Consider the following 121896-nt stretch of genomic DNA (forward strand, 5'->3'; position numbering starts at 1 on the left):
GCAGGAAGGTAAACGGTGTTTCCATGCGCTGCTCTGGTTTCGCCAGAAGCGGCTTAGTCATGCTGGCCACATGATCCGGAAATAGTGTCTGCCAACAAACGCCGGCTCCCTCGGCCTGTAAAGTGAGATGAGCGCCACAACCCCAGAGTCGTCTGCGACTGGACTTAACTGTCAGGGGTCCTTCACCTTCACCTTTACCTTTACATTATGCATGGACTGGTTGCATGGCAACATGTGCAAATAGCTTTAGATACCTATTAGGTCCATAAATTACCATATAGCATATATTCAACACAAAAAAGTGACAATTTGTTGTTGACAAAGGACAGCTGGACATATAAAGGGCCCCATTACCTTCAGTAGCTTAGGACCTCATCAAACCTAAATCCGGCCCTGATGATAATGTAGTAGTCAGCTGGATCAGACCAATGGCCCATCTAGTTCAGCATTCTGTTCTCACAGTGGCCAACCAGAGGCCTGTGGGAAACCAGCAAGCAGGATTTGAGCACTAGAGCACTTTCCCCCTTCTGCAGTTTCTGTCAACTACTTAGTCAGAAGCATTGCTGCCTCTGACTGCAGAGGTAGAGCATAGCTATCAGGCTAGTAGGCATTGACAAACCTAGACAGCATCTTAAAAAGCAGAGACATTACCTTGCCAACAAAGGCCCGTATAGTTCAAGCTATGGTTTTCCCAGTAGTGATGTATGGAAGTGAGAGCTGGACCATAAAGAAGGCTGGTCGCCGAAGAATTGATGCTTTTGAATGATGGTGCTGGAGAAGACTCTTGAGAGTCCCATGGACTGCAAGAAGATCAAATGTATCCATTCTTCAGGAAATCAGCCCTGAGTGCTCACTGGAAGGACAGATCCTGAAGCTGAGGCTCCAATACTTTGGCCACCTCATGAGAAGAGAAGACTCCCTGGAAAAGACCCTGATGTTGGGAAAGATGGAGGGCAAAAGGAGAAGGGAACTACAGAGGACGAGATAGTGGGACAGTGTTCTCGAAGCTACAAACATGAGTCTGACCAAACTGCAGGAGGCAGTGGAAGATAGGAGTGCCTGGCATGCTCTGGCCCATGGGGTCACAAAGAGTCGGACATGACTGAACGACTAAACAACAACAATTTTTTTAAGCCATCCAAGTTGGTGACCAATCCTGGGGGAATGAGTTTCATAATTTGACTATGTACTGCATGAAGATTTAGTTTCTTTTATCTGTCCTAAATCTTCCAATATTCAGCTTCATTGGATGTCCATGAATTCTAGCGTTATGAGAAAGGGAGAAAAACTTTTCACTATCCACTTTCTCCAACTTCTTGTGGCAACTATACTACTCCACAGATGTTTCTAGGATGGATACCATCACGCATCTGGTACTTCATTGCCTTCCACTCAGACACATGCTAAATAAAGACAGACCATTCATTGAACTGCAGGGCAGTCACGATGTTAAAAAACCTCATTTATAATGGTTCATCAGCAACTGTGTTTTGATTAAAGGGTTGCCACATTGGTCCAGAGACAATATGGCATTATGTTCAGTCATTGTGTTCTAGCTCTAGCCAGGGGAGAATCATAGCAGCTATCAAAATCTAAAAATACAAGATGCTACAATCCACAACTTTTTTACAGGATTAGTAGAGTGCCCCTTACGTCATATGAATTATGAGCCTTTATAAACTACATTTCCTAACATTCCTTGGGACCAGCTATGCAAACTTAAGCATCAATATAAGTATATGATATAATTACATGTTCAAGTCTCTGTTATCTCAGACTCACCAATACCAATTTGTTCATTGCCAGTTATAATGCAATAGTAATGTGCATTCGCCATTTTGTTAAGAGAGTAAAAACAGGAGGGAGAAGAATACAAGAACCAAAGCTTGTTTCTTGGGTACGTGTGTTATATTTGGTAGCGTGTGACAATTCAAATTTAGGCTGCAATCCTAAACACATTTACTTGGGAGCAAGGCCCATTAAAACAGTGGGAGTTACTTCTAAGTAAACATGAACAGGATTCGGCTGCAAGTAACAATTCCTAACCAAAGTAGCTTTCCTGGGCCTGTTCACATAAAGGGCCTGGTGCCAAGACACTAAATTTGCCAGTTCAGCCCAATTCTGCCCATACACGATTCAAGGAAATTTAACTCCTAGTATAGGTGTCAGCATCCTAGAATAGCTGTGTGTGTGTCTTACATTACTCTACATTGTTGACATAGGATTATAGGTGCTCCTATAGTTAAGGTAAGTTGAAAAAACTGGCAGCTTCTTATGTTCCCACACCCTATATTACATTTTCCAGAATTTTTATATACCGTAAGTTGAATTTGAGTTGTGGAACCATAACTGGGAATGAGAAAAAAAAAATTAAGAGGTGATAAATCTGACTTTCTCCAAGCAAATTTGAGTTGGAATGATTGTCTTTAATTTCTCCTAATTTGTTTCAACTTCATTTTGCAGTAAATTGGGATTCTTTCTGAGTTTTATAAATCTAGCATGCCACCATCTGGCCATTGCTGTAGTTACACTTCTTGTCTTAGCACTCTGCTGAACAGGCTATTGTGTAATTCCATCTTTTTAATGCAATAGAAACTATTTGTCAGACATAAATTGCATTCTAGTTCCCTCTGGTAATATAATGAAGCAAGAAGGGGTATGGGGGGGGGCGGCAGCAAGGGAGCAGAGTTCTGGGCCTTGATCTGGTAAGTGACTGGAGGTGATAATGGGACTTTCGGGTTTTATTATTCTTTGTGACAGATTCACAGAGGAAATCAGAGTTTGGGGAAAATAAAGTTCTGGAAAGATATTTCTTTCCTTTGACGGCATTCTTATTTTATGCTAGTAGCTTAAATGGTAACCTTTATTTGCAAGGCTGTTTGCATTTCGAATTGAAAGCTTCAGGTTGAGCTTCAGCCTGCATCTGGAGATGTTTTGATAAAGTGTGTTTTACATGTTGAAAATATGCAGCTAGAAGTAAGCACCTCTCAATTCACCTGAGCCTACTCCCAGGTAACCATGAACAGGATCGCAGCCATGCCACATGACTGATCAGGATTGTGAACCCAGCTCTTCCCAGCCAAATTCCAGGCTCTAACTGCTATACCAGAGGTGAGGAACCTCTGGCCAATGTGCCAAAGGAGACCTGACAGGCCTTGGAGTTGGTTGGCCACATGTGCTTCTGGGATTCTCTTTTCTTGCTTATGAGTTCACAGCTTTAACTCAAGCCAGGCTGCAAAGGAAAAATCTTCCTTTGCAAATGTGGCTCATATTCAAGCAGGAGATGCAGGTAAAGCTTGAATTCAAGCTGGGCTGAAAAGGGAATAAAAGAATTCAGAACACCCTTACAGTTTTTCATTCTATAATTCTTATTAACTGTTGTTATTTCTTAATTTTAAATTGTTGTAACCTACATTGGGAACTGCTAATGAAGGGCAGGTAAAATAATAATAATAATAATAATAATAATAATAATAATAATAATAATAATATCCACAGCAGTAATTAGAGGAGAAATGACCACTGGGAGGAGCGCAGAGAGAGTTTTCTAGCACAAAACTTTGGCATGGAACCAGAATTGGGGGTTTGTAGTCAAAAGAGCTTCAGACTACAATTGGCTGCATGGCATGTCTCTTCAGACATTTTTTTTTAATGTATAAGTAGCCCTTCTTTCAATCAGTTTGGAAGTTCTGTGGGAAAGACATGGGTTTGTTCAGTATCCAACAGAACACAGAACTTTTACATATTCCTATGAAACACTATTACTGCACATTCTCGTCTCGATACAGCAGTCCATAATACTGTGCTCCAGGAGGTATACTGGGTCTCCTCCTTCTTTCCCCATGAATCCATTCTCAATCCTCTCTTATTTGGGGCAACATCACAAAGAAGCACCAGCTATGATGAGCTCATAGCTTCAGCTGGGATTTGCTCCTCCTAAGCTTTTGATGCCCACCTCCCAGTTTCCGAAATTAGCCTGATGAGAAATCGGATCAAGTCAATCCAATCTTAACTAGGCTATAGGTCTGGAAAATGGATTACAGAATGTTTCTGACATCGTAAGTAGCACAGGGGTTAAATCAAACTGGAGGGAGGGGGTCAGTTTTCTTCTTAGAGAACTAGTGGCAAGATTCAATAAGAAGAAAACATATCTAAAAAGTGCACCCATAGATTCTTTTTTGCATAATCCCTGTTTCATAAATGACTTTAAAAAGCTTTCAGCTGAGGCCCTTTATTCTCTATTTTTAAATTTTATTTAAATTTTTAAATTTTATTTTATTTAAATTTTTAAATTTTATTTTATCCCACTTTCTTATGCCCCAATTCTGAGTGTCTCAAAAATAAACTTTTTTTTAAAGGTGTTACTGTGTATATATGTTTGATGTCCAAAATGAATTAAAACAATTGTTTCAGTTCCACCCTACGGAGAAGCATTATTTTACAGTACTTGTTTCACTCCCAACAAATCACCATCTGTAGGCAAGGTTTGTTCTTCCTTTACTCACAGTAGTTTTTGGATCAAATCAAGCTATGATCGCTGGTTTGGATGTAACACAGAGGCAGGGATCATAGGCTGCTTCCTTTGCATGGGAGCTATGTAGCATGGAGAGGAGCAAAGTAGGCACAGTTTCACTGGTGCATGGGGTACCTCAGGGCCGGGAGCCAAATGTGGCCCTCCAAATCCCTCTGTCTGGCCCTCGGGACTCTCCTCAGGCCACACCTCTATCTCTCTAGGCCACACCCCTGACTGCCCAGTTCTGCGTCTTCCTTGTGTGGTGTAGTGGTTAAGAGCGGTGGACTTGTAATCTGGTGAACTGGGTTCGCTTCCCCGCTCCTCCACATGCAGCTGCTGGGTGACCTTGGGCCAGTCAAACTTCTCTGAAGTCTCTCAGCCTCACCTCACAGAGTGTTTGTTGTGGGGGAGGAAGGGAAAGGAGAATGTTAGCCGCTTTGAGACTCCTTCGGGTAGTGATAAAGCGGGATATCAAATCCAAACTCTTCTTCTTCTTGTTGAGTGATTTTCCTTGGCTGGAAAGTTTCCATGAACTACGATGGTGTCTTTTACTTGTTTGGATGGAGGATGACGAAAGAGGTGTATAGAAACTGACTTTTGTGTTGCCTCCTTCACAGAGTGAAGAGCCACATCCACTGCTCTGACCACTTTTGCCTCTGGCCTCACCTGACACTTGAACGCGGCCCCTGGAAGGTTGTCCATGAGGGAATGTAGCCCTCAGACGGCAAAGCCAAGTTTATGGTTTACCATGAAGTGTAGACATGGCCTTAGTGTCCTTCAAGAATATCCAGCTTCTTTTGTGCTATTGCCAGGCACAGAAGAAAGAGGTCCTTTTATCCCATATGTGCCCACTCAGCCACTTTGATCAGAGGAACTGGCACTTTTATAGGTGACACATAATACCTTTACCTTATCTGTAAGAACTCAGTTGTCTAGGACAGTGACACCAACACTTTGGAACTCCCTGCCTATTGATATCAGGCAGACATCTTCATTGTGCAATCGTACCTTGGAAGTCGAACGGAATCCGTTCTGGAAGTCCATTCGACTTCCAAAACGTTTGGAAACCAAAGCGTGGCTTCTGATTGGCTGAAGGAAGCTGCGCCGGACATTTGGCTTCTGAAAATCATTCAAAAACCAGAACACTCACTTTCAAGTTTTGATCATTCGGGAGCCGATCTGTTCGGAAGCCAAGGCGTTGGGGATCCAAGGTACGACGGTATTCTTTTTGGTGCCTGCTGAAGACATTCTTATTTAACCAAACCTACTCAGTTGTTCAGAGTTTGCATGTGTTTTATTTTAGTCTGCTCTATTGTGGTTTTAACTTTATGTTTTAATTAATGGTCGTAAATATTTGGTGATAGTTATATTGTTTTATCATTTGTATAAATCACTTAGAGGCTTTTCCCCCTACACTGAAGCAGTACAGTGGTACCTCGGGTTACATACGCTTCAGGTTACAGACTCTGCTAACCCAGAAATAGTGCTTCAGGTTAAGAACTTTGCTTCAGGATAAGAACAGAAATTGTGCTCCGGCGGCGCGGCGGCGCAGCAGCAGCAGGAAGCCCCATTAGCTAAAGTGGTGCTTCAGGTTAAGAACAGTTTCAGGTTCAGTACAGATCTCCAGAATGAATTAAGTACTTAACCCGAGGCACCACTGTACAGAAGTTGTATCTAACAACAAACAAACAAACAAACAAACAAACAAACAAACAAATACAATGCCATTGGAAAAATCCTATATTGTAAAAATTTGTTTGGTTGCAAGTGAATGAAGATGAAGAAAGTTAACATACATAATAACACTTTTAGTGACACTTTCCATAAAAGATATATTTTCTTTGATAGTAGAGGCAAGCATATTAGAATGTAGAGATATGTCAATCACACTTGTACTGCATTGATGAAAACAATGATTTTATTTTACCCACCCATGTACCAACCCCAATGCCCCTAAATGTAAGAAAGCAAACAAAGTATGTAAAACTCAGACACTAAAGAGAAGCAAAGGGTTTATAACAAAAGGCCACAGAAATATATATACATATTATTCCAACCTTGTACAGAGCGGATTTTGTCTTATGAGTCTGAAGAATAAGAAAATGGCAAATAAAATACATTCAAGGTAAGGTGAGAAAATTATTATTCAGCTGGTTTAGTTTAGCATTTGGGTCGTCTTATTGTATTACACAATTCTACCAGAATATGATATCTCTGATAGATGTAACAGATCCCCCCCATAATTACATATCTATGAATATTCAAAAATATTGCCTATTTGACTTTATTTCTGGTGCTTCCACATGCTTTACAAATTGAATGTGCAGCCAAAGAGTTATGTGAAAATAAATATATTGAGTGATCACGAGAATGATTGGTCTGTTGTGTGCTTTGGGCCAGACCATTCCATGCTATTGCTATACCGTCCAGTGACTGGGGTCAACACCACCAGGCCATTGCTAAGGGCCTGAGCCCTTACTAAGGAAGCACCACCAAATTCAGATTTGGCCCCTGAGGCCTGGTGGTCCTCTCAGCACTGGCTCCCGCATGGCTGTGGGTGGCTCCTGTCATTTTAACCCCCTCCCCCAGTGTCTCTGGGGCTCCAATATAGCATTGCTTGCTGGCTGGACCAGCTTTTTCTGTTGCTGGGCCTGCAGGTTATCAAGGCAAGAGGGGCACCTGTGCAGTGCCAAGTGCCCCACTAAACCTGGCACTGATCCTGGCTTGTAGTCTCTGGAAAGCTTGAATGTAATGCAGGCCACTCAAACAAATGAGTTCTTCTGTATTTGAAGGGTTTTAATAAATATAATACAATGTCACCTATTTGCTAATGAGCACTTATACCTAGTATTCACAATGTGCAATGGGCTCAGCAAATGGAGCCTCACCTTATTTATTCACTAATTCATCTGCAAACTTTTAGTGCAAATGTGACAAATCTGCACTGCTTATTTCACAATTAGCATCATTTCTCACCAGAACATGCTGCCCTGTCACCATCCTCATATTCAGGCCTGGGCAGACATCATGATCCAGTACTCCAAACCATGGTTTGGAAGTTTGGGAAGGTACCAAGTGTTCTCGCACTTTCTCTTCCCCCTCTCACCTCCATTGATGCACACTGAGCCACTCCATTATCAGGTTTCCACTAACCATAGTTTGTTGTGATGTCCAAAGATGGCAAACTAAGGGTAATACTTGCCTGCAAACTATGCCTTGAGACCATAGGCTTGCAAATCATTGTTTGGAGTTAGTCCTGGTTATTGCTAATCACAGTTTGCCCAAGTCAATAATTATGGCAAACCATGGTTAGAAGAAATAAGGAAAGGGAGTGGGAACTGCCACAAGAAAATGCAAGAGAGAGACAGCTACTGCAAGCGCATGATGTTATGTCACCTTTCTGATTTTTCAAACTGTAGTCTGGAGGATCATCTTAACCAGACCAAAGTTTCCTCAATGACACTAAAATTCCTAGAAAAGGGTTCCGAAGAAAGATCTACCATGTAGAGGAATCTGCCCTAAGACAATCAGTGAGTTGACAGAGGGAAATAGACTCAGAACACAATAGGTGTATGATGCTACAAGTCCAGTATTCATAATATTCTGCACTTGGTCTAGTAAAAGCCTGTACTCCCTGCAGTCTCATTGCATATAGTAAATAGGTTCTTTTCCTGTTTCCAATTCCATATATGCTTGGCTGTGCATTTGCAATGTTACAAAAAGTTGGAACATCTCACTTGCGATGAAACAGTCTCCAAATGGTTTAGGTTAGCAGCAGAATATTAACATCAAGTAAAACCCTTGGAACACACAAACTCAGAATCAGAACAAACCAGCCATATTCTCAAACTCTGTTACCAAAGAACTTCCTCTCTTCCAGCAAGTTCGTCTCTTTCTCCTCAGACATAAAATAGCAGACATACACCTACAAAGAAAGCATTGTGACTTACTAATCAGATCATGTGCATCTGAGCATCCAATGACACTCAGTGTTCACTTTTGAGACTCTTCTAAGTCAGTCCCTTTTGATACCTGGACCAGCAAACAGGACAATATTTATGCATATGGTTATTTCCTAGCATGACTGGCCAGCCAAGGCTCACATAGGTTAGTACCCGTGGTACTTTCAATACGCGTGCTTCACAGAGTTGCTGGAGAATGCTTTCGGTTAAGCAAATGATTCTAGAATGAAAGGAAGCACTCTCCATTTGGTTACAACTGGAAATGCAACACACTGAACCACCCGCTGCCCCACACCACATCCTTCCGGTCACGAAGTTTTCCTCCTCTGCTCAACAATCCATCCTCCTGGGTTCACATCCATTTGTAGCATCTTCATCACCCACTTGTCTTTTCGGGCCCCGTCAATGAATTCATCCAGAGAAAGCTGCCCTAAAGAATCAAAGCAAGGGAGACGTTTATCAAAGATGGAAGGGAACAAAGGAAGCATGCCCTCAAAGCTCTACCTATTCTGTACATCTGCATGCCAGCACTTGGGTCACTGCACCTCTTTGCCACCATGTGCTATCAGAGACTCTCCTGCCACCTACAACCTGCCATTTTCATTGTGGAGAGAGAAGGGAATGGGTATCCCCATGCTAGTGGGTCCCAAATGGTGCTTCTGCACATATTCATTGTAGGAAAACAAGTTATCAGAATGTTCCAATGTAGTTGCTTCAGATTCTTAACGACCAGGACCTATGAGTGTTGAGAGCATTTAAATCAGCCAGTTTTCACTTTCAGACACATTATTTGCTGAGTTCCCCCACCCCACCCTGCGTGCTCTTCAAACATTTTCAAGGGAGTCGTGAAGTGCCTGAGCAAGTCTAAAAGGGGAAAGCCAAGAGTAGGTGCTCAGGTGCAAATCAAACATTCAGATTTGGCTCAGCACCAGCAATGATTGGATATGACGGTCCACAGAAAATCTGAGTAAAGGTTCAAAAATGTAGAAGCTTTTATGTAGACCAAGGGTGGTGGGACCTGTGGCACTTTGGATATTGTTGGACTCCCAGCTCCAACAATCAAAAGAAGAGCAGTCTCAGCCAGCAGGGTCAAGGGGCAGAGGTGATAGGAGCTGTAGTCAAGCAATGTCTGGAGGGCCACAGGATCCCCAACCCTGCTCTAGGAAATCATAAAATCATAGAACTGTAGAGTTGGAAGGAACCATGAGGGTCTTCTAGTCCAGCCCCTGGAATGTAGGAATATTTTGCCCAACATGAGACTTGAACACACAACCCTGAGATTAAAAGCCTCATGCTCAACCAAATGAGCCACCCAGTGCCCCTACATTTTAGATGAGTTGACTCGGGCTGTACTAAAATGCATACAATGCTCCTTCCCATGAGTTTTGGTGTAACCATTAATCATTGGAATGGCATAAGTATTACAGATCCAGACACAAATATCACCCAAGGTGTAAATTTCTTACCATCTCCATTCTCATCCACTAACTGAAATATCCTGTCCACAACTTCTTCTGGAGTGAGACGAGGTGTCCCTTGCTCTTCATCAGGCTGGCATACTTGCTTAAGCCTGTAAATAGACTGGAAGACAGAAAAACAACCATGTTTTTTTTTTTTTTTAAAAAAAAACAAACACTTGCTGGTAAGAGAAGACCAGAAAAGAAAGCAACTTAAGTTTCCGAGACAGATGCAGAAAAATCTAATGAATATTTTGCTCACATTTGTAATCTGGGGAAATAATCTGTGCATGTCAGGATCTGAGACATCAGAAAATGGCACAGCAAGAGACAGCATGTCAGATGGGGTAGACATACACCTCCACCTCCTCAATTTCCTTTAGGTAAGTTTTGTTCATGGTCACTGAGTCAGAACCATCTTGAGGATTCGTATGTAAAGTCTCCCTGTCTGCTTTGCTGGGACTTCAGTGCAGTGTACCTTGCTTTCTCCTGTTGGTTGCACAAGGAAACATGCACCTGGGATGCTCTGAACAGAAAAACAGCTAGGAGGTGTTATTTGTAGCAGGAAAGGAGTGGGCAGCGAGAGATGTTAACGATTTTCCCCTTCTCTATCCATAGTTGCCCTTCCCAAAATGACTTTTCCAGATTGTGTTTTGGTTTTTTTAACAAGACCACTAGGCTATTATGAGACGCAATCACATGTAATGTATACCATTTGACCCATGCTGGTCTAAATTATGATCTAAACAAAATGCATTGCAATGCTGTTCCTGAGCTCCTTTATTCAGTGCACTGGGGAGGAAACAAACCAAAGGCTTGCTTGCCATTATGTGCAAACCAATGCTCATGATTTGTTTTTTTCCCAAACAGCTACTTTGGAAAGCTATGGTTTGTTTTAGGCTTACCATCATTGTTTGTTAAGAGAGAAATGAACTATGAGTGCTGGTTCACACACAACAGCAAGCCAGCCTCTGTTTTTCTTCTTTCCCAGATGCAAAAGAACGGAGCAGAGAGGAGAAGCAGGCTGCTCATTCACATTAAACCACAACTTAATTTAAACAGTACAGTACTTTAATGTGGTGTGCAGATTGGTCTTTGAAAACATGACAAGTTGATGGAGCTGTTGTGTGATTAAGGACTAAGCTCAGTGGCCTTTGATCACTTCCAACTCTGTAATCACCCATCCTCCTCTAAACCGCATATTCTGTTTTCTTAGTCCTGTGCTTAGGATAGCAGTTCCATTCAAATGTAAGTGAAAATATAACTTCTGTATAAAATAGAAATCGAATGTGTCATATGACAAAGAGGTTGATAAAGATAGTGAGGAGCTTGGGGAACAAGACCTAAGAGGAAAGGTTGAAGGGGTTAGGTATGTTTAGCCCATGAAAGAGATGATTAAGAGGCTTTATTTATGATGATCGTCATCAAATATTTGAAGGGCTATTGCATAGATGATAGAGCAAATTTGTACTCTCTTGTTCCAGAGAGTACAAGTAGGTTCAAATTTAAATAAGGTATTTAGACTAAACATCATATGTTGTTCAAAAGTGGGACAAACTGCCTTAGAAAGTGCTGGGCTCTTCTTTGTTAGTGGTTTTTAAAGCCAAGGTTGGGTGGCCACTTATCAGGGGAGCTGGAGTAGTGGTTTTCCTGCCTTGGCAGGTGTTGGGAATACATTTGAAGTTCCTTCAAACTTCATGATTCTACATTCTGGTGGATTTGTGTGTGTGCTTTTGCAGTTTTGGGGATTCTGAGTCATGGCCTCTCTTTCCCCTTCAGGCTTAAGATTAGAATTCTCTTCTCCCCTCCTTGATTTTCTTTACATCTTTCAACAAGGGCCAGGCATCTCACCAGACTGTGGATTAGCCAGGGCATGACCCAGCTATGGCCAATTCTCTGCCGACTTTAAAACTGGGGCTGTGAATCTGCCTAAAGCAGACCTCTTTGTTGGCACAGGTCATTGGCTGCTTATCTTCCTGATGCTTATGACTCACCAAAGGAATTATGGCTTTGTTTTACTTGAAGCAGTTAACTACTGGATGCAGTTGGTCTTGGATACAGGAAAGAAAGAATGGCTAGTGTGATAAGTGCAATGGCTTAGTCCTGATTTCTCTCTCTATAATCCTTATTCTTACGTAATGCTAGCTGAAGCAAGAAATTTTTCCAATAAATTTCCAGTCACTCCTTTACACTGTTTGCTCTTTGTTATGTACAGCATGCCGTGTGTGTAAAAAGAGCTCCTCAGATCACATAGCATTGTTTTTCTTTTCTGGTATATATTACCCAAAAAACAAAAAACAACCTAGCTGCATTTTCTCCATTTGGATTGACACTGTTCTAATCTCCAGGGATCTTTACTTGTCCATTGTGAACATGAGAGTGCTGGATCACTTAAATGTACAAATTACTATTGGAATGGCATCTAAAAGATGAAGAAGTCAAATCAGTAATGATACATTGGGCTAAAGATATAGGACATAATATACCAATAGATGATTGGGGGAGGTTATGGAGAGAGGGGATAAATTTTACTGCCTGCAGTGCATTAAAAGAAAATATAATGAAAATGATGTATAGGTGGTACGTAACACCAGTGAAACTAGCTAAAATGTATAAAAGAAAAAATTAATGTTGGAAATGTAAAGAAAAAAAGGGCACATTTTACCACATGTGGTGGGAATGCAAAAAAGAGAAAGACTTCTGGGAAATGATCTATAATGAAAGCAAAAAAATGCTGAAATATACATTTCCCAAAAAAACAGAAGCTCTTTTACTGGGTATGGTAGGTACAGAAATTCATAAAAATGATTTTTAAAAACTGTTTTTATATGTGACCACTGCAGCAAGAATACTATTAGCCCAAAGATGGAAGCAAGAAGAAATGTCAACAAAAGAAGAGTGGCAAATAAAATTGATGGACAATGTCGAGTGGCAAGACTTACAGGGAAAATTTGAAACCAGCGGGACCAGACTTTCCTAAAGGACTGGAAGAAATTTATATTGTATTTGAATTGTAGGATTGCAAGAAGTTTTGTAAGGAGAGCTATTCAAATTATTGTGAGAAGTATTAAGATTAGTTGACATACCGTCGATTCCGGCATATAAGATGACTTTTTAACCCCGGAAAAGAGGTTAAAAATTCCGGGGGTTGTCTTATACGCTGGGTATGGGTGGCGGGTGGCGGGCTCCGCACCGGGAGAAAGACTGGGCTTATAAGACAAACCCCCAAATTGCAGCTGACGATTTTGGGGGGTCGTCTAATATGCCCAGTCGCCTAATACACCGGAATCTACGGTATGATTGGATTTAAAACAATAAGCATAGTAATAAAATGCACAATTAGAAAGAAAACCATCAGAAGGGGTTGATGGAAACCCTAGGCTATGATAGCCAAGGATTTGTTATGTAGTGTTGGAGATGTTGTGTCGAAAAATTGTGTGAAACTTAATAAAAATTGTATTTAAAAAAAAGAGAGAGAAAGTGCTGGATCAGGCCAATGGCCCATCTAGTCCAGCATCCTGTTCTCACCATGGTCAACCAGAGGCCTATGGGAAGCCCACAAGCCGGATCTGAGCACAACAGCACTCTTCCCACTTGTGAATAGAAACCCATTACCATCTCCTGTACTCTGTTCCTTCAGACTGTCTGGAATCCACTGCTATCTCTCAAGATTGTGTTGTCACCTTGTTTGAATACAGTGGTACCTTGGTTTGCAACCGCTTTGGATTACAACCATTTTGGATTACAACTGTCAGAGCTGCCTCAGGTCCCAGCTCACAAAGGACCAACGCCGGTTGCTCTTTATATACAGAAATGTTTATTGAAGTTCATTATCCGTTTCACAGCCGCGGCGCGCAGCTCTACGTCTGTAACACTAGACCATTGAAGTCCCCTCTGAGTCAGACCCTCCCCTGCACCAGTTTAAGAGCCTCGCTCTGCTCCACCTCCTTCTCTCCTCCCTCTTCCGCAGGGTCTTCCTGCCCGCTGGGGTTTCGCTCCTCCTGGATTCCTCTGACGCCGAATCCCCGGATTGCTCCCCCTCCCTCCTGCGGGCTTTAGGACCTGGCTCCCCATCCGGGCTCCCTGTTTTCCCGCGCGCCTGTACATTTGAACTTGGCGCGCGCACCCAACTCCCAACCTTCCTTCTGATAGTTACATTACTCCCTTCACTGCTCCCCTCCCCTTCCGGGAGGATGCCCTGTTCTGACCTTCCCTCCACTCCTGCTGACGGAGCTGCTTCCCCTGACACACTGGAACTCCCCCCCCCCTTCGCCACGCTCTGGTGGGGAAGCTGGTCCTGATTTCCAGCTGCCGCTTTGGGATTCCCTGCTGGCCCCGTGTCCCTGATGCGTCCCCCCTGGGACCCCCCTTGTCCTGACCACAGGCGCCCCCTCCTGGGAATCCTCTGATTCGCTGGAGAGGCTCATGGAATCCCTCGGGCCACTGCCATCCTCCTCCTCGCTGTCCTGGGATTCTTCCCAATCGCTCTCCATCTCCTGCCTCCCCTGTGCCTCTGTCCCTGAACCCCTGACATCAACCCATTTTTTTTTTATTACAACCAATTGGGGGGGGGAGGCCCCATTGGCGAAAGCGCGCTTTGGGTTACAACCTGTTTTGGTTTACAATTGGACCTCCAGAACGGATTATGGTTGTAAACCAAGGTACCACTGTACTTTCATCATGATCAGAAGCATTACAGGAAAGCCACTGCATCACACCCAACTTGTCAGTCTTTGATAATTTAGAAGAAGCTGGATCCTTTCCTTGATACTGAAGCCCATTCCTTGTCACTACTCTTTCTGACCATGCACATAAAGTTTAGAAAGCATGACGTGTGCATATTAACATGACAGGCAAAAAAGTTAAGATTTTTACTTTTTACTGTCAATAACATCATTTGGGAAACCTCAGTGAAAGTGAACAGAGCAGAGCAAAGGCACCATTTTAAAAAAATCAGATTTCAAAATCCCAGTCCATTTCCAGGTCCAGGTCCAGTTAAAGTGCCAGTTTTAACCTTAAAGCCCTAGATGGGGTTGTCCAAAAGACCACATTCTCCCATGTGCGTCTTCCGAAAAGCTTAACATTTTCATTGGAGGCTTTGCTCTTCCAGTGAGGGCCTTTTCAGTTGTGGCACCCTAGCTCTATAGTCTTTCCAGGGAGCCTTTCTGGCACCATCTTTGTGGCGTTTGGGGCACAAGAGGAAGATCGTTCTGTTCACCCAGGTATTTAAAATAATCTTTGTAGCCTGGATCAGGCTGAAATTCATACCCTGGGTGCTCATACTGCAGCTTAATGGTGTGAGGGGGTCATTGCGGCATCTGCAGCCCTGATGCTCCCATGATGGGAGGAAGCAGACAAATTGTTTTGGATGATTGTATGATGGCTCTCTTTGGGAGTCCTCTGGGCAGCTGCTGCTGTCGCCCCGATCTCTAAGCTTCCCTCCACCTCTGCTCCAAAGAGAGGCCTGTGAAGAGGATACCCCCAGCCTTAGTGGTCCAATGGAGAATAGCCAAAAGTGACCATGAGGCCAGCAGCTTACCTTGGGAGGCAGCAGTGGGCACTCAGTTCCCAGGCAGGCCTTGCACACAGCAAGCACAAGAAAGGCCAAAGCAGCACTTATCTGCCCAGCCTCCCAACAGCAAGGGCTGGTGGACTGGCTGGCTGGGCTCCCTTGCCTGCTTGCTTGTTTACTCCGAGGCTGCCTCAGCTTCTGGTAACCAGCACCCCCTGGTCAGCCCAAGAGGCACCATTCGCTTGCAGAGCTTGTAGCCAGGGCTGCTGCAACAAACAGCTGTGCAAGCCTTTGGGAGGCAGAGACATGAGAGGGGATCAAAGGAGGGAGGGAAAGAAAGAGGGGCAGAGGCCAGTGTTGCCCGCGACACCACTGACCATCCTTCAAGGCACCCCAGGGTGCCACGGCACACTAGTTGAAAACCACTGCTGTAGGCAAAGACTGGCAGAATCAGGATACCCCCCCCCCCTCCCAGCTAAATGGGCTTTGGATTATGTTGCCCATTTTTCAATCTGTGTTTTAACTTTGAGAGTATTTCTTTATATGTACCTTTTGTTTTTATAATTTCATGTCCTAGGTTGCATTTAAATTATTTTGTTTTATGTATTGTTAAAAAAAAAAAGTTATACAAATGCTACAAATAAATGAAACAATTCAAGAGGGAAGGTGAGCGATCAACATCATAGGTCTCGCACTCACAGCAGCAGATCTAGTGTCATGACAGTGCCGGACACTAGGTTTCACATATCTCTATGGATGGCTGAAATGTCCCATTTTTGAGAAACCCTGCAGCAGTTCTTCAAGCAGGACTGGGTTTATAGAAGCCTCCAAACTCAAGTTATGAAATCAGACAGAGTGTCTGGCAGCGAATACTAAATTCCTACTCACCTCAACTATTTCTAAGAGCTCAGGTTTGTCTATGCAGCCGTTGCCATCCTTATCATATATTTTGAACGTCCACCTCAGTTTGTGTTCCAACTTCCCTCGTAAAACAAGATTCAGAGCAGCCACATATTCTAGGAAATCAATGGTGTTGTCCTGTGGATTAAAAAACATGGAGGGGTTAATTTGGAAGGAGTGAAGCAAAATGTAGAGCGAACTTGTCAAAAAGATCTTAAACTAATGGAAATGGAGTTAGAATGATGGCTGCATGCCATAATTTCAATTCCCTGATGAAATCTAAACCTAGTCATTATTATATTTACTCATGTGCTATCTACTTTTGTTTTCTCCTATAACCTTTAGCTGACGTAATTACTCAATGTAATCTTAAAATCTCTTAGATTATCATTACCAACCAGTTGTTCCTTACGTCAGGTTTCTATATTTCCAAAAGGAATCCATTCATCACTTAGTGCTTTGTCCCAGGAAGCATTTGTGCACCTTGAATCCTAATCGCAAGAAGTCTTTGTGGCAAAGTCCTTCCTGAGGCCAGATCCCATCTCCATTTCTGGAAGCAGCAGCTGCCCAACATTTTGTAGCAAAAATACAGTTTATGTTATCAAGCACACTACCTTGTGCAGATTCCTGTTATCAAATGAAGTTATCAAGTACAGTTCTTCATGCTTGGCACCATGTGTCTGCATGCACACACGTTTATCCACACACCAGGTCTTATTATTGTGTCTAGCATATGTTATCTTCTGACTTGTTTTCAGTCTTAGGATAGAGGGAGAAAGCTGGAACCCTTCACTATATTAAATGTAGCAGTAGGCCTTATTTGGATGATTTGTAAAGGTCTCCGAGAGAGAGCTTATGTGGTCACCACCCCTGGTGTAACGTAAAAGATCATTCACATTTGAATCAGGGTGTCTTCTCACTTTTTGTGTGTGTGTTCTATATTCCAAATGATCAGCATGGCTACAAATACTTTGTCAGCTATTTAATGGCTGACAGAAGGCAATATTTATTGCCTTCCTACTGTGTTTCCTACTGAGAAGAGAAGACTCCCTGGAAAAGACCCTGGTGTTGGGAAAGATGGAAGGCACAAGGAGAAGGGGACAACAGAGGACGAGATGGTTGGACAGTGTTCTCGAAGCTACTAACATGAGTTTGACCAAACTGCGGGAGGCAGTGGAAGACAGGAGTGCCTGGCATGCTCTGGTCCATGGGGTCATGAAGAGTTGGACACAACTAAACAACTAAACAACAACACTGTGTTTCACTCTCACAAGCTTCATTCTTGCCTAATGGTTTTATTGTTTTTTGTTAAAGACTATATATTGTTTGTAAACTTACTTTAAAAGTTGGGGGAAGCTTTGGAATTGAAAGAGTAGTTTCTACTCTTCCCAGTGATCCTGTGATACAACCTATTTCAGGATAATCTAGTCCAAAGAGTTCCTTGGGTGTGGCAGTAACCCTGCAATGGGTGATCCAGTGTCTAAGTATTTAAGTTTTAGATTCTAACAAGGATAATTTGAAGATCTTTTAAATTTGATTCTTATCACAAAACTCAGCTAATAAAAAGTGACTTTAATAACATTTGAATTTTGAAAATAGTTGCGGATTAGACCTTTAATCTCAGAACACAGCAGACACTAGTGGTTTCTGTGGAAGTGTGCAACGATTCCAAATGGTGCAATCGTCTTTTGTATATTTGAAACAACAGATGTGGACTTGGGCTATGTGCAAACTATACCTTAAAAGCACATTTGAGCACATTCTTTCCATTTAAAGAATTCTGGGCACTACAGTTTTCTCTCTCAGAGTGAAAATTCCTACCAACCCTTAACAAATTGTGATGCTCAGATTTCTTTGAGCGAGGGTGCTTTAGATGTGCTTTGGCTGTGCTTTAAAAGTATAGTGTGTGGTACACAACCTTAGCATTTCTATACCATATTGTCACTGGCATTCTGTCCTTGCTCCTGTGTGGCCATGCTGAGGTCATGTTTCCATTGTTTATCTAATCCTATATGAAGCGTATAATCCCTGCTTACTCTTTTGACTTTCTTTTCCTTACTTGGCATATCTTCTTGACTTTTGACCCTGCACTATTGACACCTAGTTTCCTTGATCTATATAAACCTGATTTGACTTCACTATCTTGATTCTCTTCTGGTGCTGATACACAACTTTGCTTCCCATGTCTGACTTTCTGGCTCCTATTTTGATGTCAGTTTCCACATCCCTCTCCCTACGCAGAGTACCAAACACCTGACACCATATTCTATATTGACAAGTACATGAGCTGCCTGCATGGATTAATTGACCTGAATGGCTACATGAATGGAGAGTTATTCTCAAGAGTCTTCTCCACCAAAGGTTCCATTCAGACAGAAACTGAATCGTTCATTCAGATGGCAACTGTGTCATACATGCTGAGTGTCCCAGAAAAAAGGGGCAAGACTGTGGTAGCCATTTTGAGTGCTGCTCTCTCTTGCACTCTCGCCCTGAAAAAGCACTTTTTTTCAGGGCAAGATTGCAGTGCAGGTCATGTGACTCACCTGGGAGCATGTCGCAGAAGACGCGTGTCCTGGTTTTTGAAATGAAAAAGTTGGATGGCGTGCTGTGTTTTAGAAACACTTCGTACAATTTTTTTTGTATTAACATGTTAGATAGAAATCACAGATTGCATATGCTATATTAAAAATTGCAGGTTCTGCCATTGGAGCACACTATGTAAATACAGTGGTACCTCTGGTTACAAATTTAATTCGTTCTGGAAGTCCGTTCTTAAGCTGAAATCGTTCTTATCCTGAGGTACCACTTTAGCTAATGGGCACTCCTCCTGCGCACGTGCCTCCTGGGGCAAAGTTCACAACCAGAAGCAGCTACATCCGGGTTAGTGGAGCTCATAACCTGAAACGTTCGTAACCAGAAGTGTTCGTAACCAGAGGTACCACTGTACAGAATATAGTGTATTTTTCTTTGGTTTTAAAGAAGCACTGGAAGTTTGAAAACAAATGTATTTTTGCTTATTCTAAATCTTAATTGGCCCTCTGCTTGTAGGCTTCAAATGTAGCCTCCATTTTTGTTTGTCTTAATCTGGCCCCAAGCATTGGGAAAATATTGTAGAACTAATGATAAATCAAAATGAATCCATCAGCAATGCACTATTATTTTGTCAAGGATATGTTGCAGAATACACCTGTAATAAAACTCCTAAAGATAGGAGGTGCCTACAATCTCTATGTCTGGCTTTCCTGTTCTTGTCCTGCATACCATTTAACTATACTGAACAGGAACAATGGACAGTATCCTTCTTCTCAAAGCCAGTCTTTGGCATCCTGACTGAAGAAGAGAGCAGGAATCATTATTGTCAGAATCAGGCTTTGTGAGATAAGGATTAGAATAAGTAGGGTAGGCAGTGTAGCTGCTGTAGCACCCTCCATAACTAGTCGTCAGACTGTTTTTGGTTTTAGTTTTTCATTACATCCACGCAGCTCTCTGTATAGCACAATCTTTATTTAAATTTGTATATGGCCAAATCTGATTGAAGCCAACTTCCCTCAAGAAGAAAAGTTATAGAAGCTTGCTTTTCCAGTTCTTAAGCGCTGTAGGAGCTTGCTCTTCCAGTTTCTTAATTGTAAGCCATGCAGCGATAGGTCTGCTATAGCTTCAATTAGCTGGGCTTGATCTTCCTGCCATTAAGATGTATGTGAACTGACCTCAGGGCTGAACATATACTTATGCTAGGTAGACCATGATGTCCTGTCAATCATACAATGTTCTCAAAATTGGAGCATACACCTAAGACAGTTGGGATTTTGCCAACCCTCGGAGCTTTCATTTACTGTACTATGAGAAATAGCAGAAATCGGCCACTAACACCCTTAAGTGTCTTTACAAAGCTTAAAGTGATTGCCAGCCCAGTCTAATGGGTAAGGCTTAAGCTAGAGGGGTGCGAGCAATAAATTCCTCTGCAGTCCCCAAAGTGCATTTCATCATATTTCTTCAGATATAATACACTACTTTCATTGCTGTCAGCTTTGAGCAGTGCACCTCTGTGCTCTCCTTGATTCCTATGGGAAATTTTCTGCCTCTATTCCCCAAGCCAATGTCTCACGGCTGGCCCAGAGGCACTTAATACAGAACTGTATGGAAATTCTTGCACGGCAAGCCAGTTCGAGCTGATACCAACACTGAAACAATCCGATCAAATTCTACTACTCTTAAGAGTGGAGCACTTTTTTATAAGATCAGGCCATGCAGAAGCCTATACTCCCATTCATCTCTCTCTTGAGGTCTGTTCACTTTTTATATTTCAGGCACAAACCCCCAAGAGGGCCTTCTCGGTAGTGGCACCTGCCCTGTGGAATGCCCTCCCAGCAGATGTCAAGGCAATAAACAACTATTTTACTTTTAAAAGAAAACTGAAGGCAGCCCTTTTTAGGGAAGTTTTTAATGTCTAATGCTGTATTGTTTTTAATATTCAGTTGGAAGCCGCCCAGAGTGGCTGGAAACCCAGCCAGATGGGCGGGATATAAATAATAAATTATTATTATTATTATTATTATTATTATTAAGCTGGTATGAAGGATGGCATCCAACAATGCAGCTCTGCTGGCACAACAGATTTCTATGAGCACACAGATCTTGTGCTCAGGTGTCACTTGAGAATCTGTTTGACTACTGTGAGGACAGGATTCTGGACTAGATGGGCCATTGGCCTGGTCCAGCAAGCTCTTCTTATTCTCTTAACGTCTTCTTCCTCTCCTCCAGCCTTTGTGCAGCCTCGAAATCAGCTCTGGAGATCTGGGGGCAACTAAGAAGCAACTCCTGCAGCCAAGCTGGTGCCAAACGTATTGCTCTGCTTTCCTTTGAAGCACATCAGCAAGGCCAAGAGGTGGGAGTCTTGTTGTCTGGACAGCTCAGGACCTCCACACACACTGCCCAGGCTTGCGCCTCAAGGAGGTCACTTCAGTGCTGCTAATATAGCAAAAACAACGCAGGAGGCAGCAGTTACGAGTTACCAGTCTCTGCAGCCACAGCAGGTGCTGTGAATCTCCAGTTGCTTGACTTCACCTTGGAGGCACACTCCATTGTTTCCTGAGAGGGGCAGCATAGCTGTCAACTTTTCCCTTTTCTTGCCAGGAATCCTATTCGGAATAAGGGAATTTCCCTTTAAAAAAGGGAAAAGTTGACAGCTATGACGGTCAGATGCCAACAAAAACAATCTATGGTATCCAATTGCATATGCATATTTCTTTCCCCTCTGCTCTTACCCTTGCTGTGAATTAGTTAAAGCTTGCATTCAGTATATGCAGTTGTACAATGTCAAACTAAAAAACACCCAACATACAAAATGCAAATCCTAGAATATTCTTCCTAAGGACATTTACCTCTCTACTGTGTTATCCATTTGAAACCTGTTGCCCTGAATTGGTGCTTTCCTGCTGGAAATTTCCCTTGCCATCAAAGCACGTGATAATTATGTGTTGGGAGTAGCAGGAGTTGGGCGTGGTCTCCCACTAAGCTTTACTCAGCGAGTAGACCCATTTAAATTAATGAACATGGCTGAGTTAGACCTATTAATTTCAGCAAGTCTACCCAGAGTAGAATTTAGTTGATGACTACACCTCATTTTTAATTAATTGAGCCGGTTTTGTGATTAGTTTAATTCACTCCCACACTGCAACTTAGCCCATCTAAGTTGAAACTTCTCAGAACGTGTTGAGTCACAACTTGGATACAAGCTGCATCTTTCATATGTCCAGTTCAACACAATGCACTCCTTCTATGTCTATATAGTGGTACCTTGGTTTAAGAACAGCTTAGTTTACGAACAACTTGGATTAAGAACGCTGCAAACCCGGAAGTAGGTGTTTTGGTTTGTGAACTTTGCCTTGGAAGCAGAACATGTTGAGTGTGTTCCATTTGTAAATTGAGTTCCCCGCTGCAATGGGGAAGCACGTCTTGGTTTAAGAATGCTTTGGTTTTAAGAACGGATTTCCAGAACAGATTAAGTTTGTAAACCAAGGTACCACTGTATAGTGCTTCTCTTCCTGGAACAAGGAAAATGAAGTTAAACTGATATGAATTACCATGACATTTACAAGAAGTGTGTAAGATAGGTATGGAGGGTAGCTAAAAAATATCTTCAATATTTGATCTGTACTTGAACAATAATAAAAATGTTTACAGGAATTTCAACAACAAAATAATGTTCTGGCTACCGATTCTTTGTTAGTTACAAAACGACTTGTCCTAGTGGTGCAGCAATAAAACCATTAGCAGATCTGCAAAGCTAAGCAGGGTCCAGTATGATTTCAAATTGGATTGGGGGGGGGGCTGCGTGTTGATATTCCTGCATTGCAGGGGGTTGGACTAGATGACCCATGGGGTCCCTTCCAACTCTACAATTCTATGATTTTATGATCTAAGGCCACAAAGTCAGCAGAGTTCCTTCCTCTCGCTGATGTTTAGAACATAGTCAAGTGACATCTTATGTAACAATAGTCAGTGTGACCTTGCAGTGACTGCTATAAATCAGTGCACCAAAACCACTCTCCTTCCATTGTGCAGTGACAACAGGCTGTTTCATCAGAAAATCATTTCACTACCCAGATAAATGATTATCATAAAAATATTAAAGTTATATTAACGGCTACAATTGAGAGAACCCCTTTAAATGTGTCCAGCTTTGTTTTCCTGAAGGTTGTTCACTGTGTATCGTCTTGAATCTGATGTACATTTCACAAGTCTTTAGACAAGAGTGTAAAATGTAGGTTCCTAGAATCTGACAGATAAATCTAAGGTTCAAAGAACCAAATTTTGGGGTGGGGTTGGGCTGGAGGGAATACTGAACAAAATTAAATTTTATTGGTTAACTCTCTGTCAAGTTCTGGAAATTATTACCCACCTTCTGCAAGTTTGGCGCATCAGTAACTCCTCTGAACAAATAACACTTAACAAATAAGGTCCTAGTCCAAAGGAAAAATCCACATTTAAGGTGCAATTTTGGGGTGGGATGCAATCACATACCAGAAAATTCAGGTTGTGCAATTAAAGTTGATTTGGAGGTCTTGCGCAACATATCCACTTCCTAAAAAGATCTGGAAAGTGACAGGCAAATAAAATGGGGAGTGTGGAGTAACCCATGTGTGGTGCAATGAATGCTCAGTAAATATCCAACATTGTTTACCCTCCCTGAAAAGAAATCCAGAAGTTGGTTCAATAAGCAAGTTGTCTGGAAGCTGCCTCAGAAAAGAATGGAAAGTGACTTTTCTTCTTTCAATATAAATCTAAATTAAATTAAATCAAAAGCTTTTTAAAACAGCAAATGCTGGAATAATGCTTACCCCATTCTTATCGAAAGCTCTGAACATGTTCTCCACATATTCCGCTGCCTCCTGATTATCCTGTACTCCGAAGAATCGCTTGAATTCATGCATGAAAAGAGTCCCGCTTGGACATTCCACCACAAACTTCTTATACCATTCCTGCAGTTCAGCCACATCAATCTCAACTTGTTCCCCCTCCTCATTTGTTAAGCGTTGTCCCATGTTGTTTCACGAAATGGAAGTGGTGGGATTTCCCCCCTTCTCCTCTTTCAGCTTGGTATTTTCTTTCTTGAATAACTTTTTTAAAAACTTACAATGTGAGTTTTCTTTTTCTTGCTTTGGTGAATATTGCACGATTATGCTGGGCTGCTTCTCCTTAGCATTTTTCCTCTTCTTTTTACCCGTCTTCCATGCAGCGGCTACTCAGCCTTCCAGTGTCATTCTCATACAAGCGCAACTGGGAGTGGATCCCCTGAGTTAATCCAGCACAAGATAAGAAAGTATAAGAACATTAGGAGATTCCCCCATACACGTCACAGAGACCTTCAGAGGTCTCAGGTCAATGTCTCATTTAGAAGTGTTTCCCAAGTAAGGTCACTGGGGTCTCTGATGCCAGTCTAGAGACCTGAAAGCTCCCCGTTAAGACTATTTATAACACTTTTCTGCAGGTGTTCTCAGTTGTCGTCACAAATACAGGTGAATGGGGTTGCTTCTCTTAAATCATATTAAACAACAACAAAGAAAGATTAAATGTAAAACACCATTATCTATACGCGGACCCAACATTGCTGTGGATGCAAATTTATAGTGTATCTCCTACTGTCTCTGTTCTATGAATCACGATGTAACTATGTACTTCTGAAAATCAATTGTCATTTTCAAATGTATGCAAATCCCTTTTTGAGTGTATGTAAGTAAACTAAATAAAAAAACCAGAAACATTTTGCATTCTTCTTACAAATGAGCATTTTGCTTTGAGCTCCTTAGTAGAACTTCAGGGCTAAAAGTATTATCATACCTGACAGCTCTATGGATACAGAAATGACTCCCCTTCCCATAAAATCACCTATATGCCTGAGTGAAACAAATCCTCGTCAAAGTAAAATCTGAATGGGTATATTTTATAGCAAACAAAAATCAAACTTTTATAGGGAAATATTACAAGTACACATTTACTGTTTTATTTATTCAGTATTTTTCATGTCATCCTTTCTCCAAGGAGTACAGCCTCCATGGCCCTCCTAATTTATTCTGATAACAACCCTGTGAGGGAGGTCAGGCTGAATTGTAATAGCTTGGCTGGCACGGTTTGCTTAGTGGCTGAACAAGGATTCAAACTCAGGTCTCTGCAGTCCATGCCCAACACATTTTCCAATACACCATAGTGGCTCTAACAGTTGCTGTAAGGCCTTATCCACACGTATCTTTCCTCCACTCTTTCCAGACATGGCCCACAACTTAAAGCTCTGTGTCTCCATTTTGAGGAGCTTTCCCCACAAAAACCTGCTCTTAAAAGCTCACATGGAGCAAACGACAATCGAAGGAAACCTCGAATTGGTGTTTGCTTTGATTCAGCTTTAAAGAGCGGGTTTTCGCAGGGAAAGCTTGGGGCAAAAAGAAAAGCACTTGGGCACAGAGCGTTAAAGCCCGGACCTGTGTCTGGAAAGAGCAGGGCAAAAGATAAGTGTGGATAAGCCACAAGCCTGTGCAACTCTCTGACAACCTTATGCGGCATTTTGGATCTGTTGGTTTGTGTGAAATACTTCTGCGCAGCTTCTGCTCAGTTGTGTCTGCTCTGCTCCCAAATTCCTGAGGGTTTTGTCAAAAAGTTGGGGGCTGCAGGAAGCCACATCATAAAGACAATGATGACCAGGAACATGATTATTATTACTGTTATGAGTTTGTGGGTGGAGTAGGTTGAGATCCTTCTAACCCCTGGATCCAGCAAGCATTAAAATAAATGAGATTCACATATAAAATTGTAGATTTATCAAACACACCTTTTTATCATTAAGTTCATTATTACTGTTACAAAGTGCTTAAAGTGGTCAAGTGCTGTACAGATATTAAAAGAATCCTAATAATATGAACCTTAATACAGAGAAATTTCAGAAATGAAAACAAAAAATGTGCAGTAGAGTATTAGTTCAAAGGAAAGGACCCCTGTTTCTATAAATGACCCTTTAAAAAAACAGCCATTGTTACTTTGGGTTATCCAAGACCAAATCTATGTTGTTATGTTATCTGGAAACAAATGACCTGTGGCTATAAATGTACTTGATCTCTCCTGATAAGCAGGCAGGATTCCATTCTAAGAGGATTGGTACAGTGTTAATAGGAAACAATAGTCTCTGCTGTAATAATAGTAAGGCACTGATGATTAAAAGGGGTCATCTACAGAGCAGGTCATTTTACATAAAAACAAGCTAATAAAAAACACCCTCTACAATCAATCAATCAATCAATCAATCAATCAATCATATCTACACAAATAGATATGATTACATGAGTGTTGGTCTGATGCAGTCAAACTAAGTTTCTTCTTGGTATAAGCTTTTGTGTGCATGTAAGTGGGTATCTTTGTAAATGGGTATCTGAAGAAGTATGCAGACACACGAAAGCTTATACCAAGAGCAAACTTAGTTGGTCTCAAAGGTGCTACTGGACAATTTTATTTATTTATTGTATATATTTCATCAGTATCAGGCATTTGCCTTTATAAATCATGTTAAACACAAACTGGGAAGGTGGGTGGTACAGATACTTTAAAATAAATAAATGCTTAAACCAATTCTGCTCCTCCTGTTTTGTTCAGTTCTTTCTCCCTTCTCTCCTCCTTCCTCCTTTGGGAGGAAAAGTGGGATAGAAATGTAAGAAGAAATAAATAAAAACCCAGCATATAAAGCTTGCTTGCTCGCTCGAGAATGTCCCTGGTGCTATCAGTGGAGAGCCTTCCTGTTCCCCAGTGCTGTGCTTCCTTCTCCCTTTTAAAGCTCTGATTCACTTCATAGAGCCAACTCTGCTTTTTAAAGATCTGTGTCTGTTCAAATAATCCAAATGAGATGGGTCACACTCATGCCTTCATGACCCGCTCTCATGCAGATATGACCACAACATTAATACACTAATGTAGTAATATTTGAATCCTCTCCACAGTTTTACTAGTAGTATAGCATTTGTTTAGTATTTTTATTATCTTTACAAAACAGTGCACTGTAATTATATCAAGACTTTAAAAGTGGATGGGATCAAAAATAGGGAGAGAGCGTACTGAGACCTGTTACTTTCTGCTGTTCTGTTGTCTGTGAAACTGCTGTGTTTTGAAATTTAGCTACTAAGAATGTGCAACAGGATTCCACATGCCCAGATTCTTATCGCATCACTTTGTTTTGCACCTCTCGGATTCTACTTATTTCTTCCCAGGTAGGCAGAAGAGTGCTGCTGCATTCACTTTGAAAAATATATCAGAAGGAATGAACTGGGTTTCCTGAATCGGGCAGCTGGTCTTTTTAAATACTTGTGTAGGCATTAGATTGAAGATTCTTGCAGTTACTAGTCAGGATCCTTTATCCTGTGAACGGTTTTTTCCTCCCTACAGCTTTGTAGAACAGTTTTGGATTATGATAATCCACTGGATTTGTTCGACTGTCATTTCAGCGCAGGAACTAGATGTAAAAAGAAGTCACCATCAGGACAGATAGATGCACATATAACAAAACAAAAATGGGGGACAGGAATGTAAAATGTTTATCATTTCCTTGTAGTGGAGATTCTCCAATCCCGTGATTCAAGTAGCAGGAGTAATAGGAGCTGCAGAAGGAGAAGCTGTAGTAAAGGGAAGATTAGCTACAGGGAGTAGTGAGCCTTGTTCTTTAGCTTGCTTACCTGTTTGTGGCAGCCCTACAGAAGATGTTTTTGCTCAGAAAGCTCCTGCTGAGAGGCCTGTCACTGACCTGACTCCAACAGCCCTGTTTCACTGGACCTTTGTTCATTGGTTGCTGCTAGCAGGTTCTTTTGAGAAGCTTAGAAGCTGAGGACACCCCACTCAAGTCATAACTATTTCAGATATCTGAGGAACTATGTGGGAAGCAGCGAGAACATCACGGGGTGCATGTGGTGCACTGTGCAGAGAGTGGTCTATGAAGCCATGCCCCCCTACAGTGCAGTTCTTCATATGTTTACTCAGAAGTAAATCATATTATTTGCCTTTATTCCCAAAAGAACATATGCCAAGCACCACTGGATCAGACCAGAGGCCCATCTAGCCCAGCTGTCTGCTCTTACAGCAGCCAACCAGATGCCCAGGGGAAACCTGCAAGCAGGACCTGAGGGCAACAGCACTCCCCCATTGGTGGTTTCCAGCACCTGGTATTCAGAGGCACTGCCTCCAAAACTGGAGGTAGTAGATAGCCATCATGGCTGATAGCTATTGATAACCTAATCCTTCCTGAAGGTGTTCTTAAGATTGCAACCTACAGGGCAATTCAACATGTTTAATGAAAAGCAAGCTTCATTGAGTTCAGTGGGGTTTAGGTTGCTTCCGGATGACCTGTTTATTAAGCAGTCATTCTGATTTGTTTGCAGGGAGATTAGATGACATCATGTCAAGTAAGTTACAGATAGGTAGCCGTGTTGGTCTGCCATAGTCAAAATAAAAAAATTCCTTCCAGTAGCACCTTAAAGACCAACTAAGTTGCCTTTTCCTGTAAGACCTATTGCAGTCGTTAAGAGTCGTCAACAGGCTCATCTCAGCTATCTGCCAATCACCCATTCCCACCACCCCTCTGAGTAATACCCCTCCCCACCTTCTCACTATATAGAAGGATCTGGCAACTTCTGTTTCAGTGTATCTGAAGAAGTGTGCATGCACACGAAAGCTCATACCAAGAACTAACTTAGTTGGTCTTTAAGGTGCTACTGGAAGGAATTTTTTTATTATGTCAAGTAAGTGTTATTCCACACTTTCAAGCGCATTTCTCGATCACTTTCCTTATTGCAAAAAGCACAATTACCGTATTTTAGGGATGTGTGCTTGCTATGCAAAAGCTTTAATTGCTCAATCTGAATTTGCCAGTGTGTGACTGAAACTCACTCCAAAATAGCAATGGTCTGAAAGTACCCTTACTCCTATATAAAGATTGCCTCCAGAGTTGCTGTGGAAAGAGTTACAGCCTTGGATTCACTTTCTTCTGTACACCAGACTTCATGTGTCACCTGATGCCATATGTGCTTCTTTTAGTTTCTTTGAAATAGTGCTGTAATTTCCCGATAGAACACTGTTTTATGAAGCCAAGTAAATGAATTAATCTGTGTGAGAGCCTGATGTTAGTCAATCAAGTAAGGAAGCATGTTAGACAGATGCCACAGGGAGAACTACTTGGGTAACCAAGGTACAAAGGAACAGATTACATTCAATAATATGCTCTGCTAGGTGAGTCATATTATTAACAGTGATGAGAGCAAAGATATTTCCAAGCTGACAGCCTGGGAGGATTCAGCAATACAGATTACTCATTTTCCTTCAGACTGCTTATGGAGCATGTTCCCACATGCCAGCTATATTGAAGCCTGAAGGAAATTCAGAAAGTAGCTGCAGCAAGGTCAGAATCATCTGCTTGGGATCTGCACTAACTGGTAGGTTTGCCTTTGCTGGGCATCAAAACAGGCAAGCCAAGAGGATTCCACTCCAGATTCCATGTCTGTGGCCTGACAGCATCTAGCAAAGGTTAAGGATGAAATGTTTAACAGTGTCAAAAACGTAAGACCATGTGCCACATATGCTACTTAAACTAGCTGTTTTATTTAGGAATGTCCTACAGCTGAGAAGCATCGTTACCCAGGCTGCCCCTGAAGAAGAAAATTCTATTTCTGAGATGCATTAGAATTCAATAAATGTTGGCTCCTTTGAAAAGCTGTTTCTCCTTTGCCTTCCTACACAGTGCCTTCCTTCCCTCTCTTTTCTCCCCTGTACATTATTGTAACAGGAAAAGAAGGGCATGTTCCTTTCTCAAGTGTGCTTTGGTCAATACTGTACCCACCCATTTTGTATACCTTTTTTCTTTTCCAAATTTTAATCTGAAAAGGAGTTCTTTGAAGGCAGTGGCTGCTATTCAAAATGGAGTTAGGGAGGTTTAATCCCATTGAAATCAAGTATGCCTAGTGTGTTTGTGTGTGTGTGTGTGTGTGTGTGTGTGTGTGTGTGTGTTTCTCTAACATCAGAATACAATCTTACTTTAAAAACAAACAAGAGTGAAAGCACGGCTACATCTATAACATTGTATGGCTACAAGCTATAACATGTAGCTTCCTGCAGGAGCAACATACACAATAATGTTATGGTGATGGGCTATATTGTGAACTGCCCTGAGATCTTTTGATGAAGGCTAGTATATTACACACACACACACACACACACACACACACACACACACACGAGTCTAATGATATTGATTCAAGGCTAGCAGAAAATAGCAATAAGGGCGGGGGCGGGGGGGACATCTAGACTTTAAAATCTTCCAGAAATGCCTCATAACTAATTTTGAGTTTGTGGTTTTGAACCTTGCACAAGCCCGTCTTTCCAAAATTAGCAACACCTTGGAAGCAGACTACTGTCTGTGTGGGTAGAAGCCAAAAAGGAAAATGCTTTCCTTTTTCCTGATTCATTTCCATAGAATTACAGTGTGTTACTTGCTCTCTCGAAACCAAGATTTGTTGAGTCATAGATCCCCACCTTAGTTTAAGGTAATGTGAGTGAAGGATCATATCAAGAACATACTGGAGAAGACTTTGTTGGGGAGAAGAATATGCTGTCCAGATATTACAAGCAAAGGTAAGCTGCTTCGTACGAGGGGAAGTGAGAGTAGATGGAGCATTTTGATCCTCTTAATCTTTCAATTGTTCTCTATAAAGGTTCCAGAGGATGGCACTAAGGAATATTGGCATACTGTTTCATTCTGAAATAAGGAACTTAAGTGTCGTAGGTTTGCAATGTCCAAGTTTTGTTTTGGTTTTGTAAAGAACTACTAAAAAGATAATACCATTCATTAACTATATTTGAACTGGAATATTTCACTGTAAGGTGCTTCCAAAGCATTTTGTGGGTAGGGAAAATAAAAATAAAATGCAGGGCCAAATTAGGAAGAGAATTAAAGGACAAGAGGAGACCCAAACATTTTGTCCAGTCATATGTGTGCCTGCCTGGACTTTGAGATCTTCTGTGGAGGCCACTAAGTGGTTGTTGTGGCAGGGTCTCCTGAGGGTGGGAGTTGTACTTTTTTCTTTCTTCATTATCGTGCTTTTTAATGGTTTTAAGTGTTCAAATTCAGTGGTGTTTTAATATGGCAACTTATTTGTTCTTTAAAAAATATTTACAGTGGTACCTTGGGTTACAGCCGCTTCAGGTTACATACGCTTCAGGTTATAGACTCTGCTAACCCAGAAATAGTGCTTCAGGTTAAGAACTTTGCTTCAGGATGAGAACACAAATCGTGTAGCGGTGGCACAGCGGCAGCGGGAGGCCCCATTAGCTAAAGTGGTGCTTCAGGTTAAGTACAGTTTCAGGTTAAGAATAGACCTCCAGATGAATTAAGTACGTAACCAGAGGTACCACTGTATATTGATTGGTATGTTTCCAGTTGTATCCGTTCCAGTTCAAGTTTTGAGCCTCCTTGAGTCCTCTACTGGGAGAAAGGCAGGATCTAAATAAAATAAGGATAAATAAGAACATAAGAAGAGCCTGCTGGGTCTGGCCAGTGCCTCATCTAGTCCAGCATCCTGTTCTCACAGTGACCAACCATATTCCTGTGGGAAACACTCAAACAGGACCCAAGCATAAGAGCACTCTCCCCTCCTGTGATTTCCAGCAATTGGTATTCAGAAGCATACTGCATTCGACTATGGAGGCAGAGCATGGCCATTAAGCCCAGAACCTTGTATTTAAACACATCTGTAAGACTCTTCTGTGACATTTTCAGATTATAGCATGCTGCATTCAAAGAGTAAAAATGAACAAAACGTTTCTCCAAAAAGGTGACAGTAAAAACAGCAGAAATGAAAAGGTTGCTGCTTGAAAAAGTAATGTGAGAAGGTGTATAGTAGAAATATAAAGCAAGTATTTAATTTATTACAAACTCTTCTTACCATATTCTTCAGTCTGAACACCTTCAAAATGGCTTGCGTCAATTTAAAACAGCGAGAGATAGCCAACCAAGCCATAGTCATAGCCCACCCACTGAAATCAATTGAGTCAAGTTACGCAACTCCACTGATTACAGTGAGTCTGCTCTGCGAATGACTAACATTGGGTATCATGCAGTAACAATAAACCATGTAGTGTATCATGTGGCTCTCTGATCTACTGATGGTGCTGAAACCAAAAGAAATAATTTAGTTTACTGCTTTGTGGATCAAGGCTATCTGGCATTCGCCCAACTAAAATGGATGGTGTTTAAAGGAGGCTAAAAGTTAGCCGCTAACATATCACAACTGTGAGTGTGAACACTTCCTCCCTCTCTTTTTTCATATTGCCTGCCATTGACACTTATAGGCTGTGTAAACAGACACAGCCTCCAGTACGTCCCCCACTGCTGGTCTGGGAAGCAAGTTTACCCACAATCCTATCTATCCTGTCATTTCTTATGAAATACTGCATTTTGATGTATTTCTTTCCAAAGCAGCTTCAAGCCAAATTGAGAAAAAGAATGATATTGAAGTTGGTAATGTGTATACAGCAATGTATCCTCAGAGAGAATTTTATTTGTTTTTTTAAGATTTGTTTGTCTCTTTATCTTGCCCAAGGAAACCCAAAGCAACTTTGGTATTTTGTTGTATTCGGTTGACTTCATAGTCACAAACAAAGGCTTTAGGGGCACCACAAACATTAACCCATTTACAGCACATTCTTATGCATGACCCCCAAAACGAAGTCACACTATATTCCAGGAGACTTATGTTCAGGCAAGCACGCATTGCATTGCAATCACATTGTTGTGGGAGCTATTGCAGGCAAGGGACTACTTCATCAGTTGTATGGAGCGGAGAGAAAATATGTGCACACATATATGTAGGCGCTCAAGTCTTGTGCAGGGAAAAACTAATATATTCTTATTATCCTCCTTGTATGTGTGTGTGTGTGGGGGAAGCTATTTATTATTTTAAAAATTATAGTCTGCTGTTCATCGCGTACTGATACCAGGGTGGAGTACAACATAAAACTAAGGACACAACACACACACACACACACCCTCCCCAGGTACATCTTCACTTGTTATTGAAATGATAACAGGATCAGCACCTGACATACCAGTCCGGAAACGGAACTCCACAAAGGATGCCCTACTCCACACCAGCACCTCAATGAGTCTCCCTGAAAGAGAACTAGGAGATGGTGGCAGTTTTGTGTGGGGAAGTGACTAAAGGGAGGGCAAGGGTTCAGCTGTGGTCCAGCTCCGAGGGCCTTCTGGCAGTTCCCTCACTGTGAGAAGTGAGGTTACAGGGAACCAGGCAGAGGGCCTTCTTGGTAGTGGCGCCCATCCTGTGGAACGCCCTGCCATCAGATGTCAAGGAAATAAACAATTATCTGACTTTTAGAAGACATCTGAAGGCAGCCCTGCTTAGAGAAGTTTTTAATGTTTGATGTTTTATCGTATTTTTAATATTCTGCTGTGAGCTGCCGAGAGTGGCTGGGGTATAAATAATAAATATTATTATTATTATTATTATTATTATTATTATTATTATTATTATTATTATTCAGCAACAGCTCCTCTCTCCAAGCTTGGTGCTTCTCACAGTTGCTTTTCCTTCAAGAACAGGACAAAACCCAACAGCATTGGGAGACAGTTACACATATCTACTGCATGACATCTATTTTGACCCTCACAATTTCAGCAGCAGAATTCCCCTCCAGCGTGGCTGATGGGTGTGTTTCATCGGAGAATTGCTCATCAGCAATTTTATAGGAACCGCTCTTATGCTGCCGCGCTTAACTTTCAAGGAAACTGAGAAGTTTTGAGTAATTTAAGTACGAGTAGCAGCGGCAGCCAGAGTTCTGCAACTCAAATCAAGTTTTAAACCCGCAAGGCAGAGAAGCAAAAGAGCCACCTGATATTGGAGAAGGGGAGTGGGGGCGTACTGGTTAAACCAGTTGCACCGACACCAACACTTTCCCATGAAAACGAGAGGATTTTTTTTAAAAGCTTCAAATACACTACATCCTTTTACCTCTGTTGTGGGAGAGGGGAGAGAGAATGAAGAGGGTCAGCTTGTGCTTATGCCGCGGCCGCGGAGAAGAGCACTTTGTGCATGCGCAAGGACCACTTGTTTTACAGTCCTAGGCTAGCTCAACCACGACGTGCCTCTCCGCAAAGCGGCCCGTTTCTTTGTCCCTCCTCTCCTCGCCCCTTTCGCCTCCTACTCCCTTGCTCCTCGCCCGCGCCCCTTTCGCGCCCTCCTCCTCCTCCTTCCTGCAGGGGCGGAGCCGGCAGCGCCTGCGCCCGGCAGCACCTGGCTCAGGTGAACGCGCCGCCGAGCAGAGCCGCAGCCCAGGTGAGGAGCGCCCGAGCGGTGAGTGTCGCGGGAGGGGGGCGAAAACGCCGAGAAGGAAGCTTCCCCCTCCCGACCCGTCTCTTGCAGGTAGGCTCCGTCCCCTCCTGGGCTACGGTCGACGGTCATTCCCGCTCCAGAAACCTGCCCGGGCCTTTGGCGGCTCCAGCTTCCCACCCTCGTGCGCTTTGCTTATCCCCCTGCTCTCCGCGCTCCCTTCTCGCCCATGTGTTTCCTCCTTGCCTGGCCCTCTGTGAACTATTATTACCTCTTGCCCTTTCCCCCCTTCACTCTTCCAAAGCATTTTTTAAAAAGGCTGGTGTTTGTTTTGTTCACAGTTTCTGTTTCCCAGAGTCCTCATTTCCCTCCAAACTTCGCCCTCGTTGCTCTGCGCTCGAATCTAATGGAGGCTTCCTTGCAAATAATGGCTTGGTAGTAAGAGGACACTGCGAAAGCCTGAGGGAAAGAAGGGCTCCTTTGACTATAGCCTTGGGTTGGAAGAAAAGTTCCTGCTCTGGGGCCGTCCACACAAGCAGGAGTTGCTTTACTTGGGGCAAGTAAATAACCTCATGGGATTTAAATCAGTGGACGATCTACAGGACTGGCGTGTTTACTGTGAAGTAGATGGGGAAGGCCAGGGCGCTGCACTAGATAATATTGAACTTGGTAGGAGCTGCTCTTTAGTGCATGTAGCTCCTGCTGCTGTAATGTGCCTGAGCCTAAAGTTTCCAGGTGATTTGGGGAACATTGGAAGTTGCCCTGTGCCCAATATTGTCTACAGAGCCCCCCTCCTCTGGCCTGGATTTCAGTCAGGAAACTTTCCCAGCCCTACCTGGAGCTGCCAGGGCTTCGAATGGGGACCTCTGTATGCAAAGCATGGGTTTTGCTATGGAGCTACTGTTCTTGTAGATCCCCTGTATGCTGTGGCACACAGCTGGAGCAGAGTTGGCTGGGAACTGAACTTCCTGCCTGCTCCTGAGAACAAAGTAACTGGGTCCAGTTAAATGGATCCAGCAAGGATCTGCCATGCTTACAACTAAGTCTGAGGATAATAGGCTATCCTGAGTCCATTTTTCTTGTGGGATATTTGAGTTAAGACAGACCTTTTGTCATGGTAACTGAAGTGTTTGATGCGGGTTGATTAACTTATTCTGGCATTGTTATGCAGATTGTCCTCAAGTTTCAGATCTGAGATTAAAGTCTTCATTTATAGCAGGCCTTGTGCAGCTGCACCAGAGAGGAGTTGTAAACACTTAATGTTACCTCATCATGTGCATTTCTAGAATGACCACTTTTCTTGTGCCTCATCAAAGGACAGGGTTTACTAATATTTAATATAAGGGCTTAACTTTGTGGTATTTGGTCTAAAAAGCCGGATAGCCTAGTTACAATAAAGCGGGGAGCTTTATCTCTGTGGATGACACTTGGTGATATTCAGTGTGGAATAATAAAACTGAAAGCAGAGCTTTAAAGTTTGATAGTTTATTATGTTAAAAATTAGTAATGGAGGTACGGCCATGCAAAGTAAGGGGTGAGGAGCCTCAGGCCCAGGGTCCTCCAGGCCTCTCTGTCTGGCATGTGGTCCTCTCCCCAGATTGTACATCCTTCTCAGCCACACTCCCTTCCCTAGCCTTTCTTCATACCCTGCCCCCCTTGAGTGATTTTGCCCCTCTGAAGTGTTTCCTTGAACTCTGAGTGCCTCTTAATTGGTTGGGGGGGGGGGAGTACAGCTTAAAGATAAAATTTGCATTTGTTTCTTCATTTTTGCTTTTGGCTCTGCCCATCACTATCTTGTGGCCTAGAAATGTAGCCCTCATTCTGAAAAACTTTCCCCACTCTGGATATTTAGAGAAGCATTTATTTATTAACTTCTATCCCATCCTTCCTCCCAAATGAGCTGGGTAAGGAGCTGGACATCAAAGTGGTAAGACGTTCTTATTTAAACAAACCTACCCAGTTGTACCCAATCAGAAGGTCGGCAGTTTGAATCCCCGCGACGGGGTGAGCTCCCGTTGCTCGGTCCCTGCTCCTGCCAACCTAGCAGTTCGAAAGCACGTCAAAGTGCAAGTAGATAAATAGGTACCGCTCCAGCGGGAAGGTAAACGGCATTTCTGTGCGCTGTTCTGGTTTTGCCAGAAACAGCTTAGTCATGCTGGTCACATGCCCCAGACGCTGTCTGCGGACAAACGCCAGCTTCCACGGCCAGTAAAGCGAGATGAGCGCTGCAACCCCAGAGTCGTTCGCAACTGGACTTAACTATCAGGGATTCTTTACCTTTTTATGTCTTTCAGCTATCAAATATATATGTGAAATAAAATGTTCTTAAGTTGCTTCTAAAACTTAATAATGATAATTTAATAACAATAAGTCTGCCACTTCTTTCCAACCTTGTTCATGGGCATAAATATGCTGCAGATAAGGGCTAATGGGTAGGATGTTGGTCCCTGTGAATAATTTTGAGGATAGGGTTGTGATCTTCTTATGTGATGTCTCCATATGGTGACATATCTCTAACATTGCATCTTAGTGCTGGGAAATTATGCACCTAATGAATTTCTGCCTGCTTGCTAAAGGCACTGTATCTCAGTTGGGAGTGGGGAGGAGGGAAATGAAGCAGTCCTATTTGGATATTTGCCGGTCCTGACAAAATTGTTACCCTTTGAGGATGGAACACTGAAATAGTGTTGGTCTGTTTTCCAGCAGTCGTTCTTTGAAGTTTAGCTCCCAAGGAGACAAATATGACTGGGGGACGCATCTTGCTTCTAGTGCACATGCATATAAGTATGTGCATGTGAATGCAAATGTGTTTATGTGCTGCACAGGCTGCTATTTGACACACCGTAGGCGAGACCAAGAATATTGGAAGCATGTCTGTATTTTTCTTTGTGGAATGTTTGAGGGGGTGTACTTGAGACAACTTAAGGAAAACAAAACTGCATTTGAGATTGGTGAAGTCATTGGTGCAGCAATGACTTCACAGGGTCAGAAAAGTGTTGGGAAGGTTTATTCAACTCATTTAGGAGCTTAATGATAAGAATTGCATAAAAGAATTTTGAGCAGCATGCCTTCAAGCTACCAGCATGGGGCATACAAATAGCCTGCAGTAGTATCTGAAGAGCATTCTTAGATAACTGTCTGCCTAGTTTGCCAACATACAAGTCTGTGAAGCAAGAGGTGGGATTTGTACTTTTGGTTTCCCTAATTTGGTTGTGCCAGAGCCCTGCCTAATGTTAAGTGACTGCAGTACTTTGGATACTGCTCTACAGTACAGTGGTACCTCGGGTTAAGAACTTAATTTGTTCTGGAGGTCCGTTCCTAACCTGAAACTGTTCTTAACCTGAAGCACCACTTTAGCTAATGAGGCCTCCTGCTGCCACCATGCTGCTGCCACACGGTTTCTGTTCTCATTCTGAAGCAAAGTTCTTAACCGGAGGAACAATTTCTGGGTTAGCGGAGTCTGTAACCTGAAGCGTCTGTAACCTGAGGTACCACTGTACTTTGGATACTGCTCTACAGTACTTCCTTAGCTCTCATGAGGAAGTTTTCTTTTCTTTTTTATGATAGGGCTTGTGATCAGTTGCCGTTGTCAGAGAAATATGCTTCAGGATATATTTGGTTTCACTGTAACAATGGAAATCACCTTTTTAAAAAGGCTGGGACAAATTTGCATATGATCAAATTTTGTCTGGGCTAAAATAACCAATAACTGACTATTACAGAAATACCTTTTTTCCTTAAAAAATGGTATTTGAGCAGGAGGGAAGCTGCATTTCAGCAGGAGGGACAGAGGATGCCTTTTATCTTCAGGCACAATTATGCATATACATTATGTCTATTATGTCTTCGTCATTGTGCCACACTAGCAAAAACCTTTAAAAGGAGATTCCAGCACACAGCTGTAGGAATTCATTTACAAAACTGAAACTATCAGACTTGGGTTCGCATAAGAGACTGGGACTGGCTAGCTCCCTACAGAAAATTGTTGTCCCTCTTTGGGTGCTTATACATGTGACTAATCTCCCTTTGCCAATTCATCACCGGTTGAGAGTAAGTCACGCCTACTATGATTTCATCTCTTAGTCTGGCCGGATCACCTTTTCATTTGTGCTCTGCATGGTAATCTTTTACATTGTTTGGCTTCACATTCCTTCCTGCCCTCGTTTTTTCCCCCTTCTCTCATGGTATAACTGATGCTGACATTAACACATGCTTCTGATGAAGTGTCTCACGAAAGCAATGTATCTGTTAGCCTGTTGCAGGAAAAATGAGGAGTTGTGTGGCAACCGCTCTGGCTGGCTTCTTGCAAGGTGTTTGGCAAGCACTGCCTACAAATAAAGTGTTTTGTGTCTTGATCTGTAGTTAACTTATGCACTCCATTTCACTTATACTGCATGTAGCTGGAGAAACTGTGTTTGCTGCCACACATGCCTGCTGTAAAGGTTTGCAGTCAGTTTCTTGAATGCCTCCGTTTGTTTTTTTGTATTGATTGTCATTTTCTGTGCTACTGTGGCTAACAGAATAACAATAGCAATCTGCTTATTTAAATTTATACACATCCCATCTTTTTGCAGAAAGCAGGTCTCCAAAGCATCTGACAATAAGTGAAAAATAATAAACAATAAACACAAGGTTCTTTTTTAAAATAGTGGTGGGGAGAGTAATTGAAAATATCTGCTCCCCATGTCTTATGGCTTCAAAGAACCATAGAATTGTAGAGTTGGAAGGGATCCCAAAGGTCATCTAGCCCAACCCCCCTGCAAAGTAGGAATCTCAACCAAAGCATCCATGATAGATGGCCATGCAACCTCCTTAGAAACCTTCCGAGGGAGTCCATTCCATTGTTAAACAGCTCTTACCATCAGAAAGTTCTTCCTGATGTTTAGTCAGAATACTTTCTTGTAACTTGAAGCCATTGGTTCAGTACCTACCCTACAAAGCCGGAGAAAGGAAGCTTGCTCCATCTTCCGTGTGACTGCCCTTTAGATATTTGAAGATGGCTGTTGTATCTTCTCTCAGTCTCCTCTTATCGAGGCTAAACATACCCAACTCCCTCAACCATTCTTCACAAGGCTTGGTTTCCAGACTGTTTATCATCTTGGTCACCCTCCTCTGCATACGTTCCAGCTTGTCAATATCCTTCTTAAATTGTGGTGCCCAGAATTGGACACAGTATTCCAGGTGGGGGTCTGACTGAGGCAGAGTACAATGGGACTATTACTTCCATTGATCTGGACACCATACTTCTGTTGATGCAGCCTAGAGGAGCATTAGCTTTTTTTGCTGCTCAATCGCACTGTTGACTCATGTTAAGCTTGTGGTTTACTAAGACTCCTAGATCATTTTCACATGTAGTGCTAGTAAGTCAGATGTCCGCCACCTTATTTTCATGCAGCTGGTTCTTCCAGTCTAAGTGTAGAACCTTATATACCGGTATGCCTCTATTGAAATTCATTCTGTTAGTTTTGGTCCAGCTCTGCAATCCATTAAGGTCATCTTGAATCCTGATTCTGTCTTCTGCGTCGTTAGCTACACCTCCCAATTTGGTGTCATCTGCAGATTTGATGGGCATCCCATCAATTCCTTCATCCAGTTATGATGAAAAGACCACCTGTGCCCCTAGTCCCTTCAGGAACCAGGAACACCATTCACATCAATTCAGTGTCATGTCCTCAAGGCATTAAATGGGATTTGTAAACACTCGTGTTGCCCCCTTCACCCCCCCTTTCTGGCCTCTGCATGGCTCAGCCTTTCTTCCCTTCCCCAGGTTCCTCTTATCCTTCTGCTTTCCCTGGGGAAAACCACTCTTTAGTGGTCAGTTGGAGCAAACAGCAATTGGGTTTTCTGTGGATTGCAGTTTGTTCTGGCTTAAAGCTAGAGAGTGGGAAAGGAGCAGGGCAAGGGGAAAACTGTTTGGACCCGTTCTTTCTAGACACTGGACGAGCAGAAGTGGGGGCAAGGCCTTAGATATTTCTGCTGCTGATTTGACTTTCCCAGCTGCTGCTGTTCAAAGATTCTCTAGTGATCATAGTCACAAATAATGACTATGCTGTAATGGTGGTACTATTTATCATGTGTTGGATGCTTTGTCTTTACACTATGGCCAACAGCCTAATGTGGAAGCTGACCTTCTTTCTCTTCTGTCTTTTGTCCTTTTTAACCATCCCTCTTCACCACTGATCCCTTTATTTTTCCTCTTGTCTGTCATATTTGCTGTTGTGTTAGTTTTCTGTTCTTATAGGGTTGATTTTTAGTGGGGAATGAGCTTTGTTCTGTGTGTGTGTTGTCTGTGTGTGTTGTCTGTTTCCTTATTGCTTTTATGTATGTTTGGGCTATGATGTCACCTGTTGATGTACCACTGCAGCTCTGGCACTACACCTGAGCAGTTGCAGGGATTCATTACTGGGTGACTGGGTGTCTGTCCACTGATTCCTTAAGATTTTGCAGTGGTGGATGGTGTCTTTGCATTGGAACTTCAGTCTTCTGCATTGGCACATGAAGTCTAAAAGCCCAATCATACTTTGAGTGTAAGGCCCTACTTTTGCACTTGACTATAAGGCATTGCTGGGGACGCTGGTGGTGCTGTGGTCTAAACCACTGAGCCTAGGAAGGTCGGTGGTTCGAATCCCTGCGATGGGGTGAGCTCTCATTGCTTGGTCCCAGCTCCTGCCAACCCAGCAGTTCGAAAGCACATCAAAGTGCAAGTAGATAAATAGGTACCACTCCGGTGGGAAGGTAAATGGCATTTCTGTGTGCTGCTCTGGTTTCGCCAGAAGCAGCTTAGTCATGCTGGCCACATAACCCGGAAAAACTGTCTGCAGACAAACGTTGGCTTCCTCAGCCAGTAAAGTGAGATGAGTGCCGTGACCTCAGAGTCGTTCCTGACTGGACTTAACTGTCAGGGGTCCTTTACCTTTACCTTTTTATAAGGCATTGCTGCTTGGTAGTTCTGTTTCTTTAATGATGGAGCTGTTGACTTGCTGTGGATCATATGTTCCTCCCCTGCTGTGTAGCATCATGCTCTGGTAATGGATGCTTTAGTTGACTGCATTGATGAGTATTTAATATTATGATGACTAATTCTGAAGAAAAAGGATGCTGTAAGAACAATCAGAAAAAAGTGTGTTGGTTCAGAGCTTAAAAATGTGTTTTATCTATGAGGAGCACTTCCAGAAGTATAATATTTAATGAAAATGTTTCAACCATGTGCTCCAAAAAAATTAAGTATTTTAATGCATGAGGAGATGTGGTGGTGGTGTGATGATTTTCTGGGTATGGGAGGAGCAGAAAAAGCAAGAGGGCCAGAGGGCGTCTTAGAAAACGAAGGTTGAAACAGGGGGTGCTGCAGAAGAGAAGAGATTAGACCCAGGGAAATGAAGGAAACTGAAAAGAGTGAGGAAGTTTGCAGCAACTTGAAATAATCGGCTGTATCCATTGGTGCAGATCTCTTAACATTATTGTGACATCACTCTGGTTATATTTATGTTGATTTTTTATTTCATAGCTGAAAGCTAACCCAGGGCAAGTAAACATGTTATTGCAGCTGCCTGTGCTGCGGTGCCCTTTCTGGCTAATTCGTTTTATTTAAAAGCATTTCTAAACCACTTAATATTTAAAAATCTCTATAAACAGTGTACGAAAATAAAACATTAAAACAGGAACATAAAAACAGAGACACAATCTATGGCATATTTCTAGGGAGTGTACACATTTATTAGGCCAGGGATGGGGAGGCAGTGTTCCTCCATATGTTGTTGAACTTCAATTCCCATCAGTCCTTGGTTGCAGATGATGGAAATTATATAGTCCAGCAACATCTGGAGGACCTCAGGTTCCTCATCCCTGTATTAGACCTATTATTATTATTATTCAGATTTCTTCTTGGAGCAGAATAAGGCTGGGATTACATGTGTCCTAGATAGAAGGGCTCAGTGGTAGGCCACATACTTCACATGCAGAAGATCCCAATTTGAACCCCACAGCATCCCTAGGTAGGTCTAGTAAAGGCTCCTCTATCTAGAACCCTAGAGAACTCCAGCATTGACAAGATAGACCAATGTTCTTACTGATTAGCCTGGTTTACAAGCCACAGTAAGCAAAACAAAGACTTACTGGGATTGCACAAATGTGCCGGCTTCTGGAAGAAGCTTGCGGCTGCTTTGTTCCTTCCTGGTCTTTCCACCCCCTAAACATAGCCAAGGTTTGGCTGACTGTGCTGTCTGAACCTGGGCTCTCTTCTAGCTAGCCATATGACCTGTACCTTGTTTGGATGAGCCTGGTTTGGATGAAACACTTCGCCAAATCTTTACTTAGCTCAGTGCGGTGCAAGAGTAAAAAAGACCACAAAGGAACAAGGTGAGTTTAAGCTACTCGCTGGTAAACCATAGTTATTGTGTTGTGTGAACCAAGCCCCACATGTAATGTAAAGAGGAACTGCCATTTCAAAGCAAGTCAACTTCAGACCATGACCTATGAAGCTGATGGGTTTAACCAGAGTTTGTTTTAAGCCAGGATTCCTGATTCATACTATTTAACAAGCTGGGGGAGCCCGGCGTATTGTTCTACCATGGCTTAGCATTAATTTATCAGCATGGGTAGTATAAACCATTTTCCTGTGTTCCTTTGTGTGGCTGCTGCTTTCAAATGGTCTGTTTCAGAGACATGCCCCACAGTGTGATGCAGTGACAAAAGTAAAGTGTCCTAGATGTTACTGGTAGGAAGAAAGAAGCAGACACAATTTTGGAGGGGCTAGAGGCCACAGATATGTTGCAGTGTCTAGTTGTGGTCTTGTTAGTTAAAAACTAAAACTATACCATATAACTTAGTCCCATTTGTTCAGCTGTTCTATCCCATCTTAGAATTGTTGTCCTCAGTGTATTAAAAATGGATAAAGGCTGAGATTTTAAATTGGAATTCTTATTTATATTTGGGGGGGGGGCTATGCTCACCTGAGTTCAGCTAGTATTTCCAAGCTTATCTTGATAAGTTTAAGTTGACTGGATTCTCCCCTCCTACACCTTCAACAAAACTCAGGGAGTTGGCATGGTGTTTAAAGCAGCCACAATTGGTTTCTATTGCTTTGTTATCTAGAAAATGAAATGCTATTTGCATTTGCTCTCCCCCCCCCCACTCCAGATAATGGCGTTACATCCACGGAGAGTTCGATTGAAACCCTGGCTGGTAGCTCAGGTAGACAGTGGTATGTATCCTGGTCTCATATGGCTTAACAGGGTTGCAAAGCGATTTCAGATCCCTTGGAAGCATGCAACTCGGCACAGCCCTCAACATGAAGAGGAGAACACAATTTTTAAGGTAATGAAATAATTCCATTCCACTTTGGAGAGCCAGTGTAGATGAACTGGTAGTCATGGACTAGTGAAATCCAGATTCATGTTCAGCCATGCACTAACCTTGGTCAATCATTATACTGTCTCACAGAGTTATTACAGGGATAACATAGGGAAAAACCCCACCCTTATTTGCCATCCTGAGCTCCTTAGAGGAAGGGTGGGATGCAAATGTAATAAAAAGTATTACAGGTGACTTGCAGCAGCTAAGACCATTGTTTGCCAGCACCTTCTGCTTCATAGTCCAGGAGGATCACTGCTCCAAATGAATATGCATTTGCCTCCACTTCTTCCGTTTAGAAGGCTAATGCATTTCCTAGTGTTCATTTGTTTTGTTCATGTGATAGCAATTGCTTTAAACTTGGACATCATGGCATGCCACCGTATTCTGTTATTGAATGGTGTTTTAGTTACCATGGGATCAAATTGGTCAGCTGTGCTTTTAAAGCAAATATGATCCTGTGAATCTGTGAAGAGGAGATATGCAGCACCATGAATGTGTGCTCAGATCATAATACGACTTGTACTGGGAAATACTGTGGCAAAGCAATGTGAAAGGGGCTGTTCTATTTAAATCATTCATCTTTCAAGTACTGGTGGGATAGAGAGATGCCTCGATAGTTTCCGCAATCAGTTCTGTCACTTTTTTTTGAGAGATTGATAGTTTTGGCATAATGATGATGGTCAACCAAAAAGGGTTTAAAGACTGTCTCAAGGCAAATCTTAAAAAAATGTAGTATAAACACCGACAACTGGGAAACACTGGCCTGCGAGTGCTCCAATTGGAGAACAGCCTTTACCAAAGGTGTAATGGACTTTGAAGACACTCGAACTCAGGACGCAAGGGAGAAACGTGCTAAGAGGAAGGCATGCTTGGCAAATCCACACCGTGATCAACTCCTGCCCCCACTGTGGAAGGACGTGTGGGTCCAGAATTGGCCTCCACAGTCACTTACGGACTCATTGCTAAAACTGTGTTTCTGGAAGACAATCTTACTTGGCTACGACTGATCGCCAAAGAAGAAGAAGATGACTTGTGGGATACAGCTTCCTCCCTCCCAATCAGATGCTTTTTGCCTTATCATCACTCTGTGTACTCTGTGCTCCTGCAGAGTTGATTTTCCTGTCCTTTATCTGGTTGTTGACTGTTTCTCTTTGAAGGTAGCTCTTTAGTGGCTTCCCTTCTGAGAATCAAGGTTCTAGTTATCTACTTCTTAAGTCTTCCTCTCTTCTCAAGTTAAGAGTCCTGCAGCATGCCAGCTGAGTCCCGTAAACCTGCATAGACTTGCACTGCACAAGGCTCTTCTAGTTTATTGCTGCTGCTTTTTGACCTTGTTCTGATGAACTGTTTATATGTTGGTTCTCAGACTGAACTGAATTTGATGCAGAAATTATTTTAGATCATTTTATACGTTCTGGTAGCAAACTCCTAGGCATTTTTCCAATGGCTACTATTTTAAGGAGAATTTTACAAGCTTTCTGTGTTAAGAGATTTTGTTGGAAGATTCTTGAGCAAAGCCATGCTTTTGTGGTGGCGCCCTACCTGTGAAATGCTCTTCCTGTGGAGGCTTGCCTGGCACCTTCCTTACATATTTTTAGGCACCAGACAAAAGCATTCCTCTTCTCTCAGGCTAAGTAAACAATCTATGGCCTTCTATATGAGAGGGTCGTTTGTTACTCTGTTATGTATTTATTTTATTTTTTTAGATTTTTTTTAGATTGTAAACCGCCCTGTGATCCTCAGATGAAGGGTGGTATAGAAAATCTGGGACCTTAATCCCATATACAAACAAACAAACAAACAAACAAATAAATGAGAGCCTGGTTTGCCATTGGATTGGGTTCCTTTAGACACAATTGGGTGGCCTCTATTGGAATGGTCTGTCATACCAATCATAAAAATTGGTTTGGATAATCCTAAAATGATTTGTGCTGCTTTTGTCTGTTTGTGTTGGGGAAGGGAAAAACAGTGCCAGTCATGTCTGGCTGACTAGCTGCTGCACTAAGTATTTACTGCCTAGACTTATGTGATAAATGCAAGTTTGTTTGGTAGCATGATTCAACATTAGCTGGCATGATGACAGTACTTAACTGAGCATGATGTACTTTGCTCCCAGGCCTGGGCTGTGGAAACAGGAAAGTATCAGGAAGGAGTTGATGATCCTGACCCTGCGAAATGGAAAGCCCAGCTCCGGTGTGCTCTCAATAAAAGCCGGGAATTCAACCTGATGTACGATGGCACCAAAGAGGTGCCAATGAATCCTATTAAAATTTATGAAGTGTGTGACATTCCACAATCCCAGGGAGCAATAATTAATCCAGGTGAGATGCACAGTGACTCTGTTGGTTTTTAAGGAAGTCTGGTAACAGGAAGTCTTCTATATGCCATGATGTTATGTTGTTCGTGACTCCTGCTGGGTAACTCGTTTTTAATTGAGTAAGCATTTCACCTTCTCATTTGTGCAACGTAACTAACACAAAGTGAACTGTAGGTGACAGTTCTGCCTAGTCAAGGTTGCTTTCTGCTCACCCACAAATTCAACACATGGATGTTATTAATTGTTCAGCTTTCTGTTTTGCTTTTAATCAAGTCTAAAAGAGAAAAGATTTCAGGGGAAAGCTTTGAAGATCAGGTGCATGCTACTAAAAGCCAGAAGCAAGAGGGGAAAAGGCATGGTGTCTGGGCATAAGGGCTTTCAGTTCTTCGTGGTCTTCCTTTCCCTTGTTCCCTCTTTTGCACATTGTCCCTAAGCAGGCATTCTAATAAGATGGCAGTCTTTAAAATTCAATTCTTCCAGAAATGAGTGTTTCATTAAATGAAATTCACTGGGAATTTCTCCTGCATGTTTACCATTGAAAGAAATGGACCTCACTGGGCACATGTATGTGTACCTGGTAGAAACATTTTTTGGACTTAGCTGTTGGATGCAGAAGGCTAGCAGGTTCTGGGATCAGGTAAATGTTCTTCTGGCCCTCTGTGCACCTTTGTTCAAACCAGCTGAGAGGTTGGATGAGGCCGGTTGTGGGATTCTGGTTGGATAGTACAAGGGCTGGGAGAGAGTTGCTTCGTGCTATATGTCTTCCATGCATAAACTGAGAAGCATGAAAAGACTATTGGCTCTGGTGCTGTTTCTGGAGCTATGAAGCAAACCAAACAGTACTTTGAATAAAAAGCCACAGGAAAGAGATGTTTGTACACAGTGCTACTAGTAGAATTTTTCTGTGTAACTTCTGTGGGTCACACAAATGTCCATTCCACTTCTTTATTCTCTTCATTTGATAAAATTCCATATTACTAGCTAATTCTCCAACTGCACTTTTCCTACAGGTTCTACTGGTTCCGCTCCATGGGATGAGAAGGATAATGAGCTTGATGATGAAGATGAGGATGAATTAAACCAGCCTCAATCTCATGTAGCTATTCAGGATACCTTTCCATTTCTTAATATCAATGGTTAGTAGATAGACCCTGGCACAGAGTGCACATCAAACCCTATCGTTTAAATGGCATTTTCCTCTTCATTATTACAATATGAAGCAACCATGCTTTCAGAAAACAGTCTTTTAAAAATCTCTGGATTGCAGCTCGGCTAGCAGTTGCTTGGCCAGTACGCTGCAGAAAATGGCAAAAGAAGAAAGGCAAAGTCTGTACTATATGAGAAGTACAAGATTAGTCTGAACTGAAATATTCCTATTGTTCTGTATTGATATGTTCATACACATGTTTAGTGTGGTCTAGCTGTCCAAAAGCTAGCTAGGTGTGAAGGAAAAGGCCATTCCCTTGAAATCTGTTCTGCTGTCATGGGTTGAACTGGGCCCTTGAGAGTTGTGAGGGCGACTGGGGCAGGGTGTGGAGAGATATTTGTGCCTTCCCCTTTGGTTGCAATTTAGCTGTTCCAAGTGGGGCAACAGGCTGTTGCAGCAGCTCCCAACAGAATATAAAAAATAGAATCAAACATTAAAAATTTCCCTAAACAGGGCTGCCTTCAGATGTCTTCTAAAAGTCAGATAGTGTTGTTTATTTCCTTGACATCTGATGAGAGGGCATTCCACAGGGCGGGTGCCACTACCGAGAAGGCCCTCTGCCTGGTCCCCTGCAACCTAACTTCTTGCAGGGAGGGAACCGCCAGAAGGCCCTCGGCACTGGACCTCAGTGTCCGTCCGGGCTGAACGATGGGGGTGGAGTTGCTCCTTCAGGTATACTGGGCCGAGGCCATTTAGGGCTTTAAAGGTCAACACCAAGACTTTGAATTGTGCTCGGAAACGTACTGGGGGCCAATATAGGTCTTTCAGGATCGGTGTTGTATGGTCTCGTCAGCCACGCGCAGTCACCAGTCTGGCTGCCGCGTTCTGGATTAGTTGTAGTTTCCAGGTCACCTTCAAAGCTTAGCCCCACATAGAGCTCATTGCAGTAGTCCAAGCGGGAGATAACTAGAGCATGCACCACTCTGGCGAGACAGTCCGCGGGAAGGTAGGGTCTCAGCCTGCATACCAGATGGAGCTGGTAGACAGCTGCTCTGGACACAGAACTGACCTGCACCTCCATGGACAGCTGTGAGTCCAAAATGACTCCCAGGCTGCGCACCTGGTCCTTCAGGGGCACAGTTACCCCATTCAGGACCAGGGAGTCCTCCACACCAGCCTACCCCCTGTGCCCAAAAAACAGTACTTCTGTCTTGTCAGGATTCAACCTTGGCACTATGCCAAGACCTCACAAGTCACTGTGACAGTCACTTAGCTAGCATTCTAATAAGAGGGTTAATTCCCACAGTGTAGCAAGAGCAGACACACCTTTTTGCCCAGTGTGTAGCCTATAATGATGATGCAGCTTTGTAAGTCTGTTCCTTGGAGTGTGGTTCTGGTTTAACAGGTTTTAACAGTAATATTGTCTCAGTAGACACATTTGCATAAATTTCCCATGAACCAGACCTTGTTTAAAGTTATATTTTGATGGTGATGTGTTTTGAAATAATATTACTAATCCACAAATGGTGTTTATTATGGTGCCTTTTATAGTATACACTTTTCATTCAATGAACCTTTTTAAAATGTTTATTTACTCTTGCAATCTAATTGTCTGTCTGGTGCATCTCTACCAATATTAATTCTTTGATCTCATAATGGGGTACATATTTTACTATCTAGTAAACTGTTCAGTTATAAGTCATAGGCGAGTTCACTTATTGCATAGGGGGGAGTTTTCCTTCAGTAAGTTTGCAAAGGGCCTAGAGACTGATCTTTCTTTTTCTGTGTACTCTTTGAAAGACATTTTAGGTCAAGTTGGGACATGTTGGCTGTGATGTTAGAATTACACTGGAGAAATCTGAGGGCATTGACCATTGTGTTCAGTAAAGGCAGTTGCTTCTGATTAACCTTGCCAATTATTTCCAAGATACTATACTTTTTACAGCAGGAATGCCAGGCATAAGTTGTTGAGTATATTTTGTACAGAAAGATGGGGTAAATTATTAAGTGAGATAACTCCTGTGGCCATATCAGGACTTTAGGGGGTCCCAATGTGTCTTCTAGCAGTTCTTCCATGCTCCATACATTATTAAATTAACTTCAGAACTGGGAAGTTGATGTCTTTCCCAGGCAAAGCACTAACCACTCAGAGCTGCTGTTGGATTCCACAGCAGTGGGTAGAATCCAACATTGTGCAAATGGCTTTCTGCTTGCATGGGGGCTTTTTTAATTTCCCCAGTGCTAATGTCTAATTGAGGCAAATTGATAGTTCAATGTTAAGGTCAGTTGGAATTGGCAGTTTTAGTGAACAGTTATAACCTGGCCCTAGGGCATCTACTGGATAGGGGATGTTGTTTTCCAGTCCTTTTGACTGTGACACGCTTGCTTTATAAATGCAACTTTATAAACCAAGTTCCTAGGTATCCTCACTACAATTTACAGAAGTATGAGCCATGGATCCCCACCCACCCTTTCTTGGCATAGCAGTTGCACCATCTTGATCACCAGTGCTTTTCAAGTCATTTGTTAAAAACCTGGGAAATGAACTGTCTAGAGTGGTCTTCAACTCATGGGCTGGGACCCATTGCTGGGTCACAGTTTGACCTGGCGTGCAGCAGCACAACCACCATTCAAATGTATGGCAAAAAAATTAAGTGGATCCCCAATTGCATGTGTGGGCTAAAGGTGAAGCCTTGGTTGGAAAAGATTGAAGTCTATTGATCGAGAGCGTGCAATTAGTGCTGACATCACGTCATTACTGTGCTTGGAGCTAGATAATGCAAGCTGCATTCTTGCTTCTTACCAATATATTACTTACTGGGGGGGGGGGGAGTTGTAACCACTGGGGTTCCTTTGCTGATTGAAGGCCCTTTGATCCAGTGGAGGCTTCCGGCAGCAGAACAAAGAACACTATTTCTGTTGATTCTTCCCTTCTCCTGCAACTCCTTTGACCACCAGCTCCAAACTGCTTCAGAGGGTTGTGGGCCCTTTTAGAGCAGTGTGGGAGGTGCTGCAGAGGGAGTCGGAATGAACAAAGGTTGCCTCCCTTTCCATTCAGCTGATGGAAACCTCTGGACACAAGCCAGAGTATCCAAGCTTTCAAGTTCTATTTTGTCAGACTGAATAAAAAGGAAGATAAATTACCATTGGTAGAAGGTTGAATTCTTAGCCACATAAAGTAGTTGAGCTAAGCTTGCCATTCCAGTATGAGAAGTGTCCGAGTGACATCTTGAACTGTAATTTTAAAAATGTCAGCAGTCCCTCAGGAAATAATAATAATAATAATAATAATAATAATAATAATAATAATAATAATAATAATAATAATAATAATAATAATAATAATAATAATTAATAATTTATTTATACCCCACCCATCTGGCTAAGTTTCCCCAGCCACTCTGGGCAGCTCCCAATCGAGTGTTAAAAACAATACAGCATTAAATATTTAAAACTTCCCTAAATAGGGCTGCCTTCAGGTGTCTTTTAAAGATAAGATAGCTGCTTATTTTCTTCACATCTGATGGGAGTGTGTTCCACAGGGCGGGTGCCGCTACCAAGAAGGCCCTCTGCCTGGTTCCCGGTAACCTCACTTCTCGCAATGAGGGAACCGCCAGAAGGCCCTCGGCGCTGGATCTCAGTGTCTGGGCTGAATGATGGGGGTGGAGACACTCCTTCAGGTATACAGGACCGAGGCCATTTAGGGCTTTAAAGGTCAGCACCAATATTTTGAATTGTGCTCGGAAACGTACTGGGAGCCAATGCAGATCTCTCAGGACCGGTGTTGTGTGGTCCCGGCGGCCACCCCCAGTCACCAGTCTAGCTTACATAAAATGTACTACTTATGCTTAGATTCCCCAATGGCACCCACCAGTGTGGAGACCTGCAGCCCTGAAGCTGCGTGGCCAAAGAATGAACCTGAAGACATTGAGATGCCTATGCCTCCTCCGGTTATGCCCCATGATATGTTCAGCTCTCCTGAAGTCTGGATTAATTCTCTTCCAAGTAAGTCTTTTTGTTGACTATGTCGCTAGATACATCTAGATTGTTGTGTGCATGTAAAGTCCACATAGGGAGTATACTACATATTGCAAAAACATGCTGAACGTGTACTGTTTCCCCCCTGCAGTTATTTCTGTTTAGATTGGTGTAGCCCAGAGAGCCTTCTGTGTCTGAAAATGTAATGTACTCATTGACATCAGCAGATGAACAAAAGAAAACCAGCTGGAACCTGCTGTTGAATTTGGAATAGTGTGTGTCAGAAGTAACTTCTTACACTAGAAGCTTGTGTAAGAAGAAGCTTGAGGTGGTAGTGATCAGCCATACCAACTGATAAGTTTGTGTCTACTGATCAGTGCTGCATTCGTGTGAAGAGCAAGCCTCTCTGCGATAGATGAAGTACTGCTGCTGTTATTTGGTGTTATCTTGTGATCACCCTGACTTTGGGAGTTGGCTCTTGGTTTCCTTGGCACTTGTAAGGAAGACTAATAATTCTGCCCCTATTCTGTGCAAATTTCATTCAGCCCTAAAAAAGAGCCATGATAACTGGTAGAATAAGAAATCAAGATAACAAACTTTTTATAAAAGAATGGAAATGGTTTATTGAATATTTACAGATAAATTGCAAACAGATAAAAACACTGGCAGGATTATTGTAATAACCTGCAGTTTCAAAAGAGTTTATATTTAAAGTAGATAATTATATGAGCAAATTAAATGAATTTGGATATGCAGACGATATTAAAAAATAAATTTAAGGAACCTCAGAAAGAGGAGGAAGGAAGTCAAACTTTGAAATGTTAAAATGATTGTAAAATTAATGAAATGTATACATTTGAAAAGTATAAATAAAAACTTTTTTTTTAAGTGCTATGATAGACAATGCAGGTTGTTGGGATTATGGATCCTGTTGCAGTGTCTGATATTCTAACAATATATCCTTCTAATCAAGTGACAGACCTTGAAATCAAGTTTGAGTATCGAGGCAAAGAGTTTGGGCCAACAATGACTGTGAGCAATCCCCAGGGCTGCCGACTTTTCTATGGAGAACTGGGTCCAATGCCAGATCAAGAAGAACTCTTTGGTCCTATCAATTTGGAGCAAGTAAAGTTTCCAGGACCGGAGCAGATCACCAATGAAAAGCAAAAGCTCTTCACAAGCCGTCTGCTTGATGTCATGGACAGGGGGCTGATCCTGGAAGTCAGTGGCCATGCTATTTATGCTATCAGGCTTTGCCAGTGCAAAGTGTATTGGTCTGGACCGTGCGCACCTTCTGGCACCACACCAAACTTGATTGAAAGACAAAAAAAAGTCAAGGTGTTCTGCTTGGAAACATTCTTGAGTGGTGAGTAATTATAATGCTCTTGGTTCACCATCACAGAGTAGCCAATATGTTCTTTTTAATCCCTGAAACATTTTGTATACCCGATTATGGTACTGCAGCCCATTGGGATTGGGTCCCAACCAGTTAAGTCACCTGGGGCTGTGTCTGGTGTTACTGGTATGGTGCAGATAGCAATTTGTGCAGAACTTGCTGGGCTCACAATGTGCACCATATAGTGTTTGCATGCAGGCATTAGTGAATGGGCATTGGTTCGATGTTTGTTGTGCTCTAACGTAGCTGGTTGAAGAGAAGCAATTCTCCCTTCTTCCTTTATTTTTTGCCCCAAATCAATCACCAGAAGGCATAGGTGTGGTTGAAGTTCTCGCCTATGGTCAGTGAAGTGGAATCCCTTATATTTGTTATAGTATACAGGGTCAAAGGGAAAACAGCATTGATAGCTAATATCATTATGGCATCTCTAGACAAAAAGATTATGGGAGAGAAGATAGAAAAGAGAGTAGGAGAATCGGGTTTTGAACTAGAAGAGGCAATATGTGGGAAATAGTGTTTCATCCAATATGTGGGAAATAGTGTTGTACATCACAAGCTTTGCTTTCCCTCCCGCTTAGAACTGATTGCTCATCAGAAAGGACAGATTGCTAAACAACCCCCATTTGAGATCTACTTTTGTTTTGGAGAAGAATGGCCAGATGGAAAATCCAAAGACAGGAAACTGATTGTTGTTCAGGTAAGAGAACAATGAATTGCTAAGCAGCGTTAATTGTCAGAACTTACTGTGAGAACATTTAGTTGACTCCTAGTTTTCACAATATATAACTATGTGCCATTTTATAACCCAGAAACTTTAATTCAGCAGCCTATGCAAATGTACACATTAGCATGCATTCTGCTTCTATCAGGCATGGACAATGCAAAGAACAATGTGTGACGCTAGAGCCCTGGCCACTGGAAGTCCATTGTCTACAAACATTTAAGACTTGGGGCAGCCTTGATATTTGAAAGCTGGGGTTCTTAGTGTTGAACCACTGTACTGATACCAGTTTCAGCACTTGTGCATTCATCCACAACACAGACACGCTTATTTGCAATATTTATAGACCACCTTTCCAATGAAAAGGTTTTACAGCACTTTAAAATACAAATAAAAACCATTCATACGAAACAGGGGGAAATATAACTTTCCAGCATAGTCTTTCCACTAATGCCTGAACACCCAAGAGAATAAAAAAATATCAGGGAAGAGAATGTGGATGTCCTCTGGGAGAGCCACATGGCAACTTGGAACATCTGTGTAAATAGTTTCGGTCTGATAGATAACAACTTTGCCTTCCTCAAAGAAAGATCTTGAGGTCGGAACTCATGAGTATGGCCCTGTGGGGTGTGTATCTGTATGCTTTTGGAGAAGGCACTCCTTGAGTTGCTTAGGACAAGACAAAACCACCAAAAACTGGCACCTCTGAATTCTGCCCTGAAACAAACTGGTTTCAATGTAGGTGTTATGTAATAGGCGTATTGTGTTTATGCCAACCGATCCATGTCAATACAGTGGCACCTCTGATGACGAACTTAATTTGTTCCGGAGGTCCGTTCTTAACCTGAGGTACCACTATAGCTAATGGGGCCTCCCGCCGCCACTGCGCGATTTCCATTCTCATCCTGGGGCAAAGTTCTTAACCCCCGAGGTACTACTTCTGGGTTAGCAGAGTATGTAACCCAAAGCGTTTGTAACCTGAGGTGTTTGTAACCCAAGGTACCACTGTAGATGGCCAATGACCATAGCTGCCACCTGAGAATCTAGGAGTAATGACAGGTCCAGGAGCACCCCCAGGCTAGAACCTGCCCATGAAGGGACAGTGATTCCATCAGTGATAGGCATGTTCTTAGCTAACAGGTCAACTGGGTCCCCAGCTACCATAAGAATAATTGAATAAGTTTGTTGAGTTTGCGCAGTAGTTCATAATACTGCTCTTTCAACTTGGCTGCATTAGCATCCAATCTGTCTGCAACCAATTCTACTTGAAAGGCAGTGCAGACCACGTGGGCCAAATGTTTTATCTGAGGCCTGGATTTTTACAGATGTTTGGAGCTAATGTCCTGAATTGGTAGGCATTTCAGAATAGTTACCAGTACATCTACTCTGCTCGCATTGTGTGAACATATGTTCTTTTATTTATCTTACATCCTTATCCTATCTTTCTTCTATCGTGACTAATAATAACTCAAAATGAAAATGAATGCAAGAGTGAAAATTTTTGTGTGTGTTGCTGTTACACCTTCTACTTGAGCTTTTAGCTTATTCTTTTCGGATGCAATTGAAAATCCCATCTGGATTGACGCTGCATAATTTCTTTCCAAACAGGTAATTCCAGTTGTAGCTCGCATAATCTATGAGATGTTCTCTGGTGACTTTACCCGCTCCTTTGACAGTGGCAGTGTACGGCTTGAGATTTCTACCCCTGATATCAAGGACAACATAGTTACTCAGCTGAAGCAACTCTACCGCCTCTTGCAAAATCATAATGAAGGCTGGCCAATGCAGCCACCAAGCATGGAGATGGCCCCGCCCCTTGCAGCACAGTGATGACCTGGTTTTACCTAAATGAGGAATTAGCTGGATTAATGGATTGTGTGTTTATATTTCAATTAATTTTAAATGTCTTTTCAGTAAGTGCAACAGGAATGTATTATGTACAACATAATCTGTTTTAAATTTATACTTTGCAAAAACTGCTCTGGATTAATGCATGTAGACAAGAACATTTGTCTATCCTTTTTCTCTTCAATTAATGTAAATATATCAAATGGCATTTAATTTGTGTGTTAAATGTTACACACAGTTTTCTCTGAATATGTGATCAGCGTTCAAGTGCTCTTTTTAAAAAGTAGTTTCATGAGGCTAACAAAAACACTTTCACCCTAGTTTTCTCTCACCCACTGGCTTGATAACACAGTCAAATTTATTACATAAATTGCATGTTTCTGTATATTTTTATATATAAAAAATATCCAGTGCTGTTGGCACACATGTGAAATGTTAGAATGAATGCAAAACATTTTTTTAGTGGCCATAATTCTAACTGTTCAGAAAAACTGCTTTGCAAAGTAGTAGTAGATTGAGAAGTTATCTGGATTTTCCACTGCTATTTGATAGTATTTCCTGTCTGTATACACTACAGATGAATAGTGCAAAATAATGACTTAAGTCTTAAAAGGCATAGTTCTTATTAAAGTGACTTCACAATCAGTTGAGCCTGATCTTACAATAAATGAAGTACAGCTAAGGTATTCAGATGATAATAAATTGTTAACTGGAAATCCAAGAAGCTGCTTTTATTATAGTTCCACGTTGCATGCTGCAGCTCAGTACAGCGACTGGTGGCGCCTTCTGTTGGACTAATCCTTGCTAACTTGGATTTGTCCAAAAAGTCTCCATTGTTTGTAAGTATATCAGATTGCTAGAAGATAGGGAAAAGCACCAAAGCCCTCTGCTTGTTCTGTGCAGGACCTGTTTGACATAGATGTAAGAAGACTCTGGAACCTAGGAAATTTGAATACTGTTTGAGATGTAATATAGCTGGCTTTAAATATGACAGTGCTTTCGATGCTAAGCTTTGTTCTGAAGTGGTTAAATGGCTGCATTTTTGCGTGTTTCTTTCCTCTGCTGGAAAATGCCTTAAAATGTCCCATAATAAAGTTTCTGGTTAACTATAACGTTTTCATGTCTCTTTTACTAGCAAGAGTTAAGTATATTTAACTTGCACATACTAGAAAACTAGCACTCAGCTCTGTCCTACGTAGCATTTTGTTTGAAACATCTTGAATTGAATGGAAGGAAAATACCTTGTGCACTGCAAATGTTTTCCTATGGTGGAATTCAATGCTATGCTATTACAGACATTCCATCTGCGCAAGAATTTCAGCTTGCCAGATGGATTGATCCCCCTTAATGTGTTGTTCTGGGGGTTCTCCCAGCCCTCTGAGCCAATTGCAGGAGACGCATGGAGAGTGTGAAGATTTTTAATTTGTGTGCAGTTCTGGACGAAATGCCGTTATTTTGTGGTGGAAACAAGGGAATGTAGAACTGTGGTTGGCATTTAAATATCTGTGTTGGTGCAAGGATGCAACAGGGCTCCCATACCCCCCCCCCCTGTGTACCCCACACCACCCCCAAAGCTACCCTAGAGGGTCAGAAGAATGTTTGGTTGTGCAGGAAAAAAATCCTTGCACTGACATACTGTTCTCCGTAGTGCTATTTTGTATTTTTTTTCTTGATTTTAGGGTGTTATCTTTTCGTAAACCACTTTTGAGTTCTTTTACAATAAATTTTATAAAATAAATACTTGGAATACAACCCTAAAACTATGCTATACTAATTACTTTAGGAGAGAGAAGGTGAAGGGGTGGATTACCAGCTTAAAGCTGCTTTGCTGGTATGATGCTATAGCAACAACAAAAAAAAAAATGCTTCAAAAAAGGCTATGGTTAAATGTTTGGTTTCAGCCCTGCAATCAGGGTGAGTGGGGAAACACTGTCCATAGAGGGCATCAGAAATGCTTATTAACATTATAGTAGTGCTATTTTAATAGCTATCATATTTGCTCTAGATTGAATAAATATATATTTTAAATATGAGGCCTGAAGTGCTCCCCTTATGTGATGGCAGTAATCTAGTTCAACCCGCTGCAGTGCTGGAATCTCAGCTAAAGCATCCATGACAGATGGCCATCCTGCTTAACATTGTATGCCTTTTTAAATGTGTTTGTGGGAACGGGCATTATTTACTGGTTGTTTTTTGGTTTGGTTTTATTCTGCATTTTGTCTTCTCATCTTGTATTTTTCTGTTGTGAATTGCCCCTGGGTCAAGGGCATTATTATTATTATTATTATTATTATTATTATTATTATTATTATTATTTTATTATTTAGCCCACTGCTTGTGAAATGAAGAAATGAGCCCCACTGCATTCAATGAGATGTAGTTCCAAGTACATCTGCATAAGTTTGCAGCCTTATAAGTCGTAGATGTGGGGCAGATGGCCTTAGTTAAGCCACTATTATCTCTATTATTCTTCAAGCAGTTGGTCCCTTACCTTTCCCGCCCCGACATGGCCACAGTGATCCATGTGACGGTCATCTCCAGGCTTGACTACTGTAATTTGCTCTACGCGGGGCTGCCCTTGAAGCTGTCCCAGAAACTCCAGCGGGTGCAGAATGCTGCAGCGAGGCTCCTCACGGGGTCTCTGCCATGGGAGCATATTCACCCAGTGCTTTTCCAGTTGCACTGGCTCCCGGTGGAGTACAGGGTCAGATTTAAGGTGCTGCTTTTGACCTTTAAAGCCCTTCACGGCCTAGGACCCTCGTACCTACGGGACCGCCTCTCCCGGTATGCCACATGGAGAGCCTCAAGGTCCATAAATAGCAACACACTAGTGGTCCTGGGCCCTAAGGAAGTTAGATTAGCTTCAACCAGAGCCAGGGCCTTTTCAACTCTGGCTCCGGCCTGGTGGAACGCTCTGCCTCATGAGACCAGGGCCCTGCAGGATCTGATTTCTTTATGCAGGGCCTGTAAGACAGAGTTGTTCTGTCTGGCCTTTGGCTTGGAGCCAATTTGATTCCCTCCCCCTTTCTTTTTTCTTTTCCTTCTCCTCCTGCGAGGAGGCTACATTTTAATATTTTAACGTTTCAATATTTTAATGTTGTATTTTAATTTTGTTTTTAAGTTGTAATCATTCAACTTGTTTTTATTATTGCTTGTAAGCCGCTCTGACCCCAGCCTTGGCTGGGGAGGGTGGGGTATAAATAAAAATTATTATTATTATTATTACTATTATTCTCAACTTAAGTTTCCTGTCTGCAATCTGGAACGACTCACTACTGGCCTTGCCTTATGGGGCTGCTGTAAGGTGATGTGTGCGAAAGTCTTTGAACACACTGACAATACTCTACTTGGTAAATGCTGGAAGAGAAACCATGCAGAAACCTGAGAGCCTGCGAGCGAGAACTCAGCCTCCTCTCTGCCCTATACCAAAGAAACGCAAAAGGTAGATAACGTTTCATTTCCTAGACACCAAGGCGATGAAGAAGATCAGCCTGTCCCCAAGCAGTTCTTGCAGCAGCCATAAAAAGGGCTTGTTGCAGCGGTGAGAAAACCGGTCCTCTACCGCAGTTGCTGCCGGACTCCGACTCCCATCATCCCCAGCCACGCCCAGGATGATGGGAGTTGCAGTCCAGCAACACTTCGGAGGCCACGTTTCCCATTCAGGGAGAGCGACTCGCACGCCCCGAGCCAACCTTCCCAGGTGGAGCCTGCCGGCAGAAGCTCGCCTTGGCTTCTCCTAACTCCCGACTGGCCGGATCTGCACAGCTGGGCGTCTCCTGTTTGCCGCCGGACTCGACCCGGGCAGGTCCGCGAGACCGGCGCTCTGCACATGCCCCGGCAGCGCGTCGACCCGCGGGATGCTGCCTCTTTAAGAGCCGCCGCCTACGCGGACGGTGCCCCTTGCCGCGAACTCAGCGTCCGCCTCCTCCGCTCAGGCGAGGGAAGCGGAAACGCCGCCCGCTCGCCCGGCAGGGCGCATGCTCGGGCTGGAACGGGGCGAGAGGTGAGTGAGGCGCGTGCAGAGGGCGGAGAGGCGGGAGCCCGGGAGAAGCAGTTGGTCGGCTGCCCGGCGTCGCTTCATGTTCCGGTAGAGGATCCTCCTGTGCACCTGAACTCCGACCCCGGTTGCTCAGGGAACCGAAGGAGATGCAGCATCCCTGTGCAGATAACACGCATAGCCGGATGCTTCATTCACACACGCATTCACACATGCACACTCCCACCTAGCGGGAAGGGGATGGCGGGCGGGGAAGCACGTTCTGATAAGAGCCCCGAATTTCAGAATTAAGAAATTACCTTCAGGCGTGGTCGCGACTTCAAATTCTTGCAGCTCTTCTCCTTTGCTACAGAAGTTTTATCTTTGGAGATTGCTGGCAAGTTCAACCCCAAGAAGGGGCTGCTTAATTCTGAAAGGCGTTGGGTCTAATAAAATGCTTTGGCTTAATGCACAAGGAGACAAAGTCATGCATTGCAATTGGGCTGCTGCTAGGGCATGCCTCTCTCTAGCTGCGGCTTCTCCTCCCAGGTAACTTTAAAAATTAGACTATAATAGGGCATTAGTGTTAGGACGCGGGTGGCGCTGTGGGTAAAACCTCAGTGCCTAGGACTTGCCGATCGCATGGTCAGCGGTTCGAATCCCCGCAGCGGGGTGAGCTCCCGTCTTTCGGTCCCAGCTCCTGCCCACCTAGCAGTTCGAAAGCACCCCTAAGTGCAAGTAGATAAATAGGTACCGCTTTATAGCGGGAAGGTAAACGGCGTTTCCGTGTGCTGCGCTGGTGCTGGCTCGCCAGAGCAGCTTCGTCACGCTGGCCACGTGACCCGGAAGTGTCTCCGGACAGCGCTGGCTCCCAGCCTCTTAAGTTAGATGAGCGTACAACCCTAGAGTCGGACACGACTGGCCCGTACGGGTAGGGGTACCTTTACCTTACCTTTACCTAGGGCATTAGAACTGTAGAATTGGAAGGGACCACAAGGGTCATATACTTTAATAATAACAATAATAATTAATATTTGTATGCTGTCCATCTGCTGGCTTGCCACAGCTGCTCTGGGTGGCTCTCAACAGAATATAACACGATAAAACACCAAACATTAAAAACTTCCCTAAAGAATCTAGTCCAACCCCCTGCAACGCAGGAATCTTTAACCCAGTGCAGGGCTCGAACCCATGACCTGGAGATTAAGAGTCTCATACTCCAGCGACTGAGCCATCCAGCCTGTAAAAACACTAATTATTTAAGTGTTTCAGAAGTACAAACTTGAACGACCGGGACCCTGTGATCATCTGAGGCCCTTTGTAGCGTCCCCCGTTAGAGGTCTGGAGGGTGGCAGCAAGAGAAGAGGCATTTGCTGCAGTGGCTTCCTACTTGCAGAATGCTCTCTCCAGGAGGTTCATCTGGTGCCTTAGTTACATAACTTTAGGTGCTAAGCAAAAACATTGCTCTTCTCACAGGCCTTTGGCTAACTAAACAATCTATGGCCTGTTGAACTGTGTGTGTGGCAGGGGGTATTGTTTTTGTTACTATGTGCTTTTGTGTTTTGATACTACCCTGTGATCCTCATATGAATGGCAGTACAATAGTACCTTGGGTTAAGTACTTAATTCGTCTGTACTTAACCTGAAACTGCTGTTAACCTGAAGCACCACTTTAGCTAATGGGGCCTCCTGCTGCCCCCACGCCGCCGGAGCACTATTTCTGTTCTCATCCTGAAGCAAAGTTCTTAACCTGAAGTACTATTTCTGGGTTAGCGGAGTGTGTAACCTGAAGCGTATGTAACCTGAAGTGTATGTAACCTGAGGTACCACTGTAAAGTTAAAAGATCTAGTTAAAAAACCAAATGGAAGTTCATGTGCCCTGTCCTGTTTATATATGTTATGTGCACTAATTTAATTGTTTTCCCAAGTCCTTATCAACTCTTGAATAGCTAACAATAGTGGATGTGGCATACTTATCTCTTCCATCGCTGAGACTCCTGACCTCATATTAACAAGAGTCTCTACCCTCCCTTCCCTCCGTCTGTGTCACATGCATATATAATACACGCAGACGGAGGTTAATATTTAACGTTTAATGAAGTAGGCTCTACTCTAGGAAAGCTTGTTGGTCTTTCAGGCGCCACCACACATTTTTTTTGCAGGGGAAGTGAACCCAGAGAATTCAGGTTTTAATGGTGAGATGCCTGTCCAAGTGGTTGATCTTAAGATGAAGTGGTGAATATTTTTATTGGTTGTTCAAAGGTGGGCTGTTTTGCTAGTCCTTGGTTCTGAAGTGGCGCAGAGAGCCTGTGGATGTGGTTTAGTCCTCAATCCCTTTTATAGCCCTTGTTACAGCAAGGCTGATTGATCGGTTTTCATTTTTGTAATACCCATTTTCCACTTCCAAGATGCAACTACTGTGGCTTAAATGAGGCCACATGCTCATGAAGCCTGAGTTCTACTATAGTTTCATCAAGACACCTTTTTCCTAAAGATAAAAAGTGCACTGGTTGTTGTTACTTAGCTGTATTGATTACTGTGATTTTTATTCCTAGAGCCAGGCTGAAGCAGCTGATGGTTAAAGGCCTGATGCAATGAGGTGATTCGGTTCCCTGAGCAAACCCAGTCTAGGACTTCTACCCGCAGGGCTAAGAATGGCCGAGCCCTTCCCTCAACTCCTCATCGCTGCAGCCCGCCAACACCTCAGAATCGGGAAGAAGAAAGTCTTATCCCGCTCAGCCTCCTTGAATCTCGCTGGCGAGATACTGGCTGTAGCCGCTGGCTTGAAGCCAGCTTTCCTGTACGATTACAATTCTGCTGGGACTTCTCAGATCCTAAGCTACGTTCAGCAGCTTCAGACCATCAATCCATTTGGATGCCGGCTACACATTCTGAGCATAGCTGAAAATGTTCTGATTGTCAACTTGGGGCTGATGCTGCTGTGGTTGGAGACAAGTCTGCTTAAGGACAACATCCCCTTTGTTGACGTTTCTGCTTCCAGGACATGCCCTAGCCTTTGTGATCTGGAAGACGTGGGTCTCATCAAAGGTCACCTGTCAGAGATACTGAATCACATTAAAGCCCAGGCAGCAGACACATCTCAGATGCTTTCCTCCAGCGCGGTCTTTTGCTCAAAGTGGAATCTATGCACTCTCTTTGGTGTCTTGCTGGGCTATCCTGCTGCTTACAGTTTCCCTGTTCAGAAGAGCTTTGACAATTGCCTTTCTCTGACCCCACTGAGGGTGTTCACTGTCCAAGCCACGTTCTGTAAGATAAGCAACGATTTTAGAGTACGCTTTTACTCCTTTAGCATCCCAGATCTCTTGTATCCCGTCATGAAAAGAGGCCTTGAAGTGTGGTGCGAAAATCTCAAGGATGCTTTTAAAGCTCAGAAAGACTTTGCAGATCTTTGTATTACAAATGAAGTCGTTGCTCTGGCAGCAGTGGCCTTGTAAATGGGGGCTGCAATCCAGAGGAATGCAGCAATGTTTCCTCACGCCATATTTGAGAAGTATTTTGGGGAGTATGACTCACTGCTTAAGAAAAGGAAGTGGGAAAATGGTGCAGCTCTTATTCTATTGGAGTCAGGGGTAGCCAATACGGTTCCCTCCAGATATTGATGGAATACAGCTCCCATCTTCATTGACAGGAGGCTCCCACTTGCAAATTTCTGTGGGTGTCTATACCCAGACTCAGTGTATATATAGGTGGTATATAAAGCTGCATTTGGAAAGCCATCCTGCATTCAGTCTTCTCAAAATGAAGCCTTGTTAACCCCAGCCACAAATATTTCAGCTGTTTGTTTCTTTGTTTTTACCAGTCCCAACTCCTAGGCTGGGATGGGGAAGCTGCAGTTCTTCAGCTGCTGAACTCCATCTCCCAGCCAGTGTGACTACTGGTACAGTCAAACCTCAGTTGTCGAATGTAATCCGTTCCGGCAGCCCGTTTGGCTTCTGAAATGTTCAACAATCGAGGCGCGGCTTCCGACTGGTTGCAAGAGCTTCCTGCACTCAAGTGGAAGCCATGTCAGATATTTGGCTTCCGAAAAACGTTAGAAAACGGAAGCATTTACTTCTGGGTTTTTGGCATTTGGGAGCCGAAACATTCCAAAACGGAGGCGTTCAAGAGCCGAGGTTTGACTGTATAGGATGATGGAAGTTGTAGTTCAATAACATCTGATGGGACATGGGTTCCCCAGCCTTGTCCTACAAGGTCAGACAGCACATAGCTGGATTGTAGGTTTTGAGGTTTCCAAAGCTATGGGACCATTGTGTGATGTTTCCATTCAAAACCCTCTGGGGGGTGGATGCATCAGACAGACACTGTACTTGTATTGTAGCCTTTAATTTTTTTTTAATTAAAAAGAATAGAACAGCCAAATGAAGCAACATACAAAGCCAAGCAGTCCAACAAACTCCTTTAGGAGACAGCAAAGTACAAAATTCTGTAAGAAATTAAAAACATGTTTGATACAAAAATAGTCACTCTCTGTAGACAACTCAGAATGCCCAAATGCAAAAACAGTAATATAAGCAAAACTAAAGGTAGGGTGTACTCAGGGCACAAAATTTATTAAGTAGGATACTACAGCTGTTGCCATCACTACCAGGAGGAGAGGAATCCAATGATCCTGCCATCTCTGGGGAAAAAAAAAAGAGAAATCTAATAAGATAAACAAACTAGGGTATAATGTGTCTCTGTAATTCCTCCCTCTATTCGATCAGCTACACTTACGTCTCTCCAACACTTCCCTTTTGTATTTTATTCCAACAAAGTCTGTGGTTCTATTTGCATGGAACGGTGATATTAGTGAATTTTTGGGAGTAGAATATTTCCCCCACTTTGCAAAGACGACAAATGAGACTCACTGCATAGATGCTGAAGACTGATTATTCGGAACTTATCATAAATAAAATACAAGAACTGCTAAAACCCACCACTCTAGTGAACCTGAAAGACTTGCACTTTCCTGTATCTTGCTGGTCCACGATGGTTGTCCTAGCATTATTGTTTGAGTTTGTGCTGAAATCTAAGACCACTGACTCACATTTTGACCTGACATCATGGGTGTAGCGGGGGGGGGGGGCAGCTGCCCTCCCAAATCAATAAAAATAAAAATACATTGCTAACTGAGTGTTCTGCCCCCCCCAACAAAAATCCTGGCTACGCCCATGCCTGACATGGCACGCTCTATCAACAGACTATATCAACAGTATGAGGTAGCACAAAGGGGACATTCAGAGTGAATTCCTACTTTGGTCTTTTTGCTCTGAGGGTGATTGATCTCAACTCGGCACTGCTGTAACTTGGTAAGGCAGCTGCGGTACTCGTCACTCAGAATCTCTAGCTCACAACGGAGATCTATGCACTGGGCAAGAAAGCAAATAAGTGTTTAGTATGGTTGTTCACTCTGGTTTTTTCAAATGGTTTTGAGGGTAGCAGTTACCAATAAGTTTAGTGTGGTGGCACCTTGAGCATCCCTGATCCTGAATCAGGGTGGTTAGTTCTACTGTCCTAAACCTGGCTTTCTCTCCCACCTTACTTCACAGCACATCTAGGGCTTCCTTCACCATTGGCTAAAAACTTCCTTCTTGTTTCAGGCTATGAATAAGGTTAACGCAGCATGTAATGCCAGAAAATGACATTGAACCTGAATGACTTCTAGTTCCTATAAATGTTATTGTGAATGAAGTGTATTGATACAAGTCTTCCTATCCTGATGAACAGGCATGGGGTTGAATTCAACAAAGTCATTGCACGAGCAGAACAACTTCTGCAAGTAAACTTCCCCTGTAAACACCTGCCTGTTTTCTCCCCCATCCCTCCAGAGCAAGTTTGGGGTCCGTGTGCAGGGAGAGGGGAGAGGGAGAGTTTGCATTCCATGAGCAGAGACCTTTCCATTTGCACAATCGCTTCGTGGGATTCAATCCATGGTCTTCAAAAAGCATTCATTGTCAGCTGCTATTCATACAATTTCCCCTAAGAAAGAAATGGTATCCGGTCTCTCCCCCTGACTCCAAGGCCTAGCAAACAGTGGGGTTTGCTGTTTCTACATTAATATTTGAACATGCATAGTGCAATTGGGTGTGATGTCCTGTGAAGATGGTTCATGTGCCTTTGACATCACATTTAGTTCAGAATTTTGGAGAATGCCACACATGTGCATCTATTTGTAGAAACTTTGGTTTGAAAAATCTGGAGTTTCTAGTTATTGTGAAGCCTTTATTTTTAATAGCCTGAGTCTGTCCCTTGTTTTGTGTTTTTAGCTCTCAAAGCCAGTTCATACAAGCATTCAAAGTAGGCAGCAGAGAGCCACCTGAACAACCTGTTATCTGCTGGCTGTCCACAACCAGCTAGTCAATAGTATGCAGCTGCCATCCTGGGCAATATTTTTGCATGCTGTGTGCAGGATTTCAAAATGATTACAGATGGTCACATGAATCAGCAGTGATTTGTTTTTTTCAAGCTGACTTGTCCTAGGGAATCACAATTTGGAAATCTGCACATAAGATGTTTGCCTGCTTTTTTTTGTTTGGTTGCTGTTCCGTACACGTTCAGGAGGATGCTTCTTCCAAAACAGAAAGAAAACTTACACTGGATGTGGGTCATTAGGATGAGCTCTGACTGATAGGAACATTGCTATGAATATTCATTTCACTGGATAGCTCAGTTGGTTAGAGTGTGGTGCTATTAACACCAAGGTTGCAGGTTTGATCCCCATATGGGACAGCTGCATATTTCTGCATTGCACAGGGTTGGACTAGGTGATCCTCAGGGTCCCTTCCAACTCTACAGTTCTATGATTTCTATAAAGCACAGAAACAACAATAACCTCTAAAAGCATCTAAGTCACCTTTCAAATGTCCCTTCTGCTCTCTTGTCACTCAAGTTGCATGTACTCAGAAAATACTCTGTTCCAGAAGGAAGCAATGATCTCATGAAGAAAATGTTCAGAACATGTAAAGACTCTTGAGAATGACTCCCGGCAGGATACGGAATATTTGCCCACAATCAAAATCTAACGAGGGCTAGAATGTCCATTGTTCATATGCCTACAGCCTGTAATTAAAACTCCCACTTTTTGTGTGCCATAGATTTACACTGCTAATAAAATATTTTACAATTGTGAACAGATTCTTCTAAGAATCTTTTAATAAAATTGTAAACTTGTATATTTTTTGTTTCCTTGAACTATGGAATGCACGCTGTTTCAAAACTCCGGATATGCAGGTAACAGGCTTTCCTGTGTCTCCCTTACCTTTTGGCATGTTGCTGAGAGCAGTGTTAGAAACTGAGATATAAAAGCTAGGAGCTAAATGACACCTTAAAGCTAAGTTATGGGCACAAAAAATGGAATGTATAGGCACACTTTTTTATAACAATAGAAAGCTGAAAATGAATGAACTGCAGCTAAAATATTATGTTCATCTTTTACATGGTCTAGTCCTTCCCCTGCCCACCCCCCTAATATTCGTATGAGGCTTCAGAGAGTAGCTATAAGTGGGGAGGCAGAAAAAGGTCCTCCTTTCCTTCCACTCTGCAGTTTTAATCTGAAACCTTGGCCTCAGTTCTGCACCCAGAGCTCAGAAACTGCTCGTGCTAATGAAATTCCCTGTCACAAAGTGTTCCCAGAACAATGAGAGTTTCGAACACTGGCTTAGAGCCAAACTAGACATGAGTGCAGTAGATTTAAATATGTTTAAATCTGGGGTATCCAATCACAAGAGCAAAAGGTGGATGGAGGTAAAGTGTGTTAAATCCTCATGTACCTGCAGCACAATCCATGTAGTCTGCATACTCCCAATGCTTTCCAACTAACCACAGGTGAGTCTGGCTGGGAGAAAGGCAGTGGGGGCAGGGAGCAGCAAGCAGAGGGAAGGTTCTTACTCAATACCTGAGTGCCTCTTTCGCTGATAAACCCAGAATGCCACCACCTTGGATTGCATTCAACTAAGTTATACTCTAAGTAGCTCCAAAGAAATAAATAAACCAATGTTAGTCATTCCATTAACTTCAGTGGACCTACTCTGGCATTGAGTACTACTGTGATTTAACACAGAGGTTTGTCACTACCATGTCCAGTTCAAATGGGGACAGGAAAACTGAGGCCTGGGGGCCAAATTTGGGCTATAGGCTGGGGAAAGTCCTGCAGATTGAATAGAACACTCGTTCAGTGTTAATGTCTGAATACAGATGCAACCAATGGGGAAAAGTGGCTGAAAGCAAGCCTTTCAAATCAATGTGAAGAAGAAGAGTTTGGATTTGATACCCCGCCTTTCACTCCCCTTCAGGAGTCTCAAAGCGGCTAACAATCTCCTTTCCTCTCCTCCCCCACAACAAACACTCTGTGAGGTGAGTGGGGCTGAGAGACTTCAAAGAAGTGTGACTGGCCCAAGGTCACCCAGCAGCTGCATGTGGAGGAGCGGAGACGCGAACCCGGTTACCCAGATTACGTGACTACCGCTCTTAACCACTACACCACACTGGCTCTCGTGCTTATTTATTTATTTTTTTAATGAGTTAAATGTGCTTATTTATTATTTATTTATTTTTTAATGAGTTTTCAGCCGTCTGGTTATCAGGTATGCACACTGAAATGATGCACACATAGCAGGTATCTGTTGCCATCCAGAGTTTTCGGATCTGCATTGGAAGGCATTTGAAAATAGCAGTTAATCTCCCAATGAGATCCTTTAATCTCATTAGCTGCTTGAGTCACTTCCTCACCTCTTTTTCCTTAGCTGCAAGCTGGGATGTCCTCTTTTGCAGCTGGTCCTCCAGGCTGCTTTCTCTCCCCCCTTCGTGGTCTTTGGACTGTTTGGTTCTGGCTGAGCCGAGTCCAGACCTGCTAGCTACAGAACAAAATGGATACTTTCACAATTCCCTGAGCTATCTGGGAATCTCAACAGGCTTCACAGCACCAATGTGCTCTCCTCTGTTTATACTTCATAGTTTAATTTTTTAAAATAAAAAAATCAGCAAAGCTGGACATCTTTCCCCAAACTTTATACTGTATTGTATAAAACATTAATGTCTCACATCGAATGTAACTGATCTGGAGAAAAAAACCACTGAGCCTAGAGCTTGCCGATCAGAAGGTCAGTGGTTCGAATCCCCGCGACAGGGTGAGCTCCTGTTGCTCAATCCCTGCTCCTGCCAACGTAGCAGTTCGAAAGCACGTCAAAGTGCAAGTAGATAAATAGGTACCGCTCCGGCAGGAAGGTAAACAGCATTTCTGTGCACTGCTCTGGTTTGCCAGAAGCTGCTTAGTCATGCTGGCCACATGACCCGGAAGCTGTACGCCGGCTCCCTCAGCTAGTAAAGCGAGATGAGCGTCGCAACCCCAGAGTCGTCCGTGACTGGACCTAACGGTCAGGGGTCCCTTTACCTTTACGTAACCCAAGAAAATATTTAATAAAAACTACTTTGAAAAACAAAAACAAAGTGGACATCAACGTTTGAGCAAAAATCATTTATTGTACAAGAAGCTTGCTCCAATAAAAGCTTGCTCCAATAGATACAGCTTCATGCCAACAGAGGAGAAAACTTCTAACAGTTTGATATATATTTCAAGCAGCCTTTTGCAGACCAGTAACAATACACACTATGTGGAATGCTTCTATTTGTGATTCTTAATATGAGTGCACACATAAAACTAGAGTCTAGATCCAGTCCTATCCTGCAAGGAGTGGTTCTTAGAGTACCAGTCACCAAATCCCAGATGCCCAGAAGTCCCACTACTAGTTTAGATGAGTTCTTTGCATCTCATCTTCATGAACTGGACTGATTCTGCATCCCATCTGCAAATGGAAGAAACCAGAGCAGATCATAATGCAGAATGTTTGCATGAACCAATTGCTCCTCTCTTTCCACACTGCTTTTCTGTCTCCAACATTCGATTCAGTTATTCACGAACAATTCAAACAGTTGCAAAGGTGTTGCAAACAGCATAGACTGTACTGGTGCTGTAACAACCCCTACTTAGTCTAAAGGACAAGCAGGGAATCAGCACACACTGAAACAACCTGTGCACTTATTATGGTGGGTTAGGTGCACATCCTTAAATAACTTGCCACCTTATTCTGCCAGCAGGTATTTTGGACTTGACTTGGGACTGGAAAAAATGGCCATCAGTTGCTCCAAAAGTAGATCTGTTGAAACCCTGAGCAATGCTGTCCCTTTTATGCTTTTGGTAATCAAGTAACCACGGAGTTCTGAGAAATTAAATAAAATCTCTTGATCTTTGGTAGTTTGAATCATCAAATGTGTGCACTTCACAATTTATGTTTGAGGACAGCTGGCTCCTTTGCAAGTAGGAGTTTACATGGGAGCACAAATCTCAGCTATTTTTGCAAAGATCAATGCATACAACATTTTCCTGCCTGTGCACCACATGTTCAAATGCTCCGTGTGGTATACATGAGAAGTACATGTTATTTGCCAACATGGGAGTTGTGGTCATATGCAAAAATCCTCTTGCACAAAGCATCCTTCATGATGTCATCCCTTACTGGGCACCCTTTCAATGACACAACCTATTATTAAACATAATCAGAAAACTATTGCCACATTCAGATGTACAGCTGGCAACACCCCCTTCCTGTCCCTCTCCACAAGTGACTGTAGCAAAGGAAAACAGCTGTAAAAATTGAAGTATACAATAATTATCTCTGTACTCTCAAATATTTACACTTTTATAGGAACCAAATGAATTATACCCAGAGGGATTTTAAATAGGGCTATTATACCATGAAGCACAATGTGTGAACGCTCTGTTTGTGGTCCTGCATGTTAACTGTTAATTTCTTTGGATCGCTATGATTTACTTACTGTGCAAATGTTTAATTGTTGCCTCCAGCTGTAGCTTATCTCTTTCTTCACTTCGCAGCTTGCCTGAAATTAATAAAACCATTCAGGAACAACACAGTTGACCCCATGCAGGGCTTTTCCTTCTCCCAAACCTGTATTCAGGTGGGACTCATGCTTTAGCCCACTGAAATTGTGGGGTCAGCACTACAACAGATCTGCACATACCTTGTTTGGTATTCCTCAAGCAGCTCCCAGCACAAACAGAAATAGGGTCCACGTTTCCCAAAAAGTTATTTTCTTCTGAGGAAGTGACCTGACTTTGACTTCTTGTACATTGCCTGAATATATTTTACATGGCAGGCTGTATATGCATATTCAAAACAAAAAATAAATATCCACACGTTCAGGGAGGTATGCAGTACAATCATCCATATGACTGAATGCATACAGAGAATTGCTTGCTCACAAGCATCTCTAGCCCAGCATGTAGAAAGCTAGGACTTTTGGTAAGAAGTATCCTCAGTCTAGCTTGCAAGCTAGACATCAGACTCATCTTTCAGACAAGCAATCTGGCCATTCAGAGGAGGTACAGCTGTAAATGAGGGCTGTGCCACTTGCTTCTCACCAACATCTGACACAGATCCTTCCCCCTAGAAATAACTGACTGAAACCTAACAGTTGACACTATGCTCAAAACAGCAGGTTAGTTCTAAGAGTCATGTATTTATTTATTTTTGGAAACCTGTAACTTTTCATTTTCCTGCTCTGCCTAAGACCCAGATCAGTCAGCATCAAATCTCCTGTTTCCTCTACATATGTCTTACCTTCCAGTACACTGAGACACTCAATTGTGACCTTGTAGTCTTCCTGCAGATTATTAATTCTGGAATAGAGCTGGGCACGTTCAGTCTCAGAGCTCTGCAGGGCTTGGTGCAGCTGAAAGTTCTGGTTGTCGGACCACTGCAGGTAGCAAACAACAGCAATAACAAGGAATTGGTTAGCAAAGAAATAACTAGAGAAAGGCTTGTGGAAATTCTTGTGGCGTGGTGAGGAGGAGCCACTTACCTGACATTCCAGCAGGTGAGCAGCTGCTGCTCACCAGGAGAGAGATGGGAAAAGGAGCAAGGTGGCAAGTGGGGGGACGGTGTGGTGCAAGCGCAGCAACAGGAGCCCCAAACTGCCTCCTGTACTGGCATAATGAGTCACTGTTCTCAGCACAGCAGCTATGAACTGGACCATCAGGTTCAGGATGAGGTCTAACATGGGCCCAGGATGCTTAAAGGATCATTGTCTCCTATCCTTCATCCTGTCTGCTCCATAAGATCAAAAGGAGAGGTCATTCTCTGTGTCGCAACTAGGATATGGGTATGGCTGACAACAACAAGAGATAAGACCTTTTCAGGGACTGCTGCACCGACACTTTGGAATACCATAAAATGCAGATGGCCCCTTCTCTAGTTGTTGTTTTAGGATGGTGATTTAGGATGTTGTTTTAGGATGGTAATTTTTTGGTTTTGTGTGATGCTTTTGCCTGCTAAGCAGGGCTTTCCCCCCAGCTTGAACACACCTCTCTAGGCTGCTGTGGCGGGCTCTCTCTCTAAAAAAAAGGTCAACAAGTTCCTGCACCTCTTTTTCTAGAAAGCTCTGTTGCTAAGTATTATCTGAGGCCATTTTTATCAGTGATCTCTGTCTCTGTTTTTAATGTATTGTGATTTTTAATGGTTGTAAGCTGTCCTGAGAGGTGCATGGGCATTAAAAGGGCAGGACAGGGGTAATATAAGTTGAGCAGTAAATGTGTATAACAACTATCCATTGTGCATATTCGGGCCTCAAGCACATAATCTGCCTGTGAATAGAGAATTATGCACCTTTCCCAGTCATTATACATAGTCACCAACAGGTCTTCAGAAATGTACATATTGTTTTATATGTTGGTTATATTTTCCAATAAAAAAAACCACACACGTATCAACTTTTTAAAAAAACCACACACGTATCAACTGAAATTTGTACAGTCTCCATTCATTACGCATGCTAACAGGCCCTGGGAAATATGCATATCTGCACTGAATTTTGTACATTCTCCAGCCAACACGTATAATCCCCAGCAGGCTTTGGGGAATGTGCATTTCTCAGCAACAATTTGTTCATTCTCTGGCCATGATTCACCCTCTCAAGAATCCTGTGATGTTAGCCACTATTATTCCCATTTTAAATTCTGACTTTGAGAACTGATTGCCAGACTTGCTGCTGTGCAAGGGAAGGTGGTCTCACAGAAGGACAAGGAAGCTACCTGAAGTTTGTTCTCCAGGACATGAAGATTGTTTTCCAGTTCAATGTGCTTGTCAGTCAGCTGGCTCCAGTCTTCGTTTAATGTGTTGTAGTGTTCTTTCCAGAGGGCACAGTCTTCTTCTGCAACGGCTAGGGCTCTCTAGGAAGAACATGGTCACATGTAAGGGGGAAAGTCAACAAGCATGCCTTCTCGAGAGCGACAAAGGGAGCAGGTGGCGTGGATAAAGCAAGCTATGATCTCCATGAATTGGGATTGGAACTCAAGAGGTCAGCTGTGTCAGGTGGCAGGACTAGAGCCAACAGGTGGAAATGGCACGGAAACAAAACTCCCTAACAGTGTCCCAGGAGGAGCTGGGCTCTCTCCTTTGTTGAGGGAATTTAAGCAGAGGTTAGGAGGCTCTCAGGCATGCTGTAGTTCCAGGCTAGCTGAGGGTCTAAGGGCCACACTGTCTCATTCTGGCCTCGCCACAGGCCATAGGTCAGGAGTGGGGGTGGCCACAAAGTGTATGTGGCTAACTCACAGTCTTGTACATACATGCACAGAGCACAAGCCTCTCTCACACAGAGGCAGGCACAGAGCTCCTCTTCTGATTGATACAGATCAACAGAGGAGCAGGGGAAAGCTTTCTTTCCCATCTTAGCACTGGTCAGGGCCCATCCTAGCACCACCATATCACTGGCCAGAGATTCCGCTACTGCAGGCAAAATTGGTGGCTGTATCTCCATACTAGCCCACAGGCCTCCAGTTAACCACCCCTAATGTAGGAGTGCATTGAGCAGGGACTTGGGCTAAATTAGCTCCATGATTCTGTGATTCAACCTGGTGTAGATGGAAAACACCACATTCATTATAACACAACGGAACTTCCCTTCCATTGCTTCTGCCCCTCCCAAAAAAATGTTCCTGGGGTTTTCCAAGAGGGCAGAGAAGTTCTGTCATGCAACTCAATTTTCGTCTTCTTTCTGTCTGCATTTATTTGCTTGTGTCACAATAACTGATCTGTCCCTGAGATTTATGGATGTGGATACCTTAGGCTAACCTTAATCCTCTCCCCACTGCTGTTTTCCTTCAAGATGTGTGCTATTAAAGGGAGCTTCAGGCATTTGCTATTTTCAAATTTACTTCCAGAAATACTATCTGGCAACCTCAGAAGCAAGAGGGGAATCGTCATCACCAGACACATTGCCCCCACTTCTCTGCAGCAAAGCAGCAGTTGATATTTCTGCCTGAAGGAGGGCTGAATGAAACAAAAGCTCAAACATTTCAGTCAACAGATCTTGCTCCACTAGCAATCTTCTATTTTATGCCATATAGCTTTCCATATGGTGCCATCTAGTGGGGATGTGAAGGGCCAATCCAGATAATACATTTAATATTTGATCACATTTATGTATCCTTCATTTTTCCCAAAAACAAATAACCCAAGCAGGCCCCCAAAGTGGACTAGGACAATGTGGAGGAAGGAAGCAAAGTCTTCCCTTATACCAAAGGTAGCCAATGTGGTTCCCTCATATATTTTTTTCTTGGACTGTAACTCCCATCAGCCAATCATGAGAAATGGTAGAGAGTGATGGGAGTTGTAGTCCAAAAAATAAAAATCTGGAGGGAACCACATTACAATCCCTGCTCTATATGATACTTTACCAATGAAAAATTACCCTCTAAAAGTGCTGTAGGAAATAGCTGCTCCAAAGGGCAAGAGGGATGAGGCCTTTTTCTCTTTGTGAGATGGTGCATGAGGAATAGGTTAACATTCCTCCCCATGTGGCTGCTGGACAACCAGTTTTCAAAGACATAAAATAAAAGGTCTGCAATGTGGCCAGTCACTGTGCACATGTGTGTTTGTGTTAGTTATTATGTCGGGCCTATTTGGGATCTGTAGAATACTGAAGCTTTGCTGAAAATTAATTCAAATGATTGATAAATGCATTCATTTATTAATGTGGGATTTTATTTAGAGCTTTTCTCTCCTTTGTGCAGTATTGTAGACTGCTAACAGAACATTTAAAAATAAGTACTATAAGATGCCTTGTTTGTGTTCTGTTTAATGTTTACTCTGCACACATCATTCCAAGCACTGGGTTTTTAATCCATGTTCACACCAAGTTATCCAAAATGCATTTGCATCCTGTACAGTGGTACCTTGGAAGTCGAACAGAATCTGTTCCGGAAGTCCATTCAACTTCCAAAATGTTCGGGTTTGTGGCATTCGGGAGCCAAAACGTTTGACTCGCAAGGCGTTTGGGATCCAAGGTACGACTGTACCTTGTTTAAAAAATGCTGGTGTTTGATGCATTGTTTCTCAAACCAGATTCACAATGACTGGAGTCCTTAAGCCTATGAAATACATCCGAAAACCCAAACAACTTAAGTACACTCTAAGGAGGTAATACGAACACACCCCTTGTTGGAGCTTTAGGCAGAGAAAAAGTAGCAGAGGTGAGATCTGAGCCAGAGAATGCCTGATTGGTTCAAGTCTTTTAGTAAGCATACTGCACCAGCTTAATGCTTTCTGAAGGTACATAATTAACCACCCACCACAGAAAGACATGTGGCTGCTTTGCAGAGTTGTTACACGTTACCTGAAATAACCCCCTTGTACATGGCATGGGGTAATAACATGCTTAGCGGGGTAAAGAAAAGCCTGTGGAAGTTGGTGTAGTGAAGGCAGGCAAAATCCCCACCATGCTCTTTCAATTGAGCAATGTGGTTAAGGTTATGCTTCAGGCAGACCTGACCACAATGATGCAGCCAAGTGGTTATTGTCAGCAACTGTGCTCCAAAAACACACCTCTCACATTGCTCTGGAGCTTCAGCCTTGTACTGAATGCACAACAAAATTCCCGCATGTATGTAAAGATGGAGCATGTTGTGTAAATTGCTGCCCAATCCTGTCCTTGTTCCAGGCTGAAATTCCACACCTACCTGGGCATTCTGGAGCTGCCCTTCCACCTGCAGTTTCTCCTCAAGGAGTTTCTGAAGAGATTCTTTCGCTTTCAGCTCATAGTTCTGCTTTTGATTTTCCATCTCCAGCAGAATCCTCTTTAGGCTCCGCTTTGAGTGACTCTAAACAAACAAATGGAGAACTGAAGAATGATGCCCAATTTAAAAATATTTAAACCAATACAACCCATAGTTCACCAAAGTAGACAACATGCCCTGGAATTTTTTCACACTGGGCAATTATTAAACCCATTTGCTATAAAATGTGGATGTGCACACACTCCCATTTACGCCGCCATTAAGAAGCAGAGGTTCTCCGTTTAATTGGATCTTTAATTGGTTTTAAAGTACAGTGGACCCTCGAGTTACGTACCACTCTGGATACGTAACTTTCGGGTTGTGAACGCGGCAAACCCAGAACTGTATACTTCCGGGTTTTGCCACACACACATATGTAGAAGTGCTCTGTGTGCCGCACGCATGTGCAGAAACACTCTGTACACTGTCTGCGTGCAGAAGCAGCGGCTCCAGTTACAGACTTTTCAGGTTAAGTACAGAACCCCGGTGTGAATTTAATTCGTATCCGGATGGTTCACTGTCCCAGCACATGATGGAAAAGGGTTGCAACATCATACTGCGGAATATACCAAAGGTATATTCAAAGGTTTGAATTGAGATAAGAGTTTCTTTGGCCTGAGACGGTTGGGGAGAGGGAAACCCATGGTTTGTTTATTCTAAGCTTCTTTTATATATTATATATTCTTTTATACGATTCAGCCACCCTCTCCGGAATATAATATAAAAAGATAAGTGAGGAAGGGACGTTGGAGTAATACTGATATTAACAAGAAAAAATGGAAACCGTGTGTGATCTGAAATGAAGGAGGGGGAGGGGAAGCTCAAGTATGACTATGTTGGAAAGACCATGTAATTCCCCTTACCTCCATTTAAAAACAATAGACAAGGAAAAAGAGACTGATATTTGTGTGTGCTACTGACAGAATATAATCTAAGATAAAGTTTAATTGGGCCATAAATCTCTTGCTGGAAGGAAAAGAATTTGGGGGCTGTGATTAGAATGCCACAGAGATTGGAAAGTTGGAAAGGAGATTTGTGACATGTTTTGCTAGTGATACAGAATTGTTTCGAGCAGACTGTTGCCTGTTCTGAGACATCAAAGCAAGGGACGGAGAGATAAGAGCTCTGAGAAACTTCAAGATTCAGTTCTGCCCCAAGCCATGATGGGAGAAAACAACAGCTAGGAAGTGAAAGAGAGAACACCATATATGGACAGAAGGAATCTCCAAGGACGTAACAGTTTTCACACACAGGGCAGAATAAAAGATAATAGTTTGAGTTCCTCACTTGAAGTTTTATAAATTTATATATTGTAACATCACGAATGGAAATCATTAATTATGTAGTAGCTGTTGACTAAGGGATTATTATAATAAGTGAAATGTAACTGTCATTAATTAAGATTATGGAAAGCAGTGATATAAGATCGGAAATGCACCCAAACCACCATGCGGGGAGCCACTTTAACAAAAATGTATTAATTGGAAGTTGATTGGTATTTTGATAATTGTATTGTTATAATTTGGCTATTATTGGGGGTATATTGTAAAACAAATTTTTAAAAAGGGGGGGGGGAGAAAAAAAGGTTGCCCACTTGTGTTCTAGAGCATAGCAATGTTATACTGTTTTTAACATTTGATTGGGAGCTGCCCAGAGTGGCTGGGGAAACTCAGCCAGATGGGTGGGGTATAAATAATAAATTAATTATTATTATTATTATTATTATTATTATTATTATTTCAACAGAGTTGTAATCTCCATGAGGGAGTCAAGTAGGTCACGCCCAAGCACTCATCTCTGAAGCACAGAGCAGCCCCAAGAATGCAAAGACTGGCCACTCCTGGCATAATTATGAAAATTCTCTCAGAGGAGAGAAACAGCCCTTCTTTTTTGAGCCAAAGATGATTACATTATATTATAATAATTATATATTTATTTATACCCCACTTTTTCCCCTGACAGGGACTCAATGAGGCTGACATATAAAACAGGAACAGCTAAAAACATTTTTACTTTTTTAAAAAAACAACAACAACCAAACATTTATAGAATTGAAACAATGTTAAAACTATTAAGAATATGTTACCTGGGTGCAAGTCTGCAATTGATTCTCCAGGGCACTCAGCCTGCACTTGAGTTTGTCTTCATTTAGCTGACCCTAAGAGCAGGGCGGGGGAAAGGTTGGAATTTTACATCCTCAACTTCCAAAGATTTGTCTAACAAACAAACAAAAAAGAAAAAGAACCCATGTCCTCATATCCCTGTGCCCTGGTTCACTCATGTTTTCCAGAGTTGTTGTTGTTGTTGTTGTTGTTGTTGTTGTTGTTTTGCAAAATATGAGCAATTCAGCTGAAATAATGGCAGTCTGGAAATGCCTCTCATCTCCAGCACTCCCTAGTTATTTGTATCTATGCATTTTATCACTGTCTTATTGAGAGTGACTTGGTGCATCACAGAACAGGGTTCCTGGACCTTTCGTAGTTGGGTGGAAGCCATCTCTTGTGCTGAGGAGAACATTTCAATAGGTGCTGCTTTCCTCACCATTGCAGAGCTCTGTCATGACAAGGCGTACCTTCCAGAATCTCCTCTTCTAGACACCTACCTAGCAAAGTACTGCACACCAAACCTGAGGGGAGCATTTCTTAATACGTTTGCGATTAAGCACAAAAACGGTGGCTCAGATCCCTAGGAAATGCCTCTGTGCATTAATCCAATGTGCAAAATGGCAAATCTGCTTTCCGAAGAGCAATGCTTAAAATTAATGGAGCTGGTGCCTAGGGCAGCACCCTTTGAAACACTGAGGAAATGGGATTTTAGGTACTTGAGTCTCTTAAGGCATGGTAACAAACTAGTGCTTCCACTTGTGTCCAAAATGGGCTAACAACACCTACAAAGAGGTACTATGTTGCAGCAGACTTTCAGTAACACCACACGATCCTAAGGCAACAGAGAGACATCACATTAACAGGGCATGTCCGCACTGGAGAATTATCTAGCTGTTAATCCACTTCTTCCCTCATTCAAATTAGATCACATGTGTATGAGGAACAACTTTGGTCTTTCCTGTTCATACCAGTAGGTGTTCCCTTTTGTGTTTGTCCCCATCTTCCAGACTGCTGAATCTATTATGCAAATTCTATTATGCCTATTAGGCACAGACAGGGCATGCACAGATAGCTGTGTACACAACTTGGGGGCTGTTTTTAAATCTCCCTGTCCAGAAAGTGTGCAATAGCACAGTCAAGGAACTGTAAATTCTCAGCACCCAATTTTCACGTGGTTTGCTTGTACAGTTTTCCGATTTTGTGCAAATCTGAGAGATATGGAAGGCTATGCTTTTCCATTCAAGAGCACCCCAGAAATAATTGCCTGCATAGCTGGAAAATAAAATAAAAAAATCATCAATTCTCAGCACACACACTTTTAAGATTAATGGTGCTGCTCAATATCTGGTGTGTAAATATTTAATGCTGTTTGCTTGTGCAGTTTTCTGGTTTTGTGCAAATCTGAGGGAAAGAAAAGAAAAGAAAAGAAAAGAAAAGAAAAGAAAAGAAAAGAAAAGAGCATGTGGTCCCTTCAGGAGTGTGCTGGACATAGTTATGAGCATCACTGGGAAATAAATTAAAGGATGCTACAGGACACTAGCCTATAGGTTCCCAGAGGAGCCACATAGCCATTTCCAAATCAGATTTATTTCTCTTCTCTTATTTGGAAACAAAGGGATGAAAGCTTCCCCTCACTTACACCCCTGATCCTGACTCTGTGCCAACTGCTTATTTCTTTAAAAATCAAACATGGCAGAGCAAACTACAAGACATGCATCACGTCAAGTTTGCTCCTTAGACATTTTGAGGCACTGAAAATGTTAGATGCCACCTACGGTTTTAAAGAGGCTCTTATTTTTTAATTAACTCATCTCTCATCTGACATTTGCCGTGCCAAATCTCAAAGCTTCCAATCTGTGTTTGTTTTTGAAATCCCAGCAGCAGGCTATTTGTTCCTCTCCAGAGGTAAGCTGTGAAGGCAAAGGCTGCAGTGGAAAACTATTTTCTACAACATCACCGCTGAGAGGTGAAGTGCAAACCCACCTGTTGCTAAGCTGAGGTTTCAGAGACACTTCCTGCCAGCGAGGGTGTCAAGCTATTTTTTCCTCACTCCTCTTGAAGCTTGACTGAAGTCTTTCACAGAGGAAGTCTCAAACCACAAAAGCATCAGACTGTACATATTCTTTGGCATTTCTTTTCTCTCAGAGCTCTTGCTGGTCTTATTTTTGGGCAAACTACTTTGCATTGCTTTTCTTTTTTTTAACTGCCTGCAGCATTTTAAGGGCTTAACTTTCAATGCTGCCTACCTGTCTAACTGTGAAAAGCTGTTTAGGCTGTAGAGAGGACATAACATTTTGTGGGGTTTTGGGGCAGTACAGTAAGACCATCCTTGCTGACAACCCAAACACATTTCTTTCATCCCATAAAAGGACGCACAAAGGCACTCTACCGTGGAGCTAAGACTCCTACTCTCTGGTTATCTAGTCTGATCATAGTGAAACAGGGACTGGAGTCACTAAAGTGATACTGGGCAAAATCACTCTCAGAATGTGATACTTCTCTGAAATACTGCAGTGTCAGTGAAAGGCCCTAGGTCTGCTACAATCTCCTTTTTTGTGAGCCTTGTTTACACACTTTGGACAAATGTGGTGGCACATGAAGCACTTGATTGGACAGACTTACACAAGTCTCAAGCACTTAAAAAGCATTTTCTAATTTTCAGGGTGCTAACTCCACCACCTTGAATCATGGTAATAAAAATTGGGGTTTTTTTAAAAATTAAGTTTTTCAAACAGAATAAAAGCCAGGTAAGAAGGAAGCAGAGAAGGTGGGATAGGAAGGAATAAACCACAATCCTGATATTCTGTCAGTTTGAACCATGCTTATAGTTTCTAAGTCCATAGCTTTTATCTGAAACACCTGATGCTTTTCTGCATTTCGAGCTTTGTTCTATGGAAAGCAGATAAGTCGTTTTTGCACACAGGGTCAAGTTGAGCATTGGTGCATATGAGTGAATGGCTAAATCTTAAGCGTACTTACCAGGAAATGTTCAACTCATATTTGGAATGTGGTACCTTTCTTGTCCCTCTTGTAGATGCCTAGAAAGGGAGATTCTGGCAAGCATACCTTGTCACAACAGAGCACTGCACCTACTGAAATTGTGTCTTCTGCACAAGGAATGACCTGGGCCTAAGAATGAAAGGTCCAGGAAGCATGTTCACTGATGCTTCTGATCACTCTGGGTAAGATAGTGATAACATGTGTAGCTGCCTTGTCCTTACTCCTCTACCTCCTGGTAAACAGCAGTATTATGGCAAATCAAAGATCAGGTGAGTGTCACCACCCCACCCTGTCACCTGCTATAGATAATCTCAGCATGGCTAATCAGTACCTTCCAAGACTTCTCTGCCGCTTGCAGCAACGTGGCAAAAAGTTCCTGTAAGATGGCCATCTTCTGCTTCAGCAGTAGCTCCCGATGAAGTGCCTCCTGAAAAAAGGAAAGGAGGAATCAGGCTCAGCAAAGTGTGCAAAAGGTGTACTTATTCCCCAATGCATCCACACTATACATTTAAAGCATGTGGCTTCCCCCAGAGAATCCCGGGAACTATAGTTTGCCCCCAAAAGAGCTATAATTCCCAGCATCTTTCACAAACAACAGTTCCCAGGATTCCTTGGGGGAAGTCGTGTGCTTTAAATATATGCCCATCTGCTGTGTCAGTAATGAGGTTTCCCTTTATCTCCCAGCATAAACTGCTGTCAGGCTGGTTCAGAACAGCTTGACAGCTTCACACAAAAGAGGTGCCCTGCATTTGCCAAATCTCTTCTGGGGCTCTGATTCTGCACATGCTCTCACACTGGCTTCCCGTAAGCCGGCTAGCAACCTTCATCTGTTGACCCTGTTGCTTGCAAGGGGCCACCTTTAAACCGCAACTCTTCCCCTCTATCTTCTTCACTTATCTGTGCCTGAGATGCCATTTCCTGCACACCACTGTTATCATTCCTGTTAGGCTTTCGGAAGGAAATCCCAGCATTGCATTAAGATCAGGCTGCTGGTCCCTCTAGCTTGCCCTTTCCAATGACTGTCAGAAGCTTTCTAGGTTTTCAGAGCTTTCCCCACCTCCAAGGACTAAGGCTGCTGCTCAACAGAGCAACTCATAGACTTCAATCCTATTCAAGCTCGCAGGTGAGTAAGTCCCAATGAACTCAAGTGGGTTCACTTTTGAGTAGATACATACACAATCATACTGCTCAGCAATAAATTGGATGGCATTGTAATGACTGCTTGATGAAACTTGTGCAAAACTGCAGATTATTATTATTATTATTAAAAAATGTGGTTTTGCACTAGCAGAAAGCACTTACTCGCAACTAAAGGTAAAGGGACCCCTGACTGTTAGGTCCAGTTGTGATCGACTCTGGGGTTGCGGCGTTCATCTCACTTTACTGGCCGAGGGAGCCGGTGTACAGCTTCTGGGTCATGTGGCCAGCATGACTAAGCCACTTCTGGCGAACCACAGCAGCACATGGAAACGCCATTTACCTTCCCGCCGGAGCAGTACCTGTTTATCTACTTGCACTTTGACGTGCTTTCAAACTGCTAGGTTGGCAGGAGCAGGGACCGAGCAATGGGAGCTTACCCCGTCGCGGGGATTCAAACCACCGACCTTCTGATCGGCAAGCCCTGGGCTCTGTGGTTTAGACCACAGCACCACCTGCGTCCCCTCGCAACTAGTTATTGCTAATCCACCCCTGCAACTCTCCATGTACTACAGCTTCCTATGTCCTCTATAAAGATGCTTCTGATGGTAGGGGGACCTTCTGGAACAGCAAGGATATGGCAAGGAGTGATGCAGTAGGCAGGGAGAAGTTGGCTTTGCATGAATAGAACCTGAGGACTTTCCAGGAGTTCAGCCTCACCTCACCTAAAGATGCTAGGGATTGAACCAGGGATGTACTGTAGGCAAAGCAATTAATTTCATTTTAAATAATTTAAACTTTCTTTTTTAAACCTGCTGCTTGATTCACATGGGGTGGGATTTTTTAAAAAAAAAATACTTTAAAAGATTATTAATCTAACTGTCTGTTTTTATACTAAACACTATTGGTAATCCAAATGTCCAGGAAAATGGGTAGCAGCCTTTACCTAGTGAAAATATGCACAAGGCCTAAAGCCACACGCTAACTTTTCTCCATTGGTATTGCCTTCAAGGTGTCTGCTAAGGCACCAAATGTGAGGAAATGTTTGACTCTAAATAATGCTTTTGTCAAGCCTCTGAGAGCAAAATCTGAGGTAATTTTCCCAATTGGTGCATGTCTCATTTACAGTTATGGTCCTATCTGAAGGACAGAAGTCCTTTCAGAAGAAACAAAAAAGTCCTGGCACAACTCTTCTTGAAAAATGTTCCGATTTAGTGTTAATTACTCACCTTGAGGTAGTTAGAAAGTTGAATAATCTCCTGAAATAAATGGATTTAAAGTTCTGCTTGAGTTGAACATGGAAGTATTAGCGTATGTCAAGGAAATTAAACAGGCACTATCAATCTCAAAATGAAGCTTGTATTCTTGGCAAGGTAACAGATAGACCAAACATTCAGTGTGTTTAGGCTATGGATACTGGTGGGCATTGCAAAGTTAAGGGTACTTGATAAGAAGTATTCAAGGCAAAGCCTTCTATGATACAAAGACTATTGGGAAAGGCAGCTCTTCCCAGCCTGGTGTGCTTCAGATGTTTTGGGCTACATCTCCCATCAGTCTGGTGCAAATTGTAGCCCAAAACATCTGGAGAGGAGGCTGATTTGGAGAATAATCCACAATTGGCTGCAGCACAGTGATATGACCTGCCCAGGTTTATCCAAGATGAAAGTCACTGCATGGCTCAGTGGCCTTTAACAATTGCCTACCCTGCGACTGTTTTGAAGTCCCAGACAGGCAGCAGAAAATGAAAGTCTCATTATTTGTTTAAAAAGCTCACAAGGAAGGGATCTAGAGGTCATCCAGCTCAACCCCAACCCCATCAAAATATAATATAAGCTGTTTTCTTCGAGAAGTTTTCCAGAGCTTAGTCAGTATCTCCCCAAACCCAGTTTCAAATTGGTATGATGCTGCTGTGGTTGTTTTGCAATCCCAGGCAGGCAGCAGAAAAGGAAAGTATTACTATAAGCTAAAGTGGAAACGCATGTACAGGTTCGTTTGGGCAGCTTATAGTCTTTACCACCAAATATATTTTATCTCTAGGATCTGATGTGTGCTGCTACACAGAGTATATCAATCATTAATGTCTTAAAATAGGTATTCCATACCTTATCTAAAACTGCTGTTCCACAACTGAAAAAGAAAAAAAGGAGAAGACTATGTCAAAAGAGGATGTGCCACTATTGCAAAGAATGATGCCGTAGGAAAGAGGTAAATGATCAAAAGTGTCTAGTGAATAGTATAGGTAATCATCAAATGTGTCCATACAAAAACCAAACAATGTGCTTCCTTACTCTGTCTGTTGGCCTGAGCTTTTCTTTACTGTACTTGACTCATCTGCGGTTTGGGTACCTGTAAAAACACAAAATGAATAAATTCCATATAACTCCTTTCAAGAATGGAAAGTTAAATATGATTGGACATATTTATTTTGCGTTTACGTATGCTGTTTATTTATGAAAGGAACAGCAGAGGGGGGAAATACTTCCATTCCAGAGTCTTTGAAATGGAAGCATTTGCATCTTAATGGCAACATTTTAATCATGTTTATGGGAAATAAATCCCACTGTGTTCAGTGAGGCTTATTCCTACCTAAGTGGACATTTGAAGTCTTGCCATTATCTGAAAGAATGTCCAACCAGTTCAAGTGGAATCATGTAAAATTTAGAAATAAATTGCATACTAGTTTTTGCTAAACTGATTTCAAAGTTTGCAGAGTCTTACCTTTACAGGTTGTGTAAACTTTCACAGTGAACATGTTTTCGGGAGAGGAGTTCAAGTTGCCATGTGCAAAAGTGTCAGTGAAGCTATGCTGCACAGATTTGGTATGAAGCTGAGAGGTACAGTTATCCCAAGACTCCTGAAACAAAGTAAGAACATGTCTCTCTTCAACATATTGGTCTCAAGCCACCTTGAAATAGAGTTGGGTGGTATTAGTGCCAAATTACCTCTAAATTGCCCCAGTATCAGATTGTCTGCCCGTGGAAGGATGGGACGTAAAAAATAAAATAATTTGAGGAAATGAACCATTTAAGTGACAAAATAGCACTACTTTGCTATTAAACAAAACAAAAGACTGTTGTCATCACCAGTAATTGAAGCTTTCTGACTACAAGAGCAAAAACTGACCCTGGAGTAATTTATGAAAGCTATTCAGGGGCTAATTTATTTATTTGAAATATTTGTTTTGATTCTTTTGTTTCCAAAACGTGAAAACAAACAAGAAGAACGGCAGAGCTACATCTTGTAATTACTAAAAGGAAGTAGTATGCTTAACATAGATTCCTTCTTATGTAGTAAGCCCTGTGTGTAAGATCCACTGGCAACTTGGAAATTTCAGTCATCACCATATTATAGTTTGTACTTAAGTCTCTTTCCCATGATCTGAATAAAAGCTTTGATAAATAGCTGTTTGATTTGTGTATGAGGTAAAATCATACCACACTATATAAAAATAAAATATTTTAGCTTTGCCCTTAGCTAATTCAAGTTGGTAAGTCATTTCCCCCCCTGCCATGGCTATTTGAAACATTTATATGCCACCGTTTAGCCAAAGATTTCTAAGCAGTTTAACAAAAGATAAAACCAGAGGCTATTCATGACTAATCCCCCAGCCTTGATCAACAGGAAGTTATAAAACATCAGGAGCGGCCTCTGTTAGAACTTTGATACAGCTAACTCAGGTATGTCCACACTGATGGGCAATGGCTCTCCAGAAGGGTTCAAAAGAAGGGATATTCCCAGTCCTATCTGGAGCTGCTGGAAATTGAACCTGGGATTTCTACCACTGAGATACAGACGTTTCTCAAGGAAAATGGGCCACTGAAGTCACTGAGGCCACATTTGTATCATTCATTTAAAGCACTATTATACCACCTTAACAACCATGGCTTCACACAAAGAATCCCGTGAACAATAGTTTGCGATAGATGCTGAGAAAGACCTCCATCATCTCATGGAGCTACAATTCTCTGAGTTGTAACAATCAATCTCTTTTCACAGGGAATTATGGGAATTGTAGCCCTGTGCGGGGAGAAAGTCCCATTGCCCTTATGTTCAGATATTACCTGGTTAGCAGGCAAAGATCTCAAATATGCTGATCTCTCCCCTAAATCTCCAGGTTTGTTCTCAGGAACCAGGGACATGTCTTTGCCAGGAGTCAAATGCATTTCCTTCCTTCCTGGCCCTTCCATTATTAAATTTCTTCTTCTGAGTATCACTTTTTCTCGGCGTCTTTGAAGTAGCTCCTTGGCTTCTTTGCTCTGGCGTTTATCCGTGAGACGGCATGTGGTCCTGTTCCTCCTTCTGCGCAGGGTTTCTCGCTTTTCCTGCCGGCGTTCATATTTTTCTTCATAACTTTCATGCCTGGGGCCACGCCAGCCATGGGATTTGAAAATCTCTTTTATCATACTGATGGCACAAGACACGGCAGTGCAGAACACTTTCCAAATACGCTTGAGAGTCACCTTCCTGGGGAAACCATGAGAACAGAAATTAGCAGGATGTTAGGCTGTGGAAGATTTCTGTATACAATAATGCACACAATGTATCTATGGAATAGGATGCAATTGACTCCAAAATGAAAACGTTTTTTCATAAAATCAAATATGCTGTCATGAGGGTAGGGTAACTAAATTCTGAGCTTCTGGAAGATGAAGCAAACTGTTCATACCATATTGCATATTGTGGAAATTTTACTGCTTCACTTGAGCAGGGTTATTTTAAAAGCTCCAGACCTTACTGTTCTCCTGTTATTCAAGTCTTTTGTGATTTCAACAACATGTGGGAAATAATATTTTAGAAGAGGATCATTCATCTAATTAACCTTCCTGCTCACCCTCCCCCCCCCCAAGTTTTATGTTGGACCCAAATGCAAATTCCATGATTTTTTAAAAACACGTGTGATTTTTAAAAAATGCTTACTTTTTTCAATTAAACTAAAATTAATCTACTACTAAAATACAAAAGAAATCCAATGTAGTTGCCCAATATTTTGAGTATTTTTTTTATCTCTCTGAAGCTCTGTAAAGCTTTTGAACTAGGAAAATCACTGGTTAATGCACACAGATATCTGCAATAGTTGCAATTTTTGAAAGTGGGTTTCTTCCTCCAGATGCTTTTTGCATTTCACCTTCTGCTTAGGTTTAAGGGCTGCAGAGAGTGTGCTTTGCAGATTGCTTGGGAACATCTAGAGATGACAAATTCTGAGGGCAAAGCTCACTGTAACAATGAGCAGGCATGCCACTGTTCCTTTAAAAAAAACCCGCCACCACTTACCTCCTGTAGTAGCTTTACTTTCTCTGTTTTCCACACTGTCCAAAGGCTGTTGGATTAGGGATGCCATGTTCTATTGCTTAATGCTACACAGTTAAATATATTTATGTTCACTTTGAAGAAGGCTTACAAACTAAAGCCCGAAAACTGCAGCTAAAGGCAGTTTTCTGTGTATATCAGACTTAATCCAAGTTACATAGGCAGGTTGTGCCAGAATTCAGACAGAAGAATGAATGCCTTTGTTTTGGCATTACCTTGTTACCCTGTGCCTATATAAAGAGTGAGTTGTTAACCTCCTCCTTCCCTCATTAAAATCTTGACGGCTCATATGTTACAAGTATGTACGTAATTTGTCCTAGGAGTCAACTATATGAAAGGATTCGGATCTTTGCTTTTCCATCAGAAATAGAAAACAGGGTAGTGGGGGTGGGGGAAAGAGAACCCAACAAACTTTAAAAAAAACCCTTATCCATCCTTTAAGCCAGTGGGATAATCCCTGTGCATATTCTAAGAATGGTGGCTGAAAGGAGGATCACGTGAGCATGTTAGGCATTCAGGAAAGAAGGTTAGAACAGGATTGGCCTTACACTACAATTTAGTGGCTAGCAGAGCTTTATTTCTGTCCATACCCTCCCCAGTTTAACAGTTATCTAGCTGCAACAGTAAAAGGGATGTGGGTAGTGCTGTGGGTTAAAACACAGAGCCTAGGACTTGCTGATCAGAAGGTCGGTGGTTCAAATCCTCACGACAGGGTGAGCTCCCATTGCTCAGTCCCTGCTTCTGCCAACCTAGCAGTTCGAAAGCACATCAAAGTGCAAGTAGATAAATAGGTACCGCTCCAGCGGGAAGGTAAAGGGCATTTCCGTGCACTGCTCTGGTTCGCCAGAAGCGGCTTAGTCATGCTGGCCACATGACCCGGAAGCTCCCTCGGCCAATAAAGTGAGATGAGCGCCACAACCCCAGAGTCGGCCACGACTGGACCTAATGGTCAGAGGTCCCCTTTACCTAGCTGCAACAGTACGCTTGACCATGAGGACTAGGAAGCTGGAACTGGTTTAAAATGCAACAGCCAGCATTTTAAGTGGAATTGCTTGCTGGGAGCGTAACTTGACAGTTTTGAGAAATGCGCACTGGTAGCCAGTTCACTTCCAAGCCCTATTCAAGGTGCTGCTTTTGATGCTTACAGCCCTTCAAGCTTTAGGTCCCAGGTACTTTAAGGACTGTCTGGTCTCATATCTACCTACCTGTCTCAGTTTTGTAATACTAAACCTAGCTTGGTTAGCAGCATGGCAGAAAGCGACAATGTGGGCGTGGAAGAAGCAAACCAAGAGTAAAAGTGGACCAATGTCTGGCACCCGAGATGAAGAAGGAACCATAATCAGGGAAACAGGAGCAAAGGGCTCAAAAAGTTTATTGCAGAAGGTTCTGCAGATTCCAAGTATCATTACTCACAGGTTCAGTGTGTGTTTTGTATGATCTGGTCCAATTCTTCCTGCAACCTACCTCTTTCTTGGAGTCTTGATTTCCGGGCTTGACCAATGTGGAGGAAGTTTTCCGTGAACTGCAGAGGCTTCACCTACTGGGAATTAAACACATGGCAATCAAGGTGACTGTTGCTTTATTTTGATCATTGGAACAGTTATATTACTTACAGCTCAGCAGCTTGCCAAGGGCAGGGAAGCACTCGCAACAGATGCTTTGTGTTGAAGTTTGAAGAAGGCAAGCAGAAACCAGGATGTATGGCTGTGGTTGCATACTTTGGAACCATCTTCACAGTGATGCTCAATTAATACCAACATTATTATCCTTTGGCACTGAGAGAAAATCTTTTTATTCTTCCCGACTTTTAGACCAGTGTTTCCCAACCGGTGTTCCGCGGCACACGAGTGTGCCGTGAGACATCGGCTGGTGTGCCGTGAGATGCCTGGAGGGAGGCGGGCGAGTCGGGCGGCGAGAGGCGGGGCGGCGGCGGCGAGGAGAGGCCGCGCCTCCTGCTGCTGCCTGGCGCTCCTCCTCGCAGCCGGCAGCGCTGCCTGGGCGCCTCCGCGCGACTCTGCCTCGCTGGGTTTGGTCTCCCAGCAGAGACGGGTCACACGCGCACCTCCCTCCCTCCCTCAGCCTGCGCGGAGGGAGAGCCAGAGAGAGGCATCGCTCCTGCGCGGCGGGAGAGGGAGCAGCTGGAGCGATGCCCCAAACGAGCTGAATTCCGAGCGAGGGACTGAGGGGGGAGGGAAAAAACTTTCACTTTCGTGCGTCCCTCCCGGCGTGACGCTGCGCGCTGACGTCACGGGGCGGGGCTTTAATGGTGGTGTGCCGCGAGATTTTTTTTCAGTAAACAGGTGTGCCGTTGCCCAAAAAAGTTTGGGAAACACTGTTTTAGACTATCTATTGGATCTGGCTTTTACACTGCTTTAAACTGCTGCTCTTGCTGTTTTGGGCTGTATTTTATTTTATATTGATGTTTTATTGTGTTATTGAAGGGTGATACAGAGGGATTGATTGTTAAATCACTCTGGAAACTATATGTGAGGGGAATAGGTTTCTTAAAACCTCTTACCAACCTTAAAAACTACAGTTCCCAACATTCTTTTGGGAGATGTTCTGAATAAGGCCAGGACCCAAAGAACTATGAAGCTAGCTTTTGTAAGCCCAAGGGTTTACAGAACTTGCTTTTTTCAAGCAGCTGTCGCATGTAAAACTGCTTTTAAAACTGAGGGGTGTTTCAAAAGCAGTTCGTGAGAGATAAGGGAGGGGATTATCAGTTCAATGAAAAGTTAAAAGTTTTTTTAAAAAATCCGTTAGTATAGTGTAATGGCTCCTTTGTGAACTTAAGTCACTCTTTGGATTCTGAGCTAACATGCCCAGACTTCCAGAAGTAATAGCCAGCACTTTCTGGCTGCAACAGCTATTCTTCATACAATGGAAAGTAAATACTCATGCTCTTTGATTTATAAGATATATATATATCTTATGAAGATATATATCTTCATAATGTACCACAAAAATCAAATGCATGAACTACTGCCAATGTATTGGAAACAATCGTAGCCCCCCCCTGCAAATACCATATGGGGTTGTGATTCCAATTGGAGTGGGGGGGGGAGCTAAATCCTTCTGTCCATGCCATAGTCCTGCTCCAGCTTAGCCCCACCCCAAGGTATTAGTTAAAAACATAAAACTAGCCAAACTCTGTAACTAACATCACCTGTAGCAGAGAGAAAGGCAAAAACGCAATGTTCTCACACAAGCCAGGTACTCAATTATAAGTACACATCAAATGTTTGTATTGAAATTCAGGTTATTATCCTTATTTTAAAAATAATCAACTTAAAAATAACCACTTTTTAATATATATATATATATATATATATATATATCTAGAGATAAACACAAACCCTACCTACAGCCTCACCACACTGCAATAAAATAAGCACTGTTACCTCTTTGATGCACAGCTGGAAGATGTGTAAGGGAATGTAATTGGTGTCCATTGCACTCAGCTGCTTAAAAAGTCACCCCTCTCCCAGCTGATGCCTTTATCTCTGGCTGCAGCATTTTGACCTGACTACTCTGCAATGTCCTCTATCCAAGTCTGTGCTCTGGGCCTGCAGCTTACTAGGCTGTAGGACTCCTAGGCCTGCTCCACCAGGAGAGCGTCTCTTTAGGTCAAAATCCCCATCACAGACAGGTGGGAGTCTGTCCCCTTGGCAGATGAAGCGATTCTCACCTCACTTCCAAAGTGGAGGTAACCCCTAAAATAAACACAAAGCAGAATGAAGGTAGGATGTAGGGGGCTTCAAAATGGGCTGTACCATTCCAAGTTGCTAGTGAATTCCCTCCTGTTTAAAAAAATGTTACTGGGGCTTGCTTTTCTATTTTTTATGAATGCCATTTTTTTTTAAAAAAAAATTATAAGCAGTTTTGCTTACGGCCTTAAATAAGTTGCTTGGTGACCTTTGATGTGTTTTACAAGCAATCGACAATTTACAATAGTGCTGAAAATGATGATAATGTGGGAATGGGATTAAAAAAAATGGGACAGTCCCACAGTCTGAAATGGTACAGTCCACTCTGCCAACCCCATTATTTCGTTTATATCCTGCCTTTTCTTATTTAATGCCTAGGGCTATAATACTATATTTGGGGGCAAATATCTTCCACACTCAGTGTAGGGGTGGAGCATGTGCATTGACAATTTGTTTAAAACATTTCTATACAGTTTAAAAATTATCAGTTTACCGTAGCGAACAAATATAAAAAACCGCAGCAAAAAAGAATCATCTTGTTTTCAATGTATTAGGCCGTGCTCCCCCCCAAAAAAAATGTTTAGGGGTACTCTCATTTTCCTACTCATATTGAAATACTGCCCCTCAATGAGGTCAAACTTAGATTCACAAAATGTTTAGGGGTATGCATCCCCCTGTGTCCCCCCCCCCCCGGAAAATGCACTGGTGTGAGGTGAACATTATTTTAGGAACAGTTACAGATAGGTAGCCGTGTTGGTCTGCCATAGTCAAAACAAAAAAATTCCTTCCAGTAGCACCTTAAAGACCAACTAAGTTAGTTCTTGATATGAGCTTTCGTGTGCAAGCACACTTCTTCAGATACAGTGTGTATCTGAAGAAGTGTGCTTGCACACGAAAGCTCATACCAAGAACTAACTTAGTTGGTCTTTAAGGTGCTACTGGAAGGAATTTTTTTGTTTTGATTATTTTAGGAGTTTCCTTCTATCTTGAATTGGCTTTTTGGTTGTGATGATGATTGCTAGCATTCCTAAGTCAGGAGCACCCCAGTACCTGAGATTTCAGGGCCCAACCCTGAGACCTGGAGGCGGCCCCTGATGGTGTCATAAGGGTGAGCCCTGGAGATGGAGATTAATTGGGAGAAGGGAGCAGAGGTGGGCTGACACCTCGGAGCAGCAATGTTGTCATTTTCAGCCAGGCCCCTGCCAGGTTGAATATTAGTAGTAGTAGTAGTCGTAGTAGTCGTAGTAGTAGTAGTACTCTTGCGCTCCACCTGGAGACCCTTCAGGTCAGACTTGATTGTCTAGCAACCCTAGTGACTGCACACATAGCAATTACAAAGCTAATAAAAAAACCCACTTGTGGGTATAAAATACCCTAGATAATCTACAACATTACACGATATAGCTTTATAGGCTAAAAATTAAAGAAAAGCCCAAATGAGCAGAGGACTTTGCAAGCTTAAGAGCAGCACCATCTTTTCTTAAAGGCAGATTTTTCCCCCCTAAGAGAAAGACAACTTCAAAAATACTTTATCCACCTTTCTGAAACAACACCATTAGCCCACATATATATATAGACTTGCAGTTTCAGAACGTATGAATCATCTGCTTCCCTTAACATGCAACCGGGAAGTAGAGACAAAGTGCTGCAGCAATGTGTGGAGAGATAGGTTGTGTCACACCATAGCAGCACAACTGGTTAATGGCTGGGTGAAGTAAGAGCAGTTGCAGTGTGTGACAGAGCTAGCCACAGGCCTCTCTGCTGCTGCACTTCAAGCATACTGTGCTTTATTTAGCAGATGTTTTAAGAAACTGACAAATTTCCTAGCGTTAAGCACTTGGTAAATTGCCCATCTTCATTGCCTCGTTGCTTGCCAGTCCAAAGGTCATCTCAAATACAGCCGCATCACGTGGCTAATAAGTATGGTAAATGTATTATTAGTAAGTATCCCATTTACCTGAATGGATAATTTATTGGAAATTATTTGGTATGTATTCCACATTTGTATCTAAAATGCAGGTTGGTCTCTGTTATTTTTGTTTTCATTCATTGTATGTAATGTATGTAATTTTATTATTAGCTGACGAAGATTCATCTTTGAAACAGTTGACTTAATCTGGAAACACTGTTCTGCTTGTTTGCTATTCATTATTGAATTCTACATACCCAGCACTACAATACTGTTGGACAATATCTGTTGAAAGGCATTCTGCCTGCGTCGTGGTGTTGCCTGACAGCAATTCATTACGTTGACTATTTCTTGTTTATGGATTTATATATACATTATATAATGATGTTTATGATTTGTAAATTTTGGGTTATATTCTAACTACTACTAAAAATAAATTTACCATACTTATTAGCTGTGTGTTGTGGCTGTATTTGAGCAGATTATTCTGTATTGCAACACAGGGGTTTTGTTTTAGTCCAAAGGTCTGTGCATATTGGATGCTAGGCAGAGCTGTATACCCACTGAAGATCCAGGGCCAAACTACACTTTGAGAATGGATTTCCTGAGGCATGGATTTTCTCTTTTAAAAACCCCCCAGTCTCTTCTCCTCTAATAGGACTGGAGAAATAATGCTGGGGAAGTAGTTTTTTGTAAACCTTCCTCCCACTGTTTCCCAACCTCAGCTGCTCCCTCCTCAAGCTGCTGTTTTCTCTACTGAGGAAAAAAATAGAGGCACCCACAGTGCATGCTGGAATGTGTACTTTGCTTAACTAATATTATTCAAAGCAAGCTTCACTCTGGATTTAGAAGAGACATGATTGCTGCCCACCAAAGAAGACAGCTGCCACACATTTCGCATACTGGATCCAATATCCCAGACCCTCCAAGTGTCCCTATTTTCCAGGGACGTCCCTGATTTAGAGAAGCCATCCTGGTTTCTGATTAGATCCTGGAATGTCCCACTTTTCCATAGGACGTTCCTGTTTTCAGTGGCGAAAGGTTGGAGGGTATGGTAGGATGTCCCTATTTTCATTGGTGAAATGTTGGAGGGTATGGAATTATCTGACCCCCAAGCCTTCTGAAGGCAATCCTCTATAGGGAAGGCTTTTTTTAAACTGTTTTTTATTATGTTTTTATATATGTTGGAAGCTGCCCAGAGTGGCTGGGAGAACCCAGTAAGATGTGTGGCATATAAATAGTAAAATAATCATTAAGAAATGGGACGTCCCTATTTTCATTGGAGAAAGGTTGGAGGGTATGTTATTCAGGCCACTTCTGGCAGGAGCCAGTGAAATTAGAAAAATTCTATGATGCTTGTATGTGTGATTATGCATGTGTGATCTCAAAAAGCAAAGGCGCTCCTCCCTGTTATGTATCTCCTGTTTTGATGTGCAATGCAATCTCTTTTTAAAAATAAGTATATGGTTGACTTCATTTTCAGTCTTTCTCTTGTGAAAGTATTTCCTTCTAAGATGGGAATAGTCTCTTAAAAACAATTGAAAGAGTTAACAGAAAGGGTGGATAATTTATACATGACTTGAAACATTCATGTAGCCAACCACAGAAATGCAGGCTCACAGGATGACTTTCAAATGAATCATCTTTCTCAAAGTATGAGAGAAGTACAACAGTTTTTACATTTAGTGCTTACGGAGACAGTCAGACAGACAGACAAACAGATAGATAGATGCTTTTTTAATGTCCCTTTTGAATAACTTCAGAAACATGGCAGATAGTTAGGCCCTGAGTAGGTACCAAGCACATATTAAGTGGTTGGATAGCTCACCAGTCTAAACCCATCTTCAGTCCATTAGTACCTGACTGTTATCTCACATTTCATGACAACCTGAAATTATCAGGATCAGTATTGCTGGAATGATCTAAAAGGAAGACTGTAGTGCAGAAGAAGTGCCCTCCAGATATTATTAGACTCCAACTCCCACCATGCCCTGCCAGCATGGCCAGTGTTCACAGATGATAGGAGTTTTAGTACAGAAGTATCTGGAGGGCATTACATTGGCTAGACTTGCTGAGGGCTATGGTGTTCATGCACAGAACCCTACTGGCTACCATAGAATCATAGAGTTGGAAGAGACCACAAGGGCCATCGAGTCCAACCCCCTGCCAAGCAGGAAACACCATCAGAGCACTCCTGACATATGGTTGTCAAGCCTCTGCTTAAAGACCTCCAAAGAAGGAGACTCCACCACACTCCTTGGCAGCAAATTCCACTATCGAATAGCTCTTACTGTCAGGAAGTTCTTCCTAATGTTTAGGTGGAATCTTCTTTCTTGTAGTTTGGATCCATTGCTCCGTGTCCGCTTCTCTGGAACAGCAGAAAACAACCTTTCTCCCTCCTCTATGCGACATCCTTTTATATATTTGAACATGGCTATCATATCACCCCTTAACCTCCTCTTCTCCAGGCTAAACATGCCCAGCTCCCTTAGCTGTTCCTTATAAGGCATCGTTTCCAGGCCTTTGACCATTTTGGTTGCCCTCCTCTGGACACGTTCCAGTTTGTCAGTGTCCTTCTTGAACTGTGGTGCCCAGAACTGGACACAGTACTCCAGGTGAGGTCTGAGCAGAGCAGAATACAGTGGCACTATTACTTCCCTTGATCTAGATGCTATACTCCTATTGATGCAGCCCAGAATTGCATTGGCTTTGCTGTAGAGCAAAGCTTTCTAAACTTTTCATGTTGGCAACACATTTTTTAAACGTGCATAATTTCGTGACATGGTAATTCAGTTTTACTATCAAACCGGAAGTTAAACTGACCCCTTTCCAGCCCCAGGAGAAGCGCAGGGAACGTTTGTGCGACACACCTACACACTGCAGCCAACACACTAATGTGTCGTGACACACAGTTTGGAAAGCTCAGCTGTAGTGTAAACTCTATCCTTTATATATTATCAGTCCCTATTTCCCAGTTTAGCACTGCAGGAAATCTGCCTCTAGTGCAGTGAGAAACTGGAGGCAGATTGCACCTAGCAAAATTCATCGTGCTTGGAACTCCAATCTCCATAGGGTTTGTACCAAAACTTTTGCTGCTTATTGCTAGTCCAATGAGATAACATGAAGAATACCAAGATTAGTGAAAAAAGATTGTATCAAAGAGCCACAATATGGTTTGCCTTTTTAATTTTTATTCGGTAGGATTCCTTTTACTTGTATTCTTCATAGCCTTTTTGTCAAAAACCATTCAGGAATTTGTTCTTCATTTTCAACTCTTTCTCCCACTCACAGCCTGAGCACCTATCTTCTTCCCATACTGGACCTTATAAAGGTAAATGGGTTAATACTACTACTAATAATAATAATTTATACCCTGCCCATCTGGCTGGGTTTCCCCAGCCACTCTGGGCGGCTCCCAACTGAATATTTAAAAAACAATGTATACAGACAGGGTTAAGTGGAAAGTCAAGGCATATGTTTGCGATTAAACTTCCTTCATAGGATTTATATCCTAAAAAACAGGATAGAAATAATTATAGGATATAATAAAGTATTAATTTAAATAACAGAAAGCTGCAAAAGCTGAACAAGTATCTGTCCTTGCTGGCTAGCTTCTTATCCACAACTCTGTTGTTATGACACGAGGCAGCCAATTGGTGGGAACTGCAATACGTGTTCCATAAGTTGTTCATGAATTGCCACCACATTTGATGTTCACAAATGATTAGATAAAATGGTAGAAATAAGCAATTCAGGTTTCGTCTCCCTGCCACTAAAATTTAATTGTTCATTTTTCTGCACACACACACACACACAATATATTCACATTTGCATTTGCCACATGGTTGTTAGACAGGCTGTCCTCTTTCTACAAAATTCTGTCTGAATTTAATTCCATTTACTTTCTAGTATTGCAACACTGTACCAAAGCTCCTGCTTGAGGGCATACAGTAAATAGGTTTGTTTTGCAATTTCCTTGCTTTTTTCTTGCATTCAGACTTTCTTTGCACATCTTGTCTTGGCACATTTTATGAGCCAAATACCAGGGCTGGACCAAGACATTTTGCTGTTTGAGGCAAAGTACAGGGTGTCCTTCCCTGAGCATTCCAAGCCTAGACGCTTGGCAGCTAAATCTTTATTCAGCTGGGTGATGGGACAGTGTCCTGCATAACATGTGAGGCAGCAAGTTGGTTCAGAGAGGCAAAGGCATGCCATGTAGCAAACACAGCTCTGTCCTCCAACAGAGGGGAATGGCCAGGCTTGTCTTAGCAGGAACAACCAAGGGCTGCTGCTGCCGTCCCCCAGTATCTGCTACCTGAGGCAGGTGCATCTCATTTCCTATTGGTAGGGGTGGCCCTGCAAAATTCTCAGGTGAGATATCCTGAATGAGATATGTTACATTATTATTATTAACATTATCATCATCGTTAAATTAAATTTGTATACCACCCTATACCAGCAGGTCTAGTTATTTAGCTGACACATTATTTCATCCTCATTCTCTTTTACTGGTTCCATGCCACCTTTTCCCTCCTCTATTTTTTGCCACGTCCAGTTTAGATTGAGAGGCAGCATGAAAAGCTGCTATTTCTGCTTGCTTGAAGAAATAATGAAAGCTGTGTGCCGTAAGTGTTTAACTGTCATAAAGGGGGGCGGGAGGGAGAGAAAAGTATGGCGATCACCACCTCACTCCCTCTTAATGCCCACCACCACTGCAGTCATAGTTTGTTTGGTTTTTCCTGCGAGTTCCTTTTAAAAAGTGGAAGGTTCACACATATAATGTAATTTTATACTAAACATAACCAGTTCTTTATTTTCAAAAATCAATCCATTTCAAAGTCTAAAACTAGACAATATTTTAAACGAAGATTTTGAAGCCCATGCAGCCTGGCATATGAATTAATTCTGTACCCCCAAAAACTTATGCAACAGGTTCCCCCCCCCCCCGCCCCACAGAGAGCTTAGGAACTACCTGCCTTCTCCAGATGCCATTACTTTATTTTGTAGCTGCTTGGAAAAAACCTTAGATTAAAACCAGACTATGAAGATGAGAAGTGCTCTCTTTATTTAACCCACAAAACTGGGCACACTGCTGAGGCCTTTTAATCACATTATTGGTTTCCTTCTTCCAGTCTTGGCCAAAGTATTTGCCTCGGATGAACACAGATGCCCTTTATCTTTCCCTTGCAGGCATGGTTGCATACACACCAGTTTAATCAGGGGAAGTAATGCCTGCTCATGTTATGGCTGCACGTTGTCAATTGTGTTGTCAGAGGCTCAAAAGCAAAACATTCCTTTTTGTAGATTGCGTTTGCTTTCTATAACCCACAAACGAAAATGGAAGGTCATTACGAACAAGGGAAGTCCTTACCTTTGCTTTTCCATGGTGGGCCTGAGTGAACTCGACAAGATCCGAGAAGCCTGGCTCTTCACTTGCCGAGGCACAAGCGAGAAGATGCCCGTTTAGCTATCAAGTACTAACATGCTGCAACTGTCATTTTCATTCGGACGGCTTCACTTTGCTGCTCCGTTAAAAAAAGCAAAAAACAAAACAAAACAGGAACTATAAGCCACAACACTTTACCCTAGTTCCTCTCTTTCTCTGTCTCTCATTCTGGCTTACTCTGATATGACAAGGGAGGAGACAGGAAGCCCACAACTCTGCAAGCAGGTTCATGGTATAATAGTTTGACCTCATTGTGGTTGGGCAGTCAATGTATTTCTTTCACTATCGTTGGGACTGCAGCAACAGTTCTTTGCTGAATTTCTGTTATCAGTTTTGGCACCTTGAGCCTGTACTTCGTTCCAAGGGACTGTGGTTTGCACCCCGGGACCGAGTCAACCATGATATAATGGCATCAGCCATGATACCTTTTGGATTATGAACTCCTTGACTTGAGAAGAAATTAACGTTCATCCATTCTCAAGCATTGTGACAGTCAAGCTTTTAAGGTGGCAGTAGAATAGTGGTTTCTTTTGTGAGCTTTCAACCAGGAAGTCCTCCATCATTCTGACTTCTGCCAACAATTCAATTTTTTAAAAAAAGATGTGCTCTTAGACTAGTCACTGTGGTCCATTGCCCCCACCCTGTATCTATAATACTATGAGCAACTTAAAACACACTATAAACTTCCAACTTAGGCTGCAATAGTGTTCACACTTTCCTGGGAGTGAGCTGCATTTAATACAGCAGGATTTACTTCTTCCTCTTCCTCTACAGGTTGTTGGCAACACTGAAGATGGTGTCTGTGTTATGCCAAATTCTAGCTTGTTTGTTTGTTTAAATATTTATCCCACCTTTACTTACAAACACTCCCACAATTGCTAATGCTAAAAAGAACAGTAATGAAATCAAGACAACAACAAAAAATTTAAATTTAAAAAACCCAGATGAAATATAAATCACGACCATTGGTGCAAAATTTGAAGCCATAGCAGCAGATTAAAACCAATCTTAGTTAATATTTTGTATAAAGGCTTGGGGAAATAAATAGGCCTTTGGGGCTGAAAGGATATAATGCTTTGTGAACTGTCCCAAGGAAAGTCAATAACTAGGATGTCACAATTGAGAGGAAAAAATAGCACAGACAACTGTTTTAGTAGATATTATTTTAATGTATGCCCTTAGTTAGAAGGCACTTTCCTTGGTGTACAATCCTACAGTAGTAGGTTGTGAGAAGTTGTAGGACAAGCATCTCACAGTCACAGAAGAGCCCAGTTCCCTCCATTGCATAATCCCATCAGTTTAATTGAAAAATTACTTGGGGACTGATTTGCAAGTTCACACCAACCAGTTCACTATTTAAAGCAATATTCACCCGATGGATCCCATTATGTTACCTGTCATTCTTCCTTCTATAAAAACACAATACTGATACTGAAAGAGAGGGTGAAGTCTACTGAAAACAAAGTCTAAGTCCAGTCATGAACACTGAAAACAAACTCTAGAGGCAGGGCTTAGAAATGGCTGGCAAAAGTGGCAAACAAACAAGGTGATAACATTAGTATTGTAGTAGTGTAAATATTAGTACTATAAAATTTGGGGTGCTCTAAAGTGAAGTGAGTCTTGATTTGACAGCATAAATAGGTGATATGGGAGTAGGAATGGGTGAAGATGTTAATCTGGTTTCTCTTGGCTTCTAATTTCCAGTTTTCAGCTCAGTTCTTTACACTTCCAAGTCAATTTGCATTTTTTCAAAATAAGTCCTCATGAAAATTCATCAACATTTTTGTGTGAATTTTGCTTAATATAGGGCTTATCCACGCTGACCCTTTGCCCTGCTCTTTTCAGGCACAGGTCCGCACTTAAAAGCTCTGTCTCTGAGCAGAGTTTTTGCTAGGAATGCTCCAGAACAAACAAACAAAACAACTTCTGCTAATATAATGCAATTTTGTACAGTGGTACCTCGGGTTACATATGCTTCAGGTTACATATGCTTCAGGTTACAGACTCCGCTAACCCAGAAATATTACCTCAGGTTAAGAACTTTGCCTCAGGATGAGAACAGAAATCGTGCAGCGGCGGCACAGCGGCAGCAGGAGGCCCCATTAGCTAAAGTGGTGCTTCAGGTTAAGAACAGTTTCAGGTTAAGAGCAGACTTCCGGAACAAATTAAGTACTTAACCAGAGGTACCACTGTATCTTCTTTTCACCAATAGATGTATTGTTATTCACACTTTACCCTACTATGTGCATTTTTGTACACATTACTTAGCTGGAGAACTGCACCACAAAATTTGGAAAGTGTGAATTTTGAAGCATGGTTGTGTTTTAGTTTGCAAATGGTTTCAGGGAGTGAGAATCGGGTAAGTTTGGCCGATCAAGTTTCTCCTCCATGCCTGTACAGCAGACAGGAGATTTCCCCAAGTTGCCACCAAACTGAGATTTTATTTGCTTTGATGGTGTCAGAAGGCAACATATGCCTCTGACCTCTGACCTCACCAATAGGACAAATCATAGTTGTACAGCTTCAAACTTGCATTGATTTTACTGTGCCGGGGGACAACAGAACAAACCCTTTCATTTTCTAGGCCTTCCCTTCTTCTTTAAAATCCTTCACATTTTGCCATGAACCCATGCATCAATCCCTTTTGCACTGATTCATCTGGCTCTGTGTTCATCTGGGTTCAAATAGCAAGCTTTGCCCAACAATTTGTCTTCATTTCTCCACAGGCTCAGTTGGAGAAGCTTAAAATAATTTTGTTTCCTGATGAGGAAAGCTTTCAGGCTGCAAGTCTAACAATTTGCCTAAGCTAAGCCTTTGATACAATAAAATGAGAAGAGCTGTGTTTTCAGTACAGCTCATTTCTCATGCTGAGCTTTTAGGAGAAATGTGACAGAACAAAAACTGCTGGATGCTTAATATTTCTGGGAATCAGAAAACTATGCTCTTTCCCCTTATGGTTCCTGGACCTCACAGTGAGGGTTACAATCTTTCTGAATGAGAGATAATCAAAGCGAAAACACCTTGAAATTAGGGGTAAATTAAGCAGCATTGCATTTTCTATTCAAATATAACCAAGTAATACTTTAAGGAGCAATGTCAGTCTTTGAATGAAATATTGGTCATTCAGGGGACAGGAACCAGGAGTCCATAGGAGTTACTTCATTTGAATCTCTGAATAGGAAGCCTATTTGCTGGGACAAGAATACTCTGAAATAAGGTGCATTTCCTAATAATGATATTTACTCTCTGGAGGGGAGAGGATAGCTTGAGATCAAGATGCCACGTGGCTATTTAACAACGGTTAGAGACAAATCTAGACAAAGATAAATCATAGTAACATCAGGAACATTGCCAACCTAATGAACAGTGGCTAAAATAAGTAGGGCTCAAATACAGGAATCCCTACTGGGAGGGCATTCCAGAGTGGTGGGGGCTGTGGGACAATAGAGTATTTTCTCATATTTACAGTTAGGTTTTCCTGAATAATGCTAAACTGTGGTGTAACTTGCTTCCCCCCCTTCAAATAAACCACCAACAAGATTATATAACAGTAGTTTTAAAAGTAGACAATTCTTACGCAGAAGCAATATATTAAAGCACAGCATGGTTTCAAGAGCTGCCATGCCCTAGTTTCAGCTTGCTGGCATGTGTTCAGATCAATGTGGTGCCTGTGAATCTAATCCACCAGATGGGGGAGCCATTGGATGCACAAAAAACATTGCTTAAAAGGCCATAAATACAAAACCATCCCTTAATAAAATCAGTAGCATAATATGTATGTTATAACTTTAAAGATCAGGTTTTAAAAATGAAATAATGTCTTTTTCTGGAGGGAGGAGGGAAAGCAATATAAAGACATATTTACATATAGCTTTAATTTTACGTCTCCTTGTACCCATTCTGGGCAGCTAGAGCTAAAATTTTGGAGACAATTTCTTGCAAGAAATCAACTTTATATTTCCCTGACACATTTTTTTTACAACATTTTCAAATATGGATTTAGGTAGTTCAGTGTTTCTCCGTTGGTTAATTTTTTAAAGTGCAAAACCTCATGGGATGTATCAATCGTCGTTTCTCAACTGACAACAAGGCTTCCATAAGTGATATAGTAAGGAAATCAATTTCCTTCTTCTAATCCCCATGCCTCCCTAAATCTACTCTGAAGGGTCTCACAGCAGATTGGGAGGGGGAATGCAGATTGGGAGGGGTGCTGTCATAAAAAGCCCTCCCTTCCCTCCTCTGTCAATGGAAGACTTACAGTCAGTTGAGTGACATCTTTGGATACAGACCTATAACTTTACCTTTTTATCAGCAAAACTAGCTCTGTCAAAAATGAACCCCAAAGACTTCAAATTTTCACATTTGATTTTTGTATGTGGGTGCCAAATCTGAAATTTGGGCAGAGCTTTATTTCCAAGTGCACTAAGTTCTCAGTGCTCTTAAGTTCTAGGTGCTATTATATTTATTTATACCCCGCCTTTTTCCCTGACAGGGACTCAATGTGGCTAATATATAAAATAAGAAAAGCTAAAGAGCACTTAATCTTTCAGTTTTTCAACGTTATAATTCCTCTGAATGATATAATCCAGGAGATTTGGAGCCCAGTCCCGGATCAATAAAGGGATTCTTGTAGATAAATATTCATAATAAATCTCCCTTTGGCGCAGGGCTCCTCCCTTAATGATTTCCAGTGCACATTCCTCCTTTGGTGCTGCAGAGATCTGGACCACTCCAGAAGTTGCTTTCATGGCTGTTTCTAAGGGAAGAAAAGCAGCTCGAGTTAAGTAGGTACCCTCTGTCCAAGAAGTCAGTCAACAAGTGCCTCCTGGGCAGAGTGAATTATACCCAGGGATCAGCAACCTTTTTCAGCCATGGGCTGGTCCACCATCCCTCAGACCATGTGGTGGGCAGGGCTATATTTTGGGGGGGGAGGGAGGGGGGAAATGAATGAATTCCTATGCCCCACAAATAACCCAGAGATGCATTTTAAATAAAAGGACACATTCTACTCATGTAAAAACACACTGATTCCCGGACCATCTGCGGGCCGGATTGAGAAGGCGACTGGGCCACATCCAGCCTTAGATTGTCTACCCCTGCTTATACCTGTCTACTCAGAAGTAAACCCCATTAGGTTTAATGGGGCTCAGCCTCAGATAAATGTGTAAAGGATTGCAGTCTAGTGGAGCTGATAAGAAACTTTGCCTGGTTTTGTTTCCACTAAATACAGTGGTACCTTGGGTTACATACCCTTCAGGTTACATACACTTCAGGTTACAGACTCCGTTAACCCAGAAATATCGCTTCAGGTTAAGAACTTTGCTTCAGGATGAGAACAGAAATTGTGCTCTGGCGGCGCAGCAGCAGCAGGAGGCCCCATTAGCTAAAGTGGTGCTTCAGGTTAAGTACAGACCTCCGGAACGAATTAAGTACTTAACCCGAGGTACCACTGTAGTGCATCACTGAATTTCCAAGTGTGTGGGGGTGGTATGTGAGAATAGACGATTTCAGAGGAATTCAGATGACTAATTGCAGTGGCAGTTTCCACATCAGGAGTGTACCGTAGACCATATTTGGTACTGCCTTCACAGGATGAAACATTACAGCTTGTGGTGGTTGCCATCCGGTCATGGTTTTGCCCAAGTGGATCCCTACAACTTGTGCATTAGACAAGTGATTTGTTAGAAATCACTCTTTCAAGTTCTCAGGAATTTTGAGTTACATGTGCTGGCTGTTTCCAATGGTAACTCTTGTGTCTTTGTGCCGTTGCATGTGCAAGTGTGTGTTTATGTAAAAGGGTCTCTATGTAAAAGGAAGTCGAAGAAGCTCACATGGTTTGGAGGGAAGGAAAGCTCACAGTCAATTCCAGACCTAGAAATGTACCGTTAAACATTGCCCTCTTCTCTTCAGCACTGTTCCTTCTCTTCTAAATAATATATGATATATAGAGAAGAACTGAGGAACCATTTTATATTCTACTGATGCAAATGGATGCTTTTGAGTTAGAAATAACACTTCATCATTAATGCAAAAGTTTGCATATTCACTTCAGAAGCAATTTGCACGCCTTATCCATTGGCTTCATTGTCCAAACATAATTTATGGGCAAGCCTTACTTGAGAAGACGTTTCTTGGCAATTTCATGGCATTACAATCTATGGTGTTTTAGATTAGTAAAAAGGCAATAAACAAATGATCCATATTTACGTTCACGTTGTTGAAGTTGAGATCTGAAGGATTTTGAGCACAGCACAAACCTGCCAATGAAAGCCAGGTCCTTATAGTCAGGTTTCAAAATGTTAAATTGTACCTGTATCGATGAGTCCAAGGACGCAGAGTGTGATGGAAACGTTGGTGTTCTTCATGGCAAATTCTTGCCTCAAGGAGCTGAAAAACCCATCCAGGGCAAATTTTGTTGCAGAATAGTAAACAGTGAATGGGAATGCAACTTTGCCTGCAAATACAGTATAGCAATAGTACAGTCATGGCTGAATTCCACTTTAATCCTGCAGGTGGCAAAGTAAAACCAGCATTGCTTGCATCTCTGTGAGAGATATTTTCCCCCTTCCTGCTTCCATTTGTTTACTTATTATTTTGTTTATAAAATGTTTCCAAGTTATGTAAGCACTCTGAAACTTGAACTTATGGCATAACTGGACCTTGTAAGAATTTTTAAAAAGATATTGCATATCTTTCAAAGCTCTCAAGATGAACTGTTTCTCCCTCCCCACCCCCTCTATAGGGCTGTTTTGTATATTAGCAGTTATATGCAACTGATTATAGCCTGTGAAATTTTAAAGCAGAACAGAAACACTCTGATAGAAATGCAATGAAGAATTGTACAGAACCACACTTAATAAAAGCACAAGGCTGCTGGACTGTGACCCAGAGATCCTGTCAAATGCTTAGGGCACAAGTGGAGAAAGCTTAGTCCTCCAGAGGTTGCTGGACTACAACTCCCATCATCCCTGTCCCTTAGCCATCCTGACCGGGACCTAAGGTTGATGGGAGTTGTAGTCTAGCAACACCTGGAGGACTATAGAGTCCCGTCCGCTGTGCTAGGGTAAAGCTGCTATGAGGATTATTATGAATATATGAAATTCAGTTGAGATACCAATAGTAGAACACTTGAATACCGTTCCCTGAGCAGTGGCAGGAGACATTCAAAAATTAGCCCCTGGCCTGTCTCACAAGCAGAGAGAGAGGTGAAGGGACTAGAAGCCATCCTTGCAGAAGTGCCAATGGAAGAATTGAGTAGACCCATCCATATAATTCACACCGGGTTTGTTTTGTACCCTACAAAGGAGAACAGTCACCAGAATGACTGTTATGGAAAATTCCTTAGCCTTGCTATTGCTTAACAAGGTGAGCAGCTCAGAGATGGGTTTTTTTCATTAATGGGAGCATTTCAGGTAAGAAAACACATTAAAGATGTGTGTTGATCACCACACGTGATCTTTTTTGGAGTTGGCTGAGGGTGTGCACAATTGGAAGCTGCAACCAGCTGAGTGTGCAGTCATATATGTTCGCAGTCATCAACGTGCACGGCGATCATAGCAGGGAAATCAGAAATGTTTTAAGGAGCTCTAAGGCTCTGAGGGCCGCTGAGAGCTACTTCACACAAATGATGTTTGTACTCACCTGCCAAGGATGAAACCACTACGATGCTTCCTCCGCTGTTCTTAAGCATGGGAAGAGATGCAACTGTCATGGTCACATAGCTTAAGAAATTGATATTCAGGACCTTTTGCATATACGCAACATCACTATTGAAATAGCTTAAGAAGGCAGGGCTAACATGATTCAGAATAAGCATATCTAGACCTCCTAAAAACAGAAAAGGGTTGTTAGAATTGTTTGTCTTGATCAGCTATCCTAGCAATGCTGTTTAATTTCTAAAAGAAGAGATACTTGAATGCCTGGTTCCGACCCATGTGTCTGCATAACTTGAGGTGCCTAACTGAAGGACCCAGCTGTGTCACTGCCATTTTTTCCTGCATTTGGTCCAGAGTTTCTGGACTCAGCTTGTGCTTGCAACAGGCTTGTTATCTCAAGGAAACAATGTTAGAATGACAACCCTGAAGCAATGATTCACATTTTCCTGGGTGTGATCTAGCTCTGATCTGCAGCAGAGGTAAGGCTGGGCAAGGTTTTCTATCAGGCCATCTATATTTCAGTGAGTTATGATGCTCCGTACAAGCCTGTGCCTGATTCAGGGCATATAAGGCTGTTAACACTTCACACTGGAGCCAAACTCTTCAGGTAGATTTGGAGTACTTCCAGTTGTGTGCTTCTAGCTAGGGAGGTCCATGGTTCAGTTCCCAGTGTGTCAGCCATGCAATCATGTCACAAAAGCTTCTGCAAAATGGTTTGGTGAGTGTGAGCAACTGGGGTCGTACCGGGCCAGAAGGCTTCACATTCCTGATTCACAGAGAGTTGCAGCCCATGAGAATCAAAAACAGAGCTTAAAGCTTTGGAAAGCTTTGGAAAGCTTTAAGAGCACTTAATAGCATAGCAGAACTCGGACTAGCTTTCTCTATCAGGTTAATGAGTGATGCTTATACTACTATGGTAGTGGCCATTTTGGAACTGAAGATTTCAGGACATCTTTTCTTTGATTAAGTACTTCACCAAAGCCACAACATAGTAGTATGTGTTAATTAGCTAAATATTAGGCATAAAAGGGCAGTTTTAACAAAAACAGGGGAGTAAGTAGTCTAGTGTTCCACCAAGGAGTTCTATTGGAACACATTATTATGATTTGGAGTTAGGGTGAGCATTGCGGTGACCAAGGTTGTGAATGATACCAAATTACGGTATTCAGCATTGTGAAAATCCAAGTGGACTGTGAGGAGCAGGTTTAGAAGAATCTCTTCAAATTGAGTGAATGTGTGAGATTCAGGTTGCTTCCAAACTTGCCTTTCCCCTGGAATATTTTATTCATTCATATGTTACAGGGAATACAGATAAGCACTGGCATTCCACTGTTTTGTCCGTTATCCTCCCACGCTTTTACAGGGATGATTTTGGGATTCTTCTTTTCTCTACTCGTAATACACAGCACTTCCACACAGGGCCTTAATATTCTAACGATGTTGGTAACAGGTTTTATTTTCCTTAGAAAGGATGCACTTAGATTAAATAGAGGAGAACAGGCTGGCACTGGTGCCAATGTGGATGCTGTGGAAAATCTGCAGCTACGGGGAGTGCTCATCCCACAATAAATACCTCCTGGAAGCACCCATAGGTGCTGCGCCAGTGTGGACAGACATACAGCAGGAGTGAGTTGCGAGGCACTTGATGGCAGGGTTGAGTTTCCTGCATTGCTCTGACCCACTAAACTTTCCACTATTAATTTCTGGAATTTGTTGCTACAAGATGTAGTGATGAATGATCACCAACTTGGGCAGCTTTAAAAGGTGACCAAACAATCTATTATGGAGGATAAGGCTATCAATTTATGATGGCTGTGTAGAAGCTCCAGGTTCTGTGGCAGTCTACACCTGAATATTGATTGATGAGATCATGAGTGGGAGAGGGCTATTATCTTCATGTCCTGCGTATGAGCTCCCTATGGGTATCTGGTGTGGAGAGAGTCTCTTCCTTTAAATTCCTGGGAGTTTACCTTAGTGAAGACCTCACTTGGAAAAACAATATAACTCAAGTGGTTAGGAAGGTCCAACAGAGACTCGATTTTCTCAGGGTCTTGCAAAAGAACAATGTTAAACAACAGCTGATGACCTCCTTCTACTGGTCCACAATAGAAAGTGTCCTCTCATATTGTATCACAGTGTGGTACGTTGGCTTGACAGCCACAGACACAAAGTCTTTACAGAGAGTGGTGAACACAGCACATGATATCATGGGCTGTCCCCTGAGCCCGCTAGATGACATCGCAAGGGATCGTTGCCTTAGGAGAGCAAGAAAAATTCTCAGGGACGATTCACACCCCAGCCAGCACCTCTTTAATCTTCTACTTTCGGGTAGGAGATATAGAAGTATAATCAGTCATATCAACAGGCTAAAAAAACAGTTTCTATCCATGGGCTATTAGGCTGCTGAATGGAAAATAATATAGTGCAACTGACATTTGGGGTTGGTGTGTTGTGTGACAAGCACACAGACTGCAATGAGATTGAGTGTTTGTCGGGGGGAATTTCATTGTACACAGGTTGTACATTGACAATAAAGGTATTATTTATTTTTTTTATTATTATTATTATTAGTTGACCACTGTGGCAAACAGGGCCCTGGACTTGATGGGCTTTTGGTCTGATCCAGCACAGCACTTCTGATGTCCTTATAAAGTAAGCATACCCCACAATTCCTCTGCTTTCTTCACCACAGACTGAGCGAATGCCATGTCTTCCATGCTGCCATTTATGTAGCTGGCAGATGCTGCCCCCAGCTCCAAGCACTGAGCAACCACCTGAAACAAAGAGGAAAGGAGAATTCTGGAGACTCGTTGCCCTTTCAGCCCCTTTTGCATCCCAGCAAATTAAATTCCTATGCTATGCAGCATTGCAAGGAAACAGCTGGCTAGTTCAGCTTACCAGAATACTCTGAGCACAACATTTTTTCGGGGGTGGGGTGGAGGCTGTGTGCTTAAAGGGTCAGCATTATTAGTGGGGAATTTCTAATGGAAAAAGCAGCTTCATCAAAGTTTCCAGCTGCAAGAACACTGAATTTCTCATTTGTAAAAATCAAAATGAAGCAAAATGGGCTTGAACATTCTTAAAATGAACTTGCAAATTCTGGGTATGGGCTCTGGCTTTAGAACTTTATCCCTTACTAGTGTCACCGCAACAGCTGCTGTCACAGCCATGTCAGGCTTCTAGCTTGCTTTTACAAATGTATTGGAAGTCCTAAAAATGTGTCTGTAATCATGACCATATTTTGTATTGAGCAAGAGCTGCATTTTAAAGTCTGCAACAATATTCAGGAGACCATTGGATTTTCTATAATCAGGGCAGGTGGAAAATCTTCATTATTCCAGTTTGACAGACTTAATTGTAAGTGTCACTGGCTCTCTAGTACCTAGTTTTTGCATTCTTCTTTGTTGTTGTTGTTTAGTCGTTTAATCGTGACCGACTCTTCGTGACCCCATGGACTAGAGCACGCCAGGCACTCCTGTCTTCCACTGCCTCCCGCAGTTTGCTCAGACTCATGTTTGTAGCTTCAAGAACGCTGTCCAACCATCTCGTCCTCTGTCGTCCCCTTCTTCTTGTGCCCTCAATCTTGCCCAACATCAGGGTCTTTTCCAGGGAGTCTTCTCTTCTCATGAGGTGGCCAAAGTATTGGAGCCTCAGCTTCACGATCTGTCCTTCCAGTGAGCACTCAGGGCTGATTTCCTTCAGAATGGATACGTTTGATCTTCTTGCAGTCCATGGGACTCTCAAGAGTCTCCTCCAGCACCAGAATTCAAAAGCATCAATTCTTCGGCGATCAGCCTTCTTGATGGTCCAGCTCTCACTTCCATACATCACTACTGGGAAAACCATAGCTTTAACTATACGGACCTTTGTTGCTAAGGTGATGTCTCTGCTTTTTAAGATGCTGTCTAGGTTTGCCATCGCCTTTCTCCCAAGGAGCAGGCGTCTTTTAATTTCGTGACTGCTGTCACCATCTGCAGTGATCATGGAGCCCAAGAAGGTAAAATCTCTCACTGCCTCCATTTCTTCCACTTCTGTTTGCCAGGAGGTGATGGGCCCAGTGGCCATGAGCTTCGTTTTTTTGATGTTGAGCTTCAGACCATATTTTGCGCTCTCCTCTTTCACCCTCATTAATAGGTTCTTTAATTCCTCCTCACTTTCTGCCATCAAGATTGTGTCATCTGCATATCTGAGGTTGTTGATATTTCTTCCGGCAATCTTAATTCCGGCTTGGGATTCATCCAGCCCAGCCTTTCACATGATGAATTCTGCATATAAGTTAAATAAGCAGGGAGACAATATACAGCCTTGCCGTACTCCTTTCCCAATTTTGAACCAATTACTTGTTCCATATCCAGTTCTAACTGTAGCTTCTTGTCCCACATAGAGATTTCTCAGGAGACAGATGAGGTGATCAGGCACTCCCATTTCTTTAAGAACTTGCCATAGTTTGCTGTGGTCCACACAGTCAAAGGCTTTTGCATAGTCAATGAAGCAGAAGTAGATGTCTTTCTGGAACTCTCTAGCTTTCTCCATAATCCAGCGCATGTTTGCAATTTGGTCTCTGGTTCCTCTGCCCCTTCGAAATCCAGCTTGTACTTCTGGGAGTTCTCGGTCCACATACTGCTTAAGCCTGCCTTGTAGAATTTTAAGCACCTTGCTAGCGTGTGAAATGAGTGCAATTGTGCGGTAGTTGGAGCATTCTTTGGCACTTCCCTTCTTTGGGATTGGGATGTAGACTGATCTTCTCCAATCCTCTGGCCACTGCTGAGTTTTCCAAACTTGCTGGCATATTGAGTGTAGCACCTTAACAGCATCATCTTTTAAAATTTTAAAGAGTTCAGCTGGAATATCATCACTTCCACTGGCCTTGTTATTAGCAGTGCTTTCCAAGGCCCATTTGACTTCACTCTCCAGGATGTCTGGCTCAAGGTCAGCAACCACGCTTCCTGGGGTATACGAAACATCCATTTCTTTCTGGTACAGTTCCTCTGTGTATTCTTGCCACCTCTTCTTGATGTCTTCTGCTTCTGTTAGGTCCTTTTCACTTTTGTCTTTTATTATGGAAATCTTTGTACAAAATGTTCCTTTCATATCTCCAATTTTCTTGAACAGATCTCTGGTTTTTCCCATTCTATTGTTTTCCTCTATTTCTTTGCATTGCTCATTTAAGAAGGCCTTCTTGACTCTCCTTGCTATTTTTTGGAGATCTGCATTCAATTTCCTGTATCTTTCACTATCTCCCTCGCATTTTGCTTGCCTTCTCTATCCCGCTATTTGTAAGGCCTCGTTGGACAGCCACTTTGCTTTCTTGCATTTCCTTTTCATTGGGATGGTTTTAGTTGCTGCCTCCTGTATAATGTTGCGAGCGTCCATCCATAGTTCTTCAGGCACTCTGTCCACCAAATCTAAATCCTTAAACCTGTTCCTCACTTCTACTGTGTATTCATAAGGGATTTGATTTAGATTGTATCTTACCGGCCCAGTGGTTTTCTCTACTTTCTTCAGTTTAAGCTTGAATTTTGCTATAAGAAGCTGATGATCTGAGCCACAGTCAGCTCCAGGTCTTGTTTTTGCTGACTGTATAGAGCTTCTCCATCTTTGGCTGCAGAGAATATAATCAATCTGATTTCGATGCTGCCCATCTGGTGATGTCCACGTGTAGAGTCGTCTCTTGTGTTGTTGGAAAAGAGTGTTTGTGATGACCAGCTTGTTCTCTTGGCAGAACTCTATTAGCCTTTGCCCTGCTTCATTTTGAACTCCAAGGCCAAACTTGCCAGTTGTTCCTTTTATTTCTTGACTCCCTACTTTAGCATTCCAATCCCCTATAATGAGAAGAACATCCTTCTTTGGTGTCATTTCTATGAGTTGTTGTAAGTCTTCATAGAATTGGTCAGTTTCAGCTTCTTCAGCACCAGTGGTTGGTGCATAAACTTGGATTACTGTGATGTTAAAATGTCTGCCTTGGATTCGTATCGAGATCATTCTATCATTTTTGAGATTGCATCCCAGTACAGCTTTTGACACTCTTTTGTTGACTATGAGGGCCACTCCATTTCTTTTACGGGATTCTTGCCCACAGTAGTAGATGTGATGGTCATCCAAACTGAATTCGCCCATTCCCGTCCATTTTAGTTCACTGATGCCCAGGATGTCAATATTTATTCTTGCCATCTTATTTTTGACCACATCCAACTTACCAAGGTTCATGGTTCTTACATTCCAGGTTCCTATGCAATATTTTTCTTTACAGCCCGATAATAAATGTTGGAAGTGTAAAGAGACTGAAGGTACCTTTTATCACCTTTGGTGGACATGCCCGAAGATTAAGGCCTTCTGGGAAATGATCTACAATGAAATGAAAAAGGTACTTAAATGTACCTTTCCTAAAAAACCAGAGGCCTTTCTCTTGGGCATTGTCGGCCAATTGGTGACAAAGAAAGATAGAACTTTTTTTATGTATGCCACAACAGCAGCAAGAATACTCATCGCAAAGTATTGGAAGACACAAGATTTACCCACTGTGGAAGAATGGCAGATGAAAGTGATGGACTATATGACATTGGCCGAGATGACAGGCAGAATCCGTGACCAACGAAAAGAGACGGTGGAAGAGGAGTGGAAAAAATTTAAAAGCTACCTTAAGGACTACTATAAACTTAATGAATGCTAAAATGTTGTGGTTTCCAGAAGCAAAAGGGTACAGGGATATAAGGTTAGACTATAAAAGAGGACTAAGATGATAGAGATTGGAAAGTAACAATTGGGAGTTGCTAGTTGAATTATGGACATTGGGATGCAGAGAGGGGGGGTATGGGGAAGTCCAAGAAAAGAGGTTTATGAAAATATGTTTGAAATTATACGTGTATGTTTGTCTTTTTTAGTGTTTGTTTGTTTTTCTTAAAAATGTTGTAAAACCAATAAAAAATTTATAAAAAAAAAAAATATTTTTCTTTACAGCATTGGACTTTCCTTTCGCTTCCAGGCATATCCGCAACTGAGCGTCCTTTCGGCTTTGGCCCAGCCGCTTCATCAGCTCTGGATCTACTTGTACTTGTCCTCCGCTCTTCCTCAGTAGCATGTTGGACGCCTTCCGACCTGAGGGGCTCATCTTCCAGCGTCATAACTTTTATATGCCTGTTGTCTTTGTCCATGGAGTTTTCTTGGCAGGGATACTGGAGTGGTTTGCCGGTTCCTGCTCCAGGTGGATCACGTTTGGTCAAAACTCTCCACTATGACCTGTCCATCTTGGGTGGCCCTGCACGGTATAGCTCATAGCTTCTCTGAGTTATTCAAGCCCCTTCGCCATGGCAAGGCAGTGATCCATGAAGGGGACATTCTTCTTTACAATATAACAAATAATTTAAATATAAAGGCTATTAAAATCTAAGCAAAGGTGATGCATAAGTATGTACTAAGCATAGAGTGCTGGCGTAGTTGCAGTAGTTAACCCTATCATAGGCTGTGTTACTTTTTCTGTTAAGTAATTCAGTCAGTGTACAAAGATAAAGATCCCTAGCTTGGACCCACTTCTACCAAAACTTGCTAGGCTGAAAGTCTGGTGCAGGGTTTCCCAGACTTGGGTCTCTAGCTGTTTTTTGAACTACAATTCCCATCATCCACGACCACTGGTCCTGCTAGTGAGGGATGATGGGAGTTGTAGTTGAACAACAGCTGGGGTAGTCAATGTGCTGCCCCCAACAGATGTTGTTGGCTACAGATCCCATCATCCAATGTTCAAGGATGATGGATATTCAAGGATGATCTGGAGGGCTCCATGCTGGCTATCCCTGATGGAGACAGTGCTGAGCTAGATGGACCAGTGGCAACTTCCTGTGTTCCCATGAATGGCTGGAGGAAAGGCAGTGCGCCTGTGCCAGAAAGAAGCAAGCTCGACACTAGACATGCAGATGCATGCATGCAAGTGGGCACACCAGCTTCAAGGCTGAAGCCACATCAATGAAGGAATCACTCCACCCCTCACCAGCCCTTCTTCCTTGACTTTGCAGTGAATGATGGAGCATGTTGGGCGCTGCTGGCAAAGAGGTTTCCCCCCCTCCTGTGCTGCAAGACTTTGGCTGTACCAACACTATCCTAACAGCTCCAAGCAGGCATTGGCTCAGTGCTAATGCACAGATTACACTGGCAAAAGGTCCCAGGCTTAACCCCCTGCGTCCTTGGTGGTTAACTCCCCCTGTAAACAGTTGTTCTAGCGCAACTGGGGTTTGGGGGAAATATAGCTACTTGTGGAGCATAAGGGTCCAGGGACTGATATTGCTGGAGGTTGTTAAACTTAATGTGTCTCAAGAAGGGATAGATTAATGCAGGCATAGACACACTCAGCCCTCCAGATGTTTTGGGACTACAACTCCCATCATCCCTGACTACTGGTCCTGTTAGCTGGGGATGATGGGAGTTGTAGTCCCAAAACATCTGGAGGGCTGAGTTTGCCTACGCCTGGATTAATGGCAAAGGCAACCAACCAAGGAGCAGGTCAATAGGCATTCCCATCCCGCTCTAACATGCAATCACAGGACCTCAGATTTTTAGAATTCTTTGAAATGATGGCAGTGTCTGATTGTTCGCCAACTCCATGTCCCATTTCTGGCTTGACAATCTTGCAAAAGGGCATGTTGTTAATCTCCTAACTCTGAAATCAGAAGGGTTTGGTGAAGTCATTTACACTATGGTGCCTTATCTTTAAAGTACTGCTTCTTGCCTGCCATGTCCCAGAATTGGATAATGGCATTGCCAATGCCCTGTTCTCTACTCAGACAGTGCAATTTCATCAGCTTGGCTTAGTGGCCAGAAGCGAAGCAGAGGCAATGCCCACAGCTCTGTGTGATCATGGCAGGATGAGCCCGAATGCTCTAAAATGTTGGGAGAAAATCCTTGAAAAGATATTAGGCGACGTTGCATTCAAATATGTTTATGTTGGGAGCAATGTGAACAATTCAGGTTAGGAGGGGCAGGCCTTAGGGCTGCACAGCTTCCAGTCTCACTGTGAATTTGTTGTATAAAACACAAATAAAGTTGTGGACCTTAATGAGCCTAATACACACTGCCTCTTCTTGCCTGGCTAAGGGTGCAAATAGGAACAAATGGAGTTGAGTTCCAGCATTTCAAGTCGCTCTGTGGGTTGCTATTGTCTATTGTCTATAAAACCTCCTGGGTTGTTTCTTTTTCCACTCTAGGGCAATAATCTTCCCACATCTGTGCTTCTCACACTGCTGTTTGTCATTATTGACATGCATGGTGACCCTTGGGTGGTTTTTCCTAGTTCTGTGTACTGAACTCTCTGTTCTTCAGGTTCTGAAAAAGTATTCTTCCATTGCAGAAGAGACTTCCACCGTCCCGCCTCTTTCTCACTTTAGGATTTAGAATTTGAGTGGATGAGGGGTCAGGCTTATCTTATCACTGCAAAGTGGCTGTGGGTGCGTCTTGTGTTTTTCTTTCCATGAAATGTTTCTCCAGAGCTCCACAGTCTTCCCAGCAGCCTGCACTTCCTGATCTGGTAAAGGCCCATGGGGGGATGTTACTGCATGATTTCTTCCCCTGAGTTTGAATTGAAACATAGGAAGCCAGGAGGGCTCGCTGCCAAGGCACAGAGAACAGTGTGATCACTGATTTGGTGTTTTTTTGTTTTGTTTTTTGAAGGAAGTCCTTTAAAAATCATTTTTCAATGGTTTCTTTAAAAGGAAAAAATAAAATTAAAACCCTTTACTTTTCAAACAACAACAGCCAATAGCTGCCAGGAGCCTCCCCGCTTTCCCATGCTTACAGAAAAGTGCAGCCAAGGACATCATGGCTTTTTCAGGAAATGCAGGCACCCAGGAATGCTGCAGAGTACAGACCACTGGAGAGAGGATTTGCAGAATGAAAGGGAAAAAATGCTCAGAAACATCCCATAACCAACCTGAAAGTAACGTAAGCACAAGAAAAGGCCTGCATGCAACCCACCAGGAATTCTCCAAATTTTTATCTTTTCTTTCATAATTTTTGAATGCCCTTATATGTGGATCCCTTTTCCCATGAGTCACACTTCTGTAACGGCACCTACTGCCTCTTTCTTCCATTTTTATGAGCAAATGCATTGATATTCCTGTAAATTGATATTCCTGTAAATTGAGACATGCATTCACACTCTGCTGGTGGTAAAACTGCAAAACCTAAATTGCATCTGGAAATAAATAAATTTATATAAATCTGAATTTTAGTAAAGCATACGACTCTCCCTTCCTTCCTGTCAGGTTTGGCAATTTATCGTCACCCGTATGTGAATGTTTATCCCAATGCACATAAATATGAATTTTACATTCATGGGGTTACACATTATCTATCACCTGTGTGTGCAGGTGACTCTACAGAAGCATGCCCAGTAAAAGGCATGCATATATGAGTATATGACATTTACTTTCTGGAGCTTGGCTTCTGTTCGCGCAGTGATCAGTATGTGGGAGCCCATGCGTGCCAGGTGGTATGCCATCTGCTCACCGATTCCAGTGCTTGCCCCAGTAACAATCACACGCTTCCCTTTCAGCATTTCTGGAGAGCAAGATATAGGGACAGCCATTTATAAAGATCGCATTAAACACACCACCCAATCCTAAATCAGTCTCTAAAAGGGCAAGAAGCTCAAGAAGAGAAACAGCCATTTCTGCCTGCCGATCAGTTGCCCAGTCCCAACAATCTTCCAGTCTAATCTGCATTCTTCTCCCAAGAAACCAGCAGTCATAAGAATTGCTAACATTCCAAAAAGGATGCAGAATGCCAAGACAGCCATTTATTTTTGTTGTTGTTATTTTACTCTAATTAAACATGAACATGCATTTCTTTTTCAAGCCACTTCATACGTTCAGCTTTCTTGAAGTTTTTGAAGCAACTATACAATTAAGCAACTTTAAAGAAAGCCCAATCCTTTTCGAAATAGACAAAATATGAAAGGCTGTTGGAGAATCCAAATGGCAAGCCTCCTAACCACACCTGTTTGCAGGAAGAAAAAAAAATAGCCCTGCCTGTTGCATGATGTATTTCAAAGGCTTGCCAAGCAAAGCCTTCTATTATCGGCAATGCAAGCAACGCCCAGACATGTTTCGTTTTAGGCTTGCACCAGTTCCTGTATAAAAACCATTCCAGTGTGACTCCTTTCTCTTTCTCCCCCTCCGTCTCCCCCCTGCTTTTATTTTAAAATGTCTTTACTTAAAAACAACAACAACTTACCCGGCTTAAAGTCTTCATTTCCCGAATAAAAAAAGAAGGCCAAGATCAGTCCTGCAAAAAGAACCAGAATCTTTTGCAGCAGACCCATCCCACTGCAGAGTCAGGAAATAATCAAGCATGAGAAGCAAGGAGGAGGAGGGAAAAAAAGCCCTGCAGAGCTGTTCCAGACAGAGGGAGCAATGTCTATGCTGCAAAAACCTGGTAGCATAGAGGCAGCAACTTGCCCAAATGTCCAACCTTCTGACAATTCAGGGTACTCGTGGCAACAGCTCCATCACAAGCCTCTAATTTACTGTTTGTCAAGAGTTGATAAACTTCGGCCTACGTGATCTTTGGATCCTGGCTGTCCCATTTCATATTTCCTGTCCCTACGTTTAAAATAGAGAAATTTGCACAACACCCTGAAAGAGGTGTGTCTTTGCTGAAAAGCATCAAGTTTCACTTCAGAGAAGATCCTAGGCTGCCTACTCCAGGTGGGCTATTTTTTTATTAAAAAAAAAAAATCATTGTTTAACATCTGCCAGGCATAGACCCCCCACACAGCACAAGGCTCAAGTGCAAGAAGCTTATGACTTCCACCCCAAAGAGCTTGCAGAGACTGAAGTGCAGAAGCAGAGGATGTTGTTGTTATAATATCAGGGATTCAGGGCAAATGGGTGGACATGACTAAGTTGCACATGTTTGGGAAGCTGAGCCAACAAACGTGTTGCTGTGAGTTTTCAGATCCTTTTTGGAACTCTTGACAGTCTCGCAGAGTTGTTATCAGTCTCCAAAGTACTTTTATGCCCATAATTAGTAGAATATTTCAAAACTTCATATTCATCATTGGTATTACATGGTGCTGTTTATGCTTTCTGATACCACAGAGTAAGCCATTCTAAGATATGTTAATCCCCACTTTACAGTCGTGGGCCTCCGACTCTGAATGTGTTCTAATACAGATTTGTGAGCCAGATCCGCCCTAATTGTACCATGGTGTCCATGTGACGCCCAGTGCCTGCGCAGCTATGGACCAGTCAAATATTCAAGTTGCCAATAAACTCAGCACTGTGGTGCCAATGACTGAACCACGTTAGGTTCGCTAGCAGCACTGTTGTGTGCCATTTTGTTCTTCCTACACTAGGTGCATGGCTTCCCCATGATGAAACTGAAGCAACTGGTGATACGGGCCCAGAACATACTACCCCAAAGATTGTACATCTAGTCCACCCTCCTGCAATGCTGGAACCTTTTTGATCCCTGCTTTCTCCACCCACAAAGATCTGGGAACAACCTTTGTTGGAAACCCTGGAGTACCACTGTTAAACCACTCAGCTATGGGGCAACTTTGTATGTTTATATGATTCTTCCAAGACATACTGGATCATACAAAAAAAAAAAAAAAAAAACCCTTGTGCTTCTCTCTCTTTCTTTCTAATCTTTTTCAAAGTCAGTGCCAAAAGTGTCTAGCATGACCAGTATGACTAATGAAGGAGCTCTAAATGAAGATGAGAAGGCAGAGTTATGCAGAAAAGAGCCAGCTTGATTCTCAACATTTGGGGTTATTATGGTAATAATAGACAAATAGTCTCTCTCTCTCTCTCTCTCTCTCTCTCTCTCTCTCTCTCTCTCTCTCTCTCTCTCACACACACACACACACACACACCACACACACACACACACACACACCACACACACACACACTGTAGCTTATATGCTGTACAGTGCTTTTTTTCTAAGAAAATGTTTAGGGGCACTGTCTTTTTCCTACTTATATTGAAATACTGCCCCTCAATGAGGTCAAATTTAGATTCACAAAATGTTTAGGGGGATGCGTTCCCCTGTGTACCCCCAGAAAAAAAGCACTGGCTGCGTACATGTTGCTTATAAATGAATTGCTGCCATCCATACCTATGGGAAAAGGAAAGCAAAGTGGACACTGTTGCAGCAAAGGGAGGTGGCAGAAGCAGGAGGTCCATATCAGACACTGGGTGGCCTCAGCCTTCCATGTCAGAGATCCTGTAAAGCAAGTGTGGGGGAGCTTCTTCAACCCAACTGTAACTTTCCAGGGGCCACATGCCAGTGTTGGGTAGAGCAATGGATACCAATTTACCTTTATACAGTAGGCAGTGGTGGACCTACATTTTTGGAGCTCTGAAGCTTGAACTGTTATGGGGGCCTCTTCGCAACCAGTAAGGAGGTCTGGGTAACCACTGTTACCTTCTTCAATGTTGTTGTTTACTACCTTTACAACAGCTGGGCTACTAACTCTTAAACTTTAGGATTGTTGAAATATATACAACAAATTACACACACACACACACACACACACCAAAAAATAAATCTGTTTGAGTTGTGTGACTCAAATTGGGTGTACTAGATCCAATTTTTAAAGGACGTTTAAGCCATTTTTTAATAAGAGAGAGAGAAATTAAATGTAAAATAAAAAGCATCCAAGGTCTCTGTACACTAGGAATTAGTAATGACAATTCAGCACTTATATAACAGGTGTAATCTTAAATTACCTACTGCTTAGATCTATTTCAGAGAATCTTCCTGGATAGTACAGAACAGTAGAGTACATCTCATTACGTGGCGTTCTGGGCATGATGCCATAGTACTTATAGACTAGGCATGACCCCAGTTGGGCTAAGAATCACCTAACAGGACCCTGAACATCTGGGTTTGGAGGAATAACACAATATTAAAACCAATGTTCCACAGGAAACATTGTTGGCAGCAGTTTGATGATGTTGAAGTGTTCTAGTATAATGGGCATCTCTCCCACAGTCTATGCAGACTCTGGAATCTTGACTGCTAGAATCAACTTAAAAAACAATTAGGAAAGGGGGAACTTAGCAACGTATCCTCCCACTCAAAAAATAAGCCACTGAAAAGTTAACCCTGAAGTATCTGTTCTTGGTTAAATCCCCAATGGCATAGCAGCCAAGTAGTAATAGAGTATCAGAGGGAGAGAGAGATGCAAGGCACTGGTAACATTACCAAAAACAAATCAAAGGATGCAAATTTCCATTCAATCATTAGTTGCAAAGTTATTCTTATCTAGGGGGCTGCAGTGATGGTTATAGTTAATGAATACCTGCCAGTTTACTCTGTCTTGGGATCATCTCAATAGCAATAATTGCCAGCTCCTGGTAATTAAAGCCAACTGATTATGAGCCTTGTTATTATGAAACAAAAATTGCATGCAGAAGGTCCCAGTTTCAATCTTTGACATCTACAGGTAGGACTGCCCCCTGCCTGAAATGCTGAACCACTGGCAGTAATGGATTAGGCTCATTATTAGCTTCCTAGCTTCCTATTTTGCTATCAAATGATGTAAGTTCCAGAAGGTCTGAGAAGTGACAATTTGTCAAAGGCTTTTTGAAAGTCGAAGTATGCAGTGCTTATTGGACCACCTCAATTCACAAGCTTGTTGACACTCTTGAAGAACTAGAAGATAAGCGAGACTGGGCTTACCTTTGCAGAAGAAGTGAAGCTTCAGGCAAGACTTGCTCTCTGCTAAGCTCAATAATTTCATATTGAACACTGCTTTCCATCATTAGGAAGTGCAGGCAGGCTTGATTCATCATATAGTCAAGAGGTTATTTAGTGACTGAACTTCCACATGATTAGAGCTGCCATGGAGTCAACTTTTGAATAGCCATCACATGCTGAGCTGTATGATCCCACCTTGTTATACAGACCATGATTGGGACAAAAAAATAAAAATGAAAGTTGGTTTTCCCCTTCCACACCCCCACAGCAGTCTGTTCTGCAACTATTATATTACACAGATTTTGTTTGCTGCAGTGTTTATTTCTCAACTTCCCATTGTTGGTGAGGAAAAGATTTTCCAAAAGAAGCAGCAGTAGTAGTAGCAGCAGCAACCCCCTCCCCACTTCCTAATAGACATTTAAATAGAGCCGGATGTTTAAAAATGCTTATCACCTGCACATCCCGTTGTGCTAAACTGAACTCAGCACTCTGCGGAAGTGGGAGGCAATTGCTCTTACAAACACAGCCAACCTTTTGTGTGGCTTTTCAGTTATATAATGAGTCCTTGTTTTGCAGGGAAATTCTCAGCTTTCCTGTGACTCTCCTCCTTTTCTTGTTCTAACCTTGAGGTCACAGACTCAGACACTTGACCTACATGAGTGAATAAATGAGGAATTAACAGCTGTCATATCTAACACCTGTCTGCTACACCAGTGGTGGGGAGCCCCCGCCCCTGCACACTGCAGAAACCAGCTCTTCTGTTACTTGGCCACATTTTTTAAAACTGCAAATTCAGGATGAATCTAATGAGTTTGTTCAAGTTCATAAATTTAAAGTTCTGTCGTCTAATGAAAGAATGCCCAACTTTGACTCATACCCTGGCAGAGTTTGCAGGTACTGTGTGTGGTTCCCTCGTAGCTCAGTTTTGGATTTCAAGCATGGCTTTTAGTCAATAACTTTGACTTCCAAGTCAAATGAATACTAAATAACTCAGGGCTCTTTCAGACAACCTATTCATAGAACAGCCCCCTTCTCCCCCCAAGACTGTGTTACAGAGCTGCCTAACTAGAGCATGAATGGTTGGGGATAGATCAGGACATACGGTGGTGAGAAGGGTTTCTGCCCATCTTGAAGGCATTAAAATTATGAAGCCATCAAAAGGATGGCAATTCTGCTCTGACAGATGTGCGTCTCTTTTAAACTGACCCTGGCCTAGTGAAATCAGCCTTTGGTATGCAACATGCCAATTTGCTGATGTTTAAATGTGTCATTCCTTTCTAAAGAGGCCATCATAAAAACAAAATTAAGCTTTTGGCCACTTGCCTATACCACATATGGTAAGTCTGTGGCCTTCCAGGTGCTGTTGGATTCAACTTCAATCAATCCCAGCTAGCATGACCACTAGTCAGGAATGATGGGAGTTTTAGTTCAACAACATATCCAGGGCAACTGGTTCTCATACCCCTGATTTGACAGCAACCCTGTATTTTTTTTTAAGGCAACAGGAAAATGCTTAATAAATACTGCAGTGGAGTTAAAATGCTTTCCTCCACTGCCAGCCCACCCCACCCACCCACGCTCAAAATTGCTATGGAAACCTGTGAGTATCTAATGATTTGAATTCAAGATATGGTCCTGTCCACACCAAACGTGGAAAGCACTATCATGCTACTTTGAACACTCATGGCCATAAAAGAATCCTGGGAATTAAAAGTTTGCTGAGAGGTGTTGGGAAACACCGGGATTGATTGGTAAATCACTCTGAGAATGTGAGGGAATAGGGGTCTTCCAGGATCCAGTTCCCAGGATTCCTTTGGAGGAGCCATGAATATTTAAAGTGATATTATACTGCTTTTTAAGAAAACAGCGCAGAAGGG

The 121896-nt window shown here is 42.4% G+C and overlaps 5 protein-coding genes across 19 annotated transcripts; 2 read left to right on the forward strand and 3 right to left on the reverse strand.

Moving 5' to 3' along the window:
* Positions 1-6583: 6583 nt before the first annotated feature.
* Positions 6584-59459, reverse strand: GUCA1B (guanylate cyclase activator 1B). The gene is made up of 5 exons (XM_083509095.1): positions 59257-59459; positions 23685-24138; positions 16333-16482; positions 9942-10056; positions 6584-8905 (listed from the first exon to the last, which is right to left on the reverse strand). The coding sequence occupies exons 2-5, from the start codon at positions 23886-23888 to the stop codon at positions 8784-8786; spliced, it is 591 nt and encodes a 196-aa protein (XP_083365221.1). The 5' UTR covers positions 23889-24138; positions 59257-59459; the 3' UTR covers positions 6584-8783.
* On the forward strand, positions 30347-56072 carry IRF6 (interferon regulatory factor 6). 4 transcript variants are annotated; one of them, XM_083508938.1, is made up of 8 exons: positions 30347-30495; positions 43341-43517; positions 45670-45874; positions 46881-47006; positions 50870-51022; positions 51969-52361; positions 52970-53088; positions 54721-56072. In XM_083508938.1, the coding sequence occupies exons 2-8, from the start codon at positions 43344-43346 to the stop codon at positions 54940-54942; spliced, it is 1392 nt and encodes a 463-aa protein (XP_083365064.1). In that variant the 5' UTR covers positions 30347-30495; positions 43341-43343; the 3' UTR covers positions 54943-56072. The 4 variants fall into 4 exon arrangements, with proteins under 4 accessions (XP_083365064.1, XP_083365061.1, XP_083365063.1 ...); XM_083508935.1 differs by lacking the exon at positions 30347-30495 and adding an exon at positions 34122-34298; XM_083508937.1 differs by lacking the exon at positions 30347-30495 and adding an exon at positions 34134-34211.
* LOC310709425 (UPF0739 protein C1orf74 homolog) lies at positions 58362-66108 on the forward strand. 4 transcript variants are annotated; one of them, XM_083509086.1, is made up of 2 exons: positions 58362-58402; positions 61492-63885. In XM_083509086.1, the coding sequence occupies exon 2, from the start codon at positions 61591-61593 to the stop codon at positions 62389-62391; it is 801 nt and encodes a 266-aa protein (XP_083365212.1). In that variant the 5' UTR covers positions 58362-58402; positions 61492-61590; the 3' UTR covers positions 62392-63885. The 4 variants fall into 4 exon arrangements, with proteins under 4 accessions (XP_083365212.1, XP_083365210.1, XP_083365211.1 ...); XM_083509084.1 differs by lacking the exon at positions 58362-58402 and adding an exon at positions 58611-58963 and having other exon boundaries at positions 61492-66108; XM_083509085.1 differs by lacking the exon at positions 58362-58402 and adding an exon at positions 59010-59047.
* Positions 63265-98607, reverse strand: TRAF3IP3 (TRAF3 interacting protein 3). Of its 6 annotated transcripts, none has more exons than XM_083508950.1 (16): positions 97596-98607; positions 88073-88145; positions 85363-85765; positions 84020-84155; positions 83590-83647; positions 83404-83428; positions 82531-82560; positions 80496-80591; positions 77146-77217; positions 74964-75104; positions 72039-72176; positions 70570-70705; positions 69767-69829; positions 67664-67788; positions 64191-64304; positions 63265-63575 (listed from the first exon to the last, which is right to left on the reverse strand). In XM_083508950.1, exons 3-16 carry the CDS (start codon positions 85702-85704, stop codon positions 63492-63494), a joined length of 1560 nt encoding a protein of 519 aa, XP_083365076.1. In that variant the 5' UTR covers positions 85705-85765; positions 88073-88145; positions 97596-98607; the 3' UTR covers positions 63265-63491. The 6 variants fall into 6 exon arrangements, with proteins under 6 accessions (XP_083365076.1, XP_083365075.1, XP_083365074.1 ...); XM_083508949.1 differs by having other exon boundaries at positions 88073-88148; XM_083508948.1 differs by lacking the exon at positions 97596-98607 and adding an exon at positions 97201-97403 and having other exon boundaries at positions 88073-88148.
* A 211-nt stretch (positions 98608-98818) lies between these two features.
* HSD11B1 (hydroxysteroid 11-beta dehydrogenase 1) lies at positions 98819-117142 on the reverse strand. Of its 4 annotated transcripts, XR_014527502.1 has the most exons (7): positions 116543-117142; positions 115737-115867; positions 107988-108099; positions 105312-105497; positions 103981-104124; positions 99762-102426; positions 98819-99710 (listed from the first exon to the last, which is right to left on the reverse strand). XR_014527502.1 is itself a non-coding variant. In XM_083509080.1 (6 exons), exons 1-6 carry the CDS (start codon positions 116628-116630, stop codon positions 102209-102211), a joined length of 879 nt encoding a protein of 292 aa, XP_083365206.1. In that variant the 5' UTR covers positions 116631-117137; the 3' UTR covers positions 98819-102208. The 4 variants fall into 4 exon arrangements, 2 of the variants coding, with proteins under 2 accessions (XP_083365206.1, XP_083365207.1); XR_014527503.1 differs by lacking the exons at positions 115737-115867; positions 116543-117142 and adding an exon at positions 112659-115173 and having other exon boundaries at positions 107988-108721; XM_083509080.1 differs by having other exon boundaries at positions 98819-102426; positions 116543-117137.
* Between the last annotated feature and the right edge of the window lie 4754 nt (positions 117143-121896).

The sequence above is a fragment of the Podarcis liolepis genome (assembly GCF_965112155.1).
Source record: "Podarcis liolepis genome assembly, chromosome: 6".
NCBI lineage: Eukaryota > Metazoa > Chordata > Lepidosauria > Squamata > Lacertidae > Podarcis > Podarcis liolepis.

What these genes read in the sequence shown, in the direction of transcription:
- GUCA1B (XM_083509095.1), bottom strand. Translation starts at nt 23,888, where the DNA reads ATGGGACAACGCTTAACAAATGAGGAGGGGGAACAAGTTGAGATTGAT. An exon ending in AGCTCTTAGAAATAGTTGAG is followed by an intron (nt 10,057 to 16,332) that starts GTGAGTAGGAAT and finishes TCTGTCTTCCAG; the next exon opens with TCTATTTACAGGCTTAAGCA. An exon ending in AGTGGATGAGAATGGAGATG is followed by an intron (nt 8,906 to 9,941) that starts GTAAGAAATTTA and finishes TTGATTCTTTAG; the next exon opens with GGCAGCTTTCTCTGGATGAA.
- IRF6 (XM_083508938.1), top strand. Translation starts at nt 43,344, where the DNA reads ATGGCGTTACATCCACGGAGAGTTCGATTGAAACCCTGGCTGGTAGCT. An exon ending in CTTGGAAACATTCTTGAGTG is followed by an intron (nt 52,362 to 52,969) that starts GTGAGTAATTAT and finishes CCTCCCGCTTAG; the next exon opens with AACTGATTGCTCATCAGAAA. An exon ending in GGAAACTGATTGTTGTTCAG is followed by an intron (nt 53,089 to 54,720) that starts GTAAGAGAACAA and finishes CTTTCCAAACAG; the next exon opens with GTAATTCCAGTTGTAGCTCG.
- LOC310709425 (XM_083509086.1), top strand. Translation starts at nt 61,591, where the DNA reads ATGGCCGAGCCCTTCCCTCAACTCCTCATCGCTGCAGCCCGCCAACAC.
- TRAF3IP3 (XM_083508948.1), bottom strand. An exon ending in TCCTGGAGAACAAACTTCAG is followed by an intron (nt 70,706 to 72,038) that starts GTAGCTTCCTTG and finishes TGCTACCTGCAG; the next exon opens with TGGTCCGACAACCAGAACTT. An exon ending in GTGTCTCAGTGTACTGGAAG is followed by an intron (nt 69,830 to 70,569) that starts GTAAGACATATG and finishes TATTAATTTCAG; the next exon opens with GCAAGCTGCGAAGTGAAGAA.
- HSD11B1 (XM_083509080.1), bottom strand. Translation starts at nt 116,630, where the DNA reads ATGGGTCTGCTGCAAAAGATTCTGGTTCTTTTTGCAGGACTGATCTTG. An exon ending in CAGAAGCCAAGCTCCAGAAA is followed by an intron (nt 108,100 to 115,736) that starts GTAAATGTCATA and finishes TCTTTGTTTCAG; the next exon opens with GTGGTTGCTCAGTGCTTGGA. An exon ending in CCTTGGACTCATCGATACAG is followed by an intron (nt 102,427 to 103,980) that starts GTACAATTTAAC and finishes TTCTTCCCTTAG; the next exon opens with AAACAGCCATGAAAGCAACT.